Below are 144179 nucleotides of genomic sequence, written 5' to 3' on the forward strand. Positions count from 1 at the left end.
CTAAGACTGGAAAGTATCAGTGATCATACACATCTCTGAAAACTCTGGAGAGGAACTGGCTTCTAGAAATACTTTAAGCTGCAGCCGTGTGAAACCTGCTTGTCTTCAAAATCTTACAGCAGTAGTTGAACACTCAAGCTGTGCTGTCAGCTGCCTGGGTTTGGACACACTGCTGCTGCAGGCTAGAAAATAAACGTGGGGTCAGTACCCGAGGGATGTGTGTGTAAGAGGAGAGGAAGGAACCTGTATCTATGAGAAGTGACCTGCTTAAAGAGCCCCAGCCACTGCCTGTTTCTCTTCTCCCACCTTCCCCCCTCCTCAAGCAGTGTGAGACACCACACTGTGCAGAAAAATCAGTGAAGGAGGAAGACTAACACACCTCCATGCACTGGAAAGCAGTCAGTGTTTCCAGGAACAGGAAGGGCTTAAAGCAGCAGTGAGCACAGAGAAGATGTTACCAGCTTGATGGAGGAAAGAAGCACTGTAAGAAAACAAGAAAGGAAAGTGGACAAATTAGCTGAATAAATTTTCTGGTGAAAACAGCTGGATGAGCATCTCTGGAGACTAAGAAAAACTAGAAACAGAATGGAGAGATCATCATCATCTGTCCATGTTTATAATGATGACAGATATGACAACCCATCCAATGCAAGCATTCCCATCCTGCTGTGGCACTTTCTCTTTCCAGAACAAAACTCCTTGGCAGTCTCATCAAGGACAATAAAAAATTTAACTTCTGCCTCTTGTGTTTTTATTTACTGTTTGCTGTTTCTTTTTTGCCTTTGTATTTTTATTTCTTCCTGTTTTGGTGATTATCAGTAAAGGGCATTACCTGCCAAAATGCATTGCTACCTTAGAGTCTCTTTTGCAAGATGGATCCTCTCAGAGGCTCTGTAGCAGCATTTGTCCCTCATTAGGTGTCATACAAGACACCTGCTTTAATACTCGAGTATTAAAAACTTTTCAATGTGGTGTTTCTGTAGCGCAAAGGGTTTGTATTTAGCTATGTTATTCAGTTTTGTGCTCATGCCTTCTGTTAAAATTCTGATCTAGATTATTTGAAAGTATAGTCTCTCCCCTCTTCACTCCAATATACTGAAAATACAAATATTTCCATCACACTGTAGGGAATATCCCATCAAGTACCAATTATACATCAACTGGGACTGTGAGACCCAAGAGAGAAGTTGAGTTCCACCTGATCTCTACACAGCTCTGTATTTCACTGACCACTGTATGAGGAGCCAGGTAAAATGCCTTGTCCCTCTGCAGGGAAGAGGGGGAGAAATAACTGGCACCTAAGTACTCCTTCAGAAGTTCAGCAAACATGTTTTGAAGTTAAAATAAATCCATTATTGACACTTCTCTGCATGGTGGTTTCCACTCCTGAGTAGAGCTCCACTTTGTCCCTGACTGCCATTCATCCACACCCCCCAGTCTCAGGCTGCTCGGGATGGGGAGGGCAGCCCAGGCTGTCAGTGGGCTGGCAACCTGCCACTGCAACTCACAGCCAATAAAAGGACCTCAGAAGGGGCCCTGGGAATTACAGACCAGGACGTTTGCCATCCATCCTTACTAATGGCAGTAGAGTCTGAAAAAATAAAGTCACTGTAGACAAGGATAAACATGGTCTCTTGGGAACAAGGCAGTGTGGCTTCTGCAGAGAGAAACCCTGACTCACCAACCCACTACAGCCCTCAGAGTGCAGCAAAGACAAAGAGTGGGTGCAGCAGACACAGAACTGTCCAACTCTGAAAAAACTTTTGATTAGCTTCTATAACAAAGTAATCGTATCAGAGAAACTAACTCACCACATGATGAGAAGACTCTTTATAGATAGCAAATGGGAGGTGGGACCTGAAGCAAAGGATGAGGCTCAAAAGCCACTGTTCAGAGTGGAAAACAGGCACTAACAAGACCTCCACACTGTGGGATTGATGGTGGGACTTGCTTTATTTGACATTTTCAGCGAATACCTGAACAGGGAGTGTATAAATCCTTAAGTTTGTATGTCACAAAGTTCTTTCAGGTAAGTAACTCTAGAAGGACTTCACGAAATTGAGTGAGCTGGCAAGGGCTCTGTAAGCAGACACTAGAAGGCTTAGGCAGTGATGAGCCTCTAACACCCAAACCCAGCTGCTGAGGGTGCTGGAGGAGTGCGGAGAGGACATTCTCACCTGCTCTCTGTAGGCAGCACTGTCAGACTCGGGGCTGGATGGATCACTGATCTGACGCAGCGGTGACATCTGACATTCTTAAATGTGCTTCTGCACACCATTCCCAGACACTTCCCAGTGTCAGTGCACACTGTAATGGAGCAAATTCCCAGACTGGCACTAAGGCTGAGAAGTAAAAACGCGTGCAGTCCAATTGCTGCTGTCCCCAAAGCCACTACTGCCTATTCCGTCCATGTCTTCCTAGCAGCTGCCCAGCTGGCAGGCTGACCTGCCCGGCTCGCTAAATATAAACCCTTCAAGGACCACAGACCGGTTAGAGAAGGAAACAGAGCTCGCAGCTGTGCTTTGCACACGTGCATTCTCTCACTTCCTCCTTCGCTGTTATCAGACCTTGCAGAGTAAAGGTCTGTTCAAAACCGACAAACACCTGACTGGAGATCCCTCCTCACCGTTCTCTGGATTTCTCGGGGTTTTGTGAGCATATTTGTAATGCCCAGGATGACTCCCCACCCCATTTTCCCTCTTCAGCCTGCCGGTGCAGGAGCGCCCGTCCCGGGGCCGGGGGGGCTGCCGAGCCCCGCCTGCCGCTCCAGCGCGGCCGCGGAGCTGCTGCGCGTCAGCCGCTCCACCGACCGCGCTCCGGCACCCCAGCTCGGCCTGGTTCGCTTCCAGAGCCCAGCCTGCCTGCTGCCACGCCAGCGCTCTCTGACCCCACGCAGCAGGCGCCCGCTGTCCGGAACTCCTCTGAGGAAAGCCGCCGAGCCGCGGGGCAGCCGCGCTGAGCTCCGCGCCCGGCGCGGAACTCGGGGCTGGGAAAACCCACCAGGGAAGCGGGATGGAGCAGCCTGTGTGCTCTGCCAGCCTCCGAGCTGCGTGCCTCCTGCACGGATAGGTAAACAGCGAATTCTCTGTCTCTCCCAGTTCCTCCGTCTTCCCCGGCCGTTTGGGCTGTACTCTGGAGCCTTCCCTGCATTGCGTCCTTTTTTCCAATTCCCAGTTCCATGATCTCGGAGATTCCTGAGATTACTTTACCGAGGGAGGACTGACAAGCCCAGCCCGAAGAGAGATTTCTGCTACCACTGAGAGGAGCTGCATCCCAGCTCCCCTCCCCCAGCCTCTTCAACACCACCCACACAGCAATCCATCAGCATCACCCTTGGAGCATCTGGGGGCAACATGTAATTAGGAATGATGCTGTCTGCCATTTATAGACACACTACTGCAAGGAAAGGCTGGTGAAAGTAATACCCACCGACAGACATACCTTAGAGCGTGCATCGAACGTTAATGGGGAAAAGTAACGGAAAGGTGGAGGGAAGATACAGAGAGGAGAGAGAAGGATGAAAGCAGCAGTGTACTTCTCACAGCTTTAAACCAAAGCAGTCATTAAAATATCCTCTCAGTGTGACCGTGACGTAGTTGTCTGATAAAAGTTTATTTGAAGAAATAAATCAATTCTATAAAATAGGAACATCCTCTCTTGCCAAGTAAGTAGAGCTGCATTTGCTCTGTGATCCCTTTACTCAGATGCAATCCAGCAGAAACTGTGCAGGCATCCACACGCTGCATTGCCTATGCACAGGATATCACAGGGCCCATGGTGGATTTCTCTCAAAGTCTTTTACTGCAAGGGATCTTCTTTGAGATTTACCTGACAGCTGGTACTGAGTGGCTCATCTCAGCCATGCCTGCCCCTCAGTTTGGTATAGTTTCTTTTCAATTACTTCCTATTTTGAATCTCCGTCTTAATTTTTTTTAAGTATTTAAAAACTTGGTTGTGCTTGTCACAACACTGTAAGTATTTAATATGCAGGTTGTGTGTTGGCTCTGGAGCAAACATCAGCCTATTGTCATAGTAAAAAACAGCTGTTTGTGAGATGCTGTAACAATTCTGCCAACACTCAGTAACTAGCTTTGGATAAAGCGAAGTCAAACAAAAGGGGTGTGAACTATGACAAGCAATGTGTGGAGTGGTAATTCAGAAGGGCTGAAGGAGATGTGAAAAGTAATTAGCCAAATAAACAAAAATGGGACTAATTATTTAAGTGCATCATGGCTTGGAATCAAAGAACAGAGGGCGTACGTGAGGACTGGGAAAATATTGGAGTGAGCTAAAGTTGAGATACCCACATTTGTCCCACAGAAAAAAAATAATGTAGGAGATATGTGCATCACTGAATTTCAGTTAAAGAAATGAAAGGGGGAAAAAAATAGAGGTGAAGAAAATCCAGAAGACAGTGACTGAACCACTATTTCTCTCAGTAGGAGAAAAGGAAGGAACGGACCAGCTGCCCACTTAGGACACAGCAGCAACAGACGACAGCAGAGATCTGAGTTCTGTGCTTTTGGGGCTATGGCAAATGCTCTTCCAATGGAGAGTTTTTCAATTGCAGTATGAAGCCAGATCAATTCCCTCCATTGCTTTTTTTTTTGTACTTGGTTTGCTCATCTGCAGCAGTAGAACCGGTGGCAGTTAAACAGGATGGAATTGGTATCAGGCTTAGAAGTTGTCCTTGCTGCCGACGGTTTCCCTGTGGAACAGCTTCAGATTACACCGCGCTCGTGTGAAGTTGCAGAGATCCAACCACGCCACCAGCCCAGAGCACATGGCGGGGACTGCCGCTGTCATCTGACTGCCACATGCCCCAGCCCAGAACGTTCCCTCAGTGCACAGGCACCCTCAGATCAACAAAAGCTTTTGCCTGGCTGAGGGTTTTCAGGACCAGCTCCCCAGACAAGTAGGATGGCCTGTCTGCACCATTAGCTAACAACCATCTTTTATCTATTCTTCATGTGTTTATCACCACAGGATTCCAACACCACTAGCACCACATTTCATTCATCTGCTGCAGATTGAAGTGAGCATTCAGCTGAAGTTTTTACTTGTGGATTTTCAAGACTTACTTTTAGTTCTGTGGATTTTTGCAGTTCCTTCAATAGCAATTGCTTAAGGGTTTTCACACTACGATCCTGACAGGTGACTTAACTCTGTATAAAATATGTCTACCTCTGTTCATTTGAACTGCTCACATTGAGGGGAAGGAAGACATATATCCTTCTTTCAAGATTCAAGTAATATTCATTGAGATTACAGAAAATTACTTGTGGCCTCAGAGAAGAAAAAAATAAAAAATCCAGATTTTAGATTGCTTTTTTATTTCTTTGTGCTTCCTTTAGGTGAGCAATGATGTAGCTCTGTCTATTTTCACACAGAAGGAATCCAGCTGAGAGCATGTTTTATTATAGCTCCAGATGATGTTCAAGGGGATGAAAAACTCATTTTTCTCAGGTGGTCAGAGAACAATTCCCAGTAAACTGACATTCTTTCCTCTCTAATCTGAATTCTGCAGAGGAATTCAAGTTGTTTATAAGCCATTTGAAAGATGTTTCAAAAAAAAAAAAGGATGATCTTGGACTTTTTTACATTTTCAATTACTTTTAAATCTCTTAAGAACAGTCATTTAGGTCAGAGTAGTTAAACTACTATAAGAGAGCTGCTAAAGCAATCTTCTATTGTAAGATAAATGGCAATTTTACCAAACATTCACATTGCATGACTATGTTAGAAAAAAACACAAATACACAAATCTGGATTTTAAAAAACACTTAGGAGGGGGAGGGCTAGGCCTAAGGTAGTGATTCATGACTTCATAATAATTCGAGTCCATGGCAAAAAATTTAACAGATTTTATTACTATTTGGTCATGCCTGATATTAAAAAAATACCACAAAAATAAGGAGAGGTGGTCCAAACTGGAGCCCCACACTTCAGAGGGAAAGCCAAGTTTCTGCTCTTGCTGTCGGTCAGGGTGATACATCACAGACATAGCTAAGGCTTCTGAAATGGCAGCTTCTTAAAACATTGTCATCAAAACAGTTCATTTTCTTCAGTTTAACCAAGGGAATTATCACAGGGATATGAGTTATAGTCAGCTACACGTTGATGGCACTGACGAACGGTAACAGCACGTAACACTCATAGCAGCTTTCAGCTTCAAAGCATTGTGAACATCATCCCTGGGACATCCTGAGGAGCTGCAAGCCCTCACTGTGCCAGAGCCAGCTAGGTAAGGTGGTGCACTGATGGGAAGTGGACATGGGATGGAGGCAGGGAGAGGAATCTGCAGTGTCTCAACCCTGGAGGCACATGCTCTGGTGTGGTACCTCCGTCCAAGGTAGGTGGGGTCTTGACACATGCAATTAAGAACAGAGCCATTTCCGTTCCACCCACTAGCTGGGACAGCATACAAGCAGCACTGGCACAAGGCCCACTCTCCTTGAATCCTCTTCAGCTTCCCACTGCCAAACTTCATGTCTCTTGTGTGCTCCAAGACCTTGTCGTCTTCATAGATAAGCTGGTATAGGGTTTGCTCTGGAGTGAGTGAAAGCAAGGAACTTTCATATTGTTAAACTGCTTATCAGTTGCTTAAATTATCCTTCTTTCCATTTCCATAAAATAAAAATGTCTGTATGAATCACAATCCAATGCTTGGCTGGCATGAGCAGCACTGCCATGGTGTCACTGATGCAATCACCTGCCCCAGACCAGGAGGCAGAGCCCCATGACCAAACTTGGGGACAGCTACAGCAAGGATGTGTTACCCATGAAAGGAGATGGGGAACTTGAAGCTTCCTTAACATCCATTTCCCAAAGGAGGTAAGGGCTGCAACACCAGCATGTTACTGATTCTTCAAACCTCCCTTTCTATCTCATGTTCTGCATGGCTGCAGGTTATGTTTCCAACACAGAGCATGAGCCATTCCCCAATTCTAGAAAGATTTTCCTACCATTCCCTCATTTGAAGCACTGTTGGAGAAGAAAGCAGGGAAGTCATTTTCTTGCTTCTGCTTTGCTTCCAGGAAAAAGCTAAGCTGTTTGGAGCACAGGTGATGAATATCTATTGCCTGATTCTCACTGCAATGGAAATCAGATGTGTGCTGCTGGCCTGGATGGAAATCAGTACCATAAAGCTGGCATTAGTGAGCACAGGAGCTGCCCACCAGCCCCTAAAGATGCTTTACAGAGGCAAGTCTTGTGAAAGCAGACAGATGTAATTTTGATTACATTTTGGTTGACTATGCTTGCAAGTGTGTACATATGTGTATATAGGCAGGAGTTACATAAAGACCAGGACAGACTACAAATGGGAGCTGTTATTTCCAAATTTTACACATTACTTGGGTCACAAAATATTAACTGCACCCAACCCAGTGAACTCCCTTTCCTCTTTGTTCATATTCACTCCAGTATATCCATCATTTTTGATTCTCAGCTGATTTCCATTGCTGGGGCTTATTTTCTGTGACTTGAGAACCTGAAATTACACTATATATCTTTGTAGTTCATTGAACTAACCAGCATTTATTTTAATTTAGTAAGGAAACATTTGGCTGGGTGTGACCAAATAAATACTGTGTCTAAACCAACACAAATATAGTTTGCACAAGGCTATAAACCTGTCTCCGAGCTCTAATAATATTGCAAGTCAATGAAGCTTCAGTGTTCTCATTAACATGATTCCATCAGACCTCTATGTTGCATATTATTAATTTTAACAATAGATCGTAATATAATTTATAGCACTGTGGGGCAACAAAGGCTGGATCCTGATAGCAATCCAACCTTTTAGGTTGATAATGGCTTTAACACTGACCTAATATTGAAATGTGAACGTGTTCAGAGGGCATCAGACCTAATTATAAATAGGACAGCAGGGATAAAACACATCACTAGTCTGCATCAGTGAAGACAAAACTTTCCTTGAGAGCAAGGGGCACAGATCTTGTCATAAGATTATGAAGAGTTCTGCTGCTAAATTGACACAAACAAGTAATCAAAAGCTTTGTTTTAAAGAAATACATTAAAACACTTTTCTCACCTCTTGAAGTTTAATTTTTGTTACAAAAGGAATAAAATACAGAAAAGCTAATGTTACTCTGAGCACCTATAATTTAATTAAATTTGGCAGTTGGAACAAGCATATATTTATGAAGAAAAAGCAAGCCTTCAAAATTTCCGTGGAAATATGCTAAACGGGTGACATGAGCAGCCTTGCATTGTTCCTCTCCATGGTTTGCTGATGCATGAGAGTGAACACAACCAGTTTCTGCTACAGACATCAGCTCCCAGCCCCTCAGCACCTCGCTGAGCACTCCGAGCCTCGAGATCCAACCTCTGTGCTGGAGGGATGCAGCCATGAAACCTGCTTAACCCAAGCAGGAGTAACTTCTTGTGAAAGGCAGCACAAAACCATTTCCTGGTTTAGAAGGTATTCTCATTATTGAAATATGCATTAGTATTGCTTATACATATTTGCTAACTCGGTCTTTTGTGCCATATCTAGAAATACAGTACAGCGGTAATAATGTAATTAGTATTTTCACTAGCTAAATTACAGAGCTGGCTGCAGAATAAAGCACAGTAGCATCAATATTATCAGTTAAGTATTATACAAAAATAACATCAATAGTTTTAGTATAGTCACAAGATCTAATACTTTCCTCTTTCTCTGTGATTCCTTTAAATTGTATCAGATGAGGAAATGCACAAAATCCACTGACTCTTAGTTCAACTCCAGTTCTAAAAATCTAGGTAAATTTTTGTAGGTTCTTGAACAATATTTCTTTCTGAATATGGTATTAGTTATAAAGAACTTAAGTTCTGCTGCATCAACCTCCCATATGAATTTAATTTTCCCAGCACTTCTGTAAGTTAACAAAGGAGTAGAACAGATACTTCACAGATGAAGATGATGAATCATAGGGATTTGTAATAATTATCCAAGACCATAAAAGCAATCCTGTGTCAGTGTGAGAAGTGGAGCCACTGGCTTTGCAATCCAGTCCTACTCCATATTTCCTTCCCCCGCTGGTCACAAAGGGAGATCTAAAATTCCAACAATCAAGATACTGGAAACCAAGCAGCCATTAAGGAAGAAATTGAGGCAAGCATGCTTTCACAAATTCCTCACATGGAGAGACAATTGTCTGCCACCCCTTCATACCCAGAACTCAGAGGACTCAAATCTATAACAAAGTTGAAAGCATCCCATGGCACTTTCCATACTTAAAACACCCCAAGGGCCAGGTTAATTCACAACCCCCTAGACCAAATCAAGAACACTTGAAGATCTACTCACACTCCATCCACTTCCTAATTGCAGTAACTTTATGCTTTATTTCACAAAATGAGGTTCATTTCCTCCACCAGTTCCATTCAACTCCTTCAACATTTTGTTCATTTGTTTGCTAAGATGCAGATCTCCAGCAGCTTGATCACTTCAGATGAGACAAAGCAATCCCTTGATAAATCCCTCTGGATATACAGAACACATTATATGCACAAGAGTTGAACTCCTTGAATTTCCCCTTTTCAGATCCTCTAGGTTTCCAGTCATTCAGATAAAGAAAGGAGCCTTTGTAGGCCAGTTAATCCATCTGCTGAATGAAATATGGTAAAAGTTCTACACATCCACAAGTTCTGTCAAGGCCCTGGTTTACATCTGTAGATGTAATAATAACTGTAGTAATGCAGACAGAAATCATGGCTCAGGCCCCCAAAGAAGATCTTTAGAGACTTGAGTTGAAAAGTCCCAATGCTGCAGTCAAAGGAACAGGCAAAATGATTTAAGGGTTTATATTTATTTCTGCCAAAGCCCTGGCTTAATAAACTTTGTGTGTCTTAATAAGCCACCTCTGTGAGAGGGACTCTTACTTGAAATGCCTGTATGTCCTAAGCTCCAAAGTAGGCACTGTTGAGTGGTAAGCTGAGACAAACACCCAAAGGCAAGTGTAGGGGCCAAGCTGCAAAATGAGCCTGTTGTTCATCTTCTCTAGCACCACAGTCACACACTTGCATGAAAACAGCATTTGAAGGAATTAAAATGCAAATCTATATTTTATTATACAAAATTGAGACAAATGATACACACTTGAAGCCTGCCAGAGCAGTTATTACAAACATTAATATAGTTTTAGATGATGACTTAAACCAAATGAGAGGATGGAGTAGAAACACTGAAGAAACACCTTGTGAAACATTACAAGGAAAATGCAACTCTTGCCACAGTTACATTAGTAAAATACAAATTAGCAATACTTCTGCTGTGAAGGGCTAGATCTGTCTTGTGTAGACATGTACCTCCAGGGAAGCCTCCAGCCACAAGGAGTTTGTGCAAGGCAGAGAAGCAGCCTGCCAGCAAAGAACTGCCAGGGTCTCAAACTACGTGGGAGAGGACTTTGCACTGCCACAGCCTAATGGGATGTGGCATCGTCCAGGAATCCTGCAACAAGAGGCCAAACAGCCACTGGCCTAGGCCAGAGCTGCCCAGGGATGTAAAATGTATTTATGCTAGGTCTGATTTAGATTGTGCTCTACACAATCAGATCGCTTTGGAGGTTTGCCTTGTGCAATCATTTCCTTTGTCAGGAATCAGAAAAAGACTGTGAAAAGACTGTGAACAAATTGTTTAGGCATTGAAATTTAACCCTGTGGAATCCTTACAGTGTAGCACAGTGTGACACAGCAGGAGCACATTTGTCAGGGGACTGAAGCCTCTTTGCTCTCTCTGCACAAAACATATACATTAGCATTGTGTGGGGTGGGGGTGCTCCCGAGCACACGAGGCAGCTCTGGGGACACAGCTCCATGCCTCTGCTGCCTCCCATCTGCACACAGCCCTCTGCACCACTTCTGCTCTCTTAGGGAAAACAGAGGCTACAGATCCTTCAAGACTGTCTTGAAGCCCTTCTGTTGCATTTTGTTTCAGAGATTGTAAAAAATTTGACTTTTAAATATTCACAATGCGCCTGAGGAAATTACTGAGTATTACTCTTAACAACAATCTCGTTAAGAGTCTCAAAGTTTTTCCATGAGCATTAATAGTGCCACAATATCCTAGCACTAATGTCAGAATATAAACACTAAAATAAAAAAAGGCATTTGGTAGAAGCCCATCAGTTCCAAGGCTTTTCACTTAGCCGTGGGCTAAGGAAAGAACCCAGTGGGTGTGGATTCTACACTAACATTCATGACACCAACAGTTTCTGTCTCAGTCTCCATACAGTAAGGTACTGTGTATCCCCTGGTCCTCCTGAAAAGCAGAGTCTCAGAGCACTAAGTACTTCACAGCAGGAGCACAGCCCTCTGTAGAAATAAATTTTAACACAGGATAGCCCACCAATATTTTTGTGAACTGTTGAAAAATATGCTGACAAGAATAAAAAATTAGTCATTTGGAATTCGGCGAAGAAAAGCCACTCTAAATAATTTCCAACTGCAATCAGTCTCTGCTCCTGCTTTACAAGTAATAGATGAGACTATCCTTCTTTTATAAACCCATTCAGCTATATGTTTAAGAAAGTAGGTAAGTTTCTCTCAAGTGGAGGTTTTCAAATATTGTCTTTCCTTGTGGCTGCCAGTATTTCCATATCCCGTTCCAGAAACACTGTTTAGTAGTCTTTGGGAAAAAAATGAAAAACAAAAAAAAACAATAACCAAAAAACAAGCATACAAAACAAAACAAAAAACTACACCCCCCCAAACTGCTGCAAATGAGAAAAAGAAAAATGGTTAGAACAAAAAATGGTATATGACAGTTACATATTAGGGAAGACTAGAGGGTTGTTTGCTGTGCGATACAGCAGAGGAGTAAGCAGAATGTCTTTTCACTCTCCAGAAGAAGGTAAAAATAATTTCAGGATGTTCTACAGAAGGGAAAGAACTCATATCTCTACATCAATGTGATCTGCAGCTTCAAGACTTAAGTTCCAAATGTGTTTTAGCTCAACTCTTCAGCCCTTGAAGCATAAATCCTAAGCCACCTTAGGCCCATCAGTCCAATCAGTGCGACCTAAGCATCCTCAGATTTCCTCTGAATGTGCTCAGAACTTTGCTAACAGTGTTCCTGCAGCCAAGCAAACCTCCTCTCCTCTGAGCCACACAAATGTGCTGCTGACCCCGCAGAACCAAACTCCCAGGGTCCTTCCCTTCGCCTCCGTGGAAGTTGAGTTCACTCTGTCCTTCTCAAGAGGAACAACCATGCACAGGCCACACAGTGTATTGCCCCCATCCTCACAGAGTATCCTGCCTTAATTAGGAGGACTTTAGCAGAAGATGTATTATCTACCAGGCCACATCACCACATCACCATATCATGCCTTTGTATCATCATTCAGCCCTTGTATCGTCTTCATCTCTGATATTTCTTTGTTTAGCTGCTACTAACATGTTTGGACATGTAAAATAACATTTTACTTCCTCAAAGGTAGCAGTAGGAAATATCCCAGTGCAGAAAGAATTCCATAATTAGAAAGAACACAGGGGCCAGCTTTTTTCCCCTCATCAAGCCTGGGAAGCTTTAAACAATATACAAAGGCAAAAGGGGAAAATGGTAGTAAGTACTGAGAAGGCTAAAATTTGAATGAGATAACAAACTTTTCTTGTGGAAGAAAAAGGAAATGACTGATTCTAAAAAAGCTTCTGTGATAAATCATCACTTCTGCATCAAATTCCATTCATATATGTGGCAATACCTGGTAGTAATGTTAAAAAAAAAAAAACAAAACAAAAAAGGAACAAAAACTTAGCAACAAACAAGTTTATAAAGAATAAAATGTAGCTTGCTAGAATTGCTGAGCTTTTTCCATAGTTCAAACAGTAGAAAGAGATTTGAGAATCAAGCAAGGTTTTCAACAGCTATATTTGTATTACAGTCATAAAGGTATAAATGTGAAATGCAGCTCTAATAAAACTCTGAAGTTTATAAAACTGGTTGGTAATTTTCCACCCTTTCCAGGAGCATCTCAGAATATCCAGGGGAATAATACCTGAAAGAGAAACATTTTGTTTGTGTGTTAGACTATAAGGCATATTCTGTGCAAAGTAATGAAACACTTCGCATATTTCTACTGATCAGGAAAAAAAACAAACACCAGTCAAGGACCTCTGTAGTTACTCCCCTACGATGTTTTAACAACCCGCTTTTCAATGTCCATTATCATTTATACTTGGAAGTCAGGTTTTTTAATATATATTTAGCTTCTTTTAAGGCATGTAGGTAAGCAGCTACATTTCAGATAGGTTCAGCTTCAGCTGCCATAAGCATTGTCTTTACTGAGAAACGCAGGTGCTGGCTTCTTTTGGAATTATGGCCTTTAACAAAAAAGCATGAGTTTACAGAGAACTGTTGGCTGCAAATGACAATAGTCTGCTGCTGTTTGTCAGACACATCCTGAAACTCACATGAAGCCTACATCCATGAGAGGGACACTGGTTCTGGAACTAAAATAAATGTCCCAGTGAATTTCTCTCTCTAATGCCACTCAAGGATGGACATTTTCCAGAGGTTTTCGTTAGAGTAGGATTCTATAGGACTCTACGGTGCCATTTTTGTCCTGCTGTCATTCAGCTGGTTTTCCACAATGGACCAACTACATGCATCCAATAGGCAAGCATCAAAGCTGCATTTAGGTTTTTTTTTCCAAGTTAAGAGTATCTGAAATTTAATACTGTATTATTCTAAAAACATACGTCTCAGTATATTTTTAGTTTTGCAGGCATGTGAATTGCCACCTCTAAGCCCTGAAAGCTTCAGCTATAGAGAAGAACACACCTCCTTGTAATGTAGGCCTAAAAAATACTCAAAAAACATCCCTAGTGCTTTCCCTTGAAGGAAAACATATTTACCTTGTTAATTTTGATTTTTATGAATAACTTCTGCATAATTAAACTCTTTTTAAACTTCATATTAGTTCTGTGATTTGTAAAGCTAACTTTCCAATGCATTACTGTATTCAGTCTGCAAACAGCCTAAAATAACAGGTCTCCAGGACAAATCCAGAGCTGGATTCTATCACAGCTACTGTGCCTCAGGCAGCACAACCAACATCAGGCAGAAGCACAGACAGGCAAGCAAGAGATGCTCAGAGAGGCCTTTTCCTTTATTACATCCCAGGCTAGATGAGTAACCTTTTTTCATTTACAGGAGGAAAAAATTGCTATAACAAAAAAACATTATTAATATCCAGAAAAGCATAAACAAATTCCTGTTTCCCTCTGAAGTACTAGCTGCAGAATAAAATTTCTTTATGACTTTGCTTTTACCCATTTGACAGCCACTGGTTTTCCTTTGTGGAGACAAACAGGGCTTCATTTTGTGAGACTTAGTTTCTAGCTACTATTAGCTGAAGAACTCTGCTGCTATAATTAAAATTGATGATGCAGATTTTCAGAGCCTGTAGAGGGAGTACATGAGTACAACATCCTTCTGATGTGCTGATGGAGTGAAGGACTGGTAAATGGATATCTAGAATCTAGGAGGGCATTTCTCTCATTATTACAATTTAGGATGGTGACATTTTGACTGTAAGCTATTTAATAGTGTTTCTGTATTCATTAAGGGCAAAGTTCAACTTGGTGCAGACAGCTGGTGTATGGTTCTTTTATATAACATTTAAGCCTTGTGATGGGGCTCAGGGAGGAAGGGCAGCTGTGGGCAGAGCAACTGTGCTGGAGAGCCTCTGGACCCTCTGTACATCAGAGGAAGTTTCAAAGGAGCCTCTGAATACTCTAGTTCAGACACACTATTAGGAAAGTCAAGGATGCAACCAAAGATTTACCAATACCTGTATTTTGGAGCCTAAGTAATCCACAAATAAGTCACCAAAATAAATATCCCACAGACATTCATAAATATGAGTGAATACTGAAGACTCAGAGTCCATCTGTGCAGTGCAGGACTGACTTTTTGTCACACCTTCCTTCAAGAGCCTGATTATTTGGACTTTGTTGACAGACAAAGAAATTTGATTCCAAATACAAAAAGAGAAAGCATTCTAATGTATGTGTCCAGAGGTTGTGTTACTGCTGGGGCAATTAACCAAATGTTATGCTTTGGTTTTATTAAAACCAAAATTCACATAGGAGTTAAATTTTAAATCCTTCTTTTGTGTTGTTCCTGTGAAAAACATCTAACAATGTAACAAGTATAAAATCTTTAAATTTAATTTTCCCTACCTTACTATTTCCTCTGGATAGCAATTGTTAATAGTGTTGATATATTCCTGAAGAAGTGACCCAGGTTCTGCTTGTATTTCTTGAACCTTTTTAAGTCCACCAGTTGTTACAAAGAGACGACGTGCTTTACTATCATGTGGTAACACCTACACACAGAATAGTAAATTAATTTTTTTTTCATTAATCTGTATGCTACTAGGCTTATATATTGCTTATTTGTTTTTAATTCAGAGGACAGATAAAATGGAAAATCCAAGAAACAACATCTGTAATGACTACTGTATTATAACACCCAGCTGTATAGGGAAAAAAAAACCCCAGAAACCATCCCTTTATAATTACAACATAATTTATCATGTACTTTAATACATAACATATATAAAATAATGAATTTAATATTTATCCTTACATAAATAATATTTCTTCAGTTATTCCTACAGAGACAATAAGATTGCAGAGAATAAATAGATAATCAAAACAGAACACTAACATGGAATAACAACAGCATCTGTTCCACTTAAACCAAGTTATTCAGGTCTTTTATGTCAATTCCCACAGTTTAATTGTAGAGCTGAATTTTATATCATTATAATGATCTAGTATAGATTAGTGCATGAAAACAATACTGAGAATTGTTGCAAGTGAACAATACAGCCTTGAAGCATTACATGCTACTATTAAATTCCTAGATATTAAAATCCTTTAACACACTGTGTAGCCATGGAAGCCTTTTACAAACACACACACAAAGCATAAACGTGAAGTTTCTGCAGCCAAAGGGGATGAGAAGCAGAAATGATCAGACAATAACATTCTGTGCTCCCTGAGTGATGCCAATACGCAGCTCTGTCCAGAGGACGGCAGGGAGGGAGGGAAGTGGGGGCTGGGCCAGGCAAGGGAGAATGACAGCATGTAGTCCATAGGCCCATAGGGCTGCAATATTATTAAAAAAAAATAGAGAAAAAGAAAGATAGAAGATAATGCAAGATGTCAGCTGCACCTACAGCAAAACCAGATGCGTTTAAAATCAACTCTGAGTTATAGATTATGAGGGCAAAAGCATTTTGTAAGCTTCAGACTTAAAAAATGTAATGGTCAGACATTAAGTCATAAATTTGACTGTATTTCAGTGTAAAACTACAGCCTCAAATGAGGAAGGGAATGCCTAAAAGGATGAAGAAAAAGAACAAAATTTCTTCTATGCATACAGGCAAACAACCTTCATTTCTGTGGTTCCTCTAGGCTGTACAAAATCAACAGACAGGTAAAGAAAAAGCAGGAGAGCACAAAGACTTCTCTTATTATATGCTCCACAGAAGTGTCAGGAACAACTGTGATTTTCTTCATTGTGGGAACTGAACAGACGTCTGTTTTCACATATCTCCCACCACAAGAACTGCCAAGGAGGAACTAGCAAGGAGACAGGATATGGCCCTTTCCCTGCCTTCCTCCTCCACACTGTGACTTCCAGGCTGGATAAGACAGCAAAAAACTTTCTGGGAAGGGGCCCTAAAGAGAGAGAGCACCTCTAAGACACAGTTTCTTCCCCCAATCCAACCTGAGACAGCACAGAACTGCACAAACTCTGAAAATGTTAATGCGAAAATGCACAGTCCAGCATGAAAAATAAACAGCACCCCGTTTTGAAGCACAGCTTGGAAATCAGGCTTTTACTGTGCCATAAATAAGCCCACAGAAGTAACATACCACAGCTCTAAGAATAGGAAATTCCCAAGGTATGGTACAGCAGAGAAAAATGCTTTTACTACAGAGAACTTAAAATTAAGAGTATACTTCAGAAGAACAAATGCCAGACAAGTATAGTTTAATACCATATAGGCAAAGGAGAAAAATGAAACAAAGTATCAGCTGATATGAAGGGCACAAAACCATTTCAATAGCAAGCAACATTCAAATGTACACTGGATAACCAATTGCTATGCACTTGGCTGATTAAGAGCTCCAGTCAGAACGAAGAAGCAAAAGGGACTGGATTCTGTGCAGATCTTCAGTCTTTGAACAGCCTTACCAAGAAGACAGGACAAATGAAACTGTGGCAATGTAATCAGGATCTGCACTACCAACAGCAGTGCTTCCAGGTCTGTCATAATCAGAACTGAGTGTTTTACTTGGCCATCTCCAGAAAGAACATCTCACCAACAGAGCTTGGTATACCCTGCTAACAGGTTACACTGCAGAGTATAGCACAAAACACAGCCTATAGTTGAACAGGATTCCCAACACGAGCTGAACATGTCAGACACTGCAAGTCTCCCAGTTAGTTAGCAATTACTTACAAATTTTCAATATTTTTAATAAATTGTATCACTTTTACATGCTGCATTCAAATCAACAATGTATTTAACAATTAACTTGCGAAATTTTGAGGGGGATGAAAAAAGATTTGGAATTTTCACACTTATTTGTGACTGAAAATTAATCAGGGTAAAAGGAGTGAAGTCTATATTATTGTAAAATATCTGACTTAAGTCACTGCTGTACAGATAGCTTGTAGTTTATCTAAAACAGATGTGACTGGGATTTATGTGATACATTGGCTCAGCGAAAATATTTGCACATGAGTTAATATTCCACTTAATCTCAAGAGGCAAGGAAGAAAAAAACACCTTGCTTATAAGAAACTGTTTTCCCAGTCTTAGGATGAATTATGGCAGATTCCAAATCCAGCTGTATAAGACAAAAGAACAGGATCCAAACTGTTTTGGAAGGGGATGCTTGAGGATCTTGAGAAAACAACAACACCTTTAGAGTGCCTAAATGGGAAGCAATTAGCAATTAGCATATTACTCACCAAGAAGAGCCTTTTCTTACCTTACTATACTGCCCGATAATATACTTCATGATACTGGGAGGGGCCTCATGAAGCAGTGGTTCAAGTGCTGGAAGATACGTACATTTCTGAAGAATGTTCTTTAAGGCTTTCTTAGCCTATTGAAATGCAAAATAAACTTTCTGTAGTAAGATATCAACAAAAACAATGAGAATTCATATATATCACTGAAGTCTGATCAAAAAAGCAAATTGATCAGAATTTTCAATGAGCAATTTCTGAATAGAAACTATGATATCTATCAGGTCATTTAATGAAGAATCAATTCTCTACTTAGATTTATTAAACCTCAAAACCTACAGCGCATCATATTATTATTATGTTATCTACAGTCAAAGCAATGGCAATTTTCCTTTGACTATAATGAAAGCTGGAGTAGACCCTTTAGGTAAATTGAAGTACTCTAATATAATAAGAAAGTTAAATCAAAACATATTTTACAAGATTGTATTTTAGAAGTGGCTTACTAGGAGAGGCTGCTGGTCTGGGATAGCAAAGTGCAGTACTGTCCAGGCAGGGGGGAAAAGAGAGAGTGAAACAATTGTGCATTGGTGCATATTTCTGAAAACAAACTCAATGTTGACTGATATAAGCAGTAGTGACCTTCTTGGTCAGGATTACAGGTACAGCTAATTTGGCTTCAATACTTTTGGGACTACTGGAAATTACTATATAAAAGGTACATGGAATGTGCAGAAGCACAGTGCAACATGGGAGATCCTATCCTGTCCTTTAACACTCTTACTGTTGCTCAGTAGTACACTTTACTAAACTGCAACTCTATGGGCTCCCACACAAGGAAAGGCCCTAAATATGGGCAGTTGCATGTTTTAAAGAGCAGAACCTTGATTAGCTGTTACAGTTTTATTGTAATAATAAAAGTGTAGGCAAAATTATTACAAGGACTGTAATGTTTTCTACAAGAGCTTATACTTGCAAAAAAAGAAGCAGATAATTAGAAATGAGTCACAAGAAATTACAGCAATATGGATCTATGCAACTCTGATCTAAAATGGGAAAAAAATAAGGGATTTGCTGTGGTGGCTGTAGCATATGATTTGGTATATACCATATGCACATGCATTAGGACCAGCTAGTCCCCTAATAAGTGACACAGCCTTCAGACACTGCACTCAGGAAAGCTGCGACTCAATGAGCATCAATTAAAACACATATAATTTAGTAGTTTTTAAGCACTTAAATATCTTGATTACAATTAATATACCACACTGCAAATACTACAAATCTACTTGCTTTCACTTTAAGATCTTCTGAGCTGCCTGTGTCCACAAAGATATCAAGCAGTGTGGGCAGCACGTTTGCTACTGCAACATGACGTGCATGCTCAGCAGTGTGTCTTCCAATCTGTCCCAAGGCCCAAGCAGCTGCTGCCTTAATATGATCTTCATGTTCTTCTATCAAGCAGACACACAGTGGTGGTATTCCCTGTAGCATTAATCAAAAGCACAACCTTTACAAATGTAGACCAGGGAACGACAATGCGAAACAGATACAGATAGTTAGAAAATGTTTCTCTATTTACACTCTCCTAAAAAAAACTGTAAGAGGATGCATGCTAATAGTGTCATACATTTACAGCATCATGATTAGCAAGAAGTTTTAATAAATCTTAATAAATATAGTTAACAAGAAACAGATTCAATGTTCTAAGTCAGAAAGCGGCTTGAACAAACATGCAAATTTCTCAAACTGAAAATAAAAATCTGAGTGCTTATGAATCTATGATATCAGTTTAAGATCAGAAGTGCTCAATCACTGAGTCTTTCTTTTTTTTATTATCCACAGGACTAAATTTCAACTTATCAACCTCTTTTTGAGTCCAGCAGTTCATGTTTGACTCACCCAATCACTTCAAGAAGGGTTTCCACTCCTGATTTGTAGACATCAAGAGATGGAAGTCCCATATCCAGCTCTTACTAAAGCTGCTCCAGTTCAGACAGTCTTTATACTTTCTCCAGAACTACTTAGTAGCTGGTACTTTATGCCAAAACACTCCAACAGGAAACATTCCATGCTACTTTAGGTAAGGCAAGGCTACTAAACCTCTATCCAAAAAACCTTTTTCTCCATCCCATGAATCCTTCTTTACTCTTTTCTGCACAGTTTTCTGCTTTGCTGTTTTGGGTTTTCCCCCAATATACTTTTCAAATACAGACAGTGGAACTATACATATTACTAAAACAAATAGATAAACTTTTCTTTTCCAATAATGCTTCATCTTCTACTCTTTCATACCACAAAGGACTAAATTGTGGGTGGCTTTGCCACTGCATTACAGCAGAAGACCACAGTGAAGTGTTTGTCCAGGATGATCCCAAGAATCATTGTTAGAAATCCATCCTTTCCAGGTTAGAGTACCATGGAATGGAACTATCACTTTACATCATAATATCATCAGTGTCTAACTGCATATGGTTATGCCACAGTGCATTTCTTTCAAATGGTTCCAGTTTACCAAAGCCCGTCCTCAGCACTATGTACCCCTCCACAAGCTTAATTTCCTCTGAAGCAGGTTTGTTGTTTTGTTTGGTTTTTTTTAATGGGTTTTGTGTTTATTATTATTTCTTTTGTAGATCATTCATTAACATATTTCAGTTCATCAAAGTTTGCCCAGATGCCTACAACAGCTCTCACAGCAGTTCCATTCAGTTATGAGAGGAATCATTATTATTCTTCAAAATTCTAACTTAGGGGCTTCCTCCAGAACTTAATCCTGGTTTCATCCCACTTAATGTCAAGCACTCAAAAGCAGGAGCATATTTGCTTTAGGCATTCCTAAAAGTGGAAAGAGAGACACATCCAGAGAAGAAGGGCCTCCAGAGGTGGCAAGAAAAAAGCATCTATTTCTTTAGTTTCAAAATACAGAAGAGCATTTTTTGATCACTCCTACTTGCCCTACATACTATATTATGCTGTAGCAACTTCCATTTTTCAACTTGCATTTCTACTAGAAGACATTTCTGTTCCTTTATTTATATTGTTTTGTTTTAAATGACTGCCATAGTGTGAAAATGGGTCAAAAATGTTAATGAAACTGTTTCCTTCTTTCTGTCATTAACTGGCATTATTTATATCAGACTACTAAGCCAGACACTAATTTCACCTATTGTGAACATTGCAAATTCTCCCTCTTCTATATCATTGCCCAGCAGAATTTATTTAAACCTGAAAATGTATAACTTTACTAATTTGAAATGTCACTTGCATAACTGAATCAAGCCACATTACATAAGCTCTTTTCAAGTCTGAAGATCGCTGTTACGAGATACTCCAGCAGTACTAGCAGAGCCAGGCTTGTACAATGAAGAAAATGCCATTAAACACAGTTGTTCCAAAGAAGCTTTCGATGCAGCCCCAAATACACATTTTAAGAGGAAGCAGACTACAGAAATTCAGTGACTTATTTTCTGTACCCATGCAATTGCAACACGGAAAAGTCATGCATCCACGATGTTTTGTAAAAGGTTTAACACCATAAAGACACCCTTTTATCAGGCTGCCACAGAATTTCAGTCATAGAAAGCAGCAATACTAGGAGAAAGTGCATTCATGGAGAGCAAGTATATAATCCTGTCACAAAATACATACAGTGCCTATGTTAATTTGTATCTGTACCAAAGAATACTGCTGAAGAGCTACAGGAAGGCAACAAAGTGATAGCTAACCTTGGAGACAATCACTGCCATTGACAGGTTCTCTGAATGAGCTGCCACATAACCAAGTGTCATGATGCCAGGCAGTCTGACAGTCCCTCTGCAGCTGCCAATACAATCAATCACAGCAGCAACTCCGCCTGAATTTACTACAAGCTGTGAAAGCTGAAAAAATAAACAGAAGATATTAGATACTCTGAAGTTTCAACAGGCAGAAAGAACCACATTAGAGAAGCCTTTTAATGTGTCGGTCCTGTTTTACAAAATAAAGCTGGAATGGGAGTGATGTATCATACAGAATGTTGGGAACTAAGCACAGCATCAAGTTTTGAGGAACGAGGCAAATTTGCTACTGTGTTTTTGATTGACTTAACTGCAAGGAAATCAGAGTTCTGAATCCTTGATGCTGTATAGCATGGAATGGCTTATTCTCAACTCCATCATCACATATCAAAGAAATGTGCAAATGACAGCTTATCACATGACTGATCTTGAAGATGCACCTAATGAGCCAGATACTGTTTCATCCTAGTGGCCTCTCATTCCCAAACTAACATCCTATGTTCTGTGCAGCGACAGAGGCAAAGGCCCATTCCTCCTCTCCCCTGCATTCTAAATTACCTCTGTGGCATCAAATCCTTTGTGGATCCTCACGCCGAGGCTTGAAGGCAAGGACAACTGTTCTGGATGTACAAAACCTACTTGGCTGCAACATTCTGCCATGTTAGCATTCTCTGAGGGAAGTGTCCAGGGAACACACTTGATGGGTAATGGAGTCTGCCCCAGAATGCCAAATTACATAGCCTTGCTTATAAATTAAAATCAAGCTAATGCAACATGGGTTTCTACCAAAAGAAAACTTGTCACATCACTTGAGATGCAGCAGTAGAATATGTATGATATTAATAATGCATAGAAATCAAAATTATTTCATATTATAATTATTATTTTCTTCCACATTTTTAGGTATATCCCATTCTCCCTACAGATTCCAAAGCAAAAGGAATGTGTTCTTAAAAGTCAAAATTAAATTAACAAAACTGAGGCACATGAATTCCCAATCCAGTTGATTTCCATAAATATGAAATCCACCTTTGTTTTAGAGCCTTTAAAAGGGGATTGTTTTCTTCATGAAACAGCCAGATAAAGCTTTCAGTTAGTACTTAGGAAAATCTGTTCACAAGATTCTGAATTACAGCCAGTGGCAACCAAGTCCTACATCTGGACACAGCCATGTGCACCTGGGTGTGCAGAGCTCCTGTCGTGTCCCTCAGCCCTTGCTCCAAGTCCCTCTGCTGCTGACCTTCACATTAATTTTACTGCATAGGCAGCTAGAGAGTTGAAATCCAAAAGCCATGAGTCTCAAATGACACAGCCAAATCCTCTAGAAATATCAATTATCACCCTGTCTCTACTGCAACATGCATTGCTTGAATAGAGTTCCCAGAGCTGGACAGTCATCTCTGTCACTCTAAGTCAGACACAGATTGTGACTTCCCATTGGGAGTCACCAAGATGCTTCCTAGTGCTCCTTTGGAGAGCTGCTAGCATGGCCAGCTCCTCTTGTGTGGAGGATCTGGTGGTGCCAGAAGCTCTTCTGACTTCACCTGCAATCCTGAGTTTGGTCTCTGGCTTCTGACTCTAGGGCCCCCTTTTGATGATGATAATTTCTTTACTTTTTTGAGGAAGTGAAGTTGCATTGCCCATGAGATACAGAAAGAAAGCAGGAAATGTGCCAAGACTGTAAACTTTTATCACCAGTTTAAAGACTGGCAAGCTGAAGAAACTGCACAATATTCATGTTTAAACACTTCTCAGTTGTTAAGTTAGCATCATGATTTTGAAATTACTATGCTCAGCATTAGCGTGTTCCACAAACACATGACTTATATTTCATTCCAAAGTCATATTTAGAGCCTTTTAATTATCTCTGTGGTCTGGCAGATTACCATAGTTATAATTATATGGTTTTCCTATTTATTTTGTATTGACATTGCCAAACATCCCCACCTTCTTATGGGCAAAAACACTGTAAATGCTCAAACTCAAATTACAAACTTCAGTTACCATCAGGTTAATAATAAATAAGAGAATTTTTGACCTTTGCTGTCATTGGAAAAATAATTAAAATGTGATCCCAGCACCCCTGAAGATTTTTAAGAAGACACACACATCTACTATTGTTAAAGGATGATCTTGCAATTTAGTAGCTCGTATCATGACTTCTGTGAGGCTTTTCTCATAATATTTTTAATATCTAGGACTGACAGTATTGTCAGCCAAGAACTCCCTCTCTGTGCTGATATCTCATAGAATGAAGTAGCTAGGTATACATTTTATGATTCCCAGTTTCCTAACCCAATTCATATTCAATACACATCTCATAATATCAGCATTTCCATATTTTCCAATGAACATGCCAAACAGCCATTTGCCCTCCCTTTCGAAAAGCAAATGACAGAATAATCCTGTATTTTATTTAAAGTGTAAAATCTAATGATATGACCTTGTATTTGCATTTTCAAGGTTTTACCTCAGGCGTATGCTTTGCTATCTCTCTAATTAAAGTTGCACCATTTTTCTTGACATATTCATCTGAGTCCTTCAGGCATGTGAGCACAACTGGGAAAATTTCTGCTTCAACCACCAACTCTGCAAGATCCACTGAATGCTTTGCTATTTGGCTTAGAGCTGACAGCACCTGACGCTAGTAAATAAAAATTGTTGTAAAATCAATAGTATACAAACATCCCACAACACACACTCCCCCTGCACACAAAAATCTATTGCATCGAGGAAAACAAAGCAGGATAGGGAAAACAATTACAGCTATTTTACAATTCATTGAGTCAATTCATGCACAAAAATAATGGCATAGAACATTCACTGGTTCCTGAATAAAAGTTTCTCTTTTGTTTTACCCCATTCAAGCTTGTATGTATTAAATATATATATATATACACGTATAATTTAAAGCTGTAATTTAAAATTTACTAAAATCTCTAGAAGGCATTTTTATTTACATAAATTGGATCTGTCAGATCTTAAGATGTTTTTGTGGCATTTTTATGTTGTTTTCTGTTTGGTAGAGTAAGACAGAAAATTTATAATAAACAAATTTTTTTGTCAATCAAATGCTAGTGATTAAATCTTTGACAAAAGCCATTCACATCAGATAGTACATTCTAAAATACAATAAGTTCACTATTAACTGGCTTATCATATAATCTTTAGTATGCAAAACCTTTTTTGTAGCTGAAATGTGCAAATCTTACCTATTCAAAGTATCTGTTGCATTCTTCATATACTATATATTTCTAAAAAAACCCCATACTTTTCACTTTAAATATTAGTTTAGCTGCTCCTCACAGAGCTGCAGTTTATATCCAGTATCTAAATTTGTAAACACGTGCAGAACTCTTTGTCACTAACTACATAGTTACATTTTGTTAACACCCAAACCAAGAGCTTCTAAATAAATATGCACATCCGTGTCTTTGATTCAATTTCAAGTAATGACTGGTATCATGGAGATTAAAAAATAAATTAAATGTACCTTCAGTTTAGCATCAGGGTTCGGGATCATCTGAGCTAAGTAAGCGATAGCTCCTGCAGCCACTACTGTCTGTGCTAACTCTGGAGAATGCTTTGAAATATCACTGAGAGTTGAAGCAGCAATCCTTTTCAAAGCAATTTCTGGCTCCTGGATACAGAGCACTAAAAGAGGAACAGCGCCTGCATCCACCACAGCTTGTGACAGTTCTGTAGGTCCAAGGAAAGTAATTAAGTGAGTATGGGTGACTGACCCTTGTGCAAGCCATTTTTCACCCTGACAGATACAGCAAAGGAAAAAGGGGAGGGTGTAGTTCACTGTCTCGACATCTGCATTTCAAATCAGCCCTCCTGGTTTCATAAACCGTGTGGACCAATCCACAACTGAAAAGAATGCAGGTCAATAGATGGACCCCCATTTACATGCACACATTTGAGGTAGATTAGGCTGAAATGGTTTGTTATTCTGTTTTCTTTTTCTTTTTTTAAAGTAAGCAGATGTCAGCTGTTTAAACCCTGGCTATTCTACACTGATCAATAGGAAAGCATTTTATGCATGGCTAACAACAACACAGAAAGCCAAAGTACCAAAATTTTATCAACCAGCCAATTAGAGAGCATTTTACCCTCTTTAAATGATAAGCAGATATTAGCATAGATCAAATGCCAAAAACAAAAATACAAAAAACATACATAAAAGATGGCAAAAATGGAACTTGGCGTTCAAAACTAGTCTTTGCTACCGTACACGGGATGAGACAGAATTTATACTTTAATGACAAGAAAATGTTATCATACACAATTAGACAAATGAGAAATATCATCAGCGATATTGTGTGTCTGAGATTAGCACAATATCCTTAACTAACTGCACCTTAAATGAAAAAAAAAAAAAATCTGAGCATGTGATTAGCTGACATGGACAAAAATTACACTATTAGAAATTCATTAGCTCTCTCCGTGTATGCAGCATTAATCACAGTCCTAAAATGAGAATTACTGGGTATCAGAAGCAAAATTTATATTATAACCAAGCTGTGCTATTTTAAAATAGTGTTGAAAAAGTGGTATAAACCATAGGGGATTCAATAATCTATTAGGTTCTTCATTCAGTTTTGCTACACCTTATTATGCATATCCATTATTATCTTTAGCATTTATCTTGACTTACAGTACCATGGCAACATATGGCTGTTGTATTTCAAGACTCTAACTTAGCTTTTGATTTATAGTCCATCCATAAAGAGATTTTCATACTAAGAAAAATACAGCATACTTCATTAAATATACATAGACTAATATAGTTTTTCATGAAATCTGTAAGTCATGTCATCATTATGTTGTTAATATCCAAATAATGTTCCAGACCAGATTTGTTTTCAATTAGTGAGTTATAGCCACACACTGTAATACATGTGATAAGTCAAATATTTACACTGTATGTTACTTTATGATACAATATTTTAAAGAAAATATAAATATTACATCAAAAATTAAACAATGCAGTAATTTTTAAACTAATACAATACCCTGAAATTAGCTTAGTTGGCTAGAGCATAGTGCTAATAATGGCAAAACTGTGGGTTCAACCCCTGTACAGGCCATTTACTTAAGAGTTGGGCTTGATGATCCCTATGGGTCCCTTCCAATTCAGAACATTCTGTGAATCCGTAAAATTAACTCTACAAAGTTAATTTTTCAAATAAATATTTGACTGAAAATGTAGTGCATGCACCCTCAAAATACACAAATAATAAGATTTCAACAAACTCAAATGCTGTGTCTCTAGTTTTAAAAATATGAAGCAAAATGTACTTGAAATGTATGTAAAAACAAATCTGAAAAGGAGCTAATCAATATAAGTGGTATAAGTAACAGTCAGCTTTTTGTGGAAAAAGCCATGGCCAGTTTCTTCAGATTGTTTTTTGCTACTGTACATTGACCAAGTGGAATATGTGGTGATCTACTGACCCCTCCAATTGTGCCTCAGAATTTCAGACCAACCAGAGTTCCACTGCCCACAGTCTGCTGGGAAATGCTAAAATCAAGAATCTGATGTCAAGAGGGACACATTGCTAGAAGAATGGGTTCTTTGATGTCTTAGGAGCTAAAATCATGCAAGCTCAAGCAGGGAGAGAAAGACCAATACTTTCAGGTCACAGCTACACTCGGGTGTGCAAAAGTAACTGTAAAAGTTATTTTGAAAGAACAAACTAAATCTGATTCAATTTCAATCAGCTCTTGCTGCTAGAAGTCTGACATCATTTAAATACTGATGGTTACTGTTGGTCATGGGTAATTAAATGGTTTTTCTTCCAGTGGTGTTTATAAGGTTCATGGCTAATAACTTACCACATGGAGGGCTGGACCACGTGTCAAGATAGACAAGTCATAAATGGACTGTCAGAAAAACAGAAGAGCTGAGACAGGGAAGAAAGGAAATAAAGTATTTCCCATCTTGTTTCCCTTCAAATTCAGCCCAAAATTACAATCCTAGGCATTATTGATTCTATTATAAATTATAATTCTTTTTTTTTCTCAAGAAAAGGCACAATTAATCTTTCTACTTGTAGAACATCTTTAATATAGATTATATACCAAAGGATTCATGAAACTTTGCCATCCAATTAGAAACACATACAGATGTGGGAGAAAAATTTAGACTGAGAAGGAGTTAAGAGACGAAAACAAACTTGGCAATAAAAAAAATTTAAAACCAAATATTCAGTCAGAAAAAATTAAAATAACTGAAACAAATTACAAAAATACTCTTCCAAATACTATGTCAAGGTTGCATAATAAGGGCAAAGACAAGACCTATAGCTGCAGAGGAGAAAAACAGCAGAGAAAAGCTAATGTATGAACCTCATTTAATTCCACAGAAGGTTATGAAAACCACAGGCTGGAAACTCCCATTGGGATGCAACTCAAGAAACCTGCCCAACTACAGGATGATAAAGTTGAACTTCTCCCTATGTGAGCAAAAGTAGGAAACTGGATTCCATTTGTTCAGACACAAGACAGCTATGTCACAAAACTGACCAAAATCTTGGTCAGTTTGCATCCAGATCTACACGAGGAAGATTTTAGCAAATGGAGATACTGCTGACAAGACTCAAATGGATGTAGAAGAAAGACTAATAAAGACAGATTTTGGAGCCTGAGATGCCACCAGTTCTAGCACTAGAAGTTGTACTAGAGTTGCACTGGTTTGTCTCAATACAAAAGTGCTCATCAGGGATGAAGAAATTAATTAAAAGTAAGTTGAAGACTCATCATGAGTTTATGTGATCAGGAAGAGGGGAAAGCCAAGTGGAGCCAAAATCCTACCTATATACCAACTGAAAGCATTGGGAAGTCTTACAGGATTATTCTAAACTAGTTTAAGGCATTAAAAAAAATTACTAATATTATCACATTGACAATAATAGCATGGATTATAAAAGCCAGATGAGGGGGAAACAGATGAAGGTGAGACAGTGACTATCCAGATGGTCCCTAGAGAAAGAAAATCAGCTCAATACTATATTGACAATATCCCCATAGAAGAGCAGCAGCAAAACCCCTGGTTGGAAGGAAATTCAAGTTTCAGTTCAGACCAGGGCTCTCAAACAGACCTTGCTGTGGTAGCAGGTGCATCCACAGGAAACAACAGGTTTTGACCAAAACAACCAACAATACTGCATTTTTCTGAGGACTGTATCATAATGTTATGGCCATATAGAAAGACTCTAATTCCCACAAGTAGCCCAAAGGCTGCACTTAAAAATCAGAGGTTCATGTAGGCCTCTACAACCACAATGCTAAAGATTCCACTGGAACCAGTGGGAAAACCTTTCATCAGGAGGATGGAGGCCACTCAAATCACTGAAGAGCTGATGAAGCAGTTCTTGTAGGGGATGCTGCTTTGAGCAGCAAGCTGGACTAGAGATGTACCAAGATCCCTTCTAAGCTGAGCTATGGTCCACTGTATGACAGAAAATGACCAAAATTCAGCTTATAGCAATAAGCTTCAGTATCAACAGTGTTGTTTATTTTTGTTTTCCTACCAATTTACAATATACTGAAGCAGGTATGAGACAATTAATAAATTACACATTTAATGCAGACAGAGAAAAGAAAATGGAAAGCCAACTTATTTGCATACTTCAAGTTTTGCATTTTAACTCAATACGGTGTAAGTAAAATGTTACAAAATATTTTTCATGGACCTGATGGCATCTATGGTATTTGAAATACTTTACACTTCTTTTTAAATCCAAATAGTAAAAATAACGAATGGCAAAATCACAACACGTTGATTTGTAAACTTTAGAGTAAGATTAGTATCTGAAATTCAGCTCAAAGGGAAAGAAACAGCAGAACTGCAAGAGCAGTTTCTAAATTTTGGAATCTGACCTGGCAAGATTTCTAGCATCTTGAAACCTCATGAGACATTTGTCTTTACCTAAAATCTCACAGGCCTTCTGGAGACATCTGTTCCCAGAAGAACTGCATTTTAAGATATTTTCATATGAAGTCAGTATAGAATTTGCTAAGCAGAGTGTGTTTTCACTGGTGGGGGGGGGGGGGGGGAGGGGCAGGGAGAAGCCTCAATTTCTCAAAATGGAAGTATTTTAATGGGAACATACACTGCAGTTCTTAGTAGCTTTAGTGGGTCATGGATGCAATTTCTGATTAAAAGCAGAGAGACCCTCACCATTGCAAACAGTTATCTCTGAATGCTGGGAGGCTTTGACTGCACTCACTAAGACAGAGGTTCACATCCTGCCTAAAACAGATCAGGACTTTAATCCCAGAGACATGCCCTAATTATTGAACTTTTCTTGCTGGGACAAACCAATCTCCCTATCCCAAATCTTTTCAGGAGAGAGCAAATTCTTGACTTATTATTGCTCCAGTTCAAAACTGTGACATGACAACTTTTGAAACTGAAAAACCTTCTGCGGCTGGGGAAAACCATTTCATACCCAGGTCTATTTTTAAAGTTAAAGCTGCATTATATGTCCATAATAATTGACTGTCCAGACAGTCAATAACAGAAAATCATGACCACCAACAGGAGCATGTCAGTCTAATCCAGAATTTCTTGAGCAGAAAACACCAGCTACTGATAAGAGAAAGTCTCTGTATCCCATCTCCAGCAATATCATGTTGCAAAGTCATGCTTGTAGCAGTGTAAGAAATGTATGATGCACAGAGTGATCTTTTCTCAGTATAACTCCCTTACTTTCAATAATCATTTTACAGACATCCTGTGACTGTTGTAGATGCAGGTAAATCCCCTAAATTGGCTGTAGTTGGGAAATCGTTTCAGGGTTCTTTCAGTGGGCTTTTCTTGGCATTCATGGTTCTTTTACTGATTACATCTCATGATCTGTCTATGTCCTGATGCTTGCAGCTTGGTAGCACTCACAATTTCAACCTAATTTCTTAGGACACTGTTCTTATTGTCATTGTAAATTGACATAAGGTATGCACCCATTCACCATCAGCAAATAAATTATTCATAGCCACGGAATAAAAATTTGCACAAGGAATTTTTTGTCTTCAATACCTCCACATCACCTGCACCTCTGCAGACAACCCTGTCACAGAGTGAACTGGATCACCCTAAAGCTCCATCAGCATTCATGCAGTGAATAGCATGAAGGGCAATTGAAGTGAGTCAATATTGATTTAGTGACATAACAAAACTGCAGAAATGTTTACGTTAAGAGTAACACAGACACACACACACTGCACACATTTATACAAATAAATGCTTTTGATATTTAAATAAATATCTTCCAGATGAAAGGAACAATTATTTTCCATCAAGGGTGGAATTCAATCCTGATGACCAAATGATAAAAGATCATTACCAGAGAGGTGTCCCAAGAATAAATTTGATCCCCAGAAAATGCAGTCTGTTAGAAAGGTGCTAACAACTTTGGAGACTGTCCCAGTAAGCTAACCTGCTAACTGGGAAGGGGGAACACCCCATGCCTTCTGCACTCCAACATTCTGTATTGATTAAAAAACAAAGAAAAACACTTTCAAAATCAGTCTATGTACATTTTAGAGCCAAAACCAAATATAAAACCGTGAATGAATGTTATGAATGTTATGTTATAGTTAGTTTAGTTTAACTTTGAAAAATACAATCACTATTTCTCCCACCCCTTCCAGCTAGCAGCTTCTTCCCTCAGTTCTTCCATTCACAGTCTAAACTTTTACTTCAACTATATAAATAGCTGGTAGAAGAACTATCAACCATGTGGATCAGTGTTTAAATAGGAACATGACACCACCAGTGAGTTATACAACTGCCTGTGAGACAGCAGTGAACTGCTCAATATTGGATTCCTAGGATCTATTCCTGACTCTCAGAGAGTAGTGTGGTCCACTGGCTAATGATAACATAATGCAATAAATTTGGCCTACTTATCCTACAAACACTACTGTAATAAATAAATGAAACTTGCTTCTCCCTAGGCTTCTCCACTCAATTATGTATATCAAAGAAGAACTAATGTCAAGCAAAAGAAACCTGGTTCTGCAGTAACACCTACACTATATATATAAAGATTCCGAAATCTCTTCATGAAGAGGAATAAAGCAAAGTGTCTTCTTCTGACCACAGGCCCAAAACATCTTTTCTTAAAGCACCTCTCATAACTGGGCACTGCTGGTGTCAGGTATGCCAGTTTCCCACAGAAAGGTACAGCACTGTTGGAATGGTACAGTTACACTGTACCATTCCACTGGGGTTTTATCCCAAATTTAAAATGTTGTAACTGTAGAGAAGAAAAAGCATCTTGTTATATTTACCAAAATAACACCATTTATTATTATCACATGACATTAAGCTAAAAGATAACACACATGAAACTTTTACCTGGATTGTGTCGCGCAATATACCCAAATGCCCAAGATGCACCTTCTTTGACTCCAGGGTCAAAATCTTCCAAGCAAATCACCAGCATCCCCAGTGCTCCACTCTGAACTATTGCCTGAGCTAGTTGTGGAGAATGTTTAGCAATTGCTCTTAGCATAAAAGCAGCTGCTTTCTTGTAGTAACGCTAGACAAATCAGAAACAAACAAACAAACTTTCACTAACATTAAGAAGTTCAAAGCATAATAAAGTATAGACATACCTAAATGAGACTTTTTTAGTAGCAGCAATATCTCATACAGATCTGAATCAGGACCACTAGACATCACACAAACAATGAACCTACCGTTCTTTGGGACAGCTCATGATATAAAATCTGCAGCAAGTGCACAACAAACAGAAAAAATGAGAGCTAAGAGGATACGGGAAAAGGGTAGTAGTCTAGGTAAGCCTGTTTGTTTAAGTGAGCGATGAACAACAAGAGCTGCAAAAACAATAATGCTTAACATATTTAACCAGATTACACAGGTTGTCCAGGGCAAGCTTCTAAAATAATTCTACTCATCTGTAACACTTTCAAGGTTTTACACTTTCTAAAATAGATACCCTCACAACATCTCTATGAGAAAACACTAGTTACATCTGCAAACAGGAAACTGAAACAGAGAGAATTAGATCCAATAAAAGAGTTTAGGATCTGAATCCTGAAATGCCTAAATACTGCCTAAAACCCACAGCTAGGATACTGAAAACCCATCCTACCAACACCCAATACTGAATAATCCCCAATTCTGACCAAGCAGACTGCAATTTTACTCCTGCCTGTCCAGAAAAAGCTCACCTTGAAGAGGACTAAGCACCTGGCCCTTTTGTCATAAGGGCACATGGAGTCCAAGCTCTTGTCTCAATTCTGCCCATCTCCCTCAGTGCTGAACCAAATAATGGTTTCAGTATGTATATATAATACATGACACTGCACACAGTATGGGGATCCCATGTAAACTGCAGCAGTGATTTCTTCCAAAAGCACAGTTTTTGAGGTCTTGCCTCAAAAAGTCACATGTCAGTCTCCTCCTGCAGTTTTATAATCACCATTTGGATATGGAAGATGAAGTTTTCTCTACTGCCTTACATTTTTAAAATCCAGAACCCAGTTAAAGTACTCTGGCCAGAGAAAACCATGTTGTGAGAAAGACAGGTTCCCCTCGCTCGTGAAGGGCAAGATTCATGGGGAGGGGACACAGGTAACCTGCTGCTGTGCCTATGTGCTGGAGCATGCCCTCCAGCTTGGGCACTGACAGATGATCCCTATGGACAAGCTCTAGAGGGTTCTCTCTCCGTATGCCAGCTGGCTTTGATTTCATCCCAAGATGCTTCATTCTACCCTGCTCAGCACAGGGAGCCTGGGCACTTTGCAGTGCTAGTCCTACTGTCAAGGCACCCAAAATTTAAACAACACAAAGCCCACATCCCTTCTGGATCAAGTCCAGAAGAACAGAGAACCACATGAGTGCTTTTGTGCATCCTGTAAGGTACCCAAGCACCTTCAAAAGCCTGCTCTAAAGCACTAAGATATGGCAACAGAACAGAACAGAATGGTTCTCCAGAAAGTAAAATGCACCCAGGCCCACTCCCTGGCCCTAAAAGAAGGTGACACAGCATAACACATCTGTCCACCTGAACTCCTCTTTTCTCAAAGCACAATGGCCTGATCTATGCTACTGGGAACTGTTCCTGCCTTGTGCTATCCCTTAAACCATGTACAAGCATTGCTGAGTAGTTTGATTGCTGGCATTGCCTAAAACCACATCAGAGAGCATACTACTGATTAATGAGCACAGCCATCTTTCAGTGCTCCAACACATGCCCTTACCTTCCTTAGTTTACCAGTACTGATATAATTCCTTTATGTCAAAAATCCAGTTTTCTAAGTTAAGGTCTACAAGCGGATAGTTTAACTTCTAAGTTTAATGTATGTTTAAAGCATTAAACCTCATTTATGAGAACAGAATTTAAGGGAAAAAGTATAGACAAATGGTCCAATCCCTAGATAATGTAAGTTACTGTAAGTTTTGTGGAACTCAATGGAGCCATATTTGTTTACATAAGTCTGTACAAATATGGGTATGTTGTTTCTGTTAAGTGATTATGCTCCTGGCAAAGAAAAACACTTCTTTGCTTTCATTATTCAAAGCACATTCTTTAGAAACAAACCGTACTCACAGGCATAGCCAGAATATGCTGTAAAACTGAATTTTGCTCAGTTTAATTGTCAAAACATTGATCTGGGATGTTACCCTGTGACTGTTCCCCATAAATCAGTAGAAACAGTATTCATGGTGTGCTCAAAGAATCTCATCCTTAAATACAGATGTTGATACAGTCCAAGTGAGTGGAATGGAAAAGGTTTCTTTGCCTGTGGGAAGTGACAAACTGCTTGCTAAACTCTGCATGAACTGGATGAGTTTCCTCCTCTTGCCCTCAGTCACCAAGGCATAGCAGGCTTTCCATGACTTCACACAAGTTTTGCTGTTACTTCCCCTAATTACCTCAGGGTATTTGAGCTAATTTAGTGAGGGTTTCAAGTTGTAGCAGGGGGTAGTTTCCAAACCAACAGTGGGTAGAGTTTTGTTTCACATATTCCCTTAAAAATATAAATAAAATAACCAAAATGTTTACAACCTTGTCTGATTAAAATCTTTACTTTCTTTTCATACTATACCAGTATCTTACCATCAAAGTTTTTCTTTAGTGTTTTCTTTTCCAACTTTAATTCTTTAGGCAATGATTCTATATGCACAAAAAATATGCACTGAGTGCATTTATATTGTTGTTTTCCTCAAAAGATTGAAAATGAAAATATATGGTTTTCCAAATTATATTTCCATTGTAAACCTATTTTTCATAAATCAAAGCTGAAACATAAGTATGGTGGTGATACCAGTGCACTTAACCCTTCAGCTGTCAGTTTCCAGCTGCTAGGAACCTTACTTGAAAGTATTTCTGTTAATCTAGATTAGCATCATTCAAAAAATCAAAGCTGAGAGAGACACAGAGCTTGAAGAAAAATGTGAGGAAGGGAGTGGAAGAGACCAACAGATTTATTTGCATTGCAATTGTGACTGTACTTTGTTTTGTTTTGACAAATGTGAACATAGAAACCTTTCCATATATTTTCCTGTGACAGGGTTTGTTATTTCTCACGCTACAAATTTCCAAAGGCCTGCGTTTGGAGATACAAAGTATTTCACTACAGAAGTTCAGGGGTTTTGTATGTATTTTACACATGTCCGGTATTACAGACAAAACCTAGTCAATTATCACCACAGTTTCCAAACTGTCTCCTTTTTGAAGGGGGATCTTTTACAAAGTATCACTCAACATTTTAAAAATGTTACAGTGCAATGAATGTATTTCCTACAGTGCATTAAACGGTAATACAGTATTTTAAAGTCAAGCTTATTTGAAGTCAGACTTCGGCATAGAGTACACAGTGATCTCTCAGGGGTTCAAACATACATGCTGCTCTGACTTCGACACATTTCATGTCCTATTAGAATAACTGCAGATGCTGATACAGAAAGATTTCCCTTTCCCTGCATAATAGTTTAAAAAAATATTATTCAAGAGAACAATCATGCCTTACATTCTCCTCAGGCAATGAACATATGAGCTGTGGAAGGATGCCTGCCTTCACGACTGCCTCTGCCAGCTCCGCGTCATAATCAGCAAGTCTCCCAAGAGCCAAGGCAGCGGTCTGTCGAATACTCGGGACGACATCCAGCAAAAGAGGTCTCAGCAAACACACTACACCTGAGTTGCAGTAGGAAGACAAAAGCCAATCTGGTAAGCAGAAGTTTTACTTAACATTTGCCTTTCCTCATAAAAACATACTAAATAACTCTTCCAGGTAATAAGAACACGTGGGAAATCCAGATGTTCCGCTGAAATGAAGTTGGCACTTGGATAGCATTGCTGACGTGTAGCAACGTTTCTGCCCACTTGTCATTGGTACAAAACAATTCTGAAATCAAAAAAAGGCACATGTAGAAATAAGGTGTATTCAAAAATCTATAGAATTCATCTTAAAGTTCACACAAGAAAGTAAGTTACATTCAAACATACCTAAAATGCATGTGTTACCATGTGCATGGGAAACTCCATCTGGAGATCCTGGTGAGAAGACAATGGCATGTCCCTCATTCATCATGCCAGCAGAACCTCTACACTGAATTACACTAAACTACATTTCATCTGTTGTAAGCAATACAACGGATTGAAAACCAATATCCATAATACATTACACTCCAGATAGAAGAGTTGTAGATTTTCTTATCATGCTATTATTTATGATGTGTTTTCACCAATGAGTGCACATTATATCAGCTAAGCATAAAAAATGTGAAAGTAGCAGCAAGGGAAACCAAAAGAAACTACAGACTGAATGACTGGATAACAAAATGGCAAGTGAAATGGATCTCATGCAGGGAACCAAACTCCGAACTCACCTAAGCAGTGATGGACCCCAAACAGCTTACTACCAACCAGGAGAAAAATCTCAATGTTAGAACAGAGAGCTCCATAGAGATCCCAGCTCTTGCTCAGTAGTAGAGGAGAAACTTTACCTGCAGAACTACACAGAGTTCTCAGGATTATTGGGAAAGGGGTAGAGGCTAAAGCAGAGGTCATCACTATCCTACATTTAATATCCTCCACTAAAGTAGAACTGAAAAAAGTTCTGTGAAAAGGAACAAGGATGATCAAAGATGACCAATCTGTATGTGGAAGTTCTTCCTGTTAAACCAAGACTCTTCAGTAGAGATAGAAATGAGATCCAGTTATATAAAGAATGTGATTTGTAAGGTTTGGGAAGGGAAAATTACTTGCATTGTGATCCCTAGAATGAGCTGTGCCTGTAGCAGCCAGCTCCATGAATTAACATTTTGGAGCTTTATACCTTACCCAGAAAGCAGAGGTTTCTGAAAATGGAGATGTGATACAACAGAACAATGAACACTCAGAGCTACAGATATGTTCATATCAGCTCTCTCAGTCCTTTCCACTAATTTTTTTACAAATATAAAGATTTAGTTGAACAACAGTGAAAGAAAGCAAGACTTGTCTTCTCAAGGGCTCCTATGGTTATTAGTACTGAACAAAGGCCTTTTGGTGTGACAGTGCCACAACAGGGGGATCACTGCCTAATGGCAAGCAACAAACACCCAGGTGTTCAACAGGCACTCCATGACAAGGAAAAGCTGAGGACCTCAGAGCAAGGAATAGTCCAAAGGGATGCAGGCTATAACAAGTTACACCTGTAGCATACTTCTTTCCCTAAAAAGAAAAAAAAAAAAAAGTAGAGAAGCATTAAAATTCTCACTTTTATTTTACACCAAAACCAAATTGCTCCCAGCAAGAAGAAAACGGCTGAATCATTTATACATGGCTCTGAAGGGGCTGGAAGAAGGACACAAAAAACTAACCATGGAGGCCATGCTATCCACTAAAAAATTTTTAGAAAGGTCAATACTCTAGACAAAAGCTGCACTGTCATGAGAGGTACAGCCTCCCAGCATGTTCACAAGACAAAATAATACAGATTTCAGGGGGACACATAACTAAAGCAAGTAAACTGAACATATAGAAACAGGTCTGTAACATAGCTGGGGTCTGCTCACCCTTCTGTTAAAGCCACTGGGAATTGTAAAAGGCCTCCTGTGTACCAAATGACAATAGATCCTCCAGTAGTGTAAGATCAATGTGAATTCATTTAGCACTTGCAGAAATCACTACTTCAGAATGTAGTTATCATACTGACATCTCATGAACTCTACATGGCAGGTATAATGTCATTAGCAAGTTATGCTTCATATCAAAAAACACTAAATATTTTAAATGACAAATGAGAAGTAAAAACAAACATATGATTTGGGGCCAATGCCATGTATCATCTGTTACCTTCTAGCCAGCCATCTACACCATCTGTGGGAGAATATTTTCTTGTCCTCTCTAACATCAGTTGCATGGTCAAACAGCTGCTGAAATTCCTAAGGGGAACTCACACTGTTCTTATTATCTACATTGAAGGTATTTCAGTGAAGCAGGAACTGTTAGAAGTAGTTCAGTTGCATTTACTGTACAGATATCACATTTGAGCTCTTAACTGGAGATAATATGAAAACAAGAATATTTAATAAGTAAATTTAAAAAAAAAAAAGAAAGGGGGAAAATAATTTTACTAATATAAAGGAGCCTGTCAGAAGTGGTTGGGGAAGAGGGAAAGGAGCACTTCAGCCTGCAGTGTCCTGACCCTAAAAAAGCCAAGATCCTGACAGCTGAGATATTAAATCACGATGTGTCAGACAGTTAAATTCTGATGATCTCAAATCCAGAGAAATTTAAAGATACTAGAATCACTTTACCCAGGAGCTAGGTCCAGGCCACGGAACACATTTCTGACCTTTATAACACACCTAGGCACAGCAATATGGAAAACCACATTTAAGGTTACAGACTTGTTCCAAATGTAGGATTTATATATTTTGTATTTTAAATATTAGCTGATACAGCTTTCACTTTTGGAACAGCCTAAAAACCCTTCAATCTGAAAATGCTCCCAAGCAGCATGCCTCCCCATGACCAATGCCTTTCATTTCATAACAGTATAAACCATGTAAAGTTTGGTGATATTTAAGCACCAGCACAAAATGTTCTACTGCAAATTACTTTAGCTGGTACAACTTATAATAAGGAAAGAGATGAAAAATGAAATGGGAGTTACTATTTGAAGAAAGGACACAAAATGTTGCAACACAGAAAAAAAACCCAGAAATAATAGCAACTGTCCTGGTCCTCAAGGAGACTATATTTTCTTAAAGTCATGTTTGAATGTAAGAAGAGACAGTGGATAAATAATTATAATAGAATGAGTTTTGGAGAAACAAGACAAAGAAAAAAAAACAATTCCTGGACATCAAATTAACTGAGAATTAAGAGAAGTATATATAGGCCTAGACTATGCCTATGCATTGAACATAATTAAAAGCTTTTACTTCTACTTTACAGCTTCTCTTAAAGCCACTTTCTTTCTCTGTGTCAAGATGCTTTCCATCACCTCCAATTACTCTGCAGACCAACTGCTTGAGGAGCTTTCACCATTGTCATAATTTTTGTATCTTCAGCAGACCTAGAATTTTCTTTTCAGCACTTTAAAAAATTAATTAATTCTGAGAGTGTGAAAACATAGAGATCCTACAATCTCCACTAAAACACCTATAGGAAGCCAAGATATCCAACCTTTTCCTCTATGACTTTGAACAGTGCAGTAAAGGACAGATGTGCCTGGCACAGGATGAGGCTTTCCTGCACTGGGCCCAACCCAGCTCTTTGTTCCAGAAACAGCTGTATTTGGTGACCTCCTCTATTTGATCTCTTCCTTTTATCTATCCTGTTTACAGCAAAGTCTACTCCTCCAAAGAGGTCCAAGCCAGGATTCCTATCAGTATTTTTAATTAAATTCAAATGTATTTAACATTACTAAGAGCAGGAAAATAGGCAAAAAACTTCCAACTACTTCCTTTTATCTTGACCATTCACTCAAGTGAACAGGGCCATACAGATCATGGAGTAGCAGTGTCCTGTTGCTGAAAACTTTAGAACTCTTTGGTCTTCTTCTAAATAAGTCTGTTGTGACAGCAGTAGGAAATTCATTAACTCTAATTCAAAAGCAACTACACAGAAAGTAAACTACAAAATAAGGCATTTAGACTATTGGACTAGATTTATTTTGGAAGAGTTCCCACTAGCACTCAGAAACTGAGTAACAGAGAATTACTGCCAAATATTCTCTCTTGCATCACAGAACCTTGACTGACATTGGGCAAGGAATTATTCCCCTTTCTATCCTCAGTTTCCCACTCAAATTTGTTTCAAAGAATAACACACTTTAGAAGCTGAATCACTCTTAACACAAATTTCTCAAGTGGAGCTGCTACATACAGGCCTGATGCACTTTCTTTTAGCAAGCAAGTGCTGGCTGCTGCCTATCTGGAAAACAAACAGAAAAAAATCATTCAGGACAGCAGCAGGTTCCAATTTTTTTCACTCTAAGTTTCTATAGGAAATAAACAGTCACTATTCTGGAGATAACAATCTTTGCTTGGCCATTTTGATTTTCTGGGGAAAACAACCTGGAATTCATGCAACATACTTCTACCCTCCTCCCAGCCCCATAAAATCCCTGTCAAACTTGACTAGTCACAAAACAGAAACATCACTACACTGGAAATTCTTTCCATTTCTGCATTTCTTTCCATTTATGACTACTCCTACATTATCCTCCTTCCTTAAAGGAAAAATAATTTCTGTTTGAAAATGTGGAAAACAAAATTGTCTCTGGACACACTCTTGTCTTGAAGATGCTGTCCTCTTAGTTTATGCTTTGGACCAAGATGACATCTTCTCATTTTTGTGTGCTACCTGTTACATGTAGAACATTCACAGAGCTAACATTAGTACTCAAACATTCACCATATCAGCTTGATTTTTCAGAGCTCTTTATGTCAAATTCAGCTGACTAAACAAGGAAATAAAATGGAAATTTATTTCTGCCTCACCCCAACACCCTATCTTCAATGACCTTTTTCTAGGAACTGCATAGCAGTGAGTTTTAAATCCCCTGCTTAAAACAAATTTCCCAGCAGAGCAGTGAGATAGAATTTTCACACTCACTTGTCTTGACACAGCCTCTTCCAGAGACAGCAGAGTATGCAGGTCTCAAGCACATACTCCTCAAGTGTGACTTGTCACAAGAAAGGACTCCTCACTGCCACAGTTCCATGCACAGCACAATTACCATCCTCCAGAAATCAAAGGGAACATAAATGCAGTTTGGTAACAGAGACTGGCTGATCAAGTAATTCTTAGAGCAACTACCAGATGGTGTGGCACAAAATGCAGATTCAGTTTGACAGTATCACTGAAGATTCCTAAAGGATCGAGGAACAGTAGGTTTCTCCTCCTTAGATGCCAGACCCTGTTTCTACATTAATGAAGCAGAACTAATCCTCTTACAAGAGGACAAATTTCTGAAAATATCCCTTATAGGGCTGTTAGTGACCACCATGCAATGGTGCACAGACACACCAAAACCAAGGTGGTCACAAGAAGCTGCTTCTTTTTAATGTCTACTTGTTAAGATGAGACTGAAGTTTCTAAAAAATTCTGGTTTTGACATTTTACTTGCAAATCTCCAGACAGGCCAGGAGACTGAGAAGAGAAGGAACAGTTGAGCTTTCACTTGATTGAGTTACAGAAAAACCCTCCAGCTTCAGCTGCATTTATTTTCTCCTTCTATGTCACCTCTCTTGTACTTTCCTTAAAGCAGCCTCCTTCTTCCCTTCACCTGGCACCACAATTTCATAAAGCCTTTGGGAAAGCCACTCTCCACACCTGATCTACTACAACTGCAAAGACAACCTTTTGTCTTTTATGCCACATTGCATTACTCCTCTCCCACTTCTCCTGCTGCTAAAGCTCAGTAAAGCTTTTAACTCAAAATAAAAGTATTTTAGAAACCATAAAACCAAACCAACAAACAAACAAACAAAAAAAACACAACCAAAAAAACCCCAAAGTTGTGTGAATCCCTTACAAAAGAGAGTACATAAACTCCAGTGTTGAAACTGGCTACTTGAGGGCACTGGGGTCTGTCCATGCATATCCACTTGCAAGATGCAAATGCTCACAGACTTTCTATTAAGCACAGTGCTATCAAATAATATTCTTTATTATTATATAAAATATGGAACTGTATCCTAAAATTCCATCCTAGGGTCTGGTTCTGATTACATAGGGCCAAGTGTCCAACTGTCACATTGAAAAACAGTACATTTAAAATATATACATCAGAATGAAAAATTGAGAAAAGCATGGGCAAAAATATTCCATGTAATTGGAGGAGGGAAATCAATTTGAACAGCATTTTCTTAAAAATAAAGGCTCCTAAAACCAATCTAGAGATTTGGAAATACAGCTTTTACAACTTATCACCAGTGGAATAGATCTGGAGCCAGGAAAGAACTAACACTGATGACACCACCCTTTACCTGCAGAAAAACAGACCACGAAATAGGGGAATGTCTGCCATGCCACAGGGGCTGCTGGTGGAGCCCCAGTCTGATTCAGGTAAGTCCTGCCTCCAGGCTTTAGCCTTGAAGCAGCTTGATACCAAGCATAATGGAAGGGAGACCTGGGCTCAAGGCTGTGGGCTGATGGATGGATGGTAGGAAGAGATGCACTGAGAGAAGATCTTCATTTACAGTGACATTTTGGAACTTTCCTGGAACCCTGCAGACTGTCCAGCAAGGCAGAGGAACAGCAGTTGAAGTTATCTGCCTGAGATGATAAAAATACCCCAGCAGCAATGTGAAGGGAAGCCAGGTGTGCAGGGCCCCAGCACAGAGGCTGCTGCACCACACACAGCTGTTTTCCCATGTTCCATACCCCGCTTTCCCCATGACTTCTGCAGTCATTACACTTAAGAATGTAATTAGCCCCAAGAAAGAGGTTAAAGAGCTTTAACTTTAGAGTTAAAGTAGCAAGACTAAACTGTTTCTTAATCACAATGATAGCCTTAAATAACTCACATATTAAAAGCAACATTCTCATCACCATCTGTTCTAACGCAAGATAAATTAATTTTTAAAAAATCAAATAATCAAAAACAAATACAGTAATTATTCTGATACATGTATTAATCCTGAATTGTAAATGCCTTCAAAAGAATCAAAACAAAATGCAATTTCAAAGGGGTTGTTTGTTTACAGCATGCTGTGCTTCACAAGGAAAAAAACCTATGAATTAGACCCTCAGTGACTACCACTGTCACACACATACTAGAAGCACTTCAGCTTTTCACCCAGCTCTTCCAGAAGACAAGCAGCTGCCTAAATCTCAGTGCAAGAACAAGAGCTCAAGTTCATCTGCCATTATAACTGAAAAAAAGCCTGTTTCTTGGATTTTAAATTTTGGAAGGATGAGGAAACGCAGAGCTGAATAATGCATTCCAGTACCAAACTCCAGGAGTAGTGGCTGCCAAACGAATAGATTTATTTTTAAAGGCTATATTTAAAGTCATTACTATCAAAGTAGCTTGTCCCATTAGTCAGCAGCCCTCAAGAAAAAAGATTTGATAAAATGTCTGTCCTTGTTTCACGTGTATATTTACTAAGTGGAAAAGGTTTAGGAGTTTTGGAGCAGACTTTTCTTCTCAGGTATCAACTAACTAAACATTCAAATAACAAATCCTATAATTATTCATGGTAGTATTCAATCATAAGGAACAACTTTATCAAAACAAAACAGAGAGCTGGAAAACACACAGAAGAATCTCTCTGATCATTCTTTCCACACTTCCTTGCCACCAGAAAGCTGTTAAGCTCCCAGGCACTAGGCCCCCCAGACACTCTTGACCAGGAAAGAGCCAGTGCCATGCAAATGTGTTGAAGCCCAGGGCCAGATTCCAGTTCCTTGACTACAACATCTTTGGGATTTCTGCCCAGTGGGAAAAGCAGCTCCAGAACGTGATGAGATACAGAAGCTTCAGAAGACAGATGCTCTAAGAAAAGATGGGCTTCCTGTTGGCCCTGTCTGACCTTTTTTCCAGCTTCCCACCAGTTTTCCTTACAGGTCATACACAGGAGTCTCCACAGTAATGCTACTTTAAGGTTTCTCAACAGTCAAGCCAGCATAAGGAACTGGTGCCTCTGACCCTGGCTGCTTGCTCCCCTCCAGGCTGCAGGCTCCAAATATGCAACAATACCACTGCTTGTACCTAGTTCACACCACAGGAGCAGGGCTTAGAGGGTAGTAAATAAGTACTTTTTCAACACTTCTTTCATGATGTTAGCATGGTGTCCAGAGACACCTCCACAAAGAACAAGGTCTCGAAACAAGTATTTATTTTCCTTATAACATGTTAAGTATTTATCAAAAGGATTTCTAAAATGGGATCAGGTGCTTTATTCCTTGAGCGCTTATCTTTCATTCTTATTCCAGGAATATAAACTGAGGCCACTAATACAAGAGTACGTGACTGTACACTTTAAGGATTTAATTTTGTTCAAAATCAAGTCACTTGCTTTTGCCAGAAAGATACTTAACCCTGACAACTTTTGAGACCCAACAAAGAACCCTGCAAGGTGTCCCTGACTCCTATAGCTAATGTAAAGTAACAGTGGGCAAAGACTTTCCTCATCTTCTTAAAACAGCCATCTCCATAAAGGATGGCTAGAATTCTTATTCACCAGAATAAGAAACAAGCCCAAATCCCTTTTAAGTTCAGATTTATACAGCGATACACGTGTAGACAGGCATCTTATTTAAATCATTGCTCCAGCACTCACTAGAGTAAGATCCTAAAAGGCACACCAGTTATCTGCTAGACCTCGATGTCCCAAAATATTTGTTTTAATAAAAAGACCAATTTTATTTGGTGGGATGTTTTAAAGAAAAACACTTAGTCACATATAAATTACAAGGAGTTTTTAAAATTTGTATCTAGCACACCCAGAAAAGGTCAAAATTAACAGCTCTCATTGCAATTACATAACTACAAAGTATTTTTAAAGACACAGGTGGGAAAGATGGTAAGATATTTGTGGGCCATCCAAATAAATTGTAACAGCCATATTTACATACATTCCCTTCCTGTCCAGTATCTGAAAAACTAAAGCTTGTTGAAAAGCAGCTCGTGACCAGAAACAGCCAAGTAGAATAATCTACACAAATGCACATTTCCACATTACTACCCAGAGCCTAATCCTTGCAAATTTAACCTTCAGACCAACACCAGCTGTGCGCAGAAGAAAGTTTCAGGCCTCTGCACAAGCAACAAATCAGTTCTGAGGTAAAGTTACCAGCCAGATTACATTAAATAGTTATTTTTAAAATAAATACAATGCAATTAAAGTTAGCTTGGCACTTTGATTGTTTTCTTAAAATGGACTTTGATTGTTTTCTTAAAATGGAAACTATCTGCGTTTTTAAAATGCTGAGCTGCAAGAAGCTTGCCTGTATAGGATCTCTCTCTGGGAGCTGCTAAAACCAGGACTGTAAAAGGACACAGAGGGACCTCTTCATACAAATAAGGTATAAATCATTCCTACAGCCACGATGTCCTCTTAGCAAACAGCAATCACTTGTATAAGCTACAGCAGTGTGTCATTAACTCACCAAAAGATGGAAAACAAAACAAAAATTCAAGAGCCACAGCAAGGTAATACAAAAGGCCTGGTATCAATATGCCACTCCCATAATGAAAGGAAATGTTTCCTTAGCGAGAATTTAAGTGATAGATTTTTAATAAAACAGTTCTAATAAACGGTTGTAAACACAATAACAGAGTTGTAAATATTTACATCACTGGTTTTCTCTTTCGTTTGTTTGTTAGATGTCATTGTACTTGAGAAAAGACTGATAACTTTATTAGATCTGGGAAACAAGTATTAAAACAAAATCGAGACACACCAAAACAGAATCAATTCATGAATACCACATGGCAAACCAACCACTGATCTACAGCACATTTTCAAACTGTCATTCAGGTAATCAATTACCAGACACTTCTTTTTCCTCTTTTAAGCTCAGGAACTTTGGCCAAGTGGAGTGGATCTGCCAGATGCCAGCAGCACAGCAGCTGGTAGAAGTGCTCCCGCAGCTCCTCTTTCTAAAAATGTTCAGTTTGGTTCATGACATCCCATGACAGCAATATAACAAAATCAAATCCCTCCTAAACTGAGCCAATCTGCCGGCAGAAAGCATCGAAGAATTTAGGAACTTGTAAAGCCAGTATAAAAATTTGTTTATTCTAAAAGTAAAATTTCCTTGGCAAATTAGAGCTGGCTTTATCGGGAATTCCAATCTCAGTAATTTACATTAAGCTGTATCAGAACCGGGAGGAAGTAAATTTGAAAAATTATTATACTGAGAAATTTTCCTTAAAATAAACCGGAGGTTCCAGCCAGAGACACCGAGCCCCGCACAGGAGCTGACCAGGGCAATTTACTCTCCCTCCGCAACAAGGGGGACTCGGCAAGCAGTGCGGGCCAAACCCTACTGGGAAAAAACCTCCGCAAACTGAGCGGCCAGCGGGGGAGGAGGGAGATAAAACAAAAACCTGGGAAAGGCCGCGGTGGCTCCGCTCTGCCCCCGCCCCCGCCCCGGGGCGCGCAAAACCCCGCGTACCTGCACTGCGGAGAGCGTCGATGCTCTGCGGGCGGGCGGCGAAGTCGGCCACCGCCTGCGCGAACTGCGACCGGGCGCGCTGGTACTGCTCGAACACTGCGGGCGGCAGCGCCGGGTCAGCGGGCGGGCGGGCGGGCGCCAGCCCCGCTGCCCCGGCCCCCGGCCCAGCCTACCTTGCAGGACCTGCCGCTGGCTCATGGCGGCGCCGGGCGGGCTCCGCGCCCGCGGGGATTTCCGCGCGACGGACGCGTCTCCGCGGCAACCGGGCGGAAGCCGAGCCGCGGGGGCGGGGCCTCGCTGTGACGTCACGCGCCCGCCCGCCGCGCCCGGGCCCGCTCCGCCCCGCGGGGCTCCGCGCGCCGCGCTCGGGCCGAGCCCGCGGGGACGGGACGGGACGGGACGGGCTGTGCCCCGCACACGCGTGTCACAGGCTCCTGCCGCACGGCGGTGGCTGTCGGCACCTACGGAGGTTCGCGGGGCCGAGCGGACCGGCAGCTCCGCGGAGAGGGGAGCGCCGCTGTGTCCCGCCTGTAGCACAAACACAGCTCCGCACCTGCGGGAGGGCGTCAACACGACGCGACATGAAAACGCGTACAGCCACTGTGCGCACCACCTCCCGCCGGCGCGCAGTGCTGCTCTCGGGAGCGCCGGGGAACGCTGGGGTCGGGCAGGGAAGGCGCAGCGCCCGCGGGACGGTGCCGGGCTCAGCGCGGGGACGCGGCCGGGCCACAGCCGCGGCGCGTCGCCGAGTTCCGCGCCGCGGAGGCTGGCCGGGAGATGTCGGACGGCCGGACCGGGGGCTGCCCGCCCCCGCTGACGTTTGGGAGCGGCGCCGCGGGCGCCCCGGCGGTGCGTATCGGTGGGACGCGCTGCTGCCCCGGGGGTGCGTCCCTTGTCCCGCTCCGCTGCTGCGCAACTTGCCAAGGGCTCGGCGGGCAGACAGGGAGACGCTCGCCGCTCTGGCGAAATCCAGCGCATCTCCCGGCAGAGAGAGGGTCCACCTGCGTGGCTCCCGCTTCCCTCCGCTCCTTGGGTGGGGAAGGAAGTTAAAAACTAAATAAGAAAAATAAGGACAGCTCGAAGCTCCTTGCCCCCCGCCGCGCCTTTATTCTTCGTGGTGTCCTTTGATTTTAGTTTTTTCTTTCCTATCTCACAACTGACCCGATTCCTCCTCGGGGATCTCCGCGCTCTTGCCTTACTCCGCCGCGACGACCCACGCAGGGAGTTTTTGCGCCTCATGGGGAATAAACTTGTCCCGCGCAAGGCCGCGGAGCCGCCCTCCACCCACGGCCACGGAGCGCGGCGGCGCCGGGGCGGTGTGGGCAGCGCGGACGCGCAGGGGCGAGCCCGTGGGCTCCAGCCTCCGCCGGGAGCCACGGGAGTGGCAGAAGAAGCGCCGCGCCCCGCCGAAGGGAAGGCTTTGCTCAGACGATACAGAGCGCGGTGCATGATCTGCCCCAGCGCACCCATCCGCGCAGAAGAGTCGCGCAGCGGCCGCTCCGCGCCCCGCTCGGCCGCAGGCGGCCGGGAGCAGCATCCGCTCCCTCAGTGCAGGGGGAGCAGCGTGGGAAGGGGCACGCTGGGGATGGATGGTCCGGCAGCAGCCCTCTGGCTCTGCCTGGCGCAGACACAAAATATTCCTGTGCACTAGAATGGAGGGGGAGGGTATTTTTTTTTTTTTCCAGCAGCATATCACTCTGGTAGATAAGCTTCGTAATGCCTTCCACTTTTTCCCATCTTGGTGTCCGGCCATAAGGACTAATTACGAATAATTCCCTTAATTACTGGTTGGCAAAGACATGGTTGCATCTATGAGTAAACACAACCTTGGAGGTCTGTATAGCAACTAGTGCAAACGGTGGGACTGTAAAATGAAATCAGTGTTATAAGGGTTTGAAGAGAAATAGACTCTACATCTCTCCCAGTATCTTTTAAGGGCGATTCCCAAGACGCAGGATACTTGTGAACGAAAGTAATAGTTAGCTCTGCTATCGATCAGGCTGCTCCAAGTGAAATTGTGATCCACAACAGAAAATCAGAGTTAATAGTCAATAAAGAACGTCGCTTTCTGTAGCCACACATTATTGTACAGTGGCTTCAAGATTCCATAGGCGGGTAATTTGTCCTGCAAAGCTGCAAGTGTACAAAACCAGACGACTGACACTATATAAACATATTATCTGATAGGTAATATAAAGTTTTATCTCATATCTTAAAGTTTGAATGCTGAAGGTACTTCAGTTGCCTTTTTGAAGTTTAGAAAAGTTAAAGAGAGACGTCTGAATTTTTAAAAACTCCTGTCTGTGTTTGCTCAGCTGAAAAGAGAGGGGCTAACATACACAACATCATGGTCTAAAATGAGCTATGTCTTTCCAAGAGTATTTAGTGCAGGGGGAAAACATCTCTTTAAGCAAACAAATTAAACAGGTGGCGTGCTATTCTTTACAAATAAAGGAGACAAATAAAATCAGATTGGTGAGAAGGTCGTTTGTCACAGAAAATATTTTGGGAAATTATCACCATGTGTACTTGAGAAGGGAACAGCTGTTAAACACATTTCTTTATACTTATTTCTGTTCCTAAGTTAAATAAAAAATAAACAAATGGTGATTAATTACTTCCAGAGGTTAAAAAAAAAAAAAAAAAAAGCAGATGTGTCGATTACAAATAAATTGATTTATCTGTCTAATTAAGTCTAATGTTTGGATAAGGAGCAACAAAACGCACCCTGAGTGCCACCAAGACTTTCTGTTACACTTCGTTGCTTGATACTAAGTCTGTTCACATGGTTAATAATAATAATGAGGAATAAACACCATGCAAATGTGGTCTACGGAAATGTCACCGGCTCTCGCAAAAGTACTGAAGACGGAAAATCATTTATGGAAATGACGTAGTTGTGAGACTTCATTGCCTACTGCTGGGGTGCTCATTAGTAGGAAACCTATGTCCTTAAGCGGGTGGTATTAGTAATGACTGCGTTACCGCACACGTCAGTTTAAAAAATAAACCGGAGACCAGGGGAATTGGCAACAATTATCTAAATGAATAATGTGCCTTCGCTTTCTGGTGGGTGTTCTTTAATCTCAGACTTTGATTCACTCGGAAATACGTCCGGAACGTGGCGAGGGAGCATCATTTTCCCCAAGACGGGGAAGGGCGAAGTTGCTCCTGGGATTTTTTGGAGGGTGAGGCGTGCCGAGGGCGTGGATTTTCCCGGCTCGGTCTCGTCCCCGCGGGTGCGAGGCAACAGGTGACTCAGCTCCGGGCGCTGCCGGGGGCCCCACGCAGGACTCCGGGCTGGAAGGGCGCTGGGTGGCCGGTCCGGGATCGGGCTCGCCGCCCCTCGACGGCTCATGCCCCGCTGTGTCCCGGCTGGCCAAGCCGCGGATGTTGTGCTGCGGCTCAAAACTGCACGACGCCCATTCGGAGGTGAGGTCTTCCCGTGCCTTGGTGCGGCGGCTTCCCCGGCGGTTCGGGAGCCCCCCGGGACAGCCCGCTGGGGCTGCGGGTCACCCGGGCTGGAGCCGGACCGCCTCCGGCCGTCCCCCGCGCCCGTCGGCGGGGCGCTGGGTCGCCCCATCTTGCCTCTGGAGGGTCTGCTCCTCCTGCCACACGCCTGGCAAATTGTTCAAGGCGTTGAGGAGATATTCACAGGGTTACAGAAATTGGGGCTTTACATCCCATATTTGCACAACTCAGCTCATTTGGTGGGAAGAGCAATGCACAAACTCTCCCACAGATGGGAGTTGGACGTGCTGGGTTTTTTTAAAGCCAGGAGTTTGAACGTGGAAAGGTTAGAGGGAGTGAATGGGATGTAGGCAACTGAAGTGCTCTCTCCAAAAGAGTACACTGAGTGAAGAATCTCCAACTCCACCTATAGCCTCTACTAAAATGAATTTGGATCCTTGAATGGTTTATTTTTCAAATTAAAGTTGGGCTGTGCCATTACCTGATTTTAGCAAAAACTCTGTCAGAGAGACTATAGAAATGGAGAGTTCTCTCTTTTTTTCTCCCTGAGCTTTGGCTCGGGGCTGCAGGGACTCACGTCATTCTAGCATCCCTTCTCCGGATTTTCGGTGGCGAGTTTAGTCTGTAAGACCTTCCTATAGTGTAAATTATTTCTGTAAGGAGAAGCCAGAAACGTCGAGGCACTTCAGACGCTCTAGAAAGAGGACTTCTCTTTTTTCTTCACCCAAGAGGACGACGCTGGCATTTGAACAGATATTTATAACAACTGTAATCGTGTAAACGGTACCGATTTGGCTAGTGGAGATTGGCGCATCACCATTACAATCGGGACGGCTGAATAAAAATTTTGAGAGATAAATAAACCGGAAAATGGCAAAACATGTCAGGTTGACTTTCAGGATGGGACCAGGAAATATTAGCTGGTAGGGCTGAACCCTTTTCACCACGCGCATATGGTTACACCTCTGGTTTCCTGCGGAACCGTCAGCGCCTGTGCAGTGCCATTAAAAAAAAAAATATTTTTGGGACGTTCCAAAACTGAAAGCCGGAGCTTAATTTATTCTGGGGACTTGAAAGGACCGAGGTCTTCCTTTGTGTCTGATGCTCCGGGGGAGGGTGTGTGTTGGCTTGGCGCTGAACGCTACCCGCATCTACATATGTAAACCCAGCAGCGTTTCTCCCCCCGCCCCGCGCCGGTCGGATTGCAGCTCTCAACAAAGCTACCACACAATGCGAAATGCGCGGAGCCTGCGCGGCTGCGGCTGAAAGCCAGTATTTAGCTCTTGATGTGGAAGGACCAAATCTGCGCGGTGCCCAGCGGAGCCCGCAGCGCGCCCCGAGGCCGTCCCGTCCTCCTGCACCGTTATTGTCCCTGGATGCTGTGGTTAGAGGGGTGGGGACAGGCAGCAGCCAGACGACCGTATCCCGGTTTGCAGAGAAGGTGTAACGAGAGGCGCTGGCAGCAGCAAAGGCTGCAAATCGCTGTCGTGTGGTTGCTATTAGCAACAAATCAGCTGAACAGCCTGCAAACCCCGAGCACCTAGGGCGGAGGTGGCAGGGAGAGCGCCGGGGCTGGGAAGGCTGGGGTTGATGCGCGCTTTCCCGAGGGGACCTCCTGTGCCGCCCCGAGCTGCCTCCCTGCAGGACGGCCGAGGAGGGGCAGGGCAAGGAGAGATGCTGCCACCGCCGCGCACTGCGCTCCAGGAGAGGGGAAAGCCAACACTCTTAAAAGAGACAAAATGGCAGCTCATGGCTTGTAGGCATCCTTCCCAGCGCTGAGCCCCTGTCTCGCCTCCTCCGGTCCGCCCTGCTGCCAGCTCCTCCGTGCCCGGGGGCTCTCCCCGCCTGCCCAGCAGCAAGTCCCAGCACGGCGAGCAGCAGCAGTTCTCCCCCGAGGCTCTAGGCGCAGCCCTTCGCAGCCAGCCTACCCAGCCTAGAAATCGAAGTGCCATCCCTTCGGAAGGCACACGTCCCGACCGGCTACTTGGAAGCACCCACTGGCCGGGCGGAGCTGCGGCTCCGCGCACCGCGCACCCAGCTGGGCTCGCGCGCTGCCGGTGTCGAGAACCTACGGAGTGTATGCGCAGGCTCCGCAGCCCGCGCAGTGAGAGCTGCCTCGCAGGGGCATCACTCACTCAGCATTCCTGCACCTTGGTCATGCCTTCCTTTCAGCACCCTGTTAGCATAGCCTTTTGGGTATTTTGATTTCAGTTGTTGGGGCTTTCTTATGGTTTTTATTTTGTTGTTTGTTTTGTCTGATGGTGTTTCCTCTCATTTCCCCTTCAAAGTTTTGGGATTGGAGTTTTTGGGTGTTCTTTGGTGGAGTGTGGGGATTTTGTTATCTTGTTTGAGCTTTTTTTCTGATTTTTTTTTTTTGTTTAAGTTTTGGGGGAATGTTTTTGTTTTGTTTGTTTTTTGTTTTGTTTTGTTTTGTTTTTTTTTTTTTTTGAAAGCTCAGTCCACCTTGGAGGCCTCCATCAACTGCACGATGTTGTCTCACAGATTAGAAAATGCCTCGTTAAGAAGGCAACTCTCGAGCATCTCCAGCACATGGAGAAGGAGTAAGAAATGCCACCGCTGGCAGCAGTGCCTGGAATCTCTGCGCTCAGCGGAGGCCCCAGGATGCGAGGCGGCTCCTCCCGGCCTCGGCCTCCTCCACCGGGGATGCGGCGGCGGGGAGGCAGCGGGGACGCGGAGCCGGCGGCGGGTGCTGAGGGGGAAGGGCTGCTGGCTGCCTCTGCTATTGGAAAGTGCCTCCCTGCCACTGCGGAGTTCTCACCCGGCCGCTCCTGGAAAATGGTACCCACTCCATACCTTTGAGAGCATCGGCGTTCGGAACGGGGAAGGCATCTGCCTGTCCCCGGCGATAGGAACATACAGCCCTTTGTCTCTCTAGCCGAGGTGCGATATTCAGCTGCGGGCCATGAAAATAGATCCGCCAAATGGCTACCGCGACCCCCTCCTATCCCTCGGGGAGGTGGGCTCGTCCCGAGGTCCCACAGTGTCCCGGGAAGGGCTGGTGCCGGCCAGCCTCAACGGGAGGCCGTGTGCTTGCGGCAGGGCGGACGGGGATACGGGACAGCGGCGCCCCGCAGCTGGAAAACCCGGAACGCTCCCGTCCCGCTGCGCACATTCCCAAATGTCCGGGCTGGCTGGAGCACCCTAAAGGCCAGGAGGCGGAAGAAGGCAGACTGGACGCAGGACGGTGCGGAGCCTGCGGCGGCACCGCTACACCTCAGCGGAGGGCGGCTGCCTGCCAGGCGTGCCCGCCGCACCCCGGCCGGACCCGGCACGGCCCGAGAGCTGCCGAAGGCGCGACGGGAGCAGCGCCGCGGCCGCCGGGGAGGCCGCTGAGTTGGCGCTGGCGGGGCCCGGGCGCGGCGGGCGCGGCGCGGAGCGGCCGGCGGTGCCCCGCGGATCCCGCTCCGCGCAGCCCCGTTCGAATCTGGCGGCGCGGGGGAAGTTCCGCGGGCGCGAGAGGTGCGCAGGCGCAAGATGGCCTCTGCCGGGCGCGGGGGGCGCGGAGCGGGGCGGCCCGCCCGCGGAGGGGCAGCCCGCGGGGGCCCGGCCGCGCCCGCGGCACCGGCGGCGCCCAGCGCCACGTTTCCCCGCCGGCCCGAGAAGCCGCGTTCCCGCCGGCGGAGGCGAAGCGGAGACAAACGCAGCAGAACCGCAACTCCCGGCTGGGCTCGCGGGGCGGGCAGCGGCCGCCCGCCCGGCGGCGGGGAGGCCCGCGGGCTCCTCACACCGCTGGGGCAGCGCCCGCCTCCGGCACCGCCACTCGCGGCCTTTCCGTGACTGCCGTGGTCTTGCCCGTCGCGGCCGCGGCTTCGCGTCAGTGAGCGGGGATGGAAATCCCTCTCCCTGCCCAACCCCGGCAGGAAAACCTCCTTTGCCGTGGGTGTTACGTGTCCTTCGTGCTCTACCCGTTACTGACGTTGATTTTTTTTTCTTTTCCTTTAACCCACATCATCACTGTTAAATAAATACAAATATCCCATCCCCAAAGACGGCGAGACCGAGAATTGCCTGGTCCACACCGGGCTTACAAGTGTTTCTGTTCTCCTGGCGGGACTCCTCTGTTTGTCGCGGGAAAAGCGAGTGAAAGAGCCAGAGTTGGAAAAAATCCTCGCTGCCAGAATCCTTGCCATTCTCGAGTTAATAAAACACAAATCAACCGTGGGTCGGAGCTCCCGGAACGGGGCAACGACATTGAGCTGCGGAAAGCGGAGATCCGCAGCCCTAGGGAGGTGAGGGTAAGTTCTTCTCCAGGCGTCCTCCGGGTAAGAGACGGGCACAAAAGATGAAAAATAAACTGTTTATAGTAAAATAAAGGAAATCCGTTTCAAGTACCCAGAGTAGGAGCAAGAACGTTAAAAATTAACAGCGGAAACAGGAAACACTTATCTGAGTAAACATTGTCTCAGAATTTCACCGTTTTAAAATTGGGAGGGCGCGAGGTGCTCGGCGGAGCCGCCGCAACCCTCCTCCCGCTGCGGTGCCTGCGGCGGGGGCCGCCGCCGACCGCCCGCTCCAGCGCCAGAAATCGGAGCCCGGCACGACGAGACAACCCGATCCTCGTCAGCCAGTTTGGTGGCAAAGATCGGAACTGCAGGAGTTCCTGCGTGGTGAGAAATGAACAGTCCAAAAGTGATGTTTGGAAGGCAGGAGCAGTGTGCCGCCGGGGCTGGAGAACCGGCGGTTCGGGGCCGCAGCGAAGAAAAAAGAGGCGCAGGGTTGGCGGAGGCGGAAGGAAGGAGAGTTCGCCCCGGTACCGGCCATGGGAAGACTTGCTTTGGGCGCTCTTTGAAAATCTCCAGCGACTCCTGGGGCAGCGGTGCGGCGGCGGAGGAGGCGGCGGTGGCCCGGCGGCCGCGGCCAGAGGACCAAAGGCATCGCCAGGTCGGGAAGCGCGGCCGCCACTGCCCCTGCCTCCGCCGTCGGGTTTCTGTGCCCCCCATCATTCAAAAATGGGGGAGCGTCGTTTTCTCATGGCGCTTCCTGGAGCTCCCCCGGTGCTGCCCGGGTCACCGGCGCCGCGTCGGTGCCGCCCGCCGATTCCCTCTCCTGCCCACGGGACGCTGCCGGTGTCGGAAATCTGTCGGCGGTACCCGCCCGCCAGCGTCGGTTCTCTGGAAGTCATGGGCGCAGGTTGTTGAGAGAAATGCTCAGTGCTGGGGTACAACCATCTCGGCTTAGCAAGCTCGTCATGCTCCTCTTTTTCTCCCGGCACATTTCTGCATTCCGTCTCCCCGTTTCTGTCCGTCTACTCCAAAAGCGTGTGGAGCTTTTCATGCTTCCTCTCTGTTGCTTTCCCCGGGGCTGGATCCCTATTCGTGCCGGACACAAAAGCGCTGCTTGGAGCTGCAGGCAGCTGAACCAGGGCGGAAAATTCGGTCGGACGAAGACAGAAAAACATCCTTTTCCAGCCGGCACAGACCACTCCTGCCTCTATCCTTGCCCAGATTGCTTGTTGAACAAGCTCAGGAAAACGCTGTAGACTTCGCTTTTATCCCTCCATCTATATAAACGCAACGTTGGATAATGAAGATTCCTCTTACATGTACCGAGCGGAGATTCCTTTCAGGGAGAATTTAGGTACATGTGAAAGGAAAACCTGTCACCATGTATATGCAAAGGAAAATATTGTGAAACCGGGAAAGCTGACATAGCAGCTTCAGAAGTAGAACACCAAGATGGCTATCTTTGATCGTCCTCCCAGTTGTGCTTAGCAGTATATAAGCATCGCAGGGCCAGCAGCAAAACAAAAGTTTCACATGGCAGCACAAACATCCTCGGCGGCTTTTGCAGCTCGGCAAGAGAGCTACGAGAGCGTTTGTTCTTGTTCAGACAGGAGATGTCAAACTGGGAGAGGTCGAAAATACTGTAAGAGCTTAGTAAACCTCGAAGGGAAATATCCAACTCCTGTTTCACTGCCGAGTGCTTCACGGGCACTCCACAAAGACCGAGATTAGCTCCTTATTGATGCTAGAAGTAGTGATTAACTGCTATTTCGAGTAAAATTAAGCACATTTTGATCAGTGTGCCAACGTACAAACCTCTGCTGCAGGTTCAGTACTGGTTTTTGGGCGAAATAATTCAACCAGTACAGTGGGATTCACTCGTGTAGCTGAGGGAATCATGCCAAGATGGACATTCGGTCGCATTGGCAGATATATTTCTATTGAAACGTATTTAGTTCCACTAAGGCTTTAAAAGAAATCCGGGGTAGCACAGACAAAGCATTGCACTCGCCATCACAAAAATCAAGTTCTTCCCTTCCCAGACAGTGAAGTTTAACAGGGACTAGGTTTGAACAGAGAGGAGATAAAACCTGTGGCTGACTGGGATGTGAGGATGAACCATTTGCTTATTTTCAAGAGCAAATTAGGGTCAAATAAAGAACAGCAAATGTTTTCAAGACAGGCACCCAAAACAAATCACTACAGTTTCTAGGTGGTTTTTTTTTTTTTTTCCTCCATTTGTTATTTTAGTGTTCTATACTGTACTGTTCACTAAAATATTTGGTACACCCAGAAATATTTCCCATGAGAACAAGATGTTTGTCCTTTAACACCACATTATAAACAGAGATAATTTGCTACTTTTCAATGAATTATCCCTTTTATTTATTCCTTTGATCGGCTATAAATGAAAGTTATTTGTGTATATAAAACTGAAGTTTTTACTGTTGATATTGAACTGTACATGTTTACTACAGGAAAAAAATATCAACTCTTGTTTAACAAGACATATACATCAATAAGCAATAACCTTGTGGAGGATTTGCAATCACCTGGTCTATAAAAACAAGCAGGACAAGTAACAGCAATTTATATGCAAAAGTAATGATTTAATGACTATAAGCAAGACAAAGCAATAAGAATTGTGCTTCTTTTGCAGACTGGAGACAATGAAATGTTTAACTACAATTTTTCCGTACAAACATGAAACAATATCCATATAGAATAAACACCCTCACAAATGTATAACTGATGGGTGATGAACACACACAAAGTTCGACCAAAGCAAAGCACAAACTGAAAAGTGTCCTGGGCTGTTCATATTTTACGGTGGAAAAGTTCCTCCTACTGAAAAAACCTCACCCATAGAAGCCTCTAATAAAATGCACCTACTTGCAGGCCATTAAGGAGAAGGCATTCTCCACAATTTATTGGAAATATTAAAGTACCAGTTAAATTTTAATGAAGTTAGTACTGTACCATATACATATATATTAAAACAAATTTAGACAAAATGCCTTCATCCAGCCACTTGCTGGTTCCTTAAAATTTATATCAAATAGTTTATGGCTTCTATAATGATTCCATGTGCTTTTAGAAACACAGTCCCACCACACCAAATAATAAAAAGGTAATCAAACAGGTCTAAAACTTCCATGTCCCTTGATTTATTTTTTTCACTGTATCACTTCAACATTCGGTAAAGTAAAAATATTCCACTTGGAAGAAAAAAAAAAAGACAAAGCAAGTAAAATCCTTTTAAGATTGCCAATTGCCTCCAGGTTATCGGAGACGTGAATGTGCTTCCCCAATACTGTAGCTCTCACACACAGCGTGTTTCTTGCAGTATGAGCAAAGCTCAAACAGGCGGCATCTGCAAGGGTCGAACCTGTTTAGAAATTTAACAACCATATCATGAGTGCATGAAACACAATATTTTCTTTATAGTATTTATAAATATATCATACAATACTGTTTCCTGTTATGTCATATACCAATATGGCATTGTACAATAAGCATAATGCCATCTGATTCTTACAAAAGCGAATCATTTAAACAAGTCAGTAAATAAAATGGTAATACCCGCTTTTAGGCATACAGATTGTAAAACTGAAGTTTTCTTTTGATCGGTTCTGCGCAGCAACAGAGAAGTAAAAGATGCAACATAAGAATCAAAATGGCTAATACGCAAAAATTGTTATTCACAGTGACATGGCTACATATATGCATTTTTCTATGCATATTCTTTCAATTTTGTTGGATTTCAAGATGAAAAAGCACTTGCTTTCTACAGGTTCACAAAACAGTATAAGAACAATAACAATCGAAGAGAACGCAATGGAGGAGTTAGTCTGGATTAACAAACTACTTCCCAGGATTTGTATTGACTTCTGGAGACTCCTGGCTCCAGATGATGAGGACAGAAACAACTCCACATCATTCAGAACAGGTGAAGGTGTAACTTTCGTTTGTTTCCCAGTCCTCTGAAAAATTTACATTTCAATCTTGCGTTTCCAATAACGTCCATCCTGAATGTCACCTAGTCCGCCTTTTATAGCCAAGTTCAGTGTTACTACAAAAGAAAGCAATTTGGATGATAGTCACATGGATTAGCATCTATAAAGCTGTAATGGCATGGAGAGATCTATATAAAGGAGGGGCAAAGGTGGTAGCCTGGTTGGCACATCAACCAGATGAAGTGGCTGAGGAGCCATTTATTGATGTTTTCCGAGCTCTGTTGGTAAAGGAGGACTGGTGGTTACTGCTGGGGCTGCTGCTGGTGCCATTCATGGTGCTGGAGATGTGGGGGAACTGGGGGTGAGGAGACTGGACTGGTGTGCTGGGGCTGGGCAAACAGGAGGAGGTGGAGGGGATGCCTCCTGCTGGGCTGCTTGCCTTGTCGCTCCCAGAGTCACTTTCCAGCTCCCCACTATTATTCAAGCCTTCCCTCTGGTGACTGATCTTCATCCTCTTGCAAGTAGGTCGGACTCGGTATTTCAAGGGCAGAGGCCCATTCTGCAAAGCAAAAAGGAGACCCTGGTAAATGCCCTGTCCAGGCCACAACCTGCACCCTCCCGGGAGACACACTGGAAATACTCACCCGCCTCCAGGTATAGATGTAGGCAATATCCATTAGAGTGTAGTAGTCCTTCAGAGGTTCCTCTTCATACATCACATCGATCTGTTCAAGATATGAACCCTTGTATTAAGGAGCATCCAGGCACTTGCCCCTAGCACTTGACTGCTCTGAGGTAAAAGTAGCCCCACTGCCACACATATCACAAACACATCAAGGAGCAATTTCTTAATACTTTGGTATTTACAGCACTAAAAAATTACATCACCAAACTCTACAAACAGGTATTTTAAAAATAAACCAAATAATGTATGGCACACACCAGAAATACTTGATTGTTTCCACTTGCTGGGACTGGCTATAATGAGAAAATGAGTCCTACCAAAAACAACCCCCCAAAACCCCAAACAAACAAACAAATCACTCTTTCCCCATAGGTACCTGGAAAGTGTTAGGTATATCCATCTTACTCCGCAGGAACTTTCTTAGATGCATCACTGTCATTGCTGCTGGGCAGCGCAAGTATCTTTTGTCATTCACCTAGTGGCATAGCAAAGAAAATCAGTCTACTGAGAACCAGCAATTACTCCCACCAACATTATATTCTAGCATTTCATGTTGAAAAAAAAGTGCACCTTATTAAATTATGAACTGTAATACAACAATGTCTGCGGTCCGAGAGGGCACATCAGAAATAAGCAGCAAATTACAGTTCAAGAGAAATTAATTTAAAATTGTACCTAAATTAATATATAAATATTTGTATTATATTTAATACCTTTTTAGGGTACATATGCAACACATGTTACTTTTTAATAAATTACTAAATATTTTTCCCAAACTTGGACAAAAAATCAGGTGCTGCTTTAAAAATAATACTGTGGGTATTTTTAATTTTAAAAAGTTGCCTGCATATACAGCTTTATGACAATGTTTTACCTCTTCTGTACCTAGTGCCATGATAGGAGGTGTGCTTCCTTTATTCTAGACACACATACCTACATAGTTTTCTCAGCTACAGACCCGCCCCAAAGTTGTGTATGATATGTTTTCCCTGGAGTAAAGGAAAGTTCTCTACCTCTTCCTTTGATTTTTCTTTCTCCTTATTTCCTTTACGCTCCAGTCTGTGAGAAGAAATTACACAATTACAACAAATAATAAATACAGGAGCTATTAAATAGGTAAATATAAAATTTTGCCATTCCGGAACTTGCCTATTCTGGTCAAAGAATTCAATGGATAAGCTTATTATCTCATCGTCTGTTATAATTCTTTTGTCTTCATCAGCCACTTCTCCCCTGTCTTCATTAGAGCCATTGGCAGCTGCACAGAAATTTCCACAATAATTTACATTTTGAAATTCAAATCAGGAAGAACTGCAATTCTCAGAAACAAGAAAAAAAATCTTCACAGTAAGATAATGAATGAAAGCTACCTGACTGTTAAAACAGTAAACTTTTATTATGCTGACTTCTTAAAATTCTGTGACGGTAATACATCACTTGTAAGTTAAAAAGGAAACAGTAAAACATCTAGCTCAATGCCACACATATTAAAGTTGCTAACGAGAAGCTTTTACCATCAGCCGACGGATGAGCAGCATAAAAATCCCTTCTTCTTTTCATTTCATCTAGATGGAAAAGCATACATTTTTCTTTTAGTAGTTACTCTGTAACTCACGGTATTGATATAGGATAGCGGCTCTGGTTTTGTTTTTCTGCTCTTAATAAAATACCTGATTTAACTACTTACTTTTGAAAAGGCCTGGTACTAGCTTGTACACAATATCCTGGAGAGTTTTATCTGACCTGAAAAAAGAACAACCCCACAACATAAAATTAAGCAGATGAAGCAATATTTTAATCCAAATGGCAGCTCCTCACTTACAAACTTTCACAACAACAAGGCATCTTCTACAAAGTGGGAGGCCAGTCATAAAAAGTTAACTTACAGGACCTTGTAATCAAACTAACCCTGCTCTAAATACAACTCAAATCAAAACTCATCCATGTTACTACAACTGAAAAAGAAGTCTCTCAGACTGAAGGAAGTCCTTAAAAACTCCATGTCCTTCCTAGAAAGTACAGAGAGCAAAATGCAGTGCTGACAACAAAAGTTTCTGAAAGGCAAGTGATACCTTAAAGGCTTTTGCCTCTTAAGTTTGGAAAGTTGCAGCAGGAGTTTTCATGACTAGGAGCTGTGGTTGGAGTGATGCATGTCTTGGAGATAAGGAAAGTAAGAGGCAAGAACTATCTACTATCGGGGTGGTACAGGAGAATGAGGGAGAGGGAAGAGGCATCAATGACTGGTCTGTGCTAAAATAGGCCAACAAAAACATCTTAGAGGCATCTTCAGTTTCAATCAGTGAAGAAACTCCAAAGGGAGCACATACACACGAGGTAGCTTGTAAATTGACACGCCCTTTCAGATTTAAATTGCAGACGAAGAGATTACATTGACACCGACTACTGCTGGTCTCCCCATATAAAGCGAAAACGAGAGATGCAGTGTGCACTTCACAACTTTCTCCTACCTTATATTCAAAAGCGGTCGAGTTTTGTGAACTTGGACATCACAGATAGGACAATACTTGCTGGTCTCCAAGTAACGCACGATACAGGTCTTACAAACTGTAAGTCAAACACCACAGGCTTTTAGTGATGCTCCTAGGTGCCGCTCAGATATGCATAGATAAAGGTGTGAATTTCTAAACTATGCAAGCTAGAGCAAATCGTCCATTGTCAGCAACATGCTGCTTAAGCTAAACAACTACCCAAATAAGCTGCAATTACCATGAAAAGGAGACGCTTATAGCACATATATTATTACTTTAACAAAGACCGTAGGGCCGTCCTCAGAAAATCTGCACCGCGGCTGGAACACCTACTTCCCCTCCTGTCGTGGAGGAGGAGGGTATCGGTCCCGAGCCCCTTGGGGGGTTTGGATTTGGGAGGAATTTTTTTTTTTCTTGTGTGTTCCCGGGATGCCGGGAAAGGAGGCAAGCGGCGGGGGAAAAACGCGGAGCGCCCGGTCGTACTTACAGGAGTGGAGGCACTCTATGATGGTTGTTGCATCAATGAAGTACCCGCCGCAGAGCACGCACATGAGATGGGGGTTTAGCTCGGTTATTTTGATTCTGGTTGTTCGGTGCATTTTGGCGTGGCGACGAGCGGCTCTGAAAGACACACACACACACACACACACACAGAGGACCGGTCAGCGGGGACAAGCGCGGCGGCGTCCCAGGTGCCGCGGTCCGGCGCATCCCCTTCCCCCGTGCATCGCATCGCATCCCCCGGCGCAGAGGAAGACCAAGCGCGGAAGACGAAGGCGGCGGCGGCGCGGGGCCGGGTGGCGGGCGAGGGCCGGTCCCGAGGCCGGCGGGGCGTCCCCGCACCGCACCGCCCCGGGCCGGCCTGGGCGCAGCCCCGCGGAGGGGCGGTCGTTCCGCGGCACCCACCGCGCCGTTCCCCGGCGGGCACGGGCAATTCCCGCGGCGCGGCGGCACCGGCCGGCTCGGGCTGCGCGGGCGGCTCGGCGGCGATGCGGCGGGGAGCTCCGGGGGCGACACGGCGGGCACCGGGCTGCCGGCGAGCAGCACAAAGGGGAACCAGCGCCTCCCGGTGCGGCTGCCCTGGCATTTCCGGAGCGCGGGGAGGGGCGGCGGGGGGAGGGACGGAGGGGGGGGGACACACGCACCTCGGAGCGGGGCCGGGCACCGGGGCGGCGGGGCCGGCCCGCCGGGGGGGTCCGGGCGGCTGCCGCTGCGGCTCGGTGCCGATCCGGATCTGCTCCGCTCTCCGAGGGGGTTGCTATAGCAACTTACACTTACACTTGGCATCCTGCCACCGCTGGGAACACACGAGAGCCGGGCGGGGGGCGGCCGGGGGGGCGGGCCGGGCCGGGCCGGGCCGGGCCAGGGGGTGGGACGCGAGGCCCGGGGGCTGGCGGAGGGGGTGGAGGAGCCAAGGAACCCGCGGGGGTCTGGGAGCCCGGCCGCGAAGGAAGGGGCGGGGGGGCCGGGAGCGGCCCGGGCGGGGCCGGGTGGCACAGCCAGGACGGTGCCCGGGCGCGGTGCGGGGCAGCCCGGCCGGCGGGGGCGGCCCCGGGCTTTGGGGTCTCAGCCTGGCGGAGGCGAGTGCCAGAGGCTCCTCCCGAGCCTCGGCCATTTCGGATCCTCTCAGGGGCCTCTCTCCACGTCGACTCGGTGCGAGGAGCTGGTCTGAGATAGCTCCTCTCCCCCTCCGCTCCCTCCCTCCGGCGAGCAGAACCGCGCCGCGCTCCCGGGGACCGAGCCCCCTGCACCGCCAGGGAGGTGCCGAGCCCCAGCTCCCGCTCCCCGGCGCCGGCATCCCTCCTTCTCTGCTGTCCTCACTTTTCTCCTTCCTTCCTTTCTCTCACTCCCAACTATTTTTCTCTCTTTCTTTCCTTCTCCCACCTTTTGACGCTTGTTTGAAAATCATCCCGCGGACAAGGCAAGCGCGGTGCAAAGTTTTGCAAAAGGTGTAAAGAGATTTGCATCACCAGAGTAATGTGCTTGAACGGGAGAAAACAAGTCTCTGGATACATAAGTAACCCCCATTTTCAGCAATAAAGCACACCGAGAAGCGGGGAAAAGCCCAAGCCGACTTTAAACGGTACATTAGTGACCACATGCGAAGGAACCATGTGACCAGATCATTCCTAAAGCTAAATCAACACCTTGTCAACACAATGCAGAGACAAGAGTGAAAAACAAATGTCATTTTCATAGTCTGAAACCCATAAAACCTCATCGGATGCACTGGCACCAACGCTAGATGCACACGCACTGTTTAAAACGAGAGGGAATAACAGATAAAGGGAAAAGCACACACAGGGAAAAATCCCTGTCAGCCACGTCAATTGTAGAGTAAATTATTTTCTGTCAGCCACATCCTGAGAAATGTAATGTAACAACGTTTCTCCACTCCAAGCTATTGATTTCCCCAGGTCAGTGCTCCCAACACACCAGTTCCTGTCCTTGGTCCCCTCTCTTCCCGAGGCAGAGCTTGAGAGACACCTCTCACCGCAGCACGGTATGCTCAAGATGCGAGCAGCCACTCGCAAACGTCAATGTTAGGCGGCGGGGAAAAAAAAAAAAAAAAAAGCCCTAAAAAAAAACCCCCAAAAAACCCCCCAAAAAACCAACCAAAAAACCCCCCAAAAAACAACAAAACAAAGTGGCAACACAGTAATGTTTCTAAAAGCTTTGAACGTCAGCCAAACTGACCAGGACAGAGGTACAATATTAGTCAAAAGTGTGCACAGCGCCAACGAGCGACCCTGACCAGGAAACTTCTCTTGTTGCTGCAGGAGAACCCTTGAGTGAACAGCAGATAAAACTCCCCAACATCAAACCATAGCCGGCCAGCACAAAGAAAAGCAAAGTTCCAGAAGTACCAAGCCAGACCAGGTCCCCAAAGCTGTTCCCAGCACCGTGTGGGAAAGCAAGACCCCCGCTGCATTGTACTGCCGTTTAAATGTCGCTTCCAGGGTCCCTGACCCTCCGCTTCTTCCTTTTAAACTGATACCGAGGTTTTGCTTTTCCCAGAAAAGGCAGAGACGGAGTTTCTGCACGCCTCTCTGAAGAACCCAGCACCCTGAAGCCGGCAGCTCTGGAGTCCCTTTAGGTACTTACACATGGACAGCTTTCACGGTTCTGTGTTTTATTTGTTCAAGTCACTACTTTATAATTCATAAATATCTAAACTAAAAAAAAAAACCCAAAAAACCCAAAAACAACAAAAAAAAAAAACCCCAGCAGTGACCGAGGTCACACAAGTCGGCTGACCGAGAATTCCTTCCCAGCTCTGACAGACTGGGACAAACCTTTCAAGACACTAACGCGTTTATTTCACACAGGCGAAGCCCCTTCCTAAATGGAGGGGGATTAAATTCAACCGTGAAACCTGTTTTGTCGAAGCAACCCCTAAATGCGGATTATTTATTGCTCAAAGTTAGCACATTTTCAACGTGCTATGAGCTATCTTGAAAATCAGTGATTTTCCCCAGCCGAGCTGAACTAGGCACTTCATTTCTCCCCAAAAGCCACCCGCACAGGCACACGCGTGACTGTGCCTGCGGGGATGTAACATGAACGCAGCACATTTTACTACATCAGCCTGAGTTTAATATCTTGGTACGAGGGAAGCCCTTTCAGATGTTTTTTCTGCTCCTGCTGATCGCACGGTGAATGCCAACACTTCACAGAAATACAAACAGCCTCTTAGCCAGGACAGTATATATTTACACATTGACACATGGAACAACTAAAAGTAAAATATATGTAGATAATACCTGCTACAAGTAAACACTGCCAGCCAACCGATTATACAGAGGCCTTAAACAAGTTATGTCAAAATGAAGAAAAACAGAAGTGCGTTCTCCTGCTAAGAATCAGCTACATTATTAAAAATCCATAAAGGCAATAAGGCTATCAAACCTTGTTCGACAGGTCTCTAACAGAAAATACATACATAAAAAAATAGAAGCATCGCTCGGGTAGGTTTGTGTACTTTGTACCCATCCCCTCTCGGAAAACTCTCATCAGGAATAAAGCAGCCTTCGTTCTACATCATCACCCATTATCAGCCAGAGCCACTTGTACTATCGAGCCTGTTATTACTCTTTCGCTTAAGAATGGCCGCATATGTTTTAAAGGAGAGGACAGTAGTTCTTTCAGAGGAGGCACACAAACCTCAAGTATCTCTGAGCAACTCGCTGCAGTGAGAAAAGACCTGAATACTGGCAACAGAGTGCAAAAAGGACCCCAGTCTCTTAAATTGCCTCCCTGGGACTAGGCGTAAGACACAATCTATCTAATTTAAAAAATACAGTAAAATGCTAATTTTGTAATATCTAAGCGATCAGGTAGGTCAAGACTTCGTGTCTCTGGCAGAGTGCAACACAAGTCTCTGTTTCCAGGACGGGCTGCACAGAATCACTCCAAGTAGTTTTACTGGACTGTACTGAACGTCCCTGGTCTTAGGGACAGTCCCATAACAGAAGCTGCTCTCACCACTACAGACTACGCAAAAAAAATTCTTTCAGCGACAAGCTTGCAAAAGGGCACACATGCCCAGGTTTTCTTCGACTGTCCTGGAGAGTGGAGGAGTGAAGCAAAAGTTTTTAGAGGCTAAAAAGTTACTGCCTCACTTTTATGGAAATGCGATTATTTCCTGCTTATTTTCACCTGATTATTTGCAAATGTTTACAGCAAACACACAGAAACATCCCTCTTTATATATTACCAAGGCCATTCAATTATAAAAGCATAACACCAGCAACTTCGAAGTGCTGCCCATAAGCAGCACGAGGAGCCCACTCGTGACATCTTTAAGATCTGACAAAGGATTTCATGTAAATTTACCCTTCCCGGGCTCAGGGTAAAAAAAAAATACCAACCAGAGAAAAGAAATTCACACACACCACCCCCCCTCCGCGTCCGGCAGAAACATCACCTTTGCTCCAAAGGCTCAGCAAACCGCCCGCCCCAGCTCCCCAAGATCGCATTAAAAGTGCTATCCTTACCCCCCAAAAAAGTTATTTCTCGGCATTGACCACCCCTTGCCTCTCCCAGTAGGCACAAACCCCTAAAGTTCAGCATTTAGAGCAGAAATGTAAGAGGAGACATTGGAAACAACTGGGAACCGCCATCTTACGACCCATCCAATTTCACAGAAGTACTTGTCCAACTTAAGTTAATAACATTTTCTGCTGGGTGCCCCGGCGCCTAACAACCCCCCCAGGAGGATCGCTACCCCCTACTGGCTCCGTCTCTATAAAATGGGCGCGTTATCTGACATTTTAACCCCCCCCAGACACATTTCTTTCGGGGAGGACTGAAATCACTTGACCCAGGCAGCTCCAGATTTCACGAACGTCCCTGTTTAATCAAAATCTGCCTTTAAACAAAGGACGCTCGGGCCGGGCTGGCAGCAGGGTCGGGAAATATAAATATTCTCCTCGGGGGCCATGTGCACAGAAAGGTTTTAGGGGGCATCTGGAGAAAGAAAGGAACTAAAATTTGCAAATGTGGGTGCGTAACGCGAGCGAGTGCACAGGCTGCTGCTGCGTGTCTGTATGTGTGTGTGGCTAGAGCAGCCTGTCAGCGCTTTTCCCATACGGAGAGCTCGGGGGACACCTAGGCGCCCCTTTGCAGCCCCCAAACCGGCCGAAAACCGCCGCCGAGCCCCCTTCGCCCCCCGCCCCTGGTAAGGCGACACCTCGCTTCATACGTACCCGGAAAACGGAGCCGGTTGGTGATGATCGGAGCGGCCAAAAAAGACAATGAAAGTTAAAAGTCGTTCAGCAGAAAATGAATGTGAGCCAAGCGGCCATCTTGAAATGAACTGCAGACGCTGTCAATTGCAATAAGCTTATTGCCGCCGCCGCCGCTGCGCTCCGCTCATTTTAGTTACAGAACGCCCGGGTCTCCTCCGCTCCTCGCGGGCCCTTCTCGCTCGCTCCCTCGCTCTCTCGCTCCCTCCGAGTTGGCCGCCCGGGCGGCTTAGGCGCTGCGAGCGCACAGTCTCCCCGGTCCGGATGGGTCCTCTCTCCACCAGCCCATTGTCTCTCCCTCTGCCCCCCGCTCCGCCTCGCGGCCTCTCTCGCGTTCCTTCTTTTATTATTATTGTTATTATTACGAGTATTATTGTTGTTGTTATTTCATAGTTGGTGGCGGGGACCCGGGGAGGGAAGGAGGGCGGGCGGGCGGGCGGGCGGGAGGAGGGCGGAGGAGGGAAGAATGCAACGCTGAAGGCACACAGTGGAAACTGACACCGTCCCCAAAATGGCTCGGAGTTCGCCCGCCCCGCCAGCGTCACGTGGGGCGCCTCATTCCTTAAGGGCGGCCTGGGAATTAGCGGCGCTGCCGCCGGGGCCCGGCAGCCTCCCCGTGACCCAATCCCGCAACCCGGCCGCCTCCTCCCCCCTCCCTCCCTCCCTCCCCTCCCCCGCCCGCCACCCCCTCCCTTCCCTCCCTCCTCCTTTCCTCCCTCCCTCCCCTCCCCCCGGCGCTGCACGCGCTCGCCCGCGCGCTGCCGATGCCTCCTTTTCCTCCTTTTCCTCCTTTTCCTCACCGCCCGCCCCGACCCCCGGCCCCGCTCCGCGGCTCCCGCCCGCCGCAGCCCCAGCGCCTCCCGCCCTCCTTCTCCGCGCTGCCTCCGCCCGCGGCGCGGCTCCCCTTCAGCCAGCGCGCTCCCCGCCCTCGCCCCGCGCCCTCCGCCCTGCCCGGCGCTGCCCTCTCCATCCTCCTCGCGCCGCAGCCCCACAGCCCGCACGCCCTCCGGCCCCACACGCCGCCCGTCACCCTGCCCGCGCAGCCCGCGCAGCCCGCGCTTCCCTCCGCGCACTTGTTGCGCGCTGCCACCCCCGGCCGCCTCGCACGCCCCGTCCCGCCGCGGCCGGACCCCCGCGGGGATCCGCGCCGCGGCCTCGCGCCTCCGCCGCCGCGTGCGCGCTGCCGCGCGCCCCGCCGCGCCCGCCCGCGGCCGCGCGGAACCGCCGGCGTCGAGGCGACGCGTCCCCTCGAGGGCCGCGCGGACGCTTTCCGCCCCGAGCGGCGGCGGGAGCGGCTGTCGCGGCGAGCCGCGGTGTCTCCGCATCCCGCGGGCGGGACGGGCAGCCCCGGAGCGGGAGGGCGAGAACCGGGGAAACCCTGGCGGTGCTCACCTCCGGCGAGGATAAGACGCCGCCCGCCGCTGAGAGGAAAAAGCCCTGCTCCGCTGCGAGGGACCGGCCGCCGCCGCGCATCCTCCGCGGGGCCGCTCTCCCTCGCTGGCAGGTGCGGCCGGGCCGCGCCTCGGAACCCCTCCGCACCTGCGGGCGGCAGCGAGCGGCCCCGCGGAGACCAGCGGCGCCGGGCGCGGCCCAAGGCCAGCGGGAGATGCTGGCAGCAGCCGCGCCGTCGAGCCCGAGCCGCCGCCCGGCTCCGCTCCATTCCGCGGACTCTGCCGGCTTTCCGTGAGGCGCCCCGGCTCCACAAGATTAACCCGAGCCCTTTCTTGCCCCCCGCGCCGGGGTCCGACTTTTCCGCGTAGGAGAGATGTAAGATGGGCTGGAAATGACAAAGCGCGGCGGGCGATTTAGCAAACGCGCCGTAGCCGCGGCACGGGAGGAAGGCGCTTTTGCCTCACTGAGCCGATCTAACGTTTAGCATCTTACTTTTAGGTACAGCTAATTCATCCATAGAAATTGCACAACAGGCGCGAATAAACCTTTATTAGATCACAGAGAAAAATAAGCAGTGACAGTTGTAAAAATATACAAAATAAGATAGAAGGAATACTTTGACACGACAGTTCAGCAAATATTTAACAGGAGTTAATAAAAAAAAATTACACGAGCAGGGGATACTCAGTGCAGAAGTAAAAAATTCACTTAATTCATATCCAAGGACTTAAAAAAACCCCAGTTTGCATCAAGAGATGAAAGACATTTGTCATTTAGGAGACACTTAGGAAAGAGAGTGCTTCAGCAGGCTGACACCTTCCTTCAATCACATCTGAGTCGCTCGTTCTAGACTTTTTGCAGCATCTTTTAGTTTTCCCACTAAGTCCTAAGAGATGAAATAGAGTCTTAGAATATGCATATTTTTTAAAGGTCAGCTAGAAGAACAGAATATTTTTTTTAAACAGAGACTCAAGCGAAAGCAGCACCTTGTAGTACAAAGAAGTGTTGCAACTGATGAACAATGCAAGCAAATAATTAAATAGCTCTGTATTTTACAATGTAGTCCGAAAGTGGGAACTGAAGGAAAACACTTTTTAAAATGTATTTTCTCCTAAAATAGATCATTATTATTTACACATAGATTTTATTGGTATTGCCACAATGGCTAATGCTGACATTTGCTTCAGGCTTTGAAGTACTACTTGGATTTCTAAAACACTGAAATTATTTTGAGTGCAATTTTGTACTAGGACCATTCTCTCGCCAAAGCACATCAGATCTCACTGTGCCAGCAAACCGACTAGAAACACTCATTACTGACAAAAGTCAGAGACACATTTAAAAAGAGGAGGTGTAATCCTTATGTTTTAATATCTTGCTTTTCCTCTCCCACCAAACCCTTTTCCCAGTCCTCCACAGTTTGGTCACTTACAAGCATTACAATACCTCTATTGTCCAGTTACACATTTAAATCGCTAAACAAAGATCAACGTTTGTTTCAGGACATTTCTTACATGTCATTAACACCACTGAAGAGCCTTCAGTTCCTTCTCTATTTTTAATCATGATACATTTAAATCACTGAACCAGCTTCTTTAATCATTTCTCTAAAGCACGGGAAATCAGAGTTTCAGAAAATGATGAGTTTCCTCCCACATGTACATATGGATTACAGTTATGAAAACAGACAAAATATTTATGCACATATGTAAAACACTCCCCACGCAACTAAATTCAGTTACTTTCCAACTTTATTTGAAAATACAGTAAAAATACACTTGGATAACTTTTATGGAAAATTCTCTTACCCTCCCAGTACTGGATTTTTTGTTCCAAGTAATAGTGTATATGATTTCATTTTGATTGGCAATTTGTTAAAAACGTGTACATCCACAACTGGGGCTAAGCACAGAAAGATGAAGGAAACAAGTACCTGTAATTGCTCCATTGTACAACTAAAACTAACATCTGGGTGTGATCCTGAATCACTGCTCTGAAGGGAAAAAAAAAAAGCAAAGAAAGAGCAATGTATATTTTATTTTAAAAATATCTTGAAATTGCATTTTTTCCTTTGAGGGTGCTGGGAATACAGTACCTCTACGTTTAAGGTCACCAAATAGGAAGGCTGATAAGTTTTATGAAGTTGATTGTTCTAAATTAAAAACAAAGAACATATTAAAAAGCCAGGTCTCAGTATTAAAATACTAAAGAAACACCTTGATCTATTAAAATTACCTTGATCTGATATTCCAAGCGCCAAGACACATCAGTTATATGGAGAGGAGATCTGCCTATGCTGAAAGACACAACAGTTACAAGTCTCCTATGCCAAAAGAAAAGGTCATTTTCTCAAGCTGTCCATCAATAAAGAACTTTTCATGATCTTGGTAATGCTTCTTGGGAAGTTCTAAAAGGTTATTTTAGAGTAGAACTCCAGATGAAGAAAAGTTTCAATAGCTCATTTCTAGAGTTAAAAATGCCCTTTATTTTTTAATGGAACAGCATTACTTAAATCGCCTAAAGTATGCAGAAGTGTTTTCCAGGACAGTTTCAAACTAACTGTAAGTGAAACCATGTCTCTGCTGAGTGATTGACCTACCTTCCCAATAGGATTTCCAATGCATCCTTGTTTTTCTGAAGCAAGAGAAAAAAAAAAAATATTTACTAGGTTCAATAAATTCCTATGAAAGAAGAAAAACTGATATGTTCAAGTTGGTTTAAAAACCTGATATTCGGTGCAAAATTGTTCTATTCTCTCTTTATCCAGTTTGCAGTCTTCTAGGCACGTGCTACAGGGAAAAAGAATTTATTAGTTTTCTGTTAACTCAGCAGTACATTTCTAAGTAACACCTGCTAGAAAAATGGTGTAACTTCCAAGTTGAGTACCTTATGGCAGATATGTCAGCTTTCTGCTTCCCTGCCTCCAAAATACACGTTGCAGCTGCAGCATGGCAATGTTTTAATACTGTAGGGTCAATATCTTTCAAGTCTGGATCGTCTAAAATAAATGAATCACTGATGACACACTTATTTGCCAAACCCCAGCGCACGGTACCAAAAGCTGCTGCTCGCCCTTTGAACGCTATCTTTCCCACAAAAACGTCAAAATGAAACACATTTGGTGTTTCGGAGCGAAAGGACAGGGCAGGTAGGCAAGGTGTGAGGAGGCGGAGGAGAAGCTGAGGGGCTGAAGCACTGGCTGGGGCAAGCCGTACCAGGCGGGGCTGTGCGGCGCTGAGCGCCCCGCCGCCTCTACATCCCCTTCCCATTAACAAAAAAAAAAAAAAAAAAAAAAAAAGAAAAAAAAGCAAAAAAGGAAAAAAGAAAAAGAAAGAAGGAAATCCTCAATTTCCTCTGCGAGCCCCGTCCGCGATCCTCAACAGCCTCTCAATGGCGAAGAGCGGGACCGGAGCCACCGGCCGGGAGGGGCACCGGGACCGCCCGGCACCGGCAGCTCCCTCGGCCCGCGGAGGCGGCGGCGGAGTCATTAACACCGCGAAACTAACGGCACGGCCGCGCACCCTCGTGCCGGGGCTGCCGCAGGACGTGTCCACGCGCGGAAACCCCGGCGGGGTCGCAGCGAGGGAACATCGCCTCCTTAGCCCAGCCCGGCCCGCGGACACGAACGCGCGGGGTCCCCTCCCGACCCGCCCCCCTTATTCCGGGCAGGTCGGAGCTTCAAAGAAGCGGGCTCGCATTAGCGCTGACACCCCGCGCAGCGGCACCGCGGAGCGGCCGGCGGGCACGAGCCGCCCCGCGGGCGTGCGCGGGCAGCGCGGGCACGCGCGTACTTACGCGGGGGCGGGCGGAGCGGCGCGGCCCGCACCGCCGCCCCCACCGCGCCACGCCTTACCCAACCCGGCCTGCGGGTGATCCAGGAGGCTGCGGAAGGCGGCGCGGAGCAGCGCGGCGAACGGGCGGCGGGGGAAGCGGCGGGGGTCGCCCAGCAGCCGCCACCCGCCCTGCGCGTACGGCGACAGCTCCATTGTGGGCGCCGTGACCTTCGACACGCGCCCACGTGACGCGCGCGCAGCTGATCGCGGGCGCGGGGCGGGGCCGCGGGCGGGGCGGAGGCGCCGGAGCCGCTGCGCGGCCGCGGAGCGCGCGCGGGCCGCTGGCCCGCCGCGGGCCTCTCCACGCGTGTCCGGAGCGTCGCCCCTTGGGCTCGGAGTGGGAAGTGATGCTGTTTTCGTGGGAGATGCGCCGCAAGGGCGTGTTTCGGGGTGTAATTAGCTCTTAGCGAATGTTGAAAGTGCTCGTGTCTCATGAAAGCGCTTGTATCTCGATAGATGTCCAACGTGCGTGTGTTGGCATGAAGCTTTACAGCCCAAAAACGTGTTGTTGGCAATCTCAAATCCTCAGGAACAGAGCCTTATCCCTTCGTTACAGGGAGTCATAGAACCATTGAGGTTGGAATGGGCGTTCGATATCATCAAGTCCAGCCCTCCATACCACCATACCCACCCAAGCATATCAGAGCGCCACAATCTAGTCAGGTTTTTTGACATTTCCAGGGATGGTGACTCCATCACCTCCCTGGGGAGCCTGTTCCAATGCTTAGCCACTCTTCCAGTAAAGAATGTTATTTTGCTTCTGAAATGTCTAGGTGTATGATCAGATATTCCCTACCCCTCGCCATGGTTATAGATTTGCATAGCAAACCCATGTTTTTTACCTGTGGTCATGGCCAGCTGAAATATGAACTTACTACTAAACTAATTTCTTTTTTCCTAAAGTAATTTTCTACCCAGGATTGCTATTATATTTTGGCAAAAGGTTTTGTACATTTTGACACAAAAATTAGTTAAAGATGCACCAAACCACCTTTGTAGTGATTTAGGAAAGGCGTACAACTGCTGTCTGAAAACATTTCCATGAAAATATAATAAATTCTTCATGAGGTATTAACCTCTTACGTTAGCATCTTATTCTTTAGGTATTGAAACAGTGCCATAATCCTCAAAAATACTAAAGTTTACTAAAGTAACTTAAAAGTAAACAATGAAATATTGTGTGGTTATATGTCAGCCAAGGACCAAATTAGTACTGATGTAATCAAAAAAGGTAAAGGCCTTAGTGTGTTACAGGAATCATTAATCATGATGTAGATGACCTTTGGAGTTCATGTACAGAAAATGTTTTAGATCTCATTTTTTTCTCTGTGTGTGTCTATTCTGAATGGAACATAACAGAACATTACTGTGTTACTTGGCATTCTTTATTGAACAAACAATCCTGCTGAACATTTCTTAAAGGGAAATACAGTGCTGAAGGCTACTCAGCCTAAAAAATATGAATAAAAGCTAAAGGCCTTTGCCAGGTTAATTATTTTAAAATAATGGCTATACAATGTCAAAAAGAACAAAAAATGTAATTTCTTCTGAACTTTCATGGCAATTGAATGGTAGCTGCTTTAACCAAAAAGCTGTTTGGGATTTTGTATCCATCACTCTCACTAATTACAATTCTCCATCTAAACGCTTGGTCCAGCTTTGGAGGCCAGTTCCAGCTTTGTCCTAGTACAAATGGTAAGATTAGACTTTATCACATCTCACCACATCACATTTTTGTGTTTATTTGAATCATACTACATCTGAGATTATCCATCAACTTATTTTCTTTTTCATTTTTTTGGTAATTTAAATATTTTTGTGATATTAATTAATATTTTCTGCAAACCCAGTCAGTGCATCTATCTCCTTCTGTATGGATGTAGGCTATCAAAATATTCTGCCTGCAGTTTCCTGCCTCCTGTGGGTCACTGTGTTATAAAAACATGTTTGTATACCTAGGTCTTAATTGTGCCCAAATTGAGGCAAAGAGGAAAATCATACTGGCTGCAGGATCAGGCTCTCATTTCTAACTCCCATGTACCATATTAGGCCTCATGATATTGTGCAGAATGACCATGGAATGTTTTGGAATATGATCTGAAATACTATCTCTGGCCTGATACATAAAAATTAATACCACTGAATTGACAAACTGCAAGTTTCAGAGTCTGGCAGACAGAAGTCTCAATTTTATTTATTTTCATGCCAGAAACAAGAAAGTGGTGGTGACGGGCAGGTGGGCTGACAAAATAAGGCTTTCTCTTTTTTTTTGGAATGGTTGTCAAATATAGATGTGACACATAAGAAAAGCCAGCATAAAATGGAGGAGAAGAAAAACCATAACATGGAGGAGAGGACAGAGTTCTGAGCAGTAGAGTTACAAAGGTAAAGAGACCAGGGTTTAAAAAGTAGGTTGTCACCTAAAATATATTAAAATGAACACACAGGGTATGATTGCACATTACAGCAATTTTCTTTTTCAACATCCCATTATCATTTATAGCATATTGAAATCTATAAATTAACATCTAGCTTTAAAGGCAAGACAACTGCTAAAGAGTCATTGTAAGATTATGTAGTACATGTAACTCTCATCACAATTTCATCACAAAATTTATATTATCAAGTTCTCTACCCTGTCTCTCAGCTTAAGCTTTGGTTTTTTTTCTTCCAAGAAAGTAATTAGATGGATTCAATGGGAAGACTGCTCTGAGATTTTACTAATTGTTTAGAGCACATACGCATTTTAAAGGACTGTTCATTAAAAAATCCTAGAGAAATCTAACCTTTATACTGAATGAAGAAATTATGAAAGAAATGCATAAATACTGAATAATAATTAATCAAGGAAACAGACTACTTCAGCCCATGCTGGATATTAATTTTTACAATTTGAGCTATGTTACTTAGAACGAAATAGTTCAACTGTTCAAAATGAAGGGAAATCATTAGCATCTCCAGAGGACTAATTAATAAAATTTAAACATTGGCATAGGTATTTCTGAAAAGTTTCAGATTAAAATCTTTTCATGTGTGTATTGCTCTTCATAGAGTTAACACCAGCTTTCTGCCAGATTATTACTGAATGCCAAGAATCTCTTCCACATATTAATGGAATGCCCCTTGAATTTTCTTTTAAATAAGTATCAAGCCTTCTTTATTATAAAATATATTTCTCTGAATAGAATATTTTCGGCAGATCAAAACAGTAAAACTAAATCAGTATTATCTACAAAAATTATTTCTTGCTGGATTAATATCTTTAGAGACAGTATGATATCCATATACCAGTAACTGACATGATCAGTTACTGGTATATGGATATAGAAATAAAGAGAGGAAAAAAGAGAGAAATAAAGAAAAGGAGTCTGCATATGCCAGAAAGTCCAGGAAAATTTCTCTCATAATGACAGGCACAAAAGTGCAGTATATTTATAAAATACTGCCCTGAACCAGGCAATTATGTGAATTATATTAAATAATGATTGTTGTAGACAGTCCTTATATCTGCTGAAAATGCAGTACTTGTCACATATTGAAAAGAAAATGTTTGCTTTCAGAAATTTTTGGTATGTATTAATTTCAATAAATGCATTGTTTGTCTATACACAGGGACTATTCAATAAAACATGCTTTGCTTGCTTACAAATAGTTCTGATTAGCAGTTAAGGAACTTAGTTTTTTATTTAAATATGTGAAAGCACTTGATTTATTTTGGTAAGGTAAAACCTATAGTAGTTGAATACATTTTTTACCAGGTATTTAATATTTTTTTGGTCTATTTAATATGAAAACCATTTTTTCTACTAGGTAGTATTTTTGGAGTTAAATGAGATTAATTTATTAAAAAAGAAGTAGGTCTCATCTATTTACATTTTGATTAGATTTATGCAACTTGCTTTTATATTATATTTGTCAAAACTTAAAGTCTTCTGATTTTCCCTTCAAACATGAAAAAAGCCAGATATTCCTAAGCTGTAGGGAAAACATGGAAAAAAATTTAGAGCTTTCACATTTTAATTTTAGTTTTAAGCTATTGCTATTTCAGTCCTTATTTAAATAAACAGGATAAGAGGCAACCAGAGAAGTACCACTGCTTAAAGCATTATAGTTCCTCTGATTTCTAACAATTCAGGAAAATCGTGCATATTATAAAAGTTCAATCACCCCCTTATTTTATCAAAACACAAATCAAAACTCTAAAAATCTATTTGAATTTATATTTTATAATTTCTTGCCAAATAAAAAAAAATCACAGGGATAATTTGCATACTTTATATCTAAGATCATGCAAAAAACTGAGTAATAAAACAATGTAAAAATCTGTGGATGTGAGCCAGTCACTGTCATATACTAGACAGTACATCCTCCAGAATAGAAGCTTTGTTGTTTTATGTGTTTTGACTTATTTTGAAGTCCTTCTAATTAAATGAAAGTCCTGTATTTACTGATTTTTCAGTCATTCTCTTTCCTTCTTTTTCTTTCACAGAGAAATAAAGCTATGTAGCTGATAATGTGTTTGCTCTTTCTTCACATAAAACTCTGATGTCTTTGATTAAATTCGTGGAGGTTTACAAATGAGGCCTACATAAAGCATGCTGCTTTTAATGTCAGATGGAGAAATACAAACATTCCTGCTGCTTTACTGGAATTACAACGGTAATTCCATGTCTAGTCCTGTGTCACAGGCGAACGGTTTGTCATATTAACAAAATTATTAGGAACTGCTTTTTAGTTATCATATTGGTATTCTGTCTTTGTAAGCAACACTTATTGGAAGCAGGTCTTAAATGGAAATTTTTTGCTACTTTTCAGATGATCTGATAATTTACAGATACGGCAAAGTTGAGGCAGCTCTCAGATACAGATGTTGCACAGTGTACCCAAAGTTCTTTATTTCTAGTCTGTTTTGTAGATTTATTGAGAAAAACCTAATGTGTATGTGAATTTTAACAGTAAGTCAAATATAATTGAAATTTGTTAATGTTTAAAGTAAGGCTTTGTACATGTTTATACACATGATGGTAAGATTGTAGCCTTGCTGGTGGAGACCTGTAAGGAGGATATTATGTTCTATTGTCAAGAAGCATTCACAGTCTGTCACATTAGTGCTAGAGATGTGTGTAGAAGAGCAATTACTATAAGCCGACATCCAGGAAATGTAAGTAAAAATAGATAAACCTCAAAGGAAAATGAAGCTGTGGGGCTTACTTACTATTTGTCTCCAGATGTTTAATGTCACAGCACTAAAATGTTATTTAGCATAGCACCTAATTTTGCTATATAAAATAGCTTTGTATTTATATAACAAACAGAAATGTGATTTTCTTAGCTCTGCACTTAATTTCCTATCAAATTAGATAAAAGCAGAAATACAGACAGAGAGTTATCATTAATCCAGTATTTAGAGATGCGTTATATAACATTTTTAATTCTCTTTATACAGTTACAGAGTATCAAGCAGCAAAAGTATCTAATTCTGTTAATGTAATAAACAGTTTTTATAAAAAAAAAACCTTGGTGAAACAGTTGTAATATTGCAGCAAGAACAAGCACTATGTGGCATTTTTTGCTAGAATTAGACCTGCTGTTTCATGAAAGTGTTTGATTCTGGTCATAAAGCAAGGTTTGCATGCCAAAATAATAGATGCCTCAAAAGAAGCTTTGATAAATAAAGTCCTGCGGACCTTGGCATTCACAGTTTCCTTTTGGCAACAGTGAGGAATGGCTGAGTAATAGTTAGGAAACTGACTTACTTAAAATGGTTTATTACATCTAAATATATTAGGGCTAGATCTGCAGCTAGTGTGAATCAGCATATCTGCCTTCAAATTACTTATATTGCATTGTGTCAGCAGAGAATCTGGCCCATATCCATTATCTAGAGGGAATATCAACTACTACAAAGCATACTTATCTAACCAAAAGCAAACGTAGCATACGTAGCTCATTGATGTTTCTTGTAACACTTATGTTAACCTTTATAGTGTGATAAAAATCTGGCACAGTTATGTACGGTTGCAAAGGATCTTGCTTTGATAATATCAACAATTATAAATTAGCACTTATTGCTTTTAATGCTGCTTCAAATTACATTGATAAAAGCTTAACTTGATATTGATGAGAGGACTAATAATTTAGGATCTTGCTGTTGCTCTAATTAACTTTACTGGGAGCAGAATGAGGCCTCTCCTCTGAAACAGATCTGCCTATTGAAGTAGTGTAATGGTTTGGGTTTTTTCCTTTTTAATTTTTTTTTTTTAATCTGTAGTGTATTTTTTGTGGGTTTTTTTTGCTACAAGGTATTATGTACCTTGTAACAGCCACATTTCACAGAAGCACTAAGTTTAGGATCCTGGCTTTTACATATAAACAAATGTGTTATTCAACTCAGTAAAATCACCGAGAGTGAATTCAGATACAGAGGCATCTGCAGAGTTCTGAGTTAAAAGTTGAAATTATGATCCTGCGAGACCTAGAGTAACATAACAAACCCTGGTTCTTTCTTGAATTGTTTGGCTCAATTAATGAAAATTTAGTAGTTATCAGAATTTTGAGCAGTAAACACTGGGACTAAGAAGTATCTCAATTAGTGGATGTGATGTTACAGCCATTAAACCTGTTCAGCAGATGCTCCAGCAATAACTTACGGGCTAATCGAAGCATTGAAGTACATGGAATTTTACACATGCTGAATTGTCTGCATCATTTACACGACATCAAATTTACCTCAGGCTGCGGAAATAGTTTTGCTCTTAAAAATAGAGTTGTGATTTCTGCATGTTTTAAATAGCAAATGGCATTATGATCACTCTGAGAAAACAAAGGTGAATGCTTTGGTGACTCTAAATTTATTGTACTGGCAACACCACTGAAAACTACGAGTGTCCATGTACTCTCTGTTTCATGCAAGATTTATTTGTTGTGAGAGAAAACCCTGATGGTTGGTTACTGAATTAGGTCAATAAGCAGTAGGATAGTGATAGGGGAGATTCTATTGCTCTTGGGGATTTAGACTTTCTAGCACGACATTTAAATCAATAGGAATCATCAGCTACCCTAATCTGCCCATACCAAATAGCACTGGGCCAAAGGTAGTGGAGAAAAATTGGAAGAGACCCTGAGATATTGCTTTCTTTTCCTTGAAAAAATTAATGAAATATATTGTGTAGGTTCTTATAAATATTTTTATCATCTTTTCTGTGTCTGCAATTTTATTAAAAACACAATGTAATTTCTAAAAATAACACTAATTATAATAATAATTACTTGTTATTTTTGCAGTCATAGAATTCAACTATTTTTGCAAATCTATCAGCAGCCTGTCAAAATGTAGAGAAGAAAGTGACACAAGGCAAGAAATTCCAATTACAGTATAAACAAAATGTTAAGATCCTGTCTTGCAGCTGCTGGTAGTAGTTAATACAGCACTGATACAGTTAAAATAAAAACAAAAAAACAGAGTTAAAATTACACAGCTCTGTACAACCAATATGAAGAAATTTAAGAAGCCTCTATTTTGTAGGTTCAATAACACTTAAACAGTAATAATTCAAATTACTGATGATAAAATCCAGAACTATATAAGTCCATCAATGAGATCAATGATAAATCTGTGTTGTCTTCATATCCTATGCTTTCACTGAGTACACAGGAATTTGAGGTGAATGTATACTGGCATAGCAGCTCTTAGAAATCTGGGAAACAGTGTTTTTCTAAAGGCAAATTTATTTTCTTAGTTTCTTAGTAGCAGTCAAATATAATTTAATTTTGGTCAATTTTCTATATAAAATCCTGAATTACATTTATTATACAGGTGATAACAATTTTAGATAATGTATTATCAACAGTGCATCACTGTAAAAACCTCTTCCCTCCTCTTGCCTTATGCTTATTATAAAACATAAGTAAACCCTTTATTTGTTTATGTGGCTATGTTTATTAAAAGGATCATTGCAGACAAAAGTCTGTATCTTAGACCACCTTTCAAAATAAGCATTAGAAGCTCCCTTCATTTTCACTGTGTGCTCACCCAGGAACATGTTAACCTCAGAGAGCTACGTCAGCTTGTGGCAGATATTCGCTGACGGCATCGTCCTGACTCTGTCAGCCAGGAAGTCTGCTTGCAGCACCTACATGGGATGTGTGTGTTCAGGCAAATGTTGTTGCCATTATGCCATTTTTACAGCAATAAAGTTCCATTGAGGCCAATTAGGAACTACTAGAGTGGAGACGGAGCAACAAATTTCAAAATTTGATCCATCATTTCTTGGCTGTCAAACCCCGTGCCCATCTGCTCATATGGCAAGCAGCCCACTTGCAAGTGAGCTGGACCTTTCCTCTAAGAAATGAGTGACAGGGAAGAACAGTTTAGCTGGTCTCTAACAATGCAAACCATTTTCTTTTTCCTGCAGGAAGTATGGTCCAGTATCTATGAGAGCTGGACAGCATTTGCCTTCATTCGCTTAATTATATTTTTTTTACATGTGTATTGTTAGAAATGGTTACACAACAGAGGAAAGAAAATCAGGGGTTTACGGGTACTGCTTGCTGCCAAAAAGACAGGTTGTATTGGAACAGGTGCTTTGAAAATCTGTGAAAGCCAGCTGAAAGGTGTCAAAATGTGCATAACATGAACCAACAGTTCACAGACATTTTGTGTGAATTTGGTGTTGTATCAGGAAAGTTTAGAAGGAACCCTCAGCAGAGATTATCTGCCTTAGGAACAGCCAGCCAGCTTAACAGGAAGACCCTTCTCTGCTCGATCAGAGCATGCATTATGCTCTCATGAAGGAGGGAAGAAAAAGGAAAGAAAAAGATTTCCTTCTGTTACATTTATATACTTCATTACCTTGGAATCATCAAATCAGGAAAAAAGATATAATAATCTCTTCCTAAAATACGTTAAGATGATCATCTAGCCTAAAAATAAAAGCAGATCAATTGAGACTCCGTAAGCTGTATCTGGGTGAGTGACTAACTGCAGAGTGTGTGCAGGTAAAAGAAAGTAGAGTGTGTGATCCTTTTTTAAGGTACCGGTCAGACTAATGCCTGTGAGCCACACTTGTCCCTTGACCTTGTTAAATGTGACCCACGTGTTGGAGGGAGTGCAAGAAACTTTCTGACACATTCCCTTCCCACATGTTTTTCCTGCAGTGTGCTACTGTAGATAGTTCTAAAACACATGGGACTACAAGTGGGCTCCCCATGTGCATTTAAAACCTAACAGAGCTACAACAGTCAAAACCACATGGGGACAGAAAAGGAGGATCAGGGGGAAAAAGGCTTTTTAACTATTTGTGCTCATGCTCTTCATGTGCTCAGAGAACACATGGGAGAGCAAGAGCGAGACAAAAAAGACAAGGGAGAACAAGAGAAGAAAGGAAGAGAAAGAAAGAAGCAGACAGAAGCAAAGAAAAAGGAACAAAGCAAGATGGCATTGAAAATGAAAAGGAGAAAAGACAAGTGAAAAATGAGAAGGCATTGCAAGGAAATGACAGGAACTGACAGGGAAAAAAATCAGAGAGAAAAAAATTTCCCTGCTTGAAAGCATTAAACCAAATAATCTTGCCTGTGCTTTTCATTTCAGCTTTATAGTTTGTGTGCATATTTAGTTTTAAGAATGTAAGAAGAGGCATCCTGTGGACGTTCCCCCCGTGTCATCCCTCTGTTCATTTTGTCTCCCAATGCTGCATCTTTGTTTCTGCTTTTGCTTTCTGTCTCGTTCCGTCTCTTGCTTACCCCTCCCCTTTTCCTCTTCTCTGCCTCTCACAGGCAGTGAATGAGATGTAGCATATCATTGTATTAGCAGGGCCAGGTTTTTCCTGAACCTGCCTTAAAAATGGAATGCCAGTACGTTGTTATTCTTTCAGCTTTCCGACCCCCCGCCCCTGTCCAAGACTCAGTGGAGACAGCCTGAAATCCTCAACAAAAACCTAAGCGAGCATGTGAGTGAAATGTGACTTTTGCTCCCTGTCAGTTATGGGGTATGGTCATAGTCTTGATTTCGAGGAGCTTTACAAGAAGTCAGTGCTGAGAACTTTTTCACTTTCTTGGTGAAGTCAAAGAGGAACAAATAAACTATCTCCCATCTTCCTCTCTCAGGCTTGTGGACACACATCTGCATGTGCAGCCTCTCCTCTGCACGTCTTGAGGAGTACTGCTCTCTCTGTGCTCCACTTACCCTGTAAGCTGTCATTGGGAAAGACAGTTTTGTGTATTACACAGCAAATCTAAGTACTCTCACAGAAATGTATAAATAATATGTTATCTAATATGATACATTTGGTTTAATTTGAACTGGAATTAAAATTACATCGTTTTGCATCAATTTTTTATTATATTAGCATTGATAGCCTTTTGTGTCATCTCAGAATTTTTTCTTTGATTTGGGGAAGAAGATAATGCTGAAATTTAGCATTGCATTTAGATTTATGATTTTTATCTTTAAAAACAAATCAAAAGTCTTTAAATATACATGTACTCTGGTTTTGTTTCTGCTTTCTTTGGATCTTGCACTCTATTTTTCTGTTTCTTGTTGTTGACCCTTTTTAGCTATATGCCAGGATCTCAAGGTTTCCAAACTAAAACCAGGAGCTCAGGAGGATGAACAGCTTTCAGGAAACAGTCAACAGCTCTCAGGGTGCAGTTCTAAAGGTCATTTGTTATCACATCTGTTCCTGTCAAGGCGTCCTCTCTGAGGCAAAGCCCATCTGAGAGGCTGCAAACCCTGGGAGGTTCTGTGGTAGTATTTTCTCTCTCGTGCTGTATGATGAGACTGAAAAGAGTGCATTCATCTGTGGAGTTCTCCCAGTGTCTAGGAAAGCTGTCAGAAACCTTTTTCCCCAGCCTGTTTGACTGTGACCTTAATTTCCCAGCCTGAACCTAAGTGCAAAACCCTCCCAGTCAATATAAGGATTTGTCTGATTTCCTCTGGTTCTATTAAGACAGAGTAAAACTGGAAACCACCATTTGGCAGAAAGTCCAAGATTTTTTGGACGTGGTTGTGAGGAATGAGAGTCAGAGGAGAAGGGGAGAATGCTGCCACTGAATGAGTAGCCCAGAATGAGTGCTGGGGATAGCTTTGCTAGCTTTAGAACTTCTCAGTGCTGAAAGTTGTTCACTACCTAGAAGTTATGGATCTGGTTAGGCTGGGCAAGTCAGGCCTGGAGATAGAGTCCTGCTCTGTGCTTCCCATCATCCACTCACATCACTAGGATGACTGTGCCATATCACACTAGAAAATTGCCATAAGTGTTTTGTATATAGAACTGGGGACCAGCATGCATTTTATGTCAGTAACCTAATTATTTAAGCTGAGATATTATTGTGATATTGTAGTACTAAAAAAGAAAAATAGAGGCGGAATTTAGAATATCCTGTATTTTCTAGTGAAATTCCTATATTATTCTAGTAGAATATCCTGTATTAGATGGGCTGTTATCTAGACCAGTTTTTAAATAATATGTGGATATAGTAAAATACCTGATTAACTTAAGAAATGTTATTTTATCAGGTAGGTAATATATGTTTTAAAATGTAAGCACATTGAGGAGTATTCATTCACTTATTCTGTTATATATTGTATTAGACAAATATCAGCCAAAGCATTTCCTAGCACAATCTGATAACACCCTGTTGGGATCTGTGCAGGTGTCCTATTTATTGGCTAGACTGCTTTATATACTAAACTGTTATATGTCTCTATTCATATTTTGGAAAACAAATTGTTTCTGTAAATTAAAGGAAGTGAAGATATAGTAGCTTAGAGCATAACCCATTTTTAAGCGTAAATAAATTCAGACAGATTCTTTACACATTCTGAAATTTCAGTAAATTTTTAATGTCTCTATTGCTCTATTGAGGTGAAAAAGTTAGGTAACACTAGTGCTTTGTGGAAGAGGCTTTTGTCCATGTTTACAATGAGGAGGTATTCCAGAACTGTTCCACATTGTATCTTACATAGCAGACAGAGATAAAAAAATGGTTCATTCTGCATCTGTCACTATTCTGCATCTGTCACTCAAAGAAAATTCCCCTTTCCCTTTTTGGGAAAGTTGCCTAAGGATGATGGGATATGACTGATAGTAATAATCCATATTTAGGCAACTAGAAGATCATGACATTAACTAGAATAAGGGAATCTGTTATGGTAACTTTAACTCACCTTATTATTTCTAGTTGTTGCAGTGTCATAGCTTACACTCCTACCTTGCCATAAAAGTATACATCTAGCTTTGAAATTCAGCTCCAACTTTAAAATATTTGCTTTACACTTCATATTACACAATTAATAGTATGAAACACAGCAGCTGCTCTTTGTGTTGGGTTTGCTTGGACAGGTTTTTGTACTGAGAGGTCTACAGGGGGTTTCTTTGAGAAGACACCAGAAGCTTTCTTCATGCCCAACAGAACCAATGCCTGCCTGCCCTAAGACAGACTCGCCACTGGCCAGGGCCAGGCCCACGGTGATGGTGGTGGAGCCTCTGGGATAACACACTTAAGAAGGGGGAAGAAATGCTGTACAACTTCATGTGCAGAGAGGAGTGAGAATATGTGAGAGAAACAACTCCGCAGACACGAAGATCAGTGAAGAAAAAAGGTGGAGAAGGAGCTCCAGATGTGGGAGCAGAGATTCCCTTGGAGTCTGTGCTGAAGGCCACACTGGTCCAAGGTGCAGCAGAGATCCACATGCAGCCCACAGAGGTCCCTGCACTGGAGCAGGCGAGTGCCCAAGGGAGGCTGTGACCTTATCAGATGCCCTCCCTGGAGCAGGCTTCTGGCAGGACCTGTGACCCTGTGAGAGAGAGCTCCACACTGGAGCAGGCTCCTGGCAGGACCTGTGACCCTGTGAGAGAGAGCTCCACACTGGAGCAGGCTCCTGGCAGGACCTGTGACCCTGTGAGAGAGAGCTCCACACTGGAGCAGGTTTGCTGGCAGGACTTGTGAACCCACAGGGATCCATGCTGGAGCAGCTGGTTCCTGAAGGACGGTGTCCTGTGGAAGGGACCCATGCTCTGGATGCTTAGGAAGAACTGCAGCCCATGATAAAGATTTAAGCTGGAGAAATTGGTAAGGACTCTCTGCCATGGGAGGAACCCCATGCTGGAGCAGGGGAGGAGTGTGAGTTCTCCTCCTGAGGAGAAAGGACCAGCAAAGAAAATGCAATAAACTGATCACAGCCTCCATTCTCTATGCCCCTGTGCTAGGGGGAGGAAGTAGAGAAAATGGGGAGTGAAGTTCAGCCTGGGAAGAAGGGAAGCGTGGGGAGAAGGTATTTTAAGATTTAGATTTTATTTTCTCATTAGCCTGCTCTGACTTGCTTGGTAATAAATTAAACTATTTTCCCCAAGTCAAGTCTGTTTTACCCATGATGGTAACTGGTGAGTGGTCTCTCCATGTCCTAATCTCAATCCATGAACCTTTTGTTATATTCTCCCTCCCCTGTCCAGTGGAGGGGGAGAATGATAGAGTGGGTGGGCACCTGGCATCCAGCCAGGGTCAACCCACTACAATCTTTAGACACTAATTGTACAAGTAAGAGATCTACTTGATAGATTGCAAAGTGTGTTGGATTTTATCCCTGATAATGATAATAATTTGATTTGCCTCAACATAGCTATTAAATAGTTACAGAGAGATTGATTGTAGTGTTATGAAGGATTTCACATTTAATGGTTTTATGAGAGAGATTCAGAATATAAACAGGTTTCATGACTGTTCTTAACTGGAATATCTGAATATATACCCTTCCATCTCTACAACACTCAGCTTGCCATGGAAAATTTTGGCAGAATAGGGATTTCTTTGATTTTCCAGCCCTTCTTACCACAACATGTTGCTGTATTGCTAGGACTATAACAATGAGGACCCAGTTTTATAAACCACAGGAGACAAATGCCCAGAATAAAGCACTATAATAAATGAAAATAGGTGTAATGTGTTATGAGCCTTATCCTGTTACATGATAGATATCAGCCAGAAGATTTCATTCTGTAAAGTTCAGAGAGGATTGGTCCCAAGATGTCTGCTAGGAAATGTGGATATTAATTCTGATTCTGCCTCTTTTACTAATTAGCAGCAAGACATGGTGCTGGTAACTTATAGCTGCTGTGTAGCTTGAACATAGGAGCATCTGCAGTGTCTGTGCGTGGGCTGCCAAGTCCCATTGCACGTCCTCTGTTCATTCACTGTGCCTGCTAGAATAACATGTTATGATACTGGACTTCCAAAGAATATATTAACTTCCTGACTCTCTATAGTAATACTGTACAGCTGGTTCAAATAAACATTCCAAGCCAGTGCATTTTTCATCTAGAAAAAATAGCAGTTCCAAAGAAGTTTTGTATTTATTCAATGCTTACTGTCATTGCCTTTGACACAACCAACAAAATTAATAGTTAAAAAAATCTGAGTTACTCTTTAGGCCTTTGCATTGATTCTCTTTTTTTGTTTTTCATTTATTTTGCTGACCATTGCCATCAAAAACAGAGGAAAAACTGCTTATGGCATTAATTTTCTTGAGTTATTTCACTGTTCTGTCTCACTAAAACGTCACTGTGTTTTTTTATACTTTGAATAAAATTTAACTATTTTTATCTGAACCAGAATCCATTTAAAGAATTCAGATTGCTCTTGACTTTACCTACCTTTTGTGATATTTCACTGATATTGATACAGAAACCAGGTAATTGATATATCTACGTTAAACTTTTGCATACTATTAAAAATATGTTCATCTGTTTCTTTAATGATTCCATTGTCAGTTCATCTATTAGGGCTTTTATCAAAAAAGCTGTTGAAACATAACTGAGAACCATAGGCAAAGTCATCATGTCAATAATGGATATTTTGGCTGGATAAAGACTGCGTTTGGTCATGTTTTATAACACGATTTTTGCAGTTAAATTGTTGTAGATGCACTGGCTATTGGCTTCAGAAAGAGTATACATGATTAAATAAAGAAAGATTTTGCTCCAAATATTGTTCATCCACAACATACTAATTCCCACCAGAGAAAATGAAATATGTCACAGCCTACAGATCTTCTATTTCTATTTCATACTGCCATTTATTAAATAATTTCCTCAAGAAAATGCTTAGATAAACCAGTCTTCTGAGTTGGTTTCTTGTAATCTAAACTGCAATTATAGAAAAATGTATGGATAGAATTATGGAAAGTATTGTGCATGTCCATCCTTTTCTGAATTTTGTTTTAATTCTTTGGGCTAATTATGAAGAAAAAAAATCATATTTCCAGTAAGTTGTGGAACAATCAGAGTTATTCAAATACATGATACCCAGTCTTAAGAAGTTTGCAAAAGCTGGACATTAATGTTGATCTCTCATCCAAATGGCAACAATGTAAATGGGAATGTGTCCCTGGTTTCAATGGGAGCAGGAGTAGGTGTTAGTTTTGAATTGTTATACAATACACGGAGAAGGGAATTGTGTATGCAAGACTAACAGTGATGTCAGATCTACATTTTTATATGGTTTGTTACAGTCTGTGAATAACTGGACTGTATGGATATAAATCTGTCTTTGATTAAGATAGATTATTCTGGTGTCCTGTTATAAGATTATTTTACATTAACAGAGTTATCATTGACAAGAACAGAATCATTCTGATTTATAGTACACTCTGAAAAATGTACACATCTGTGAAAAACTCCAACTTATGTCTGGAATTAAAGGTTAGATGCATGCTCTTTTTATTCTGCCTTTGAGTAAAGAAAAACTATTTGCCTGTTACTGGTTCACATAGTCAACGTAAATTTGTTTTTCTCAGACATCTTTACAAAATTTACAGATAAGGTTTTACGACTGGAAGCAAGTGAGTATTGTAAAACTGCAGTATTAGACAAAGTACATAAGAACATTCTGAACCCCCAAATGCTATATTAAGGTCACACACGTTTTAAATTAGGACCCTCTGTTCTCACTCATAAATGTCTCAAACTTTCAACTTCTGATCTGAAACTTTTGGTGGTTGAATATTGTAACAGTAGCCACTGGAATTAGTAGATATTGACCCTTGTGCCATATGACAGGCTGTATGTAATTGTTCATGACCTGGCCAGGTTCATGTGACTGGAGCAGAAAAATTAAGGTTAGCCTGTCACTGGAGCTCCTGCAGGCTGCAACTTTATAATGCAGGTAAAAGTGACTGGGTTTTAAGTTTGTCTGTCAATATAAAATACACTTAAATATAGAATATTTTTAGATATAAATAAACTTCTTCCCATTCACATGACATCAGTCAAATATTCATAAGCATGAGGAAAGCAAAACATAGCTCAGTCACACTGGCTTCAAATGTGTTGTTACCAGTGAATGCCTGAGCATTTCTCTTTTATGTGTGCAGCTCAGATTTTTTAAAAAATTATTTTTGGTATTGTTTCTTTGTTGTTTTCTTTTGTTCTTACTATCTGCAAGACATGTTACATGACAAGCACTGAGCATCTATTTATGTGGAGCATTCTAGGAAATGGAGAGTTATAAATATGTATGTCTGATGATAATATGGAACTCTGACAAAGGTACTCCTGCCTCTGTTTTTTGGAATTGACAATACAAAGCTATGGTTTATTGAAATAATGATAAAAATAGCATTCTAAAAATGTACTAGTCACCAAAATAATCAAAAATACAAAAATGTTTTTAGTCCCAGGTAGAAAAGCTCCTCTTTGAAATATTTACAGAAAAATATTCCTGCATCTCCCTATCCCTCAAGATCTATTTTCTGCAGAGCTCTGCAAGTGTGAGAGAGGATAGAGTTTCGCAACAGTTTATTGCTAGATTTACAATGCTGGCAACAAAGTCATTCCTAAAAAATGGGACAGACTTCTCCCAGGAATTGATCTCTGGTTGGGTTAATGGATTACATGGGCCAGACTATGCCTGCGACTACTCCTTACCCAGTAACACTGCTGAAAATGCTTGTGGGATCCAGTCTGGTGAGAGAGCTGCTGGGAACCCAGCAGCCTGACCCTCTGGGTAACCTCTCCAATGGAGCAAGAACACGTCAGGGTCAGGCTTCTCCAGTGACACAGAAGCAGTGGGAACAGCCTTCCTGAAGGTGCCATAAGCCAGCCACGTCCCTACATTGGTCTGGTTATAGAAAGATTGACCCTTTTGCAATTACCCCTAACTTGTGTTGTTTGAAACAATCATCATCAAGACTGTTGGTCAGCTCATGGAAGGCTGATTGTTCAGCTGCATGCTTTGATTTTATTGATTAGATTTTATGAGGTTATCCATTGTCCCTTACATGGCATGTTAGCTGAAATTAGCAGGATGTAAACCTGACATTTTGGAATTCATGTTTATATATTATTTTAAATAATTTTCAGAAGACCTCTGCCCTGACAAAAGGCAAAAATTGGCTGAAATGGTTTGGTGCATTAAATTGGGTGGGATTTTTTTGTTCTTACTCACTACAATAAGATCATTGTGTCCCAGAGTTTTTATCATACCACAAAATTGATTTATGGAATCTTGCTGCTGTGGGCAGCTGTATCTCACTGTCATTGATACTGGTGGCAAAATCTCCTTTGTTGCAGTGTGGTTTTATTTAGTCAGTTGGTTTTATCAATGTTAGTTAGTCTTTATGCTCCCCCATTTGTCCCCTCACAGCTGGTTTTATCCAAGTTGTTTACCCCAAAGGTTCCCACCCTTGGCTCCCCAGTTATATATCTGTCTTCTCACCTTTCCCTGTTTTCTCCTAATTTGGTTCCATCAATCCGAGTTTTTTATACCTTTTTGTTTGTCAATCCTGTAACCACCCCCATTTTCTTCGAGAAAGTTCTGTATCAATCACTCCAGTTTAGCTTTTCTCTTTGTCCCCTGACCTTGTGCCCACCCTTGCTACATTATCAGAGGTTGTTGTGTCCCTCTCTGGTTTATCCCCATTGGGCAGACAGGTTTGCACCCCTGTCCGCCCACCCCCTATTCAAGCTGCTGTAATCTTTGATTTCTTTGGCATTTGTCACTGCACCACCCAGAGGGCCCCTTTCCTGCCCCACCTGGGAAATGAAGGCCTCTTTGGGCTGGCATACAGGTGTCCTCTCCCATCCCTTCCCCTCCTCTCGGCGTGCGGAGTTACCCGAGCAGCTCTGGCACCCTTGGGGCAGACGATGCTCCTGAGGCGCCGCTCACCAGCCCAGCCGGGCCTGACACCGCCCAGGGCCGCGCAGGTGCCACCACACTCCTTTTGTTGTCTTCGTCACCGTCAGGATTGGGCTTCCCAGCGCCTGCAGCACAGAAACTGGGTGGCTCCTCAGAGTCGCCGTGAGTTTACAGTGATTCCTCACTTTTCTTTGTCTCAAAGGGCTTCATGGAGGGCTGCTGCAGGACAGTGAAACTAACACAGCTCAGAGTGTGAGAAAAGCACACCAAAACTGTACAAATCCACTTCTGAAATTTAAATCCCTTATAAAAGGTGGCAAGATTACAGCTGTCAGTTCTGGCATGTCTCTTGGGTTGGTCATTGCCTTTGAAGTGGCCCTGGCCTTAGATCAGGGGAGCTTGCATGGCATTATGCAGTGGCGGCCAGGTGAGGTGGGTGGTGCCAGCTGGAGAAGAATGGGACGGAGCCCTGATGCTGTGGCTCCATGGGGGTGGCCGGGGTGTGCTCTGGAGCTGGCTGAAGGCCACGCTCTCAGGATGGCCATCGTGGGTGGGTGCTGGTGGCACTGCGGGCTGGCCAGGGTGCAGCTCTCCCAGGGGAGTCCCGTGGTGGTGGCTGTCAGGGTGTTCCCAGCAGGGACCAGCAGCTCTCCCAGGGGAGTCCCGTGGTGGTGGCTGCCAGGGTGTTCCCAGCAGGGACCAGCAGCTCCATGTGCAGGGCTCAGTCGTGCAGGTGGCTCATCTGCACCTTTTTTATGAGCAAAGCACAAAAGTGTGTGAAATCCAAATCCTTTGCTGTCCCTCCAGCTTTGTGGTTCTGTTTGAAAAACAATTACACAAGATGCCACCTAAGGCAAATCATATAAAATTAAAGAAAAAAGGGTACAGTGATATATCCTCAAATTTCATGTCGGTATGAAGGTTTAAAATCCTCAGCCTTCCAGAATTCCTGTGGTTCAGTGCTTGGTCACTAGGGGAGAAAGTACAGTAATCCTGCACTGAAATAAATGTGACTGATTCCTGTTTGCTTTCAAATTATTGCATTTATTTACATCAGTTTAACCTCCATTTAAAATGTCATGTATATCTCAGCTAGATTAGTGCATGTGAAAAAAATAGCCTCTGTGGGAAGTGTTTTGAGTAAGCAATTTGTTTTGCTTGTAATTAATGGATTCCTACCTAAAGTACAAGTTATAAATAAAAATAAACTAACAGTGAGTGGTAGTTTGCTGCTGTCATTCAAATAGTGGACAGTTGGGTAATTACAGAGCATCAAAGAACTGCTGCACTGCTGATTATTATCTTTTAAGAATTTGCCAGCCTTTCATCGTTCAAAAGAAACTTGCATTGAAGTTTTAAATATATGCTATTAATAAAATAAACCTATTAAGTGGTGTGATGGTTGGTATTTACAGCTCACACAGGGGAACAAGTCACCTTTCCTTTGTTGCTTTGTCTGATACAGAATTCCACATTGTGAAATTGGCAGCCACATCTCATTTAGCCACGTGTATCTGTGTCAATACCGGGGGCTTCATTTGTCAAACGGGTAAGCGGCTTGGCTCAGATGAGAAGCTTTGGAGCAGAGTTGGACTGTACCTCTGGAGAAAGTTACTCGAGTGTTTGTAAGGCCAAGTCTTAAAAATATCAGAAAATCTATGTGCCTGAAACTCATGTGCAAACCTTTGAACTGAAATGAAAAATTACCAGTGAGGAAGATGTAGCCATAGTTGCATCTGCTCTGAACTAGAAATGCATATAACTTCTATCACATTTTATACATACACTTATGCCATGTGTTGCTAAGATTTGTTATTTAAAAATCCTTATGAGTAATATCTTAATATGTATTTATAGAATTTAATTTTCAAAACTAAGCTACATACTAGGCACAGAATTATTTTGCACAGTTGTGACTGTCCACTTATCCAATATCAAAATGATCAAAACCTACATTCCCGTGGTAATTTTACTTAAAAGCTGGACTTAGGATGGAAATTATGTTAGAGATAACCCTTTTCCTCACAGAGGTAAACCCATATTTAATACATCCAAGACTATGATCATTGTGTTGACGAGAAGTAACATGTGAAGCATGATATTGAAAAACATGTTGATGCACACAGTGGTGCTGGAGACTTTCTGTGCCGGGGAGGGGTGGACACGCAGGCAGAGCTGGCTGTGGCAGGGCTCCATCAGAAGTGCTGCAGAGCTCTCGGAGCATGTCAGGATTCAGCACTGCTGTGCTCAGCTGCCTGCGAGCCTGCACAGGCAGCAGACTCGTTGTCTCCAGCAAGGAGGCATCCCCCACCTAAGCTGATCTACATGGTGTGCCTGCCTGTTTATCTCGTGTTTATATCGGAATAAAAGAGTCACTCCTGCATCCTCCATTCAGAATACTCGAGTGCTTCCATTCAGTAATAGAATCAAGAGATTGGATTACTCATCTCAGTAACATTGCCAGGATGGGGATTGTAAACATCTGTAAACAGAACACTGAAATTATAAATAATATAAAACAAATGCTAAATATTGTACTCTTTCATTACTTTCATTGAGCCAGACTCTAATAATCATTAAGGCATGTTAAAATATAGAGATATATCATTTATATGAAAGGTCAGTTGCAGTCCACAGTTATTTTGAATTCATTTAATTGTTTTTAGAAGGCATTTCTCTCTATGTAGCATAATCTCTTGCCCATTTTCAGCAAACATGCCTAAATTCATCCTACATGAAAACAGAGCTGGAGGAAGAGGAAATGAACAATTTTCTAATTTATGCAATTTAAGAGAAATATGGGGGACTCCTTAATGACCATTAGCTGATGAAATACAAATGATCTGTACCTACCAAGCTGCAAAAGCCTGTTGAAGATGGCAGAAATGCTGCTTTTAAAGGCTTCTGTAGTCCTGCAAGATTATTTTTGTTATAAATCTTCTTGTTCGTCATTGAACTGGATACTGTGATTTGTAAAAGAGCATAAATACAATTTTTATCATTAATATCATCATTCTTTTTGATGTGGTTTAGCTTGATGGTTTTGGCATAATATTTTAACAAGCTCTCAAAAATCCTGAGTTTAAAAGTAAAAGAATTTGAGAAAACAATCTGTCTTAAATTTACTTGAGAATTTAATTGAGAGAGATTTTAACATTACAGTTTTGTTGATTATTTTAATTAAAAAAAAAAGATTGAAAATTTCCAGGTGCACTGACAGACTCAAGTACACCTGTGGGAGTTTTTTGAGGGATGGGGGTTGGGGTGGGTTTTTTTGGCTTTTTTGTTTTGATTTGATTTTTTTTAATAAACTGCAAGAAAGGAGAAAGGTTAAACCTCTGATAATCTGGAAATGCCAATCACATGAATACACGAAGAAAGCAACTATTAAAGTGTTCTGAGTGTTAGCAGAATTTTCTAAAGCTGGTTAATGTAGTCGTGACAAGAGTAGGAAGATTTATAAGACTTAGAAATATGCTGTACACCATCAGGTGTTCTTTACCTTTTGTATTTACACGTTGGTAGTTAGTTGTGGAAGCTGAACACAATGTACAGTGTATTAGCAGAGAGTGTGGAAATACAGAAAAAGCTAATGGTCCTACATTACAGCTTGGCTGTGTGGAAAATTGAAAATGCTGGATGGTGTTCTTCTGAAAAACTGTAACAAGTTGTAATGCTGGATCATTAGGAGTCTCTTCAGTAGCAAATAGGATGTGTTGTAGTGGGTGTTTATTACTGTACCATTTCTTCATGAAGTAGAATTTAAAATATTTACAATAATTATTTGGAGACTAAATAATTGCAAAACAAACCTGTGGAAATCTAGAAAGGCTGTTATGTAAGGAAAGAAAAGTGAGAAAGGAGAAGGGGAAAGGAATAATTTTAGACCTTTCAGGCCTAGATTATTCCTGGGCAGGTGAAATGACAATATTTAATGTGTTGTCTGACAATTCTTGGGCTTATTATTAGGGCCTTATATCACAGCCTCAAGGAGGAGGAGGACTTCAGTACTGTCAGAATGTGCTGTGTGAACAGCTCGTACTTCCTTTTCTTGGGAGGGTTTATGCTGTGTGTGAGGGACAGAGTTCTGCATAGAGTAGAGATGTCTGAATGGAAGATCCCTTCCCCCAGGGGTGGCACATCTCACTAAATGTTCTGGTCATTTGAGCCAGGGGCATTTTGACAAAAATGTAATAAACTTTGGAGATGTGATCTCTTCTGTTCTTTTTTCAATTAAATAGCGCATGTGTTTGTGTTTTTAGGGACAATTTTTTATCTTATTCACAGTTAGTGAATTGCACGCATGTGGAAAAGGAGAGAGAATTAGCTTGTGTATGCTTCTGAAATAATTGTTAGTATAGTCTAATATTAGTTATGATAAAGTCCTTCTGAAGTTGCTCATGGCAAGGACAATGACAAAAAAGGAAAGTGGTTCCTCATAACTCTCTTTGTCTTACCGTCTATGGACCGCCTTAGCTATATTAAATGTCCAAACAACAATCTTTGTACACTGTATTCATACTTCTAGACATCTATCATATTTTATTTTACCTTTCGTTTCCTTGGCAGATGATGCTATAGGGAATTAAGATAAAGTGCAATCATCTGTCCAGTTTCTTTCCTATAGCCATATTGTATATTATATTTTCAGACCCCACAGTGTTCTGCAGGAGATTATCCAAGAAATGATAAATCCTCAGTAGGAGCCATCAAAGCATCATTGCCAGTTTGTAGCCGCCAAGAAGACCCTCACATCCCTTTCACGCTCACTGCATTATTGATTAGCCTGTGAAATACTGAAGCTGTATTGATTGCAAATATTTAGGGATGAAAAGGGAAACATTGTCCTCAAAGATATGTGCAGTCTTCTCTCCTCTGTTAGAGATCTTTCTTCCCTTGTATTTCTCTGTCTATCTTTTCACCTTTATGTACAGGAGGCTGATGTGCTCCTTCCAAGGGCACTGGGAAGATGGGCAAACAGCTGCCTCACCCTGCTGGGGCCAGCATCCACCAAAAACCTGAAAGAGGAAAACGAAGGACAGTGCCTACATAAAGACTGCTTGATTGCTTTTGCACACACACATGCATTTTGACAGAAATTATAGGAGGCAAAACCCATGTCCTGTTTGTCTATCTTTTCATTCATTTGTTGTGGTGGGTCTAGCCAAACCAGCACATTTGTATTTTAAAATTACCTTGATGGTCCATGATAGCACATAACTGGCTGATGTTCTAGTCCCATCAGAAAACAGAGCTGCTGAAATCCCGGTGCATTCTGTCTGGAATCTCATGGGTTCTCCTAATCCCATTACAGGAACCCTGTGTAGACAAGCTAAAATACAAGACCTGAGAAAAATCTTAGCTTTTCAATCCGTTTGGGTGAGATCTGAAAAGGGACTTTGCAAAGGCGGAGCAATAAAATACACAATGAAACAATTCCCTGCAAATCCAGCAAGTTAGTTCTTGCTGTCCCTTCTGCAGAAAGTCCCTGCTTAGGAGGGACATTGGCACATGCAGCTACTTTCTGCCTGGTTAGTGTACAGTTAGTTCTCTGCCTGGTACTTAAGCTGAAATCATTAACATGTGTCTTGTGTGTTACCTGAATGAAAGGAGAGTTCATGGGTTATTGCTGCCCATTTTTTCTCTTTGCTCCTGCACTTCCCTGTTTCGATTACAAATCCCCCTCCAGGCACAAAGCAAGCTGGACACCTACAGTGCAGATAAAGAGTTATTTGCTCCCTAGGTGGACACTAATGAATGACTGCAGTGCTGCCCTGAGTGAGGGGGTCCCCACTATTAAAATTTAATAGAAAGATCTGAGAAACTGGGGGCCAAGAAGAGGAGGAGGGGACAGGAGGCTGTGAGTAACTCTCCAGGTGCCTTCTCTCTTCCTTTGCTGCAGTGGAGATTATACCATCCTTTAGGACAGGAACAACAGGAGACAGATCAGTTCCCTCTGTGTTCTCCTTTTGCCTTCAGTCTCACTGCAAGCTACTGAAGCTGCCAAAATTTGGTGGTTCCTTTCCACTGTAAAGTCTCTGAAAGCAGCATGACTCAAAAAATATCTATTTCAGACTTATTTTAGTTTTTCTGATTTTTTAATTCTTTCATTTCCTTCACGCTCCACATTGTTCTCTTTTGTTTCTCCCTAATCTGTCTCTTTTTTCTTTACTCTCCCTACTCCAATCTTCCTCTACTTCATACTTTCCAGGACTTAGAATTAGGGTAGGTATATTTAATTTGAGGGCTTAAAGGTGGTTGATTTGGGGTTTTAAAAAATTATTCTTTAAATATTCCAGCATCCCTGAATTCCTGTCCATGCTAAGTGATGATAAACTATCACAAAACGGTAGAAGTACATCATCCATTATTTCAACCAATGTAAGTATAAACCTCCACAACTTTTCTCTCTCCCACTGAATTGGAGGAGACTAATGCCTAGTTTTAGTTTTGCTTTTGGTTTTTGAGGCCACATTATTGTGAAACTTGTTCATGTCTGAGACTATATAAAGAAAAGGGATTTGTTATGATGTATATAGAGAGATTAATCTTTTAGTTTCTCTCTGCTGTGAATTAGTAAGAATATTCTGAGTATCTCCCATGTATATTTATAAGGAACAAGACTAATCTCTTGTATACCATTCTTACTACAACTTTAAGAAGAGGTTTTTTTACTGCAGGTTCAGACCACCAACAGTTTGGTATCCTGAGGTCCTACAGGATGTTGCTCACATTGCAAGGGACAGCTAGGGGACAGCAACAGAAGAAACTTCCTTGCACCAGAGGTGTTTGAGAGAGTTAGAATTCTTCTGGAGATAATAACCATAGGAATTCAAGTTTGGTTTCAGGATGAGGTATCATAGCCTCCCTCCTTTTTGGCAATAGAGTTACAGGATTAGAAACTTCTGTTGATATTTTGCTAGCTGAAAATAAATGCAACTGGAAAAATGAAAATATATTTGCTTTTATATGATTCTTTGAACCTTCTGTGCCATCTGTCATGCAGAGCTCTTCTAGAAGTCAATGCAAGAACACTTTGAGCCTGTAAATGCATCCTGAAAAGAGCACTGCTACAGGAATTTGATTTATTATTTACTCTTTGAAAAGTGGAGTTGCCAACACAACCTGTCAGCACAGGTTTCTTAAGGCTGTAGCCTGGCCAAATGCATTGGATTCCTGTTTGGAAACATCTGGACTGGATCCACAAAACTTACCCATGTATTCCTTTCTCACTGCCTTTCCTTCAGACATTCTGGCTGAATTGTAGCACGTCAGCAAATGTAAACCTGACTAGTGTGATGACCTGAAAAATGCCTTAGAACTGGTCAGACTATCAAGGAGATGTGTTTTCCTCGGCATGGTAAGGATATGAAATTTGTGCTCTTCTCATTTCTTAACAAACAACGAGTTTGGGTCTACTCTAAAATTTGCCCCTTATTTTTCTCCTTGAAATTTAACCTGTTTAGGAAAGAACTTTTATACCATGGTAGTAATCTTATTTACTTGAAGGAAACATGTGCTTTCATAGTACTTTGAATATAGCTGCTTTCCTGAACTAAGGCCTATGCTGAGAACTTAAATGTGAATTCTGGACATCAGGAAATGGTAAAACAGGTTGGTGCTTCTGAAAACACTGGCTGGAAATTCCTGTGCTTTCACATGTGTTATGTAGAGACAACATTAAAGTTCAGTTGCATAAGACTCATTCTTATTTTCACAATATTCACTATTATTTTAAGAACTCTTAGACATTCCTAGTATAAGCAGTTCAAAAAACCTGCAAGAACAGGAAAGTTCTCCCTTTGTTACCATGATAATAAGAAGTACTTGAGATAAATAACTGCTATGTGGGAAGCATCATTATTACTCTTCCCATTTCTTATGGCAGTAAATTTTTCTCCTTTTCACTTTATATTGTATATGGGTTTTTTTGTTTTCTTTCTTTTTTTTTTTAAGTTTTGGTTATGTTAGTGTGTGTGTATGTAAACTATTGAACTGACTGCCACAATGATTGCACTCTTTTCAGTAGTCAACCAGAATAGAGAGATTGCAGGGAATCGCAAAATAAAATTCCCCTTATAGTGTGTTGTTTGAGATCTGAAGATCAATTCTGAATGCAGCACTCTGTATTTGGTTTGGGGTTTGCTTTTCTTTTATTTTTTTTTGTCATTGCTGTGGGATTTTGGGTTTTGGTGTTTTTTTCCCACAATTGCAGATTGTATTTCAAATTACTGATAATAGCAATGTCTGTTCTAATTTTGTCACAAGTCACGCTGAAACAACATTTTGTCTCTCTTGAACATAAGTGCAATTACATATGCTGTGATCTAGAACCAGGCAGCCTGTGCCATTTCCTTCTGGTAGACATGGAGGTTGGGAGTATGGCTGACTTAGTTTACCCAACAGTCTGCCCTTGATAATAACCCAAGATTTCTGGATTTTCTCACATAGTCATCATATTTTGTGTGACGTGTATCAGAAGAGAAACCAGTGCTAAGCTAACTAGACAGCTCAGCAAAATACTATTGTTCAGCCTTGTTCTTTGCTTTTACGGTAAATTGATCAGATTTGGAGGGATGTCCTCTTAGTTATAACACTTTTCTGATTTTATTAACAGACCCAAGAATAGAAGTGTTTAGTTGGTAAAGTCTATAAAGAAATATAAGCCATTATTGTATCTAGCAGCAAATTTGTATACAAACAACTGAAAAAAAAAAAAAAACCCATAGAAATGCATTTTATTGGAAGAATAAAAGAAGTCTTGCCATTGGTCAAGAAAAACTCTCAATACCTGCTTCTTCCAACCTTTTGAATCCTTCTTCAGGAATAATGTTTTTCATGGTTTGATGCTTGCAGCTCCATAAAGAAAAATCTTTTGTCATGGAAATCTTATTCTCTACCCATAATAACTCTAATAGCAATGTTGAATTGCATTTATCTGTCCATTTATCTTAATGTCCCAGTTCTTGTAAGGATTAGAATTGTATGTTTCTGAGGAAAACACAAGAAATCTTTGGATGGTAACCTAGAGATTTCTGTTGCAAAGTAAGGAATTAGAAATGCTTTTGGGCATAAACTGAGTAGCTGTTACACAATTTTTTATGACTATGAATCTCTGTAGCTTGAGCAAAGTTGTAACTTGAGAACTGACAAATAGCTGACCAAAACTGACACAGAATAATAAATAAAGTAGGTGCATGTGCTTGTTGGGGGAAAATGATCCTTTCCCATGTAGAAATTGTAGAAATAGAGTGATTCTGTGATACAAGTGGAAAGATTCTTTTATTTCTGCTATATCCTGTGGAATTTTAGGAATTGTTCCTGGTGAAAAACTAGATTTATTTTTTCTGAACAGCAGATGAATATATGGTATATTTATAAATCTTGTAAACCATACCAGTTTCACCCTCTGTCCTGCAGTAACTTTCTCTGACATTTAAGAACCAAAGATTATATCTGAAGAAGGTCACAGATGTCATAGCAATGAACATTTAAGCACACTGATTTAGGAATAAAAAAAAAAGTTATTATATAAAATATAAATTAGTTTACAATCTATAGTATTCTATTTTAATGTATTAAAATGTAATCTATTGTTATAAATTTATGTTTTTATAAAATTCTAAACCATAATATGAATCATAGGTAGTGAACTCAATAATAGTATTTAAATTATAAGCACCTCCCAGTATAATCCACAGGAAACAGCATATCAGGGAGAAGAACTGTCCAGAAATAAAGAACAAAACCATGATAGGAAGAGTGATTTTTCTGAAGTAGCAGCCCTTTCTGGTTTCTGAATGCCTTAAACAGTACTTGGGCTCTTCTTTTCTACTAAAGATACAGTCAGACACCTTCACCCAGTAGTAGGTAGCACATCTTTTCCATTTGCAGAGCAGTGATGGATAATGTTGCTCTCTGGTATGATGTCTCACTGGTTAGTGCTTCCACAGTCAGCCAAGCCATCATGTTTGGATCTTTTGCTGATCTGTAGGTTTCAAGCTTTAAGGGGTAATACTCACAGCTGTGTATGTTCTTTTGATTTTGTTTTTTACTTTGTAAGACTTTAGATGAGAGATTCTGAGATTCAGGGAGGAAGACTGCTGAGAAGAAAGGTGCCAAGTGACTGTGTAGCCTCAGCTACAGCATTCCTCCCACTGTCACTGTGCATTGGGTAGGCACCTTGGATGTCTTACACCAGGTTAGACAGCTCAGAGTTAGAGCTTGTGTTCAATATCAGCATAGCAAAGATCCTTTGTAGATCTGGCCTCTAGAGACAGAGTTTGAAAATTGCCTACGTTCATTAAAACTCATGCGAACATTTATGCGCATAAAGTAAAACATTTTAGGGCCCAAAATCCACACCCAATCTACAGGTCTGTGGATCTATGGGTTAGGCCTTTAGTCAGACTGAAATCTTGTTCATTCCACTAAATACCCATTGCTTGTGCATAAAATCACAGGACCGTTTGCTTGTCCTTCACAGAGCAGACAGAAGTGGTCCAACCTGTGAAGTTATTCTTTTGACCCTGAGAATAGCAGATATCTGGGTAGGAAAATATGCAGCAGCAGGCATGATGTCTCAAAAAGCAACCTTCAAAATAATTATTTCAATTGCTCTTCAGGACTTGTATATCTTGCATTCCTCTTCCAGGTTTTAAAACATGTCAGTCAGTAAGGTACCAAAAATACACAATAAAAGAAAATTGATTCATCCTGAGATAATGCTGGCATTTATGTAGGTCTTTTCAAAGTATTGTTAAAACTGGAAAGGTTGAGCTGTGATCAGTAAAGGATCAGTATGAAGTTACTCACTGGGATGAGGAATGAAGTCAAACAGTGTTGATGAGCAGTATTGTGCAAAATATGAGAGTCTCTGGTTTCAGGAGTGAGCTGGGATTTGGTTGTGGATGGATTGATACCACGAGATAACCAGCACTGCATGGAAAGTAGTCAGTGCCTGTGCTGGTGTTGTGGGTGCCATGTGCCTGCTCAACTCCGAAGGCTTTTAATGGGGAAAAGAGCCATCAGGCAGAGATTCAGGGAGACATAGGGACAACATGAAGACAAAGACATTGTAAGGGTTCAAAGAGATTCAAACGGTATCAGTCTGTGAAAGCAAAGGGGAAACACTTCTCAGGTTCAGATGTGAAACTTTGTATTTGCAGAGCTGGAGGTATAGATTTACTGTAAAGTACTCTCGGAAGAAGATTTTGATAAAATAATAAATAGGAATGTTAGCTTTTCTTCATGACTGTTTCCAGTACTTAGAACTGTAAATACACTTAACCTACACACACAGAGGACTGCTGCCTATTTTAGAGAGACTAACTGTTCCTCACAGTCACTTAAAACAACCTTCTAAATATATTAATAGGCTAATTTTGCCGTGATATTTGGAAATTATATTTTGGTTTGCATATGTAACTTATCAGTTAACAGCATCCAAGAAGAAGCAGTTTTAAGTCTGATTCATTAATTTAATCCCTAAAATAAAGATCATTACTGCGAATAATTATTTTGAGAATGAGGGTTTCTCATTAGGTAGGGGAAGAAGAGCCGCTGTTTTCGCTGTTTCATCAGTGGTTTTCTGGCGTGCCGCGGTTTAGGATCCCGGGCTCGGCGGGTCCGCAGTGGCCGCCGGCGGCCGAGGCAGGAGCGGGGAGGCGGCGGGGACGCGGCAGGGGCAGCGCCGCAGCACTTGGGCGGCAGGGCGGAGGCGGCTCTCGCAGAGTCTCTGTGGCGCAATCGGTTAGCGCGTTCGGCTGTTAACCGAAAGGTTGGTGGTTCGAGCCCACCCAGGGACGGGGTTTCCTTTTGGGCTCGGCGCCGCCCCCGCCGCCGGCCGTCGTTTTGTGCGTGTGCGCCGGGGAGGATGCGAGATTAGCGCCGGCGGCCCTGCAGGCGCCGCGTGTAGCCGGGCAGGGGGCCCCCGGCGGGGAGCGCAGCGCGGCCCCAGCTGCGGCGGGGCCCGCCCCGAGCGCCGAGCGCCGAGCCCGCCGCAGCGCGGCTGCGCTGCCCACGGCGCCCCGGCTCCTGCGGGGCCGCACGGCCGTGCCCCGCCGCTCCCGGGCGCGGGTTGCGGGACACCCGAGAGCTGCTTCTGCTGCCTGCGGCGATGCGGGTGCTGCGAGTGGCCCCCGAGCGCCGTCGGCTGCGGCGGCCGGCTCTGTCCTGAGGCTGGCGGAGCCCGAGTTGCCCGGGAGTTTCTGCACCCCCTGCTCCCGCGGCGGGAGGTGCGAAGGAGAATCCGGCCTTCGAGCTGCTCCGGGATAACGAGCGATGCTGCCGGGCGATTGGAGTTTGCTCCGGGAGGCGCTCACCGTGCTCCAGCAACTCGGGAGATCGCCGGCGGACAGCCCGGGTGGGAGCCGAGACTCGGGGACGAGCGCCGCTGGCGAGGAGGATTATTGTGATCTCCGCCGAGCGCGACTGTGGCCGGCGCTCCGCGGCGCGGTGTTAACGCACAGACCGGCGGCCGCGCCTGTCCGCGGCGGAGGGAGCCCGCGCAGCCGGGCGAAGCGAGGCGGCGGCACGGGAGCCTGCCGGCGGAGCCGCCCGCGGGGCTCCCGCCGCGTCCCGGGGCCCGGCGGGCGGCACCGGGACACGGCGCTGCCCCGCGGGTCCCTCCCCGCCCGAGGCGGGACGTGCTCCAGGCCCGTTCCCTGCTGGCAGGCGGCGCGGCCGCTCCGGGCTCGCCCTGCCCGCGCGAAGCCTCTTTGCATAAATGAATGTTAAAAGCAATTACTCCGGGAGCTTCGCCTAAACGTGTCAATTAGAAGTTGGCACCTTCGCCGTATCCGAGCCCGAGAGCCGATTCCAGCGAGCGCTCTGGTCGCGTGAAATCCGGCTGCCTTCCAGCGCGACCTCTGCCAGCTCTGAGAGGATCTATTTACAGTTTACAGAAAACAGGATCCGTATTAAAAATGCCCCTTCCCCAGCGAAGCTGTATTTCACAGATCTTCCTGTTCAACCCGCCTGGTTTGAATAAGGGATACAACCCTCTTAAAGGTCAGGCTGTGCCATTGATTTACCATCGATGACAAGATACGGCCCTTGCTAGCCAAGATAGCAGAGAAAAGACATGTATTTAGAAACACCGAAAAATCTTTTGGAAGTCGTAAACCTTAAATCGTTGATGTGATGTTTTTTGTTTTGATTTTTTTGGTTGTTTTTTTTTTTTTTTTGCTATCACCCACATATTTTTCATTTTGGTAAAACATTTTGAAAAACTGGCAGCCGTGTGCTGAGCATCAGGGGAGGTGTAGCTCTCTGCAGTACCCCCCCTTTATCAGCGTTAGCCACGCTTAACCCGTAAATATTTCCCGCTGTTAGGGAGAATTCTATTTTAACTAAAGCGGTTCAGGTAAATTCCCTCCTCGATATTTCCACGCTGTTTGCAGTGCAGGATGTATTCAGCCCAGTAGCACGGCATCCACTGCAGCCAGCAAAGCCTCGCAGGGGATGAAATAAAAAAAATCTACATTTGCCAGTGCTTGGACTGCCGCGCTTGCAGGCAGGCACCAAGATCTTACAGGAACCACCACCAAGAAAAAATTGATCATGTCAGTGTGAAGCAGCAGTGTCTGCAAAAACAGTAACAATTTAGAAACTAAAATAAGCTGATAGTTCACGGGGTAGGATAGGCGTTTCTGCTTTTATAAAGCAAGTCTTGCTCTCCTTAGCAAGTCAGGGATGCGTTTTATACGGGTGGTTATTGCTGACCACGGGGTTTGTTAAGGCTCATTCCAGTTGCTACACGTCGCTGTGCAAGCGTGCACCGTCAAACCTGCTAAAATAGATGCGGGGTGCGAGCATCCACACCGCGATCCTGCGACTCGTGTACAGGAGGCGGCTCATCATGGGCTCGGTAATACAAAGCGACGTTTGGGCAGTGCTCGATAAACTCATTTTGTAGAAGTGGAAAGCTCGTGCATGGGAAGAGGCTCATCCCATCTGCTCACTATCTAATTACAATTAAGGTTGTGGAAAACGGGAAACCTAAAACATTTTTGGGACTAGTCAGGGAATCGAAGCTTTCTTTGTATGAAGTAAAATTTTTTCAGAGGTCGGTGAAGCTTTCAGTTCTTAGCCATGGAAAAATCTTCTCGTAGCTGTGTAATGTACCCAGACAAACCAGCCGGTTCTTGCCTTAATCCATTTATCTATATGCAGTCTAGGATAAACGCTGTTCTAAATGTAATGGGGGACTGCACCGTCTGATGCTTTTAGGAAAAAGACTTGACATATTCAAAGTGACCTCTTAACTAACACCGACATAAATTCCAGAGTAAGTATTCCCAACCGATATTCCAAGCAATTTCTAAGGCAGCTGGGGAAGACGCGCCGTCGAAACGCTCGGGAGAATCCAGAACCCGCGGACCGCCGGCTGTCTCAACCTGGCATCACCAGCGCCTGGATAAACCCCAGCAACCCGCAACGCGCCGCGGCTCTTTGTTCGCCGCGATGGGACGGGGACGTGGGGCTGGGGGCAGCCGGTGGCTCGGGCTGGAGACAGAGGGGACAGCTCTGCCGCGGTCCCCCGCCTCGGGCAGCGCCCGGGGGCTCCGCACACGGCGGAGCAGGAGCCGCCGCCGGCCGCCCGTGCCGGGGCGCTGCGGGATGGAGGACTCGGGGAGCCGGCATTCCCTGCGGGTGCGGGTCCCGGTCCCCTCCCCGCCGCGTCCGGCGGAGCCCTGGGGGATGGGGAGGACACGGCTGCCCGCACTGCTGGAGCGCCCGGCCCGAGCCGACCCCGCCGCTGCTCGGGACGCTCACAAACACGGGGACACGCGGGGACAAAAGAATCCTCTTCCTCCGCCGCGGGAAGCCCCAGGGGAGAGGTGGGCTCTGCGTGGGAGCCGGGGGGATCCGCGCCGCCCCCGCCCCTCGCCGGGGCTTCCCGCTGCCTCCCGCCAGCGGGCGGGGCCGCGCGGAGCCGGGACCCCCCCGCGGCCGCCCCGCCCCGCAGCTGCTCGGCCGCCGCCCGGGAGGGGCGCGGGCCCGCGGAGCTCCAGGTGCGGGGCGCGGGCCCCGCCGCCCCCGCGGAGCCGCCGCGCTCCGGGCGCTGCCCCGGCCCTGCCTCCGGGGCAGCGGCGGGGCCGAGCGGGGCCCGCCGGGCGGGGCTGGGCCGGGGGTGTCGCGGTGCGGGGGCGCATCCTCGGCGGCGAGCGGCGGTGCGGGAGCGGCGTCCAGCTGGAGCGGCGGCCAGAGGGCTGCGCGGTGTCCGGGCTGGGAGCGAGGCCGTGGTGAAGCAACTCCCTTTGAACTTTGGCCAATATTTAATGACTTGGGAGGCAGATAAGATGGAGAATAAAATATTCATGGTCTCAATAAAGACGGGGACCCGGAGTATTGGAAAGATGAAAAACTGTACGGCTCGCAGAAAGGGTATAGAAAACAGCCATCTTGAATATTTTAATCTCTGGCAAGTGTTTCTTTGGAACAAAATGGATGTTGGAGGGAAACAGCATAGTTAACATTACTGTAGCCTTCCATTTCTAACACCATCCCTCTCGCAGAATTCAGCTGGCACGGAGCAGGGAGACTGGAAGGAACGCCACAGCCTTTCATCTGCCTACAATGGCAATAAATAATCATAATCTGAATACTGTGGTCTGGAAATTTAGTACCTCTCTAAGTGATAGTGCTTTTCTTACCCACGATTTATATCGATTTGTTTTCATCGACATAAGTCACATGTAATGCTGCAAAAACACCCTCAGAGCTCATGCAACATATAGTAACAATTGCTCTGTGTTCAGCCAGAACACATCAGTAAAGATTTTTTATTTTTTATGATATTGTACATCGTTACTACCACCAAAATCAAAGAGGGTATTCCTACAAATTACCCTGGAAATTGAATCAAGGCCTGGGTTCAGAGTTTGTTTGTGTATTCATGATATGAACCAATTATTTTAAGGATTCATTGTTTGGCCATAAAAATCACTCTAGGCTGAAATTAGGCTTAAGAAGTCCCCAGGATTTTTTCCACTTCTACTAAAATGGGTTAACAGCTGTCTTTATTTTTTCTTTCTTTTCCCCCACCTCAAACTGATGGCGAAAACAAATACAACATGCTGATTTTAGATGCTTTTTGTTTTCATATAACAAATAGCTTTTCCATAGCTTTTTTGTTGTTGTTTTTTTCCCCTAAGAATTTTTCCCCCTAAGAATTGCAAGACTGTTAATATGGTAGGCCTTCACAAAATTTAAAATTTTTGTTGTTTTGTGTTTTCTGGGGTTTTTTTTGGTTTTTTTTTGTTTTTTCTTTACAGAGGAACAACCGACTGAAGTGGGGGGTGTGGTGAGAGCAGAGACAATAAGTCAGTGGTTCAGCTACACAGGCTCAGAAAGGCTTCTTCCCCGGGATTATTTATTTATTTCTTTTCTCGTTGCTGTATGCTTACTGTGGATCTACTCCTTCAAAGATAAGCACAGCAGAAACAACACACTTAAAAAAAAAAAAAAAAAAAAAAGACCCCCCCCCAAAAATGAACCAAACAAACAAAAAAACCACCCCAAAGACAGCTTAAAAAAATATTATGCAGGGATGGCTGGAGACCATTGTCTAAAGATTAAAGAATAGGACTTTGAGAAAGAACTGCTTGATTTTATTCACTTATTGGTTTCTATAAAGTCAGTTTGGGCAGCAGTTCTAATCCTAATTGTTAAGGATAATATTCCTGTTGAGAACTGTGCTGTTCTTATTCAAGTTTTTAATTTTTCAAGGAAATTCTGAGATACTACATATGCAGAACCTGTTTATTTCAGCATCTTGGTACAGCTTACTTTCTGTTTCTGAACATTTTTGTTTTAATTTCTCAGTTCCATACTCTCCCCCATGGACTGATATATAAAAATATATGTAGCACCTCTTCCCTACACATCCTGATGTTGGTACAGCATTTCTTGAGACTTTTTGAATCAAAGGCTATGAAACCAAGCAGCTTCGTAGTTATTTTTCTCTAATTGTAGCACACAGGAATCTCCAAAGAATAGCATTTGTTAAAAGCAGAGTGAGCAAAATTACTAAAATGCAAATTACAAGCTCCATCAAAGGCTAAAATTACAAACTTGTGCTTGTGAGAAAAAAATGCATAGTCTAGAAACAATAACCTAGAAAAACAGGCACCGACTTTTTAATGGGCAAGTCTTTTTCTGAAAATGAATGTGACACTCAGCTCAAATTTTTAATATTATCTAAGAAACACAAAGATTACAACCAGATTGAGTAATACTGGGGACTGCTGTAGGGCCCAGAGAGGAAAGCTGTGTTACATTTGCTGAAAGCTTAAGGAACTGCTTTTAAATGTCATGGAAATTTATGTGTGAAAGGTATGTAGGGTTCCAGGGAGGAAATAGGGTGTGAAGAAGGACTGAGGAGATATAACACTGTATTTTGTCCCACACATATGAAGGACAGAGAAATTTTGTAGAAATAAATAGAAAAAATAAATTTATTTCTAAATTATATATCAATCAAATATAAATGACCTTTAAAACTATTTTTATGATTTCTCAAAATATATATTTTGCCACAAAGAAATGTATTCACAGGACGAGAAATGCCAGTATAATATTTTTCCTGTAAAGAATATGACTTTGATTCATGAAGTTCATTTGCCCTAATGTACTTAAAGCATTGTTACATAAGAAAGGCTTAGATTATTTTTTCTGTTAAGTAGCATGTTCCTTTGTCATCATCATAGCTTTGCTGGCAAAACCTGAGAGCTAAATTTTACCCTCATAGTTAAATAGACTGGGAGAGGTGTGGGAATTCTTCTATCCACACCTTCCAGAAGAGCAATGAGTATCTGGGAATGTCCAAATAACTGAGGCCAAGGAGTCGACTGATGATTTTATATTTTATTCCAAATGGACAGGTTATTCTGGTTATATTATTTTCTTGTTGTGTCATTGGCGTATCAGGCTCTGCAAGCAACTGTTAAATACTTGCTAGAGTAGTGCATATATTGATAAGGAATAATTGGTTTAACAAGCTGAGAGTTGTTTGTAAATATTCTACTTAAAAGTTGTTGTTTCTTGTACTGTTTAAAAGATTATTGTAAAGCAGTGAAGTAAAATGGCAAAATTAGAGAGGTAATTTTGGTCTCCTTTTCATGTCACAGATTCTCTGCAAACGTTTCTGGTTTTGTAAGACAGATGTGTTCTTCAGATCATGTCTCTAAATATTTCCTCTTCTATAGATCAACTGAAGATAGGCAGTGATAAGTGGTTACTACTCAAAATTAAGATCTTCAGTTTAACATGAGGACATACTTTATCTGATTTTTTTTCTTGGGTGACATAAATATTCTAAACCTCAAAAATTAGCCTTGCAGATGCCCTGCATAATTTGCTTAGCCTCGGCAGAGTGAAAGTGATACAGACAAGGTCTGTGCCATGACACACAAGTGCTTGGTACTCCTGGGCCTCACGGGGTTGCCAACCCTGAAGTACTTCCAGTATAAATGAGAGATAAAACTTGTAATTAATCATGTGTGAAGTTTTCAGTTGAGACAAATATTTGAAAAAATGTTTTGTTCATTTTCCCTTAATATTTAGCAATGGCTTCTGGGTTTGACCAGGTCTAACTTAAAATGAAAAAAAGGAAGGAATTTTCCTCTTTCACTTTTCTTCGGGCAGCACAAATTGAAGGTGGAGTTTCCCCACAGCTGGTGGGGCCATGGCTGTCCTTGACTTCTCTCGTGTGAATAGTTCACTCCCAGCTTGTAACTTGTTCTGTTTTATCATGTTGTCCAGATCGTGAAAAACAAGGATCTTCTGTATGACTAACCTAACTATTCCTTTTTTTTCGGTCTGAAAATCCTGCACTTGCTTTTACTGCTGTCACATACTTTTAAAATCCCAGATATGCTGGCTGGAAAGGTAATAATTAGGAGTTTATTGTGGAAGGAAGATAAGATTATCTGTAGTAAAGATTTATTATTAGAAAATGAATAGCCTCATTTTCAAGATTTAAGAGACTTGTACAAATTACCGTTGCTGGATGGTTTTTAAGTTTCCAGTTCACATTAGTACTGAAAGAACTGTTTGGGACCAATTACCCAGCTTTTGGAAAGTATTCTTGTGGTGGAAAAATTTGTAAGGGATTTGGAAATGAGGACTCATCTGGCTAGTAGATGTTCATAAAAATCTTAATGACTTCAGCAGCCTGAGGCTGTTGAGGCTGGGCTGGGCTTGGCTGGAAACTACGGGGCTTACTGGGGGATCCTCTCCCTACATGTGTGGAGTTGATAAGAGAAGAGCTGAAATAAGGCTTTGCAATCTTTGAGTATATCTGTGGCTGGACTGACACCATCTCTTTTAAAAATGATTCTGTGTTATAAATCACATTCAAAAAGATAGCAGCTCTAATGCATAGGACCGTTTGGAAACTTGTGCATAAAACTATTCAGGTTTTCCTACAAAGGCACTTTGCAGTTATATACATGCCATTTTCTTGCTTTACTTTGCAGCTTTATGTAAAGAGTATATTCCTCTGAATGGAAAGTGTTTTCAATTTCGTTTGTGTTGCTTTGGAGGGCTTTTTAAGCTAAAATCACAATGTATTTGACTTAAATGGTGACACTGTTATATATGGAAAAGCTGCTTTCCAACATTTCTAGAGGCTTTTACATACTTCAGTAATTTTACTGTTACTCGGACATCTGTGTGGTTTTAACTCAAAGGCAATGCTGTTGATCTTGGGGGTAACTTGACGTTGGTGTTAATATGCAAAGAAGAAATCTACTTTATGGTCAGTTTGGCAACTGGCTTGAAAAGTGGAATGATACGAACGTAGTATTGATTCATTAAAAAGAAAAACAACACCCTCACATTCACTTCTAGGCTGGTCTGTGTGTACTGAGCACATGATACAGCTGGGCCAATTTTCACTGAACATATTTAAATCTGTTTCTCTGTAAGAAAATGTGGGAGATGTTGTCTTGTTCTCACAGAGCTGCATAGGATGGCCCTCAAGATGAGGAATACTGTGGTGCTGCTGCTAAGAGAAAAAAAGGTGCACTTTAGAAAAACTCAGCAGATGGTCATTCTCCCCAGGAAAAATTCTCCTGTCTCTCAGCCATGGGGCTGCAGTACCCTGCAGCAGTCTGCTGCCCTGCCAACCTCTGGGGCATTCCTCTGGCAGCAAACTAAAATCCCAGCTGAGTACCAGCACGGGGCTGTAAAGTGTCCTGGGAACTGCAAGGTGAGTTGCTGCAGCCAATGGTATCAGTAAGGCCACCAAAACAAGACATTTTTTGTTACCCCTACTTTCTGGGAAGTACAGGGCTGAAGAACACGACACCAAATATATATATATTTTTTTAACTGTTACTGGTTATGTATTAAATCTCTGTCTCTGACTTTGCTAAGATTCCTCTTAGCAGGCAAGCAGATTTGCCTGTGACATTACTAACTTGCAGGGGAACAACAGATTTTTGCAATAACACAGTCCACTTAATACAGTGGTCACTCTCATCCCTAAGAGATTTTTTCCCAAATTTTGTTCTTGGGAAACTTTGCTGATTTAGTTAGTGATTCAAACTGTTCTTCTCAGCCTTTCTGGACTAGGGTGTTGTCTGCAGGAGGCAGCTGGGAATGAGGAGGCTGCTGTGGTCCTCATTCCCAGAACATTTGCTGAAGCTCCAGCCCTACCAGACTAGACAGTCATAGCTTTCAGAGGCAAAAGCTGCCCTACCCTGAGCTCTCAATGCCCTTCATTGAGGAGCACAAAGAAGAAAGAAACAAACTTGTTTGCTTTTGTGATGCTGGTGCAGTTGACAAGCTTCAGAATGTTTGCATGTGGGCATATAGACACAAACCATCCTCTCCTCTCCAGTCTCCTGCTCTGTGTTTGGAGCAGTTTTTCTGATGTGGGTCAGGTGCATCAAGCATCCATCCATCCATCCATCCATCCATCCATCCATCCATCCATCCATCCATCCCTGCTGCTCCTTCAGCTGGCCACACTATTGGCTTAGCTCCTCTGGAGCAGCAGTTCCTGTGAGGCAGCAACACGAGTGCTGTCTGCACAAGATGAATTTTCTCACTCATGTTTTCTCTCCTTCTCTCTCCATTATCCCTTGATCTTTCTGCTGGATTTTTTTTTCTTCTGAGAACCCTCACTCCCTTTGGTCGCTTTCCTATCTCCCCCTGCCCCCTTTTCCTTTCTTTCATTTTTCTCATTTCTTGTATTCTCCCTTCACTTATTTTTCTCTCTATTATCTTTCCTGTCCTCCTCTGCATTCTTTCAATCCCAGCAGGGCTCGCGCATACAAATTGACCCCCTCCCAGCCAGTAATGCGATCGAAGCTCTTTGTGGCTCCTGCTATCTCTATGGTAACTATCAGGGGGGTCTCGGCAGTGCTGGTAGACCCAAAGCATCGGCCCACGTCCTGTTGTACTGTTGTTCTTGCCAGTGTTATGTGCTGACCACAAGGGCCTAACTGCTCATTTACAACTATTTCTTATTTAAAAAGAAATTTTGATACCCCAAAGTGCTTAAATGGGGAAAACAGACCACACGCTTGAGCACAAATGGCTGTTGGGTTCTCAGGGTTTTGGATTATGGTTTCTGGTTTCAGAGTTGCTTTACTTGGTGGATCTGTTGTTTCATAATTGTTGTGGAAGTGTCACACTGGCTGTTCCGTGGACTCTGGAAACGATGGTTATGCTGCAACAATGAGAACCTGCATTGCATGGGCGGCCAGCGGCGCTGCAGTGGTGGTGGTTGCAACCGCCACTGCAGATGAGGAGATATTTACAAGGTGTTTGCATATTATGAATGTTGTGAGCTCTTGCTTTTCCCCATGCTAACCAGCTTACCACACACACCCAGTTTCTGGGACTTCTGCAAACATGGAGCAACCATAGGATTTGATGGAAGGAATGCCTGAAAAACCTATGGTGGTGTGACAGAAGAAATGGACATGGTTCCTTTTGGTGCTCAGATTTTCCTCAAATAACCAGGGATGTCAAGTGGAGAACTAGGGACACAATGAAAACTAAGGCTTTGTTAATTATTCTTTTTTCCAGTACATACAATATTAAAAATACAACTCCTGTCACAACTGTACTCCAAATATTAAGTTCTTCTAAACCACTGTGATTTTTGTGCCCCCTCCAAATGCATATATATTTGTGCCCAAAAAATTTATTCCATTTGTCCTACCTATTAATTCCATCAGATTTATAGGCTATATATATATATATAAAATATACTATTTCCCCCCAAGATTTTCTGGCTTTTTAAAATGTTTCATATTTTATATCACTATATACAAATTTCTGAAATTAAAGAAAAGTCAGTTAGCCTTGTTATGTCCTGACATTAAATACTGCTGTATCACTTAGGATGTGCAAAGTCAATCAGTTAACTACACCTTACCAGCCCTTGAAAATTCACTACATGAAAACTCACTAGATAAAGACTAACTAACTAACGTTGATAAAACCAACTGACTAAATCAGCCCACACCGCAACACCTTGCTTTAATCTTTGAAAGGGATAAACTTCAGGATACAATTCTTACATTTTTCAACTGGCTTCATAATCCATGTTCATAACTTTATTAATAGTTTAGTTCACTTAAAAGTGCATTGATGGAGCGTTTTACATCTACTTGTTTGTGTATAAATCAACATCTATAAACTGCCTTTCTGGGTGAAATGCAGCCAGCGGTGACAGGGTTAACACTGTGGGCATTTAAGTGGTCATAATTAACAGTCCATTAAGATGAATGGAGTAAGTCGCACTTAGTAATGCTGTTGTTTAATTCTGCCTGTTTACAGACTCTAGAGGACAACAGCAAGGGGCTTGAGATTGCCCAGGGTTTGCAGTAGGAAAGCCAGGAATCACATTTTAAAATAAATTATAACTAGATTTAAAAAAATCATTTGGGAAACACATTTGCCGGTTTGGGAGATTTCTGTTTTCCCAGTTCACTTTTTCAAGTAAGTGGGTTGATACTAACTACGATTTTGCTTTCCACTGAACAAGTCCACCAAAACAAAGCCCTTACTATGCTTAATCCCCTCCCAGTTTTTTTTTATAAGCAATGGATTTTGTTATTAATAGGGATGCAGGAGGAACTCGGCTCTTCTAACCTGTAAATGTCCTTCTGGCTGTGATGTGTGGCTGCTCTTCTGCAGTGTTTAATATCTGATATAAAACCTCGCTATTAATGTTGTCAATCTGGAGCATTAAAAATGTGAAACAGAACATAAACCCAACATGCCAGCCCAGAAAGTCTCTACTGTATAAAAAACCTTTGGCTTTTTTTGCCTGCCACATCCCCAAGTTTTTACAAAAAGATTTTTCCACTTATTCTCCAGTGAAATAGAAAGCTGAATTTTTCATGTAATCTCTTAATTCCAAGATGTGAAGCTTAAAAAAAAAATTAAAAAATCACAAGACTATGCTATACCAAGACTTGTAATAGAATCCTGGGGGTTGCTAACTTTGCTGCTGAAGAATGCAGCTCTTGCTGCCAGTCTGGAGTCAGAGTTATTGAGAGAGCTGGGCTGGGCCCAGATGGACAATTCACCATTTGAACAAGAATGATTTTAGCCAAAAAGCAGTAGTGAAACTGCTAGAGAAGCCTGTCATTTCAAAGTAATATGCAGTTCTTTTATAAGGTCTCCATTTTATTGGTACAATTTTTTCCTTGTAAAGGATTGTGAGTGTAATTAATTATGGGCAATAAATTGTAAGTGTATTTCATAGCTCCTGTATGTCTGGCTATATGACAGCGCCCAGAAATGTGGTTGTTAAACATACTGAAGAGCAATAGAGTAAGCACTCATTTTCAGTCATTTTCTCTAGATTTTTTTTTTTTTTTGGGGGGAGGGGGGTATCAGAGTGTCTGAAAACAGTATGACAAAATTTAAAAATTAACAATCCCATTAAATGTTTTAAGTACTAATGTCAACATAAATTAGTGATACATTTTTCCAGACACAGGAAGGGCAGGGATGCTGCTAAAAGATAACCTTAAAATACAATCATATAATTATGTTACTCATTCTTGTTAGTCATAATATATTAATGAATAAATACAGTTTTGCTTTTGTCTGAAGTTTGGATTTCTTGTGCTTTTAAATGTAACTTCAAAATTTAAAATTACAGTGTTCTTTAAAAAAATAATTTTGAAGTTTTGACAACAACTCTCAATGTTTATTTTAGCAAACATGTGTTTGGTTAAATTAAAATTAGGCCATAGTACCTTAAACTTATTAAGAAGGAAAATGTGCCTGAATGAGCTAGAGTGATTCCAGGCAATCCTTTGGAGAAAATCTCCTTTTATCAGATTTTCCTGGGGAATCATGTTTATGGAAATATAAATTTATTTGGTTTAAAATAAATTACTCAAAAATAGTTTTGAACTATTGAACTTGAATTCTGCAACTTGAATTCTGCACATCTCTGATTGATAAAAATTGTTAATATTTCAAAAACAATGAAACCGAAAAAAATAGTCTGAATTAACAAGAAGCAGTACTTCATGCAGTATGCCCCATAACTGCTAGTTATTTTTAAAAAATTAATAGGTTTTTCATTGAGTAAAAATAGAATCTAAAATAGAGGAGGAAGACACATTTGAAAAATAGTAGAATTCTTCTTCATTGAGCAGGAATTAAAGCAGGTTACAGTAATACATAATCCATTGTAAAGAGGAATCTTAGTCAGCAGCTTGAAGCCAATATGAATATTCCTCTCTTTAAAAATAAAAGGCACGTCTTACCTCTTTTTTACCTGATACTCCATTCTTTGGTGATTCTTGATCTGTGTCCCTCCTTTAATTCACCTTTAATTGCAATCACTGATAATTCCAGCAACAAGGTCTATATGCTTTTTTCTTCTGATTTGTACAGTAACTAGCCACAAATCCTTTGGCTTCCTTAGAACATAAGCCATTGGTTTCCCCGGATTAGGAGTAGACTGGTTGCAGGAAGTTCAGTAAATGTTCTTCCCAAGAAGTAAAACCATACTGTTTCTTTGTTTCAGCTGTAAAGAACTTGCCACGATTACAACAGCCTTTAAATGATGATGTCAAAATGTCAAATAGGAAAGTGGCCATGTGTGAGGTCAGGAGTCTCACTGATGCAGAAAGCAACTGGAGAAAAAACTGGCATGAGTTCTGGTGAATTTTGGAATGGGTTCAAAAAGTGAATATTTATGAGAGTTGTATAATATATTTATTCTGGATAGAGAATCTTTAGGTTTCCTTGTTTTGTTTGGTTGTTTGTTTGTTTGGTTTTGGTTTTGTTAACTAAGTTTAAACATCCCTCTATATGACTCTCTTACTTCTAGCCCTGCACACACTTCCTCAAATGAGAGGAAGAAGGAGAATTTGAATCCTTATACAGAACTCCAGTTTATTTAAACTAGAGTCTTGGATTTTGAGTTGTGGATTTTGATTTATATCAAGATTGTGGTGATATTTTTGATTGACGTGGATTTTGTATATCGTGAACATTTTACATAAGCTGCTCACACACACACACACACACACACACTCAGAGAATATTCTGAATTGGGCTGGACCCCAAGGATCCTGAGTCCAAGTATTCAGGGAATGTCTCGTCCTTACACAGACTGACAGAATGGTATCTGCCTCATACTTCTGGTCTATTCAAGTGTGGTGCAGGTTTGCCTAAAATACACAGGGTGTTCTTTGCAAAATAAAGACAACTGTCTAAAAATCACATGGCTGTGAGGATGTGCAGTTTAAGAAAGAAAAGTGCCAGAATGTAGCAGTGTTTTCAGAGAGTAGGCGTTGTCTCCAATGTGGATAATGACTGACAAGTGCTCTCTGATCCCCAGTGCTTGGATGTGGTCTGGGAAATCTCACCCTGCTTGTTGTTACAGGCAGGATTGCAGGGGTGGTGCTCTGGCCTTGAGCAGACTCTCAGTGGCATCTGTGCTCCCTCCCTGTGGTCTCCTACCAGCAGCAGGAGATGGTGGTAAGTGGCACCAATATAATTGTTTAATGAATTGCACAGTGATTTTTAAAAAGAATTATAATAATACCTAATATCAGTTTGAAGGTACTAGACACCAGAGGGTTTTGGGTTTTCTTAATGTCACAAATGATATTTCCAATAGTTAATTTTACTGGCTGCTACATGGGAAAGCTTTTCTGAAAGTTTGTTTAAGGCACTGAGATAATTCTAATGCACAAATGGGCTTTGCTTGTAGGAATAAATAAATTACTAGCTTTCAAAACCAAGAAGATAATTAATTTGGGTTCACAGGATGTTTTTTGATTTTACTGGACATCAGTTCATACCTTCCAGGCTGATACAGGAAGGATTTAAGCTCCCATTTTAAGTAAATCAGTCATTACTTTCTACAAAGGTAGAAAATACAGCCCATAGCTCCCATAGCACTTGTTCCCTGTCTCTGGGTCATACCACTATGTTGTGATTTTGTAGGATGAATTCCTTTGTCAGATTTTGTAGGATGAATTCCTTTGTCCAGGGCTAGGGCTAAGTACAGCTGCCAAGGATGTCTGTGATTCCAGTAGCTTTTCAAGGCACGGGGGTGTTTTTGTGATCTTATTCAGTGAATATGGATCACTCATTTCTCAAAACAAAATTATAGCACTCACCAGAAATGGAGGCAAGACTTTTTTTTTTTGTTAATATTTACAATTACTGCATATGTTTTTAAATAGTTTGGGGTTTTTTTCCCAAAGATTTTTAAAATCGTTTAAAATCTTGTCTGTTCTATTCACTGGATAAAGAGAGGAAGAAAATCAGTAATTGGTCTCTGGTGAGCAGGAGCTTAATTTTAACTGGCATTTCCTCATTTACATACCCAAGGTAAGAGTCATAAGAGATTCTGCTTTGGAACTAGAGAAAGGCACATTGCTGGGGAAACTGTTTGCCAGTTTGGAGAAGCCTGCCTTTAAACTCAAGCCAGACAGTCTTTCTTGCAACAACTTACTTTTCTTTCTTGGTAAAAATACTGATTTTAAAAGAAAAACATGAATAATTATTTTTTGTCTTGTTGAGAAAAAGTGAGTGATTTTGCACATACAGTTTTCCTATATTTGTTCTGAGCAGAGGAGAGAGGAGAGTTTCAAAATTTCTGGCATATCTAATTAGTGTAAGCTTTGATTCTGTGGACTGCAACCACATGTAAAAGACCTCTTGAAATACATGGCAACTGCAAAGGCTTTACCTACTCTGTGAGATTTACTGATGGAGTATTTGGATCTTTTCCTAAAACTCTTGCTATGGAAATTTTTGAGGAATTGATGCCATACTATTTACTAGCTGTATGACTTGGCATGGGATTCTCTGCTGGCAGCACCATGGGACTGGTCCCACCTTAAAATGCTGTGATCCATGTTAGGTCTGGATGTTTGAAAACTGTTTGTCTTTACTGGCAGATGCTGGAGGAAGATCAGAGCTGCAATTAACCTATTTACAGCAAAAGCTTGCACATGACTTAAAAAAAAACCTTCTAAACTTTAAACCAAAAAAAGATTTAGAAGTTACAGAACAAATGACTGAATAGAGCAAATCTGGGTTTAATTAAGTGTAAAATTGGTTGCAAATGTTTTCAAAAGCTTATGGGCTGGGAAGTTGCTATTTTGGAAGCTCTCGGCAAGTGGCACAGCGCTCCAGGGAGTACGTGGGTGGTGGGAACGCCGGGCTGCTGTGGGTGATGGAGCCAGGTGCCCCAAGGAATGATACAGCCTCTCCCAGGAAGCAGCTGAGCCTGGGGCTGTGCATGGGGCTTGCTTGCTCAGAGGAGTCCAGCCTGAGAGTGTTTTAGGTCCTGTTGCTGTTTCTGCTGCTGAGAAAACTCAAATCATTTGGAATTTCCTTGCTTAGGAACACTTCCTTGCACAGTTGCCTTGGGGCCCAAAACAGCATTGCTGACCTTGGTGTGGCCATCACTGAACGAGGTGCAGTTGATAACCAACCTCATGGGATTGTCCCAAATGGAGAATCACCTCCCTTCTGGGGATGCTCAATGCACACAGAGGCCGTGAAAAAGCAGGGCAGGGTGAGGGGTTTAAGGAAAGATTGTGCTGTCAAAAGTTGGCAACTGCAAATGTTTGGCAAAACATTTTTCAAGGGTTTGGAACAAGGGGATAATTAAAAGAATTGATAATTTTATTATTGTGACTGAAAGGGATGACATAACAGAGGAAGAAGTATTTCCAGAGCAGTTAGTATTTCAGATTGTATTTGTTTGTTGCAGAGAAGCATCCAAAACTCTCAGCCAAACCTCAGTGCCTAAATAGCAGAGACTGGCATAGAAAGAGTCAAAATACATTGTGTATTTGTCAATTTAGTTTGCAAATCTTACTTCTAATCCTTTCCAAATTATCAATGGCCATTATAAAAACTGGTTTTGTGGCAGAAGCCTTGTAAACTGAAGAATTTATTGGGGAATGATGGGAGTTGAATGTAAAAAAAAAATCATGTTTCCTATCTGAGGAGCATTATTAAGAACTATTTGATTTTTCTAAAAAATTCAGCCTTTATCTAGGAAAGAGGAAACTGAAAAAACCCCAACAAAATCCCCCCAAAAAAATCAAACTTTGAAAAATGGCTTAATAATGAAGTTGAGCAAATAACTTAAAACATAATTTATTCATTGTATGTAAATAATGTAATAGATTGCCAAAGTAATAATTTTTTTCAAATTCTTTAACTAATATATCTCTGTTTTAATTATCATCTGATGGATTAAAGCATTTGATACTTGCCTGGAGTATCTCTCAGACAGAGTTGCACTAGCAATAAAGGGCTCTGTTTCAGTTCTGTGGTCAGATCAGCATACAGCCTTACCATGGGAGATTTTAAATGTGTGTATTTAAAATCTTCCTCACATATGGATGTTTGTACACTCCGTGGTTGTGAAAGCAACTGTTGCAGTTTGTTTGCTGTTTCAGTCCACAAGCTTTTCCTGTCAGCTCTGAACAATGCTTTTCTTCCTTCATTTCCAATGGTGACATCTCACTGATCTCATCTTCTGTGATCTTGACCTGGCAGAGCTGAGGCTGCTGAAGCTCTTTTATTTAGTCCACGCTGAGAACTCACCTCTTGCAGTTATTACGGTCTTTAAGCAGATCCCATTTTTGAAGATGACCCTGTATCCTCTCAAAATTACCAGTTTATGCTGAGCACTCCAGCTCAGTGTGCAAACTGGGGGACCAGTGCTGCTCTCCAGGCTCTGCTGCTGCTGCTTGTGGCTCTGCTGTCTGTCCGTGGGGCAGGCATGAAACCCCAACAGACACAGCATGTGAGAACCTCACGGGTGTCATCATTTCTCACAGTCTTCTGGAGAGATAGCAAAGTCATTTTGGTTTTACAAGTGACAGCAGAGGTACAGAGCCACTGCAGTCCAAATCCTTAAAGATATTTAAACACAACTACCCTCTGTGTAGGAGCTGGCTTCAAGTAGACATCACCTGTCTGATGCAGGTTCTGCAGATCCTTCCTGCCAGCATGGGCTTCATTTTCTTTTATTTGTGAGAGGAGGAAAATACTTGTTTCAGAGTGTAAGACTTCAATTTTAGAGGCTACATGGGTGTTATTAGGACCTGGTAATTTTACTGTTATGGAATAATGGGGAATTTTCCTTGTAAGGCCAGGAGCTGTGGTTCAGAAAACTTTCACTGGCCTAACAAAGTAGAAACATTTACAGACCTCATCAGGAGTAAGTAATAACTTTAATGGAGCAGTTAATTAGTTCTGCTCTTTTCAGACGGGATCATTAGAATTTAATGAGAATTAATAATTTCATAAAGCATGGAAATATATTGCCCCAAGCAAAATACGGTAACACACATTTCACAGATAGCTATTTTAAATGAATACAGCGACATTTTCTCATACAGTTGGATGATCTATAATATTTTTATGTAGTAACTCAAGATAAAGTATTTGGATTCCATTATAAAGTATGCTACTGTTTCAAGATACCAAGTCCCCATTGTTTATGAATAGGAATATAAACCTAAATACAGCGATGTAAATGCAATTTTTTATCACTGTTGGCTTTTTTCTTGAACATTTAAAGACAAAGAAACATCATTGTAGAGCAGCAGAATTCCTTTGCCATGTGCTGTAATCTCTTGTGTCAGTGTTATCACATTTCCTATTGATTAAAACAAGCACATTAATAGTTTGAAAATAAGGTATCACAAAAGCAGGACAGAAAATACTAATAAAATGTATATTCGGGGTATTTTAGTTGGACATAGTAAGTAATGTAACACACATGATGTCTTGCAACATAATAAGTAATGTAACAAACAACAAATAAGTATTCCATATAAAGAGATTTTTTTAGTCTAGCATTTTATGTAAATTATTATCTGTAGTTTTTGTGGCATAAAAAGAAGCCATTTCTCATTTCCAGATTCTGGGCTGGTTTAAATTAATCTGACTTCCACTGACATTCATGAGGTTTTACCAATGTCCATGAGTCAAGGATGGGGCCCAAAGCTTTAATGAAGACTTTGGAAGTCCTATAAAAGAAGGAAGGAAATTCCCTCTGTATATGCTATAATTGCTGATGTGTCTTTTTCACAGATTTTTTTCCTTTGCTGCTTGAACATATGGATGACATCCTTTATTGTATTCATTGCAAATTGAAATATTTGATCAATAAACCCAAATTTGATTGATGTTACGAACTGTTCCTCTGAACATGGCCTGAACATGCAGGCTAAACAAATATAGCAGAAAATGGAGGCAGCAAAAAAAAGGTGTTGATCCTGTCCAGCCCCCACCCCTGTGGTGTGATGTAACATATGTACATCTAACACAGTGAAATTAACATAAATATGGTGCCATGGGGCAGAGATGCAGACTTGCATAGTTTCTAATCTTATTCCTGAAAGAATTAAAACTTGTACTGAACATGTCAGAGTGAATAAGGGCAGTAGATCACCCCTGCCACTGGGGCTAGGCTGTGGTACCCTATCATTAGAGCACTGTTTGTGGGGAGATCTGAATTCCTCATGCTGTAGCAAAACCTAGCCAAAGCACAGGCAGATCAAACTATGCAGCTTTTCATCATGGTCCAACCCATTTCATTTTTCAAAACTGCAGAGCAGTAAAATGAAGCATTCTTTCTTGTTGGCTCTTCAGAGAAAAAAAAAAAAAAAGAAAAAAAAAGAAAAAAAAAAAAAAAGAGACAATGCTGGCTCAAACTTCAAATGCATAATACATCTCCCATCACAGATGTGAAAGAAAATTACCTACCAGATCTTTTTTCAGTAGGAGTTTCTATTTAAAGTGAAACATGTGATCATTACAGTATTTCAACAGTTAGATGAAAAACTGCTGCAATATATACATATATGTATATGTATATGTATATAAAATTCTACAAGAGAGGGGTACTTGAAGTGAGCATTCCAAGTATTTGCCATCCAAATATGCAACAAACTACATTCTGCTTTTCTTAATTTTTCTTATTAACTATTTTAGATGTAAGACTATGATGCATTTTTTCTCAGCCTCTTCTTCACCTTCCAAGCAAGATGCTTTCTGTTCCTATAATGATTGCAGTGTACTGCAGCAGCACTGAGGCACTAGTGGCTGGGAATTGAGAGCTACTGTTTCTGTATAGAAAAAAAGAGAACCTCCTCCAGAAAGATGGCAAATACAAGAATATAGAGAGGGGCTATGTGGGCACAACAGAGCAGGGAAGACATTGCAGCGGCGCCGCTTGTACGTGCAGATGTGAGGGGGAGATTTGACCACTGCTCAGTGATCGCTGGGTGGGTGTTGAGCAGGCACAGGATGTGGCAGCACCTTAAAGGCCCTGGAGTCTGATGGCAGCTGGTGCCTCTGAGCAACACTCAGAGCACCCTGCCCACTGTGCCCACTGCTTCCTCTCCCATGCTGGATCACATGCTGGAGGTAGACCAGGTTTGGCAGCAATTGTCTTTTTCCATTCCTATTCTGAAAGAATTTTCCCTTGCTCTCCCTAAGCAAGTGGGAAGGAGGAGGCGTCATGTCTGGGGCCTCAGTTACTCCTGAGTTAGATTTCTACCTGCTTTGGAGGCATTGGTGCCATGAAATGACCATGTATTCCCTGTGGGAGGGCAAGCAGTGGAAAACTCCCTGCTCTTGCAGGTAGCCAGCAAGAGCCACTGCTCCTCCTGACTGGCCCTGCTGGAGACATTGCTGGACTTTCCCTTTTGAAGTCTGCCTTACACCTCTCTCCATCTTGACAGGGGTCATGGCCATGAGAACACTTGCTTTTCACTCACATAATAGGTCTTTCCTCAAAATAACAAGCAAAGAAAATGAATGGCAATAACAGCTTTCCTAACCCAGATCTATGTTATTTGAATGTTGGTTTAGGCATTAATTAGAGAGAAATGAGCATCATCAGTTCTACACTTGATCATATATCCTATGATCTAAAAACTAGTTACTTGATCCCATCAGATGATTTGTATGTTATTGCTGTCTTCTATTAAATATTGATGCCAAAGTTTTGTTTTCTGCATTTACAAATCCTTTTAGTCAATTAACAGTAAATGAAAAGGTTTCAGTTTGGTGAGAGCTGTTGTAATTATATTTACTAAGGAGTTTATTACCATATGCTGAATATGTTTGTACTTATGTACTGCACCTACAGACTCCATTAAAAGAACATTAATGCTGCAAAGTGTAGTACTGTGAAACTGGAAAATGATGATGTTTTCCTGTGCAAATTTAAAACTCCAGAGAAATCAGACCTGCAGGTTGACTGTCTGGACACTGTATACAGTGCATGAGGACAGGCAGCCACCTCCAAGTGGGATTTATAGAAACTCATGATATGTAAGCCACCTACACTCACTAACTGGGGGTGCAAGAGACAGAGCTGCATCTGGAATCTGACCTCTCTCCAGAAGTGAAGCACCTGGCTGTGGTCAGGGAGGAGTTTCCTTGATGTGTGCAGGACCTGCAGCTTCTGTGCTCCTTTCCCAGGAGAGACAGGCATCAGGACAGTCTCCAAGGGAAAGGTTTGCTGCTGAGGAAAACTCCTGCACTGCAGTGAGATTTCTGTTTACTTCAGGGAGAGTGTAACACCCTGCCACAGGGATGCTTATGCATTGTGAGCATGACTGTGACTGGATAAATTTAGGAATGTTACAGGAGTGGCTGACAGACTTGAGGGCTTCCTTTGGCACCATCTCCACTGCTAGGTATGAGATGCACTCTTGGCCACTTTCTGTGGCTCAGGGGATCTTCACTTCTTTGCTGAACTTCAGCACAACTTCAAAATTAAGGGGTTAAATGCACCCCCACAGATTTGCCCTGTCAATGGGATCTAGGAGTGTTTGAACTCTCTTCAATGTGTGGAGAAGTAGTCTAAGTCTGCTGTTCCTGTGCAAGTCCTCAGTCAGGAAACAATTTTATAGAAGGGATTACTGCTGCTAACTGCAGGGGCATCATAAAACCAATGATCCCTGCCCCACCTCTGGAAAGGGAGGCTGGAGGTAGAGAGCTGCAGACAGTGCACACCAAAAGGACACAGGTACCACAGCCCAAGGGAACCCAAGGGAAGAGAGGAGCTGCCATGAGCAGTGAGAGAGAACTGCTCATGTCCTCAGTGCACTTTTCTAGCAGAGGGCTAAGGACTGTTTGCCCTTTAATGAAAGTTGAAATGGTTTAACACATTTGAAAAAAGGCTGAGAAGACAGGCAGAAAGCTCACAAACACAGCCCTGGTTTGACCTTGTCTGCTGTCCCATTGTTCAGGAGGATCTTCAAATGTGCATATCCTGGAGATTTTGCAGAGTCCTCAATCTGGATGGGAGTTTGAAGTCTGGGGCTACTGTTCATGTGAGAAAAGAAAAGCTTCACAGTGACCAAAATCCCTGCTGTTTCAACCGATGGAGCTACAGTGATTTCCTTTTCCTTGCAATGGGTTCACTGGAAGGCTTTCGCCTCCTACTCTGGCTAGAAATTATTGATCCTTACTAAAGTTTGTGGGACTGGGAACCATGTAAATAATAGAAGATTCAGGCAACATTTAAAATGCTGTTTTCACATGTACATAAATCCCATTTAGCAGTATTTTTGTCAAACTGCTCCTTTATGCGATGTTCCCTGTGTAGTGGCATAGGAGCCAAGCCCAAAATTTATTCTTTAATGTGTTTCAACCTCAACTTCTGTCTGAGTTTTTTAGCTAGTGTGAATTAATGTAGCTCCTTTGGCTTTAGAGATGTGATGATTTATACCAGCTGAAGAGAGGTTCCCTCTTTCTAATGTCATTTCCTTGGGTCTTTTTCATGTGGTATTTTCCTGTCATTTCATTCTTCATTCTTTTCCAAGAATCTTAAATGTTTCACTGTAAACATTAAAAATCCACTTGTGTCTTTGGCATCCAGTATAACAATAGAACTTGTTTTTACATCTCTCGGTGGTACAATATAGAGGCATTGCCAAAAGCTATCCACTATCATTACAAACATGGGAATGGAAGACATATATAAACATAGAAGTGTAACCCCTTTCTCGAATAAGAGTTTATAATAGCAACAGTGAACTTGACCCAATGCATTTCCTGTAGGGATAAGGTGACCTGCAGGGGTTAATGGCCCGTGGCTTTGCCTTGGGCTATCATCTCACCCAGCCAGTGATTAATCCTGGAGAAATGCCCTTTGCTCCCATCATTATCCCTTAAATGGAACCTTTAGAATTCAAAATGATTTTGGAATGGAATTTACCACTGCCCTGCACTCCATTCATTGCAAGGAACTTTACTGTAACTGCATGTCACACTTGCATAAATAACCTTCAGAGGGAAAAAAAAAAAAAAAGAAAGATGAAAGGACTGGCCCAGAAAAAGGAATAAAACTCCAGTGCAGGCTACCACTGCTGGTAATATTCCAACAGCAGGGTGATTCTATAACAGGAGACTAAAGCTGCTGCAGCAAGTGGAGGTAAAAGAGTCCAAAAGTATTTGATGTTTATAGGAATTTTCCTCTGCAAGCATTAACTATAGCATATTTTCAGGCAACAATGTGTTATGGATTTTGTTTTGTTTACTTAGCTGCTTCCCAGGCATATTCTTGACAAACCAGGTTTTCTTAATAAACTTAGGATGGCAAGGTCCCTGCACTGGCAACACATGGTCTGAAGAGCTGCTAAAGGAACTGGTTATTCCTCTGGACCAGCAAAGTGCAAGAGTCTGTGGGTGTTGATGTATTGTCCTGCTTCAAAGCCAGAAAGCTTCAGTTAATCTGCTGACCTCTCTTGCAGTTCTTTTGTTTGCAAATTGTATCTGCTAGCTGAGCAGCATATTTCTTAAATTTTATTCCTGAGAATGGAGTAAAATCTGTGGTAGTAAAGCAATCAGTGACCTTAATCATGCCTATACTCCTCTCTTAGTCCATTTGATGTAGGCTTCATGTCTGGCTATATTAATGTACACATGCCTAGTACACAAAGTTGTAGAAACAATTAAATCCACTTACTGTTTTTTATCTTTTTATAGGCACGAGTTTCCTCATACACTGTTTTAATCAAGGGATGTTTCAGTCAGGAGGATATTCAGCAGCAGTGCTGGACAACCAGTTTAGCATTACTCTGCCATTAATACACTGGTGACAAAAACCTGCAATGCCATTCTTAGAGTCCCCTGTGTCATATGGTCATATGTATTGGTCACATAGACACATCAGTAAGAAACATATTCCTAATGGAGTTGGACTAATTTTACATGTGAAGCCATGTAACCTGTTGCATGAAGTGACTCTGGTGGTAGTGGTCACCTAGTATATGACTTTATTTTGATCCTAGTAAAGGCCATTTTTTATTCAGTAACATTTTGCACACTTTTTTCCTTTTTTTTTTTTCCTTTTTTTTTTTTACTTTATTGTGGATCAGCCTCAAGCAAGACAACCTGTAGTTACTGCACAGTTGAAATATTCTCTGGCTGGTTCAGAGTTTGGGATGGTCTCCAATAAGCTTCTCACTCTTGCTCTGATGTGTGGCCAGCACGCAGCAGCAGGGCTGTCCCACTCCCAGGCCTGGCTCCTGGGCACTGTCCCTGTGTGGTGCTTGTCTGCCAGAAGCTGCTGACTGCACCATAGAGCAACTCCTGAGCAGAGATGGCCGTGGTTGTCTCTTGCTCTTTCAGTGAGTGAACCCAGATCAAGAAGTTGATGGAAACTGGCCTTCCACACTGTACCAGCATTCCCTGCAGGTGGTATCAGGGGTGGTTTCTGATAAGTATGGGTGATGGTGTGGTCCTTATCTGCACCCTTAGCTTGCTTGCTGAGCAATGAGCTGCAATGCACTTTGCCTGGTCTCTGGACTGTGTGGAGCTCTGGTCCCAAACCCATGAACAAGAACTTTGTGTATCAGTGGCTGAAGGTACAGTCAGAGGTAGAGGTCAGCATTGGAGAAATACACACACTGAACAGTTCTAGCACTTGAAGCCTAGACTTTCATATCCTTAGGGTTATCCTCCATTTCCTCTACTCCTGCAGTAGAGTAGAAAAAGCCACATTGTTGTGCCATGGCTTTCTGTGCTGCTGGGCCACCTGGCAGTGCCAGAGGCTCAGGTCCCAGGTCTGGGACCAGGACTTTCAGGTTCCTTGCTGTCTAAGTTTCTGCTCTGCATTGTGCCAGTCAGATCTAACATAAAGGCAGAAAATGAAAATGTGATTTTTTTTGGCTTGCTGGCCTTCTTGATAACAATCTCATCAACCTCTCTTGTATCTCAGTCCCCATTCATGGTGTCTCAACTAAATTCTAAAGTAACTGCAGGATGTGTCACATCGTGGAAAGATGCAAGACTTCTCAGGATACTGGTGGAGAGTTATATTAACCAGAGGATGCAAATATAGACCCTGGAGCTACGTCTAGCTGACCAACTCCCTCATATTTTGAAATACTTTCCCCATGCTTTCCTTAAATTTTCTTTATATCCCAAAATTATGCTAAACCTCTGTTTTGGCAAGCTGCCTATTAATTGGGCACTAATTGTATGTAAAATTTAGCATTAATCATTTAAAGTAACATGGGAAAGGAAGAGAAAATGAGGACTAGGTTTGTTTGTTTGGGTTTTTCCCTATGATGCTGGAAAAAGGCATTAAATATTTTGGGAATATTTAATTTTTTAAGATGAGATTTTTATTCCTTCTTATTTTTCATCAAGACTGTATACATTAAAAATAATATTTTGTATTATCAATACTTTTTTGAGAAGTTTTTATTTCTTTGTTAAGAGAAAGCTGAGCATCTGAGCTGAGCTGCTGAGCATCAGAGATTCCTAATACATTTTTTAGCAATGCCAGGTATCAGAATAGATGCTACATATATTCATATACATAAGTGAATTGAAAGAGGGATGCATGTTTTTACTTTTGAGAGGAGCTTTAGTTCTGGAAATTAGAAGAAAAAAAGCTTACAGTTAAAATTTTAAAGTGTTGCAGCTGTTAGGAAAAAAAGGAACTTTGAAAATGAGTGTTCTGATTCTAGTTTATTGGGAAGGAGAAAGAGTAATAAATTGTATCATGTTTACAAGCACCTGTGCAAAGTGTTGCCATATGTGTAGAACCTCAGGGTATGTAGGGCCATACCACAGTTGGGACACTCATCCTTCCTTCTGTCTTTTTGGAGGAAGAAAGTGTCTTTTTCCTTTCTTGGGATTGGGAGAGGCAGTCTGGGATGGTTCCAGTGTTACCACCATTGCCATAACATCACTATTATCTAAATCAGACTTTTGTCATATTTTTTTACTTAAAGACAATGAAATTCCTCATTGGTTTCATGTCTTTCTTCTTTTCTCGCAGTACTACCGGCTATGAGAAAACATTTAAAACAACCATATGCCTGAAAATAATTCATTATGAATTCTGTTAAATTCTCCCAACTGTTTTCATTTTACCAGTCTTAGAGCCATGTTTCACTGTGTGTTTGGAGGGAATCAGGTACCACAGAACATGAAACCTGAAAGAGACCTCTACATTTTATTAGGGTATAAATAATGGTAATAATTTGATGGAGCTCCTTGAATAACACAACAACAGAATGGGGTTTGGTTTACAACATCATACCATGCCTTGTCTGTAGAGCTTGTGCTGCAGACTGCTTTCCTGCAGATTGGCTCCTGCCAGTGAAAAGGCCATAAATGCCCACCTTCATCACTGGATATGTCTAAACCTCCTAATTTAATCCCCATTTAGGGCACCATGTACTTTTTAAGATGCAGGTTGTAGAACTTTAAAGGTGGAAGATATGTTCTTATTAAGGTAGAGTTGAGGCTGCCATGTGCCAAGGCAGGGGCTGGTCCCAACCTTGTTAATCTGTAAGGGAGCAAACAACAACCCTGGAAAGGCTTCACTCTGCTGAGACACTGGACTGTCCAGGACTCATCTAAAATTACTTTTGTTTCATAAAAAAATTTCATCTATTTAAAACAAGGTCAGGGGAGGAGGAGAAATGACAAAATTTCTTAAAACAAAAAACCAGAATTTTTTGTAAACTGTAATTATTTTTCAAAGTAAGCATTGTTTCTAATTAGCTCCATAGGTTGGATCGTATGGCACATGGATGGGTGTGAACTTCAAGCATACTTACTCTGTCTCCTCCTGCCTCTGCTCACAAGGAATTAAAACACAAAATATCACTCTGGGAAAATAAAAGTGAAAACTTCATTGGTCGACTAATATTGTGCCCTTTCACTTCCACATCATCATGACATTTAGCTAAGGGGATGCATTAAGAGACATGTTGCCTTTGCTGGTGCAATCAAATAAGCTGCTTTCTAAATCACCTGGTAGACAGCCTTTCCACTGGCGATGTAATGTCTCTGTGCTCATTCCCTAGTACAGAGGTCCCTAATCCCTACGGAAGGGGACAGGGACATGCAGTGAGCTGCGCACCAGAGATCACTCCAGTGTGTCCCCATAGCTACTGACCATGTGTATTCCCCAGACAACATTTTCAACAGGAGAAGGGCAAACGGCCTTCTGGAGTAATCCTTGTTTGCAGAGATTTGAGTGCAGCTGTCAAGGAAGGGCAGCAGAGCCAGTATTGTTCCACAGAGACTTGTGGAATCATGGCCATGTTGCAGCCATTTATCATCAGCCTCTGTCATTCCCAAGCCAGGGCCTCTCACGTGATAACACAGAGCGCCGCTGCTCCTTTACTGACTTGGTCCCTGGTTAATCAGTTTGTTCAGGTTTTGAATGCTGTATTCAAGCATATTTTTAACAATGAAAAGCTCTCTGTGCAAAAAGAAAGGTCCTACGTATTTGAGTCACATTCTTTTCTCTCCAATCATTTCAGGTTTTGTGTCACTTGATTTGTACTAGCTGTGGCTCATTATTAGAAGTATTTGTCAGTGTGGGCACTAAGGCACGCACAGCCCTACATGTGAAATTTAATTATGGGCATGGGAATTTCCTATCCATTCCCTTGAAATATTGTTGCCTAGAACTTGATAGAGTGAAGGTTTTGCAAATTGAAAGAGAGAACCATGAAGGGAGATAGAGGAATAGACAGAGGAGTCCAGAGATGTCTGATGTCTGGGGATTGAAGAAAAAAGCCAGGTTCCCTTAGGAGCAGTGAATGACCTTGAAGCCATTGGAACAGAGAAAAAAGAAGACACCCTGAAGGCACTGAGGGATACAGGATGGAGCCTGATGACAAAAACTGAGGGACAGATCCTTGAACTGGATCAAGAGAGAAAAAAGGGCTTGGAGGGGAGAAAGAAAGAAGGTTGGGGCTGGATGGAGTCTTCTGTCCAGAGGACCTTTAGATCAGAGACTGCGAGCACAGGATGCACATGCTGATATTACAGTGAAGGGTACTCGGAAAAGCTATGGGATAAAATTGGCATAATTTTTATTTCATAGATTGCTCCACCTCTCCTATCTTACTAGGAAGATTTGAGCAAATGTTGAGCCCTGGTCACTAATGCACAGCTGAGCAGGACAAAAGGACTTTGCCTCCTGTAAATTAAGCCATTTGCTAGGAAACCTCCTGCTCATGCAGTGATGCTGTTTGTATCTTTGCTTGAGAAGAGCTTTATACAAGATGGAGAAATCTTGTATAATGTAGTGGGCAAGTGACATATTCATTATTACTCATGTCTCTCTAGAGACATTAAGAATTTACTAAGTATTCAGGGCCTCTAACTGCAAAATCCAATGATGCTGCAGAATTTTGTTTCATCTTTTGAAATCTCATTTAAGTAAAAGAAACCCTGTAGTTTGTAGTCCCCTTTGCTCAGTTCGGGTTATTATACCACAACCACTTACAACCACTTCCTAAGACCCTGTAAGCACCCCCTCCTCCCAGGGAGCACAGCTCTGACCAGCTCCAGTGGCAGAAACCAGCCACATGAGCATTATCACATAAAAGGACATGGGGCAGAGATGGATTTTTTTTGGAGACAAAGAGATGTTAGGTAGCTCGTTCCTGTTACAGCATCACAAACACCACCAGCATAACAGAGGCTCACAAAGGTATTGAGGGTCCCTTAATTATTACTCACTTTCTCCCTGCTCTAAATCCACCTCTGGTAGAACTTCAAGGAGTTGAGGAGCTCTGCTAGCTGCAGCCTGACAGATGACAGTGGTATCCTATTCAGCAGAGCCGGAGGCACAGCCACAAACTTCCCAGGTGTTTTTCTCTGCCTACCAGTGTGATGCCTGTCACGGTTGCTCACTGGCTGCTTTTCACTGATGAACATTCAAGAGAGTTCCACCAAGCTTGGTGACAGTGCTGTTGTCACTCGTGGTACAGCTACAGAGAGCTGGATGTTGTCTCCATGCTCTTGGGAGGGAAAACGTCAAAACACCAGCAGACACATCAGTGCTGCCGCGTTGTCTCCCTGAGTCTGCAGATGGTATGAAAGTAGGGAGCTTTCATTTCAGCAGAATGATAAAATCTGAAACTTAATTGTGACAGCTGCATTTGCATTAACTATTTGAGTTCCTGAGTGTTTTAGCAACATGTTAAAAACATGAGCCTATCAGTTCTCTCTGTATGGTGATGACCTCCAGTTCAGAAGTTAACTTTCAGCTTTCACCCTATTAACTTCTGATGCTGTTTTCAGTTGCCAGTATAGATTGGCCTGTTGGAAACTGAAAATGTAGGTACATACATTTCATTTGAGAAAATACAAGTCTTTCCTATCTTGATTATATTACTTATTTTCCTGGTTAGGATGATAGAAATTCTTGTTCTGTTGTCTCAGGCTACGGAGAAGATCTGCTAGGTTAGTGTCAGCTCTTTTTAAGGGTATTCCCTGGAGTACATATGTTTTGTACACTATTGCATGACCAGAGCTAAGGCTGAGGAGCTTTTCAGTATCACCTCCCTAGCCGTGATAATTGGATTACTGTATCATCCGTGAATTACTCCATAAGGAACACAAATAACTGATGTTCATTTGGATATAGAACTTGAGATGTTGCAGAGTTTCAGCTAAAACACTTAGGAAACCTAGGGCATGTTAATTAAAATCAGAGATAACTTCCTTCAAAGTTGATAATTTTCAATCTGAGCAATTACCATGCTTTAAAATTTATCTACAATCAAATTTAAGAACTTTCCATAAATCTAAGCATTGTTTTTGGAGAAAGTAGAATGTGAAGTATTTGCAATAGGAGGTGTTAGTATATAGCTGAAGAATGGAAACAAATCCATACAAAAATACAAAGCTAGACATATACCTGGAAGCTAACAGTCTTATTCAGACTTATTTTAACTTAACACTACCATCATAGCCTCCATTATTTAGTGCTGGAGTCATATAGTCTACTGATGTGCAGATAATGTCACAGTCACAGAGTAATACCTTTCTGTTTGGACGGTATTGAAAGAACAAATGTAAGGAAATGAAAACTTCAGAGAAGCCTGAGCCCTGAGATAAAATAATGCAGATACCTTATTTACCCATTATCTTGTTAGAATCCAAAATGCGAAGGTATATTTAATATTGATAGCAAGTTATGAAAGCATCACTATCAACTTAGTTACAGTCTAACAATTCTCACACTTTTAAGAAGAATGGGAAGGGCATCCCACAAGAGAGAGAAACTAAGAAAGAAGACTACAGAAAAGGACATCAGTATTAGGTAGATTAGGAGGAAAAAGCAGCTCACTGTAAACTACAGTAGCTAGTAGAGTAGGGATGAGATCAGAGGAAAGAGTGAAGAGACTGGGAAGAAAAAATACTTAACCTTTATTTGCCCAAGGATAATGCTGGGGTAAAATATATAACTGTCAGATTCTGTCAAATTTACAAGCATCAGATCAAGCTGACTCGCTTGCTATCAGCTGTAACTATGTAAAATATGCTGCTCCAACTAAATTGGCAAAAGGGAAAAAAAAAAGAATGGTTTGCACATAAAGAGCTAATTTTCACATTGATTCACCATATGTCCCTTGCCACCTCAGAGAAATAAAGATCTGAAGAGCATAAATATGCAAAGAATGTTGGCCAGGTTTTGCATTTTTAGTATTTTCTAGTTCTTCCATAAGTACGACAATCTTGCATCAGGTCTGACTGCTGTCAGCTGCATTGGTTGTAGAATTCTACTACTGACAGCAAAATACAGATAATTTCTGGGTCCCTTTTTCTTTTTATTGGAGCATGGGATTTATAGTGAAACACAAGTCAGTTTGTTGATATTCATCCAGTTGGAAGACTGTATCCAGGGAACATGCTTAACATGTAAACTTTTGGAGTAGGGACTGTCTTTTGTTCTGTGTTTGTGCCAGGTGGTCTTGGTCTCTAAACAGGGGGTCTGGTTGCACTAATAACAATAATCTTTAAAGATTATAGTAATTCTTGATTTGGAAGTGGCAAAGAGGTGTAGAAAGCAAGCCAGTCATTTATAAAAATCCAGCCTAGGCTGGCTTAGCCTTTTCAGTGCTGTGAGCCAAATGTCAGCTTTGGGGCAGCTCTGTAAGCTGATCTCTGGAGGTCCATCAGAGCAGGGTTCTCCTCCAACACAGGTGGGCTGACAGTTTACAGAGTAAGTGTTTGGGCATGTGGAGGTGCTTGGGGAGGTAATATGCCAGCTGACACAGTGCTGGCAGACAGCTCTGCCTCATGGGCTGCTGCTTTGATCCAACCTTTTCTTCACACTCATAGAAGTGCTCCATTTTTTTTTCAAGTATGTTGATAAATGTATAATTTTCTCCTGTATTTGCATAACTCATGTAATCGCTATTAAGTGACTTGAGAGTTCTCTGTATGTATTCCATAATCCGTGCTTGGGAGTTGTGTCATCTTGATTAGGTGTGATCGTGTAGGGTCTTGCAATGAAGGTTTTGTTCCTGGTCCTTGGCTGAAGGAGAAAAGAGATACTTAGGGCAGAAGTGTGGATGCCAGCATCACTGACTTTCTATCCACTCTGTCATGGCAAACGCCACATTTTCAGGTGGAATCTTCTAAAATTAATCACCAGCAGACAAGAGTTCAGTATAAACAGGCAGTGGGATATCAATTATGAGTCAGTATGAATGAAATAGGGGTCAGTAATACTCTGTAGGTAATCACTTGTTAGAGAAACACACAAATATGTGGCACTTGCCTGTTTGTTTGCTCTTGTGTAAGAATAAGACCATAACTGAGGTACAGTCTCCCCATTAGCACACAAAAGACGTGCAGTAGGGTCAAATAATACATGCATGTATATAAATTATATTTTGTTGCAAAAATTATGTTTCTGTTCCTCTTTGAATCAACTATTTTAAAAAAAGGTCCAAGAATTTCTAAGGAAATTCAATTATATAGTGTGCAATTTGTGTACAGTTTGGAAATGTAGTACTGTTCAAAACAGTTTGAACTGTAATAGAGGCCTTATTATGATTACAAGGTGATGAAGGGCTAAAATCAGAGTGAGAATGAGACCCTTATAAATTAATGATAAATTCTGAGGCATGTGTGGAAAACTGAGGATTAGCCTGATTGACCAGCAGAAGCTGAACCACACACAAGGTTCAGAGACAGAAGAACTGGGCTACATTGACTCAGAATCTATGGGAAAAAGCACTAGCAACACCTTTTCCTACTCGTGGAAACATTGTGCTAATTTGTGCCATTCTGCTCTACCTCTTAAACCATAAGTTTAGGTTAAAAGCTGCTGCATTCACTCTCAAAAGCCTGTATGCTGCTGGTAGTCTTTTTCTTTGGAGTTCCAACCAGCATGAGACTTCAGGGAAGTGCCTATCCAAGGTCAGGTATCAGTGCCTCAGGAAGGATGTGAGGCTGTGAACTTCACAGCCAGCAGAGGTAAAAGTATGACCTGCCGCCCCAGGCAAAGGCTTCTCATCTCACCAGAATGTGAAGAAATGTAGCCACTCCCAACAGTGAAATCAGCTCTGTTGATTAGAGCCTGGTGCTAATAATGCAAAGGCTGTGGATTTGATCCATGCATGGACCATTCATTTAAGAGCTGGACTTGATGATCCTTGTGCATCCTTCCAATGCAGAATATTCAGAGATTCTGTTTATCACTAAAGCAAAGAAACTGAAAAGCCCTTGATTGTGGTCAAAGGGAATAACCGAAAAGACATTTTGGCATTTAATAAGGCAAGACCTAGGGAAAAAAGCTACTTATGTACTTGACCCGAGTGGTTAACCAAAAATCAGCTTCATAAGAGTATTTTTTTGTAATAAGAAATTGCTGGTGGAATAATGTGTTTCTTTGATGCTGTTATGATTATTTTTCAAAGCCCATGCACAGGCAGTCCTGATTCCTGAACACAGCGGAAATGTGACAGCAAGAAGCTGTATTTTTTTCTGTAGCTCCAAGTCCTTTACCAATTCTTTCTATTCACTGTAAAAAGGGACGTCCCTTAACATAAAAGTCACTTCTGCACAGTCACTAAGTCTGCCATACTGTTCATTTTCCTACTGCATATGTTTGACATCTGTAAGAAATATTGTTATACATGGTTTGAATATACAGCCCACCACTCAAGCCATGCAGAAAATCTGGAGGAGATGGCAGAAGCTCAAGACATCTGAACAGAACTTTTACTGTTAGAGAGGTATGTGGGTTTTCAACCAGAATGATCTTGATTAGCTGAAAAGGAAAAAAAGATAAAGTATTTCTCTCTTAAACATATAATGGTGGGTTCATTCACTGCATTTCAGAGCGGAAGCAGTGGGGCTGAACAGCAAATTTTTCAGCAAGGTAATTGCAGTCTCTCAAATGTTGAAGTCTGGGGAGAATTTTGATTTCTTCCTGTGGTCTGATAACTCAACAACAGGAAATCATCAATTCTGATTTTTAATTTGTCAGTAACTCTTCTGTCTTCTACTTTAAAGCAAATGAATTACCCTCTTTATTTTTCTAATATGCCTCAGAAATTTTACGTATTAATTTGTTTTGATTTCTTAGTTAGGCAAATTTTGTTATTTTTTTTAATTATAAGAGAAAGAAAATATAAAACAATTTTTAAAAAAATAAGACAATGTAACACCAGACAGGACTACCGCACAGCTCCGCAGATATCAAATCCCTAAGCAGGATTCTCTCCTGGCCTCAGAGAAGATTACAGCTGTGGTATTAAAGGCCAGTTCCCAAGGGCCTTTCCTCTCACATAAATTAACTGGAAAGCAGTGGCAGAGGGGTGAGGCCAAAGGTGGGCATTGACGCTGTTGGGAGTTTTAATCTGCTTCTACCTCAATGGAGTAGTTTACAAACTGCCACAGGATTTGAATTTAAGGAGATAGTCATGGTGAAGTACAGGATTCTCTCAAGACTTCTTTATTTCAATATTTTGTGAAGGAATTGAAGGTCTGGAAGAACAATACCCAAAATACAGAGTTGCACTGGCAGTTCACTCATCACTGACATGGTGCCTGGGTCCTGGGTGGCAGTCCAACCCCAGGGCAGAGAGATCCGGAGGGGTCTTTGGTCAAGAAACTCAGGCACGAGCTGAATAGGACCCCAGAGCAGAGTTCAATTTTCACAGCCCAGCTCCATCTCCACAGGGCCTGGATCAGCCCAGCCATCCTGTGCTGGCCCTGGGTACCTCCACCCTCATTCTCAATAACCCACCCACCATCCCTGTCCTGCCCTCAGCATCTCGCTGCTACATCCTCTGGACGGAGCCTTACATCCCTTCTGGGGTTTTCCCTTCCTCTCTTCTCCAGAGCTTGTGTCTGGGAGCTGTGTTGGCTGCCCAGAAAGTGGGAATCTGGAGAGCAGAGGAGATGCAAGTCTCTGTCACTCTCCGGAAGTTTTTTATGGAATAAATGTTTTGTGTGAACAAACCCATGATATCTCATTATCATGACAGATATGGTTCTTAAAGGTTGTCTCATCAGTGGAAATATAAAATAAAAACTACAAATTGGTATCCTAAGTTGCTCAGGACTCAAAATTGTCCTCTTGTAGTGCAAGGAGTGCATTCCCATTGTAAGGATTTTGTGGAGATCCGATGTTAAGCTGTACCTCACCTCCTGCTTGTTTCCTGTTTAAGAAGACACCTGGCAGAGTTCTGCCTTCTCCAACCAACCCAGAAGAGTTTCAGCAATGCTTTCAAAATGTTGTGAGTACCAGGGGCCATACAAAAGTGTATTTACTGATAAATTTACATTTGCTCCTCCCAAAATACAGCAAGGTGCCTTGGATTAGGAATGGTAGTCCCCAGTTAAGTACTCCCACTAAAAGAAAACCACAAGCTGCTCCCTCCCCATGCTGGTGAGAGAGACAAAAGTCACAGGTAATGAGTTGAGAATAATTTATTGGAAACAATGAGATAAACAATGAGATAAGAAAGACAGAGTAACAGTAACAATATTATTGAAAAAAGGGTACAAAAAGAGAGGGTGATTTACATGCAAAATGCACATCCCACAGCAAAAACGAACAATGGCAGACAGGTTTCCCACTCCCACCTTTGGAAAGGAAAGGTGGCTTTGAAAAGGGGAAAGGTGATTATGAAAAGGTAGCTTTTCTCCTCCCAAAGCCATGCCCCTCATCTTGGAAGCAAGAGTCTTTTCCACCCTGGTGAAGCTGTCAGTGGTAGAGCATCACAACCTAGAAACAGCCACACAGTTCCAGTCTCTGCCCCTCACACCTACTACAAAAACTGACTCTGTCCTGGACAAAACCAGGACGCGTGGATACAACCAGAGAGAGCAGACAGCTGGAGGGGACAGTTTGCAGGTACCTGATCTTGTCATTTGGCTCAGCACACCTAAGCCTGAACACAGCTGCAGTGACTGAACACCGTGGAGGTAGGCTGGATGACTGCACTAAGCAGAATTGGATGGAATTTTAAGTCCTGCCATTGACTTTTTTCCTCTTTTCTGCTCTAGCCCTGCCCAACCTAATTCTCTCCTGTGGCATGGGGAAGAGGGGGAACAGACACTGTTAGCAGAACAGCATAGATGACACATATTCTTTAGCTCCTGTGCCAGACTTATTTTTTCACAAGGTGCCTGTTGTTACAGGTGCAATGGATTGATTCCTCTGCTTTGGGAAAGGTCTTCTAGGTAGCTAACAAAGAAGGCTCTTAATTACCAAGAGGTGGTTCTGGAGGGGGTACTTTGCAGGTTGTAGGTGAGAATTGTCTTTTCTTAAATAATATCTAGTTCCATTAATTACAAAACTGTTATGTGTAATATAGATAATTTGCGCCTGTAGGATGATATGTATGTAAGGTTTCATATTATTAAAAAAGCATATGAGTCGGTACTACGGGGTTTGTCTCACATATGTTGAAACTGTCTCTGATAAGACCTCATTTACAAGTTAATACACATAACTTGTCCAGAGATGGGTCATTTCTCAAGGTGATCCAGGAACTCCTGAGCAATGACCATCCTGACAACAACCCAAGATTGGAATCACTGGAGACACCCAAAAGGATGCATCTCAATACTGTGTTCCTGTAACTCCATGAAGGATGTACATCGCTTCCCAAACACCGGATTGTTCAACACAGCACACAGCAAAGAGACTTTATGGATATGTCAGACTTTGAATGGAAAGAAAAGGCTGATCACTGAAATCCCAGCCTTGAGCAAAATAAACTGTATAAAAATCACTGGCACAGGACGTTCAGTGTGAAACACAGGGGGACTCTGCTGTAGCAGTCAGACCTGGGTCTCACCCAGCGCCGATCCCGGGCTTGGCACTGCCCATTTCTTTGTGGCAGGCTCAGATAGATTTCAATTGCTAATTAAAACCAATTTTTATTTTTAAATTCAGCTGGATTAATTTTTATCTATAACAAAACTATAATCTAACAGGATCCTGTGGAGTGTCAGTCACAGATGGAGGCTGCGAAGTCCTCCCCAGATCATGATGATGTGGCTCTGATTAGTGTATGACCCCATGGCAGGACCTGTGGAGTTTGGCCTGGGAGGTGAACAAGACAGGGGGCGAGTTTAACAGCAAGTCAGCTTTTCATTAGCACAGAGAAGAAAAGAGTAAAGAGGGGGAGAGAAGAGGAGGAAAAAAGGTGGCAAGGAAGTACTGATCAGGTCAACATCTGCTCTCCTTCAGTGGGCTGGGCTCTCTGGCACCAGTTTACCAGAGTCCATTACATTTTTTGTTTAATTTTAAAAGTAGTTTCAAATAATTTATCATGTATTTGATACAGCAGAAAGTAGCTATGGTGCTAGAAAAACTCTGGAAATCATAAGCAAATTAAAATGACACAGCTGTTCCAGGCTTTCCCAGCCTCCCAAGAAGACAGCTCAGACTGCAGCACGACACACACCACATTTCATTGGCGTAGGTCCACTGTTTGTGTCACAGCCAGACAGCTTGCAACGGCGTTTGGCCCGAATGTGAAAAGCCTTCTTACTTGAATTTGAGAAATACAGAGTCATATTCAGATTTTAAAGCTTTTTAATTAGTAAAAGTTTAGGACAGAAAATTCGGTACAGCTGTTACTGCTGCAACCCTCATCCTTCCAGGGTGATGAGCACCCTCCAGCCCTGCTGGCTTCCCTGAGAGCAAGTGTGCAGTCTCTCCTAGCTCTAACCTCATGTGACTGGTTGAACTTACAGCTCAGGAGGGTGGATGTCTACCTGTGACCCAGGACTGTCTTACAGCAGTTGGCAAAGCGTCCTTCAGAGAGGTCTGATGCCAAGTGAAATCTGGAGCAACTCTGTTTCCCGCTGTAGTGTTACATTAGTGTAAAGCCACCGTAGGAAAAATCAGAATAAAGCCCAATGTGGAGAAACTTACTAGAAAGTGTAAAGAGTTTAAAAATCTTACTCCAGTTGGATTTCATATGTGGTAGTTTTATTCTGGACCTGGGATATGGCTGCTTTGGGTGCTGAAGGCATCTTAAAAATTACCTAAGTGTTCCCTCATGTGAGTATCCCTCACCAGCCCTCTACCTTGTGTGCACTGTAATTTAACACTTGAGAGTGTTCAGTCTTTTGCTGCAGCATAATATAGAGCAGTTTAGGAAGTGGTATCTTGGTGTTATACTACAGTTGCACTACAAGCTGTTTTGGCCTTTACCTAGATTTAACCAGGACCAAAGGGGAGGGTGGGGGAATAAGTATATGTTTAGAACTAAGATTGGGATTTAGGATTTTCAATTATTTACTCGGCCACCAAAAGAAATCTAAGGACAATCAAAGTTATTTGCAAATGTGAGCTGAAATTGGCAAATAGCTTTGGATTAAAAATAAAAGTAAAAAATTGATCCATTTGGCATTTTCTGAACTTATTCCTGAATCCTTTTCAGGATAGATTCATAGGCACACTTGAGTACAGCCCACATAACTGAGGCAGATGAGTCTGTTGCAAACTACCTGCAGACTGAAGACCATGTCTAGGATAGTTCTCTGAAACAGGAGATCAAATTAAATTCTTCATCTGGTCAAATAAGAAGAACTGGAGAGCAGATTTCCTTACTGTTGGAGATACAAGAGAGGACAGAGGAGAATAATACATTTTGTTAGGCTTTGTTTTAATTGATTAAAAAATAAGTTTAGTTTAATTCAGGACAGCGTTATTTTCTCAAAGTCAGACAAAAATGGTTTTCATCTCTCTGCTTAGAGCTGCATTTCTGCACAGCTCTCCTTGGCTGAGCCAAGAACAAGCACAGCCTGTGTAACAGCATCCCTAGGTATGAGGGACCATGACCATGGATGAAGGAATTACTGTATAGTCTTGTTCTTGATTTGGAATTATGGTAAACATTTATCTATTAATGCAAATCATATTCAGTCTACAAAGATTGATTTTCATATAATTTGACCTTGTCTAATAAGTCTTCTTGACCAGATGAATTGCAGGGACTTTGCACTGATTTATTTTTGCTTATGCATAAAGTACTGCATGCTTGTTCACTTATTATGCTTAGCACATCAGACTCAGGAAGATTATATTATTTGAAAATTAAATTTCATACATTCATATTTTAACACAGACATTTCTTCGGCTGTTTGACTTCCTATAGCTCTGTCCTCCAAAATGAAGAAAATGCATAGAAAAAAATTACTTATTTTTCTGAAGCTTGCATGTTAAGTAATAATCCCAGAACTGTCACTGTGTGTACTCATACCATGATGGAAGAAGAAAATTACACCATGTAAGGTTACCTGAAGGATTTTAAACATAACCTGAGTCCACAAATAATAATGTGACTTAATTATAATTGTAGTGTTATTGTGCCACTACAGGGAGATTTTGCCATAATTTGATCACCTTATCTTTAACCGTATTCCTTAACATATTTTTGTTTCTATTACTCTTTACATTAACTCCATCCTAAATTCAGAAGTTTTTGTAAGGCTAGATCCAAAGTTACCAATATTAAGGGAAAGGCTCCCTTTTATTTTAGTAGCCTGTGTATCAGGCTCCTGAAGCCAGCAGTACCTTAAGTTCTTGAATCCATTTTAAGCAATAAATATAGAGGAAGATAACTGTGTGAGAAGATAATTGTGATTTTAATTAATCTTTCTCATGTTATTATCTTACATTTCAGCTGAAGTAACCTCACGCTGCTATGTTCTTTCAATTACTATGGTTCTTTCCCCCCATCTTCACTTACATAGAAATTTAAAGATATATCATTTACTCATTTAATCAACTGCCCCTTTTAGAACATTTATGCTTATAGTAAATTTGTTTCAACACTGACGTCTTCAGTATCTCCCTAGATACCTCTTTGCATCTATTTCAACAAATTGCAGCCTATTTATCATTATTAATTGTTTACAGTCCTTCAAGCAGTCCATGATTTATCTCAAATTATTTAATATAGACCCCTCATTTTTTAAAATATTAAGCTGAATTATGCCATTTAGCCAATTACCCAAGTAAATAGGGAGAGTGGTTATCCTAATCATTAAAAAATAGTTGTGTTTTGGCCACTTTATGGTTGGACAATAGAGCCTCTATAAAACTCAGCTAGTCATGTCTGCACATATATATCCTTCCAAACAAGTAACAACAAAAGCTGATTTGTCTTATGACCTTTATATATATATATATATCTGTACACATACACACACATATATATATCTGGAATCACAGTCACTTCTTTTTTAAAAGAAAATCTTAGCTACATTAGAGTTAGGATGCTTTGGGATTCTTCACCTATAGGGCCATGTTTGTAGGGCCATAATTCTGCAAAGCATTTAAATATGCCATGCCGTGGAATTACACTGATGTCAACAGAATGAATGTGGCTGGAGAAATGCATTTAAGGCCTGTGAGAGAATTTAAGTAGCAGAACTTGAAGACAAACAAGTTCTAAAATAACTTAGTATGGTTCTTCTCCAAATGAAAGTGTAAACATTTAAATGGTGAATACCTGTTACTGTCTTGCCAATGACAGAAGTAAGCACTGAGTTCTATAAGAAGATTGTATCTACTTCTATCTATAATGACTGAGATCTAACTTTTAGCCCTTCAAATCTTCATGTGTTGAGATTCAGTAGTATACTTCAGAAGTATATAATTTTAGCAGAAAGATATCCACATGTGAGAGGCAAAAATATTTCCCTAGAAGACTGATGAAAATTAAGTATCAGGTGTTTGAAACAGCTCAGGTGTTTAGACAGTCAAAATTTGCTGAAGGGAAAGGAATTTGTATCCAAAGATCAGGCAACACATTAAAAATGCATGGGAAAATATGAAAAAAAAACCCCATAGGATGTATTGTGGAACCATGTGATAAAATCAATTTCACAGTGAATCATGCAGCTCTGCAGTTCAGTGTTGATAACTCACAATTCATCTGAGAGTCAGAAAATATTTAGTAATTTTTTTTACAGCCTCAACTCTTAAATTCATATGATTACAGCGGGAATTCCAACTTTAATTAAATTTGAAGTAAGTCCCTGCCTGCAGAACAGTGCTACAAGCCATGTTCATGTATGCTCCAAAGACTTGGAAATCAAAAGAAAAATAAAAGCAACCTGTGGTGTTTTTTTTTTTTGTTTGTTTTTTTTTTTTTGTTTTTTTTTTGAGTGTGTAGGCTTTTATTGCTAATAGATTGTAAATAAGCTTTGTTTCATCTGGAGGCTTCTTTATTCAAAATGAGTAACAAACTACAACACTGAGCTAAGGAGAGGAATACAGTGAAATTAGACAACCTACAAAGCATCCTGTTTAATCTAATGCAGGATTGGAGAGTAACAAACTTTATCCTGGTAAACTAAAGCACTAGCAATAAAGGTTAATGAGGTAAGAGCAGAAATGTAACCTACCTTAATGCCAGTGGAAAGATCCACTCAACTGCTGTGTGTTTCCAGCTAATAAAATACAATTGACATGGATTAGCAGCTGTGTGTAAGGGACACAATAAATGATGGATCAAAAGACAAATAATCTCCTTCCCCCTTCTATTTTTGCATAATATACTGAGTGACTTTATCAAAGAAAAAGAAGGGATTTTTTCAAGAACTATCCCAGATATACTCCTTTGAAATGTTGGGGTATCCTCTAAGCATTCACACTGGTCTGTTCTGGGGATCACACAGAAACTACAGGAATATAACATACATAGAAATAATGATAACTTTCCTGAGGTTGAAAAATCAAGCTCCTTAAAATTAGGAAGTTTCACAAATGGGGCTTTATGTAAATCCAATATTTTATGAGCTTGTATCTGTTTCGACTCTCATGGCCAGTAAATCTTAGCACTTTTACCTAATGTTGAAGATTGCTCTGTTTAAGACCCAAAGAAGTGTCTGTCTGTCCAACCCCTTATTCTCCAAACCATAATAATTTGGTTTAATGAAATGCACTACTTATGACTGCAAATCTCACTTCATTAGTATTTCTGATAGGCCTTAATTAGTGATACCACTGAAAAACTACACTGCACTTAGTCATTCCTCTTCACGTGGCTCTTCATCAGATACCAGTATGCTCCCCACAGGCTAAAGCCCGTTAGTCTCTAAATCTAGTTTCTCCTGCCTCCTATCCTCCACTTTTTTCTTCCATTTTTCTTCCATTCTCTCTTTGTCTTTCTGCCCTCAGGTTTCTTGTCTGGCTGGTTCCAGGTCTACCAGCCACTGTCTCCCTCTGCCCCGAGCCAAGTGGCTCCTTCCTCTTGCACCAGTCACTGTTGACACAGATAGGACATGCTGCTTTTTCTTGCTACCTCTTCAGAGCAATTAATGTTGAGAAAGTACAACTCCTCCAGCATGTATGTGTTGGAAAATGCATGCCTAGATGCTCCAGTGACAGCCACATAGGATTCTGGAGAGAAAGGAGAGTATTTGTTGGCGTGGAGGGAAGACACATCTGTGCTGTAGTCACACTGGAGCTACAAGCAGATACTCAGTTTGCAAAGGATGTTACAGGATAATTATATTAGCAGTTGATGAGTTTTAATGTTTTTATGTTAATACCTCTTGCTGCTCTTGGGTCAGTCAATGTAAG

The 144179-nt window shown here is 41.9% G+C and overlaps 3 protein-coding genes, 1 long non-coding RNA gene and 1 other non-coding gene across 11 annotated transcripts in view; 2 read left to right on the top strand and 3 right to left on the bottom strand.

Annotated features, from left to right (window-relative positions):
- The window catches only part of LOC146768133 (uncharacterized), a 6312-nt gene extending 2721 nt beyond the window's left edge, over nt 1–3591 (top strand). The window contains exons 1-2 of the long non-coding RNA XR_014950960.1: nt 1–3069; nt 3175–3591. The exon at nt 1–3069 is cut by the window's left edge and continues 2721 nt beyond it. This is a non-coding gene — a long non-coding RNA (uncharacterized LOC146768133). The remainder of the gene's footprint in view (nt 3070–3174) is intronic.
- A 1725-nt stretch (nt 3592–5316) lies between these two features.
- SPAG6 (sperm associated antigen 6) lies at nt 5317–46681 on the bottom strand. 3 transcript variants are annotated; one of them, XM_085565640.1, is made up of 12 exons: nt 46565–46681; nt 46392–46487; nt 35794–35960; nt 32150–32333; nt 25274–25479; nt 24251–24424; nt 23325–23465; nt 21730–21882; nt 19298–19489; nt 18025–18141; nt 15193–15338; nt 8048–13004 (listed from the first exon to the last, which is right to left on the bottom strand). In XM_085565640.1, the coding sequence occupies exons 1-12, from the start codon at nt 46587–46589 to the stop codon at nt 12938–12940; spliced, it is 1668 nt and encodes a 555-aa protein (XP_085421766.1). In that variant the 5' UTR covers nt 46590–46681; the 3' UTR covers nt 8048–12937. The 3 variants fall into 3 exon arrangements, with proteins under 3 accessions (XP_085421759.1, XP_085421766.1, XP_021386058.3); XM_085565633.1 differs by lacking the exons at nt 8048–13004; nt 23325–23465 and adding an exon at nt 5317–6549; XM_021530383.4 differs by lacking the exon at nt 23325–23465.
- A 10013-nt stretch (nt 46682–56694) lies between these two features.
- BMI1 (BMI1 proto-oncogene, polycomb ring finger) lies at nt 56695–67606 on the bottom strand. 3 transcript variants are annotated; one of them, XM_021530380.3, is made up of 10 exons: nt 66945–67606; nt 61724–61857; nt 61216–61312; nt 60435–60490; nt 60262–60312; nt 59897–60005; nt 59761–59806; nt 59124–59222; nt 58707–58787; nt 56695–58621 (listed from the first exon to the last, which is right to left on the bottom strand). In XM_021530380.3, exons 2-10 carry the CDS (start codon nt 61833–61835, stop codon nt 58292–58294), a joined length of 981 nt encoding a protein of 326 aa, XP_021386055.1. In that variant the 5' UTR covers nt 61836–61857; nt 66945–67606; the 3' UTR covers nt 56695–58291. The 3 variants fall into 3 exon arrangements, with proteins under 3 accessions (XP_021386055.1, XP_085421546.1, XP_085421552.1); XM_085565420.1 differs by lacking the exon at nt 66945–67606 and adding an exon at nt 62382–62494; XM_085565426.1 differs by lacking the exon at nt 60262–60312.
- A 1301-nt stretch (nt 67607–68907) lies between these two features.
- COMMD3 (COMM domain containing 3) lies at nt 68908–72387 on the bottom strand. 3 transcript variants are annotated; one of them, XM_021530381.4, is made up of 8 exons: nt 72229–72387; nt 71262–71373; nt 71101–71164; nt 70975–71009; nt 70611–70671; nt 70471–70527; nt 70309–70368; nt 68908–69261 (listed from the first exon to the last, which is right to left on the bottom strand). In XM_021530381.4, exons 1-8 carry the CDS (start codon nt 72359–72361, stop codon nt 69202–69204), a joined length of 582 nt encoding a protein of 193 aa, XP_021386056.1. In that variant the 5' UTR covers nt 72362–72387; the 3' UTR covers nt 68908–69201. The 3 variants fall into 3 exon arrangements, with proteins under 3 accessions (XP_021386056.1, XP_077644593.1, XP_077644594.1); XM_077788467.2 differs by lacking the exon at nt 72229–72387 and having other exon boundaries at nt 71262–71682; XM_077788468.2 differs by lacking the exon at nt 68908–69261 and having other exon boundaries at nt 70109–70368.
- Nucleotides 72388–102070: 29683 nt separating this feature from the next.
- Nucleotides 102071–102144, top strand: TRNAN-GUU (transfer RNA asparagine (anticodon GUU)). Its single transcript has one exon. It is a non-coding gene; the product is annotated as a tRNA-Asn (tRNA).
- Nucleotides 102145–144179: the final 42035 nt, after the last annotated feature.

This window comes from Lonchura striata, chromosome 2, assembly GCF_050655825.1.
Source record: "Lonchura striata isolate lonStrDom1 chromosome 2, ASM5065582v1, whole genome shotgun sequence".
Classification (NCBI taxonomy): Eukaryota; Metazoa; Chordata; class Aves; order Passeriformes; family Estrildidae; genus Lonchura; species Lonchura striata.

Excerpts from the sequence above, each read along its gene's own strand:
- SPAG6 (XM_085565640.1), bottom strand. The coding sequence starts at position 46,589 with ATGAGCCAGCGGCAGGTCCTGCAAG. Across the intron at positions 19,490-21,729 it reads TGGCAGTGATTGTCTCCAAG|GGAATACCACCACTGTGTGT; the intron begins GTTAGCTATCAC and ends TTAATGCTACAG. Across the intron at positions 18,142-19,297 it reads CAGAAGATCTTAAAGTGAAA|GCTAAGAAAGCCTTAAAGAA; the intron begins GCAAGTAGATTT and ends GCATTTCAATAG.
- BMI1 (XM_021530380.3), bottom strand. The coding sequence starts at position 61,835 with ATGCACCGAACAACCAGAATCAAAATAACCGAGCTAAACCCCCATCTC. Across the intron at positions 61,313-61,723 it reads CATAGAGTGCCTCCACTCCT|TTTGTAAGACCTGTATCGTG; the intron begins GTAAGTACGACC and ends TTTGACTTACAG. Across the intron at positions 59,807-59,896 it reads GAATTCTTTGACCAGAATAG|ACTGGAGCGTAAAGGAAATA; the intron begins GCAAGTTCCGGA and ends TTCTTCTCACAG.
- COMMD3 (XM_077788467.2), bottom strand. The coding sequence starts at position 71,644 with ATGGGAAGGGGATGTAGAGGCGGCGGGGCGCTCAGCGCCGCACAGCCC. Across the intron at positions 71,010-71,100 it reads AATTTTGCACCGAATATCAG|AAAAACAAGGATGCATTGGA; the intron begins GTTTTTAAACCA and ends CTCTTGCTTCAG. Across the intron at positions 70,672-70,974 it reads TTGGAAATCCTATTGGGAAG|CATAGGCAGATCTCCTCTCC; the intron begins GTAGGTCAATCA and ends TGTGTCTTTCAG.